The 144,179-nt window shown below is 43.2% G+C and overlaps 1 protein-coding gene across 1 annotated transcript; it reads right to left on the bottom strand.

Annotated features, from left to right (window-relative positions):
- Positions 1-52,106: 52,106 nt before the first annotated feature.
- On the bottom strand, positions 52,107-138,728 carry KCNU1 (potassium calcium-activated channel subfamily U member 1). The gene is made up of 29 exons (XM_065582464.1): positions 138,558-138,728; positions 137,025-137,150; positions 135,829-135,890; positions 132,176-132,260; positions 130,204-130,315; positions 128,576-128,651; positions 128,139-128,214; positions 126,924-127,094; positions 125,225-125,316; positions 123,373-123,483; positions 121,753-121,858; positions 121,230-121,312; positions 119,860-119,929; positions 118,876-119,023; positions 116,540-116,562; positions 114,428-114,516; positions 114,010-114,078; positions 108,582-108,668; positions 108,345-108,445; positions 105,235-105,285; positions 103,474-103,573; positions 82,409-82,508; positions 78,635-78,859; positions 77,870-78,047; positions 69,217-69,294; positions 60,800-60,939; positions 55,590-55,784; positions 53,654-53,760; positions 52,107-52,375 (listed from the first exon to the last, which is right to left on the bottom strand). Exons 1-29 carry the CDS (start codon positions 138,726-138,728, stop codon positions 52,138-52,140), a joined length of 3,270 nt encoding a protein of 1,089 aa, XP_065438536.1. The 3' UTR covers positions 52,107-52,137.
- Positions 138,729-144,179: the final 5,451 nt, after the last annotated feature.

Here is a 144,179-nt window from a genome sequence, read left to right as displayed (position 1 = left end):
ATAGCAAATTCCAGCCAATCAAGAGGAAAAAATGTACCTAACAAATGTACCTTTAGAGTAAATGGGTGTAATTTCATATTCTGGTCCAGATTCTCAATTGGTGTAAATGGGCATAGTTCCACTGACTTCAATGGAACAACATCAGTTTACACCAGCTGAGAATCTGTCCTTCTGATCTGAGAAATAACCTGTTCTAAAAAAAGACAGCAAAAAATGGGATGCACTACATTATCCAAGTCCTACAGAGATTGCCATAAAAATGAGGTTGGCATTTGTCAACAATAACCATATTGTGATAGCAGTTGTTCCTTGAACTTTAAGCACATTTAAGTACCATTAACGAAGATGGAAATAATTTAAGCATGTTTAAGTTCTTTGCTGTATCAGGGCTTTAGCCGGAGAGAACTGGGACAATTGCCTGGTATTTATTGCCAGTGTTGAACTTTTAATGACAAACACTGTTGGCTACTATGTATTTTTTGGGTAAACTTCATAATACAGGTACATTAACTACAGTGCAGTTAAACTATTATTACAGTGTAGTTACAGCACAACTCTCATTTTTGTTACAAGTAATTACTACTTTGTATTACTAATTCATATTACCAGAAGCTGTACTTGATGCTTTAGTGACTTAGTAGTGCCATTTTAGTCTCATACTTAATACATGTAATTTTTAGAATTCTGGTACACTAACTGCATGCTAGCATAACAATACAGTAATGACTATGAAGTTATGCTTTTTGACACATGGATTTACTATACAAATCCACAAGGCTGCACTTTGTTTATAGAGTACTTTTCAATAGCCTTCCCACACCCTCTCATATATGAAGTGTATCTTATTTTTTAATATTGGCAACCAAAATCCCTCTGCCAGCTAATTTTCCAAGCTGTGGTGCACAACGGATATAATCAGAGAACAACATTCCAGGCCCAGGTGTGACTACAATTTATTTTTAAAGCATAGGAAATACTCACAGCTATAGAGACCCATAACATTTTAACTAGTATCATTTGGTGTGTTAAGAAACTAAAGTCAATTTATATTCTTTAGGACAAGGACCACATCTTCCTGACAGAGCACGTAAAAAATGAAATCCAATTTTTGTGAAAAAAAAATGAAGTTGTTTTCAACTTGGGGAGTTTGAAAATGACCCAATTTTCTTTTCTTTGCTAATTTAAACACATTTTAAAAATATCAGAAATTTTACCAGAAACCTTATCAAAATGCTCATAGACTTTGGTTTGTTTACCAGAAACCCAGTTGTTGTGCTTATACCCATTCCAATCATGTTTTTGAAAGATAAAAAATGACAAAATACAACCATTTTTGTGAAACATGAAAACTTTCAATGATGTCAGCAAAAACATTTGTTATTGAGAAAAGGCCATTTTTGTATTAGACACCTTTTAGTTCACAATATTTCAGCCAGCTCTACTTCCTGTGTGTTTGTACAGGGCTTAACACAATGGAACACTGATGCTCACTGGAGGTCTTTGGCCGGGTAGGTAATATAAATATAAATTAATGTGTTAATAATTGTGATTGACTAAACTGTTCAGCCAATCATCTTAATCTGGCTAACCAGGCCAACTTCCCTGCAACTCATAAGTGAATTTTTTTTATTTTTGAAGTGAACTCCTGAGCTCATAGTTTGTATTTTTGCCCTCAGACATGCAGATACAACTCAGTTCAATGGGATATACTCACGCATGTTTTAGTGCAACATTTGAGATGACCTGGGATAGCCAAGCTGACAAGTCCTTTAGTTCCATGTCTTGGGTCGGGTGCATTGTTTATGTAGGACCCACGTCCCTGATTCTGATCGCATTTATGACTTCAGTGGAGTTACTCTAATTTGTGGTGGCGTAAGTGAGACCAGAATTGGGTCTCAAGTCAGTTGACCTTCTGGGCATGTTGCAAAGTGCATTTGTTCAGAGGGGAGCGAGTTGTCAGGGGAAGGTTGTCCTCTAAGAAGATCCTAGTCATTGGCATTTTTGCCATTATCTGAACATGATTGTTTTTGGTATGTGAGGGTTTATTAATAATTATTAATTATGGTTATTATTTTATTATTTATGTTCCCTAAAAAGGCGTTAATAGGCTAATTGTAAAAAAAAAATCTGACTAAATAATTTAATCAACCCGACTGTATCTAAGAGCAGAATTAGGCCTGTGAAAACACATCCCAGTCCCTAAAAAGCCTCAGAGGAATCAGGATCTTGACATAATTTAGAGGTATAATAGTGATTAATAAAGGCAACAAACGACAATTGGAAATCATTGTTAAAGTTGCTGCTACATGATTCTGGCAAACAAAGGAAGGTCTCCACTGTCAGCAATGACTGACACTGATGTTGTCTAGTGCCAATCGATACCACCCTGTGTAAATTCTGCTTTTTCCAGGAACCAGCTGTCCCTTTAGGGGTAGCTGTCCAGAACCAGTGGGAGAGCAGAGAAGAGATTGGTTCAAGAGTTAGGCAAACAGGACTGAAGTTCATCTGTAAGCAGATGTTAAGTGAATCCCTTAGAAAAGGACAAGATTCATTCCTTTGCAGGCTTTGGGATGAATTAGTATGAATTCATAATCCATAAATCTTGATGGCAGCAGAACAGCATCCCTCCTGTTGTTATTTATTTTGAGATTTTCACTGGGGCAATAGCTTTACGTTTGACACTTATATAGGTCACAGTGAGCTAATAGCCATCTGCCATCTGGGGACTTTTATAATGAACATTGCAGAAGACTATGAAACAATCTCTGGCATTTCCGATTTGAACATAAGCTGAAATAGGGTTGATCTTTACAATATGCTCTGCTGTCGCTCTTCAGGTTTGCATTAGTCATTTGCCTGGCCTTGCTACACACACACGAGCTCACGCATATGGGAAGTGGTGGGCTTCGGTATTTAGTACTATCGTTTAATCACTACTCAGATGAAATACCACCACCTTGCATTCCTACGTAGCACCTTCCTCTTGAGGGGTCGCGAAGCATTTCACAAATATTCAGTATTCCTCACAGCACCCCACGATGTAGGTACGACAAGACACAGTTTTAAAATGAGTTACATAGAGATTAAATTACTTTTGCAAGGTCATAACTCAGAAGTTCTGATTACCTGAGCAAAGTACCATGGTGATGGATGCACCATACACACACACACACACACACACACACACACACACACACACACACACACACACATACACGCCCTTGTGGAAGCTACCAAACACAACCACAATGAGCTACGGTTTAGTGACACCACACTTCATCTTATGCTTGCTAATGTAGGGCCAAACTAGTCTTTCCAAAGCTCCTTTAAATTGATCACCATGCTTTTCCTTCTCAGTGGCATCTGCTCACTATTTTCCAGTAAGTCAGTGACTTCACCTGGATACCTTTGCAACAGAAATCATCGTGTAAACCATCTTCTGCAGGAAGAACGATGCCAGGTAGTATGTCCCATTCCCTGAGCTGGACAGCTGATTGGGATACAGAGGATGACACCCTTCCCGTACAAAAAGCTCTAGGTGATTTTTAATGACAATAAGTTACTGGTACTTCACTGTGACAAAGTCACTGCTCCAGCACACCTCTGGCATTCAGATGTAGTGCTGCAGCAACTTTGCCTCAGTTTCCCCAATGTTTTGGCCTCCTCCGGCCCTTTTAAAGAGTCTAACCCTTTTTGGGACCTCAGAATCTTTTACCAAGATCAAACAAAAATATGAAAACAACCATGCCTTCACCCCAGCTGGCCACCACCTTGTCACAGGTGTGCCTCTGCTGCTCTAGACTGTCCTCAGGTCTGAGCACAGGCTTCTGTGATGCCATCAACCCCCGGCTGGCACACTCCTCCCCTTACTGAAGGGTTCATGCAGGCTACAGCTCATCGGTACCCTGGTCTTCTATCAGGCTTCCAGATCTTCCCTGAAGAAACCTGTCTGCTCCTTTCCCCTTTCTCCTCCCAACTGCTGGGCTGCATCCTTTTTTAAGTCCTGCACCCCAGCCTGACAGTCAGTACAAGTGTACCACAGGAGGGGTTAAGTGAGCCTCTAGCTGCAAGTTATCCCCTTTCCAACCAGCACAGGCTTTATACACTCTGTCTCATTAAATTATATATCTCATCCGCATGACAGCACTGCTATCTACCATGCTGGAGCAGGATAGTCAGTATTGCCTTCCTTCCTCTTTATAATGTAATGTATCTAGGTATTTCTGTAGTCTCTAGCGTCAGAGCACCACACCTACAACACCCTTGTGAGCTGCCATGTTCCCCATTTTGCTGATGGGGAAATTGGAAGATTAAGTAACTTGCCTAAGGTCATACATAGGACATTTGAGGCCCCTTTCCGACTCTGCCACAGACTCTGAGTCCTAGGCCAGTGCCTGAGCCATAAGGCCACCCCTTCTCCTAGTACCTTTATTTTACAATACAAATGTGCAAAAGGCATAAATGTACTCAAACAGTCGAGCATATCGCAACTTGATTAGTCACTCTCCAAAAAGCCTCCCAGGGGCCAGGCCTCTTTAATGCTGCATGTTCCCCGTGAGTTCCCCAAGCCTCCGCAGGCCTCCGGGTAATAAATTACATTTGTCTCTGCCTCAGCAACAGCAGCCTGACCAAATCCTCCTCTCCACGATTCATCTCATGATGAAATGCCTGTTTCCTGGTGCTGAGATCTGTGAAAATTGGTCTTTTCAGTCTCCCTCCTGAGGGACGTGCCTCAATGAAGCAGCCAAGGGACGCTTTTGATCCGAGGCACGTTCTCCCCCCCTCCCCCAACTGACGCCAGATCTGAGGGTGCCACTTGTTTGAATTTTGTCTTCTAAAGATGACTGAAGAGAACATTAGAAACCCAATCCCTCCGTGTGGGGGAGAGAGATGAGGGGAAGTGAGGGCGTGACTGAGCACTGACCGTTTTGACCCAGTCCTGCGGGAACTCAGGTTACAGAGTGTCCTGCGCTGGCTGTGATAAGCATAAATCTTTCATGCTGCAGCATTCTGTAAAGTTCAGGGGGTGACAGCTTAACTAATTCAATGCTCGGCCGCTGCTCCACTGAAGTGAGTGTAGTGACTTCAGCTTTACCCTGGTCTACGTTTTGGTTTTGAGGGGGCCAGAAAAAGGTACAAGTTAGATTTACCCCCAACCTCCTTCCCCACGGTAGAATCTGAAATATACACAGACCCGGGTTATTCTGTTAAATAATGTTAATTCCTTTCAGCAGCTCTGGTAATATAACACAGCTAGGCCAGAGGAGTGCCTCTGGTATTGTTATTAATGTCCATGTCATAACTGCTTCCATAGGATTTCCATTACACCCCAGCTCACAACATGTAGAAGGTGCCAGAAGCTCAGTCTCGGCACATTTTCCCCCAGCGGGATGCGAGACCCAGCTCCTTCTCTGTATTGCAAAGGGGAGGAGTAAGGGGGCTGCAAGTTTCAGATTGTTTCACTTAATGAATTAAAAAAATGATGCAAGAAAAAAGAGAAGAGAAGAGAAGAGAAGAGAAGAGAAGGGTAAATTCCCAGGTCTGACCAGACACCTTTTGTAGTAGTTACTCCTCTGTTTGCTATATTTCCCACTGCTCTGCTCCCCAGCTTGGCCCTGCCCTGTATATGCCTATGCCCTGCCCTCATAGGTGCTCTCTTGCTTTCTCGTCTCCTCACTGAGCTCTGCTCTCTAGGTCACATCTAACTTGCAGATTTACAGAAGAAACTCTGGTCCTCCACTGCCAGCTCAGCTCTGCCTTGAGCATTAGAGGGGCTGCCCTGCTCTCCCATTGCCCCTCTGGGCTTTGCTCCCAGCTCAGCCCTGTCCTGCATTCCAGGAGCTGCCATTGTGTACTTCCTACGCTCAGCACTGGCTCTCCTGTAACTCAGCATCAATCATAGTTATTCTAACATGCTCCCTTTCTGCATTTGTGCTGGTTCCTAGTTAACAATATGCTTCTTTGATCAGTGGAACACAAGCAAAACTAATCTTAAGAAAACAGGCCCCTTGCCTCCCCCTCCCGTCACACAAACCCCAGCACCCCTCAGGCTTGTTAAACCAAAGCAATTGCGATATTTATTTTTATTTCCTTTATTTGCAGGCTAGCCATTAGGTGCTGGTTCTGATTAGGGACCTTCTGAGCAGGAATAATAATTTTAAATAAAAACATGTTGCTCTTCGGAAAAATAAAATCCCCAACAACAATCCCCCTTAATGATTTTGAAGAAAAGTCTTTATCAATGGCAGCGAGAGGCCCTGACGCTATGGAAAAGGCTGGGTTAAGCCAGGTAACTTGGGCATAAGCTTTCTTTTTAGTCTCATAGCTCTGTTTAGCTTTGGAGGGGATCTGCTCTTCATTTGTGGATAAAATTAGTTAGCTGTACAGTATGTAAGGAAAGATAAAGGGTGAAATCCTGGTGCTATTGAAGTCACGGGCAAAACTCCCATTGACTTCAACGAGGAAGGATTTCAAATAATTGTTGGGAAATCCAAACTCAGATATAAATTCAGAGGTGAGTCTAAATTGGTGTAATTTATACTGTTTTCTGACCACCTCAAAACCAAATTGTGTTGTTCCTGAGACCAATGTAAATCCAAATCACTACACTGACTGCAACAGAGTGGACTCTTTACACCAGTATAAATCCAAAGTAACTCCATTGGGCCAGATTCCCAGCTGAAACAAATCAGGCATAACTTTACTGTATTCAATGGAACTATGCCAATTTATACCAGCTCTAGATAAGAACCATTTATTGCAGTGGAGTTACTCCAGATTTACATTGTGGTAAACAAAAGCAAAATTTGGCCCAGTGACTCTGGAATTATATATATCTAAGTGAGAGTAGAATCAAGCCTTCAATGTGTAAATTAGCACCGATTAAGGTTTCCTCTGACTTGATTTTGATTAATTTCCATTCATCAACACATCCGCTTACACCTCTGAATTTGTCCCACTGATTCTAACCAAGCTGGTGTAATTTACAAATCCAGGATCTGGAAGAAAGAGATGGAAAAATAACTAAGGTCTGTCTATGCTCAGGATTGGTCGTGACTTAGCAATTGGGGGCCAGCAATGGATATATGCTGACTCCTATGTGTAGACAAGGACTTGCAGGGGTGTGCAATGATTGACCCCCCAATTAGCTCAGTCAGTGCAAACCCTGGCTTGCTTTTACCGACCCTCAAGATTCAGAACTGGTTGCTGCTCACCTGAGCTATTCCTGAGTGCAGACAAGGCCCAACAACTGTGGTGAGAAAAGGCTCATGTCTTCTTCCAGCCCCTCCAGTGTGTAAGTTACATGCAATCGTATCAGCTTGCACCCATTTACTATGGTGTAATTTATACCACATGACACATCACCTCTGAATTTGCCCCACAGTATAAAAGCGAGGCAAGACATTGTGTCCCATCTGTGCTTTCCTGGAAAACCTTTCACTGTTGGGTTTCCAATGGGAATGCCATGGCTGTAAATGTAAATGCTACCAAAGTGACACATCTAGCAAAAGAGGTTGGGCTATTTATGCACAGAAATCCTATTGATTTCTGTGAGGTTGAGCTAGTTTAAGTCAGTGGCAAATTTGACCCACGTGGGCCAGCTCCTCAACTGGTGTAAACTGGCCTCAGTAGCACTATGCCAATTTACACCAACTGAATATTGCTCATACACTTCAGGTGTGTTGCCCAGATGAAGCATGCCACTTGTGCATATGTACAGAGTGGTGTGCACATATTGGCTCCATGAGGACACACTGCAGTGTTTCCTGGTTGGATCTGGGGAGAGTTCAAGCTCGTATTTTAATCTGATTTAATTTGGGCATCAAATCAGCCAAGCCCCGCATCCTAACTGCACTTCCCCATTTAAGGCTGCAGCTCCCGATTACTATGGTGATTCAGGGTTGCAGAACTCTATCCTTATTCTCATCTCTCTGTCACTCTCAATTTTACTTCTTCCCCTGCCCCCAGCTCCTTCTAAGCCCTCACGGCCGTAGCCATTCAGTGTCAGAACTGTGTCAGGGTTGAACTCCTGTTTTTCAGGAAGGAGATAGAGCACCATTCATGCTTTGGGGGTCAGGTTAAGCTAAAGTGGCAGGGAGATAAGAACTGACCAGACCTAGTTCTTGTAGCAGAATTCAAAAACTGCTGCTGCTGATACACTAATGGCCTGATTCAAATCTCATTGAAGAGTTTGATTCAATGCAATGAGCTTTGGATCAGGCTGCAATATCCCAAGTTAACTCAACATAACAAACTACCTTACATGGTTTAATTTGCCTTGCTCTGTTCCTCTTCTTAAAGTAACAGAGCTGCATGATCTGCATTGGGATCAATATTTTGTGGGGTCAAAGTCAAGACATTTAGGCCCCACTTCGAGGTTTTTGTTAATAGGACTACAAAGGATTTCATGAAATGGAAAGATTTGGGGGCAAATTCTCTTCTGGGGTAACTCCACTAGGGCTATGCCAGTAGAGAATTTGGCCCCTTTTTATCCTGTCTAACTTCCATATAATAATAACAACAACAAGAAGCATGTATTATTTGTTTTGCTATAGCACCCAGAAGCCTGAGTCATAGGGCTGTACAAGCACAGAACAAGAAAGGCAGTCCCTGCTCCAAAGAACTGACAATCTAAGTAACGTTCCGAAGCACATTGCTATTTCTGCACTGGAAAACTGTCTCTTGCACAAGCCAAATTCAAAATCAGCCTTTGCTTCAAATGTTGCAGTATAATATGATTTCATCAGGCAGATGTAAGAAACCTTAGACACTTCAACACTCTCAAGAAAGAACCCATTTTAAAGTCTTTTAAGGGTTTCTCCACGGCCTGGCAAGGTCAATGGCAAAACTCCCCTGGACTTCATGGGGCTTTGGATTGAGCTTTTATACCCATAAACCAATATTTTCATTTAATCAACATTTTCAGAAGTTCTATGGGGGAACTTTAATATTGCCCTGCAGAACCAAAACATGCCAGCATGTGACAATGAATCTTATTATTATTACTATGTATTGTTTGTATTGTGGTAGCACCTAGGAGACTCATTCCTGGACCAGGACCCCATTGTGGTGGGTGCTGTACAACCCCCTAACAAAAATATGGTTCCTATCCCAAAGAGAAGAACAGAAAGTGAGAATGACAAGTGTAGTTTCATTATCCAGCAATGCTACATGCCAATTTCTTTATTTTTTTCAAATGGCATAAGTGATTAAAAGTACATTAGATGCAAAAAACTATGGAAGCCAATGTGCTACAAGAAACACAAGTTGTTGGGGTTTTTTTTTAATATAGGGGTCAAAAGTTTCAAACGAGACTGTTGGTTATTCAATTTTTGGATGCCCAGTTTGAAGCATATGAAAATGACCTGGTTTTCAGAGAGCACATGCTCAGCTCTTCCTGAAAAAAATCAGGCCCCTTAAAAATGTCTTCAGTTGGGCATCCAAAAAATTAAGGCATCCAGAATCGAGTTACTTTTGACAGTCTTGGCCAGGACTTTTATCTCTGGTCATTGTCCCTTTAATGTTGCTGAATTTGCCTATATTCTTATATACATGCAGAATTCAGAGACCAAAGCAATGAGCTCCAGATAAGAGGAAGTCTGGGTACTGCACTACCACTTGTGTTATTGTACCTCTCCCAGTAGTCACCGCACGAGTATGACAGCGGCAAATGCTGATCAGTGAATAACCTAATCAAGCCATTAAAAGAAACAGAAGCCCTCTGCCCTGTTTGATTCTTTCCATAATGATGTAAAGTGCAGTTTAATGAAGTCAAAGTGGTCCTGGGCCATTCTTGTTAAAGCCGTTTGATGCAGTGCTATTGAGTCCCACTGCTAGCGTTCATTACTTCCCTTCAGTTCCCTCCTCTGCTGCATTGTAGTGCAGACTTTCCGGCATAGTTCTCTGCTGCGGCGGCCCCTTGCCTGCATTTTGTCTACATAAATTAGACCTTGTGAAGCATATTGGCCTGTCAAGGGACTGGGAAGAAACTGTATATTGTTTCTGGCATTCCCGGGCCCTTCTGCCCCTGACATCTGCTATGTTTGTGACAGGGAATACATTCCTGACTCATTATCCTGGCAAGCGGAATCCCACCCTGACAGCACCATTAATCAGAATCAAGCAGTCCGGCAAATAAAAAAAAATAATAATAATAAAGAAAGAAAGAAAAGAAAAGAGACACTTTCTAACTTTCACTTTTGTGTCAGTCCAGTGTCTGGACAAGTAGCAATCTATCTTTCTGAGTGACAGCTGTGATGGATGGCATTATTTATGCTTTTGTGTATTAAAAGACAGCTCTGGCACTGGCTTGTCACTCTACCAGAGGTTTGCAAAAAGTTGAAATTTAATTTGGAGAAAAAGAGGGCAGAGATCAGACGACGCTGGCAAGAGCGCATCGCCGGAGAGAGACAGGGATGGCTCTGCGTGTGGGTGGACATGATACTTATATGGGTAACTGTCCTTATGGGTATGGAGATTTATATGCATCACTGTGTATCTGTATGGGTGTCCTGTATATGGGTAGATGCAGATATTGAAATATTGGGGTGTCGTCTTTGGAGGGGTGAATCAGTTAGGGTGTGAACTAATTTATATATGGGTGCATGCATGCATGTGTAATTGTATGTCTAGATATAGACACACACATGTATACGCATAAATATAAAGATGTGTTTGTGTGATTGTGTATTTGTGTACATATATGTATATATGTGTGTGAATGTATACATGTCTGATTACATATGCATGTGTATTCATACACATATGTAAACTAACACATATGTAGATTTGCTCTTGCTCTTATACACACATACCTTAACTGCTACATAAATCCAAAGAATACACACACCCACAACATATACCTACACCCACATTTACCCAGATATATGGAGAAACCCTAGGATAGGTATATGTCCATATTCTCTCTTTATTCATTTTTAAAAATCTCTTACCTCTCTTACTTGTAATGTGTTAGATTACTAAACACTGACATAATGCTTTAAATGTAATTTACTTTTCATCATTTATGGCATCTGAAAAAAATAAATTTGTACTTTATTCCACTTGGAAAGTTAAACCAGACTGGTCAGTCTAGTTATAGTCAGTTCACACACAGTGCCAGAGTTGCAGGTGAGGTAAATCCACTTAGATGGTGTAAAACAGCATAGTTCCAATAAAATCAAGAAAACTAAGAATCTGGCCCATATGTGTGTATACTACATATACAGTACTCTGCATACATGTACATGTATATGGAAGATGTTTCTATACGGGTTATATATATAATGGTGTGGATATGAATGTATAGGCCAAATTCACTTCAGGAGTAAGTGGGTGAAATCCCATTGAAGATATTGGATTGTGCTCACTTGTGCCAGCAGTGAATTGGGCTCTGATGGCATAGGGGAACGTGCATATGTAGATGTCTTTGCAGTGCCATAGCACATTAGTGACAGAAAGAGTCTCCCACAGCCTGCCTTTCAATGTAGAGAGTGAAGGGTGATGATTCAGCTGGTTCCGAAGACCATAGGCCTGGATTTTCAATAACGCATAAGGGAATTAGGCACCTCAAACCCATTAAATTCAATTTGATTTGGCTGCCTAACTTCCTTAGGCACATCCCACCATGAAGCACATATACAAGATGGCTGCATTCAAAGTAGAAGTCCAGTTCTTCTCTGGTCTCACACATTAATTGCAACGAGGTTAAGCCATAGACGAATTTGAAACTCATTCTTCACCTCCCTGTGACATATACTGGTATCAGACCTGTGGGAATTGCCTGAATTCTGAGATCCTGGCTGCAAGGAAAATTTCAGATTCACAAAGGAACTAAGACAAGCCACTGCTGCTGCGTGTACAGCATTTCAGACAGGGACTATAAAGTGAGAGATACACTCAATTCAAGTTCTGTACAGTGAGGCAGGAGTTGTATGCAAGGTGCTACCTAGAGAGGTATGTGAATATGGGGTATGGGTGAGACATATACCAATGCCCATCAAGAGCTGTATGAGTGACTGGGTCAGCAGGTCCGTTGATGAAGACATGTGGCTCTCTGCAGAGTGTACATTACAGCACAACATGTTTGTGTGCATGTTTGTTTGAACGTGACACATCTCACACCATGATATTTTCCAGCACTGGATGACACGTGGCTCTGACCTGGGTAAATATGAAATAACAGTAACATATATTTATTACCCTCATTATTTATAACTTTTTGCTCTTGGCTATTTTTACTAACATCTGCTTCGGAACTCACCAGCCAACACACAACATTTGCTTTTAATTAATACAAAGTTTCTTCATTTCTGAGTCCTGGTTGGTTCCCTTTTTCCCCTCCCAGACCACTGGCTCCATCACCACAGTGACCATAACACCTTTAGCCGCCATGACAACACACAGTCATGTGACTGTAAACCCCAGGGCAAGATCCTAAAGCTGACAAAGTTTGATAATTGTTCCTGCAGTAGTGCCTACTCCTGGGTCCAAATGGCTAGTTATCATCTGCCTTCTGAAGTCTTTTTCCTTCCAGAAAATAAAACATTTATGGAACATGTATCCTTTCCTTATCTACTGGGATTTTCCAATTTGTCTTTGTTACAATTCTCAGGTGGGACACCATATTTCCAGCTCATGGTGTGAATGTTAGAGTGTGACAAACAGGCATGAAAGTCATCAGTCCTCATGAGGGCTCCCTGATGGCCTTCTGAACTAGGCTGGTCTCATGAGTTCTCCCTGCTGATATCTGTTGACCTCATCCAAGGAACTAGCCCTTATGGGATGACATCACAAAATGTCAGCCAATCAGCAGTCTTCTTGTGCTGGCAGGTTGGGATGACAGAATGGCTCAGTATGTTTAGGAACTGGAGCTTAAATTTCAGTGGGAGTTGATTGCTTAACTCCTTTAGATTCCTTTGAAAATCCCAGCCTATGTTCTTAGAGGAGAAGTCCATTCCTCCATCCACAAGCTCACACGACAAGAAGACTCCTGGTTGACAAATGCTTCTGTGATATCTTTCAGCAGAAGTTGGCTGGCATGACGGGCAGGTTGTGGTTGGTGGAATGATGTCTGGAGGGACTCCTTCCCCCTGGTTCTCGGCAGAAGAAGTTGGGCTGGTTAATGAATGTTAAACCGGAAAATACAATAATATTCCCAGCTAGAGAGAACAGTCAGAGATTGAACAGAGATATCTTTTGATAAATAGATAACATTAAAAAACATGATCTCATCCACCTTGTCTAATATTCTGCAACTGACATGGCTATATCTACATTGCATAGAGACTGAACAGGGCAGAGACAGCCTGGGTAGGGAGGTTGGGAGAAAGAGACTCTAGATAGATAGATAGATGGATGATCATGCCAGTGGTCATGGCTGGTAAGGGTTCTACCTCTTTAAATGAGATTTGATAGGGTTAAATTTAGAGTTTATCTATTTCACTTCTCAGTCTCATTATATCTTCCTTCTTTGGACTATCTTCTGCACCAAATACATCTGGGGATGGATCCATAGTTGGTGTAAAATGTCATAGCTCCATGGAAAACAATGTACCTGAGTTGAGGCTCTGCCCTGTGAACTGCAGGGCCTAAGGAAATTGGATTCTTGCTTTTAAATATGGTAGTTGGAATGTTTAATTCTATTCTGTCATCCCTCAGAACAGCAGGCAGGAATGCACTGGTGTCATATGGAAACCATGGCATGATGATGGACGAAATTAAATCCCTGCATTTGGACATAAACCATGGTAACATAAAATATGCAAAAAATCAGGCTTGGTTTTCAATACTGAAAACACAAGGCCCCTCTTGGCAGACTGCAGAGAGGATATTACTCAGATCCAGACATGGTTTTCGTTGTTTTAGTGAAGAATAAATACTTATGTGCTGAGATATTCCAGACCCATGCTAACACTATTATGTGTGAATCACTCTACAGAATTCTGTGTGGAAAGGAAGAACCTAGCCCTGTTCCCAAAGAAGGGCTGGGGAACTCTGCAAAGAGTGGGTGTTCACCTCATAGAGACATCAAAATGTATCTGACACTCTCATGTCTGGAAACTAAGCCTCACAAGGATGAGCTTCCTTGACAGTGCTGGGATTGAAGCTTAGCACATTACTCCATTGTGTGTCCTGTGTTTCTCTTTTGTGTCTGATCCACGTATGAGGATAATAGCCTACTAATGCTTCCAGCTAAAGGAGTTGCTCCTTAAGCTCCAATAGTAAAGGCTTCTGCTTTTAGTTCTGAAAGTCCCTTGGTTCATTCTATGCTAATGACCCATCAAGCCAAAGGGGTTGCTACAGAAGTGTTACAGCTTTTCATGTGATATTTCTTGCACCAGCTGAGGCCAGGAGGTGCATGAAAAATGACCGTTAACCAAGCTAATTTACACTGCAAACCTCAGAGTTGATTTTGTGTCTGACTCAAGTTTTGGAAGGTTTGGGCCAGTTCTTATTGTTTCATTAATAATTCCTGAAAGGTGCATTAGAACTCTTCGGCACTTACCTAAATATAAGTGGCCTGGTTAGCAGGGGTGTTGACTCACAGGTCCTACTGAAGTCAATGCAAACTGTAGGTGTTCAGCACCTCTGAAAATGAGGCCACTTATTTAAGGGTCTAGGCTAAGTTAAGGCACCTAGAATTGAAAATGTTGGCCTAAGTGACTCGCCCAAAGTGACACCACAGTAGAACCCAGGAGAGGTGTCTCCAGTGCTCTGCTTTAACTGGTAGGCTCTACTGCCTCTTTAACTCAGATTGGTACCTTTCAGGAAACATTTATTGTGTCAATAATCTAAACCAATCGTTTGGAAAGAGAGGTTCAAATGCACATTCCCATGAGCAGTTAGCTAAAGTCCAGATCAATACCTGGACTCACTGGGTGACTCAACCAAGCCAGCTGCAGCTGCTAGGGGCAGGGAGCCACTGCAGGGTAGGGCAGGGCTGCGTATGGCACAGAATATCCTGCTTGCACAGAGGAAACTCCTTCCTACGCGAGTGGGGCATTTGGACATTTCTTTCTTTTCCTAAACTATTGCAAGGGGTTGGCCACATGCCCATCTTGATTGTTATTAAGCAGGGGCTAAGGGTTTGGGCTCTGTTCATTTCTTGGAGTTCTTAAGTGTGCACAAAAGTATGAAACATTTGCTCTTCCCTGACTGTCAGCAGGCAGCAGCACGGAGCTGAAAAGCTGGGCAACAGGGAGGGTCCTGAAGACTGAAATTTCCAAAACCGCTTTTATTCTTCAATTCACTCACTCCTTCTGCTGCTTCACCTTCCTCCTGTCGCGTTCCCCAGGCTCGGTAGAATTCACTCACTCTTGCTCTTTGGGGCAGCTCAGCAGTGGTGCCAGCAGGGGCTGCATTGTGAAGCCAAAGGAATTGCTCATACTTACGGCATGGGTGGTAATGGGAGCAGAGTTAGGCTAAAATAATAAATAAAATAAGAATAATAACTAGCGTTTATATAGCACTTTTGCGGCACAGAGAGAAATCCAGATACATAGCTAGAACTCAGTTTTCCCATCTCTAAAATAAGGATAATGAAACTGACCTCTTTTGTAAAGCACTTTGATACCAATCACCATGTCAGAGGCAGGTATTATTAATTATTATTATTACTTACATAGAGCTTTACAGACTTTGTTTTAAACTCTCTTCTGAGGATAATCCAGGTCTTTCAACCCCACCCCATTCACCAGCGGTTATAAACCAGAAACATCTTACACCATTCAGCAGTAGAATCTTAGCTAAGATGTACAGTGAGCCTCATGCCCCCTAGCCGTGGGGGTGGAAGTAACCGAACTCCTGTGCTGAGGGTCGGCATGCAGCTTGTGCACACTTTAAGTCCCATGCTGATTTCGTAGCCTTTTATTTTGTACTTCTGTAAATGACTGTTCAGGGCAAAGGTTATTCAGGCCAAAAACTCAGATAACCTGTAGCACTGATTCAATCTTCATTATATTCTCCTCCTAGAGACAATAATTATGGCTCAGGATTATTGGAAAATGCTCAATTTTTCTTGGCTAGCTCAAATTAATATTTTTTTTAAAAAGAGAATGTCCTGCCTAGATTAAACTGTTTGTTCTAAATTTTCCCAGTGGAGGTTACAGAAATTCCCAACAACAATGTTGCTCTAATTTTATTTGGACTAATGAACAGCACACATGTAGCATGTGGTTACAGCAGAGAAAGGATAAGGCTATAGCCCCGCCCCACTTCTACTGCATGATTGATACTCAGATTGTAATTGTGACCCTCTTTTTGTTATGTTTGGAGCCGTGATCTCAATAGAGGCCACTAGGTGATACCTTTGTGACTAAGTTAATAACCATAATAATGAGCAGGCCAATTTAAAACAGGTGCTGTGATTATCCCCAGTAGTACTGACTGGGATTTGAGCAATTAGCTGCTGGTAACAGGAGAATCAGCAGAGAGCATAGGGCAGGGGTGGCCAACCTGAGCCTGAGAAGGAACCAGAATTTACCAATGTACATTGCCAAAGAGCCACAGCCCCCCCATCAGCTCCCCCACCCCACCCCCAGCGCCTCCTGCCCACCCGCAGCCCTGCTGATCAGCGCCTCCCCCTCCCTCCCAATCAGCTGTTTTGTGGCATGCAGCAGGATCTGGGGCTGGAGGGGAAGAGCGAGGGCACGGCAGGCTCAGGGGAGGGAGCAGGAAGGGATGGAATGGGGGCAGGGACAGGGGTTGAGCAGTGAGGCCCCCCCGGCACATTGGAAAGTTGGTGCCTGTAGCTCCAGCCCCGGAGTCGGTGCCTGTACAAGGAGCTGCATATTAACTTCTGAAGAGCCGCATGTGGCTCTGGAGTCACAGGTCGGCCGCCCCTGGCATAGGGTCTGCACGCCTACGTTGCACTAAAAGCCTGATTCAAAGCCCACTGAAGTCAGGAGAAAAACTCACATTCAGCAGACTTTGGATCAAGCCATAAGACGTGCCAAAGGTCTGGTGCTGGATGTCTGCACAGCAGGAACCTCACCCTGGGGTGCTTATTGTTAGCATGGTCGCTCCAAGTGTACCCAATGGAATGAGGTGAGAGTGCACCTAATAATCCAAACAAATTGAATGCAGCCAGAGCCTGCACACAGCAGCACTTGCCTCACCTAGAATTGGCAGCATGTGGCCCCAGCCATCACAGGAACACACTGTTTTAGTCCCCTTGCCCCTTTCTCGATCCATACCCACATGCAGCCCAGCTCACAGAGGCGGAGAAGTCCAATACAAGCTCTCAGGCCCGGATCCTGAAAATAGTGATACATGTGCTTTACTTTACGCAGGTGAGTGGTCTCATTGAAGCCAAGAGGAGCGTTTATTTATGAAAAATTAGGTGCATGCAGATACCTTTTGCAGGATTGGTGCCAAAGCAATCATTGGTCTCCTTAATCACTTGGGGGGATGGTTTAATTTTTTATGATGTTCTGTTTTAACTCAACATCTGTTGTTGCAAAACCCCTTCTCCAGGGGGCCCTACTGATGTGCATGTTGCTCTGGCCTCAGTCATGTGCTCCTCTCAAGTACACATCTCCCCTCTCTTCAGTTCCCAATTCTCCCCTCCCCCGCCCATCTCCAGCAGTGATTTATGATCCTTTGCACAGTGTAATCTGCATTTCTATCACCTGCCAGAGCTAATGGAGCGTGCAGAGACCAGACGAGATTGGCCAGTCTCACTCATTCACTTTTCTTTTTCCTCTTCAGCCTCCTGCTCTGCCAAAAAAGTGAAGGGCTGAAAGCTGAGATTCAGTGAGGAGTCTATGAAAGTGCTTTTTTTCTTGGGAAAACGTGCTCCCATCCCTTCGTTCAAGATTTGGTGTCCGATCTGCACATCCTCCCTGGATTGACATGGCTGTTGCTCTTTGCTAGCATTCTTCTTGTTGCAATAGTAGCTGCACATGGAAAATAGAACTTGTCAATCATGTTCTTTCTGGTGGCGGGGGAAGTACATCTTAGTACAATGAAGTGAGTTTAACACAGACATGGGACCAAGCTGAATAGTTTAGATGCAGCATGGGTCTGGATTTCAAAGTTCAGTGATGCTCATGTCCAGAGGTTCAATCCATTCTCAGGGACCTGATACTCCCATTCATACTCATAGAATCATAGAAGATTAGGATTGGAAGAGACCTCAGGAGGTCATCTAGTCCAACCCCCTGCTCAAAGCAGGACCAACCCCATGTTGACCTTGGGCTTAGATCCAGAAAAGCACCTAAGCAAATGCATAGCTTTAGGCACTTTAATAGATCCATTGACTTCTATGGACCTACTCACATGCCTAAAGTTACGCACATGCTTTGCTAGACTGGGGTGCTCCTCCACACATAGACCTTATTGCAGCTCTTAGACTTCTAAACATTCAAAAATCATGTCAGGTTTCCCCTTCTCCTGCAAAAAATCATGAAATAGGCTTAAAAATCACCAGTTGTTTATTTTTTACTACATTAAATAAATGTTGGTTGCTTTTTACTTTCCTTCTGGGTTTTGAACCTTATGGGCTGATGTTTTCAAGCTTCTCTCTATAACAGTCAGGGCTAGAAACTTCCTTTTTTTAACTGAAAGCTGAGATTCTCACTGTAGACTGCTGCATCCCATCATCAGCCTGGGCAAAATAATCAGCCACACCCAGTTCAGTTTGTAGCCCCTACTTCAGGATTCTATTTATTCTTTGCCAACACACACAGACATACAAAGGGAAACATTGAGCAATAATATAAAGCAGTGGTTCTCAACCCAGGTAATGCAGAGGTCTTCCAGGCGGCACATCAACTCATTTAGATATTTGCCTAGTTTTACAACAGGCTACATAAAAAGCACTAGTGAACTCAGTACAAACTAAGATTCCATACAGACAATGACTTGTTTATACTGCTCTATATACTATGCACTGAAATGTAAGTACAATATTTATATTCCAATTGATTTATTTTATAATTACATGGTAAAAAGGAGAAAGAAAGCAATTTTTTTTTCAGTAATAGTGTGCTGGGACCCTTTTGTATTTTTATGTCCAATTTTGTAAGCAAGTGAGGTGAAACTTGGGGTAGGAAAGACAAATCAGACTCCTGAAAGGGGTGCAGTAGTCTGGAAAGGCTGAGAGCCACTGATATAAAGTAACAGCCATGTTCCTAACCAAGCCTATAGGGCCATCTTAATGTCCAGAACCACCTGCAATCTAGGGGGGTCCACAGGGCCTGCTTGCCCTCTCATAGTCTTCTGCTGTAGCCAGAGGAGAGTGTACTCCAAGCCTTCTCCTGGTCCTAGCCTCATGCCTAGAGCTAGGCCCCTCCGTTATATCCCCTACCTGGGAATCATAAAACACAATCACTTCATGTTGTTCAGCTGAGTCAGATGATTCCCAGCACCTGCTTGCTGGGCTCCTCCCCGGCCATAAAGGGGCAGACCACCCTGATGTTCACATAATCCCACGACTCGAGGAGCTGGGGCTTTAAGATAAATATCAAATACTGTGAGACTCACCATAAAATCATGGCAGTGGCAACACTACTACTGCCACCAATTGAACTACTTGAGGAGTAAGCTACTATTCAACATGTGGCGGAATCTGGCCCAAAGATAGATGCCGTTTGCAAATTTGGATCCTGATTCTCTTCCAAAATTTGGGTGTTCGCACATGCGTGATTTTGGATAAGAACTGTGTCTCATTTTCAAAGATGCCACACTCCTCTGAAATCTGATATTAATATGAAACATCTGTCACATAGCAGAATGCCTTTCCATCAGAGTTTGTAAGAGATTGTGGATCTCTCTCTCACACACACACACACACACAAAACCCACCCACCAACTTTGCCCTACATTTTGTCCTGAAAAAGATGAGTGAAAAGAACCCAGAATGAAGCGTACAAGAAAAACAACACGACAGCAACTACTTAAGCAGAGGTCCAGGGTCCATTCCAGAGGCATACACAAAATTTCATATGGCTTCTGTTAATGGTGCAGCAAATGAACTCATAGCAAATACTGTAACTTGGCTGGGTTTTCAAGAGTCTGGATAATTTTATGGCCATCAATAATATTTGTGGTTTTGCAGGGTTTTCTTTTTTTTTTTTTAAAAACCCTCATCAAATTCCCTGCTACCGGCTATTGGGGTCAGGAACGAATATTTTCTCCCATGTACAGTATTGCACAATTGACCTGGTGTAATATATGGGGTTCTATGGTCTTCATCTGAAGCATCAGATTAAGGTCTTGGTCCTTATCTTCACAGAGCTCCATGGCCTGGGCCCAGGGTACCTAAAAGATCATCTAAAGCTCCAGGACAAAGACCATGGTTGACAACTATGCTCCTCTGGAGCTGGAGGAGTAATGTGGAATGTACCCATGGTGGCATGAGCAGAGGGATGGGCTAGCTGCCCAAGTACACACCTAGGGTTTCTGATGGGATAATGCTTGTCTGGCTGGTACTTGCACCACTGTGGCTGCACTCTATTTTTAGCATGCTAGCTCAATCAGGGCTAGCGCAGGTATGTCTGCTCAAGCTGGAATTTATACCTTCCAGCTCCATTTCTGACCTAACTTATGTTTGCCCTCTTCTTCCTTCCCCCATGTAGGCAGGGAAAGGGCTCCAGTAGGAGGCTAACTGGCATGGAATGAAGAATACGCAGGGATAGATTTTGCAATGCCTCAGAATTTCATTCTGCTTGTGCCCCTGACACTCCTCAGAGCCTGGCGTACTAGGAAACCATGACGTATGAACACACAAACAAATCCTCAAGGAAATCCACCTTGATGAAAAATCCCCTGCCAGAAAGCTTTTGGGGCTTCTGACTGGGGAGTTTGTGCAGGGAAAGTTGGGATTGAGGCCTTTTCCTCCCAAATAAAATCTTTGAGAAATCAATTAACGTTGCCAGCAGAGGAACTTTAGATGCCCCTTCACCGCCTAAGGCCAACAATCTACATGGCACTCTAGTACTCTCAAAAGGGTGGCTTTACATTGCATCATGTAGTAAACAAGAACCACCCCATGTCAAAAGGAAACCAGCATGGCACGCCTAGTTACCCAACTACTGCACTGCAGAGATGGCACAGCTTTGGTCTGGAGGCAGAAGTTGCAGGTTTCTATTCTATTACAAAGTGTGTGGGGCGGGAGGAGAGGCGGGGGGCAGAATGGACCACAGTGTAATTTCAATCTCTTGGCAAAGCCAGGTTTGTCTTGTGTCCCCTTCTTCACCTTTTGTCACCACAGTGTTTTTCATTCAATTAGCCTGTTTGTAATATAAATGGTGTGAAATGACAGCGACTTTGCAAAGTTCAACAAGGAAATTGGACCAAATGTCAAAAATTAGGTACCAAAGGGGAGGTTTTCAGAGGTAGAAATAGGAGTTAGGTACCCTTGACTTTCAACTCTTTTTGTGATCCTTGGGCCTTTGACAATCCACCCCCCTCCAGCCAAATTTAGACATATGATCAAGTTGCCCTGATTTGCAGAGTTGCCTTGCCTATTAGTACCAGCCACGGTATCTTACGAGAGATTAAAATGACTGAGCATGATCATCAGGCAAGGCCTGTGCAGCCCAGAAAAGAAAAGCTACAGAATCTCCTCACATTCCTTAATCCTCATAATCTGCTTCTTCTCCCTTAAGTGTTTCAAAGCCTCAAGACCAGATCCCCATCTGAGCCCCAGTGCAGTAAAGCATCTAATCATATGCTTAACTTTAAGATCATCCTTAACTTCCATTTATTTCAATGGGACTTAAGCATGTGCTTAAAGATAGACACATGCTTAACCATGCTTCCTAATTAAGTAGGAATTCATGATCTGGGGCCCTTGTGCTGGTCAGTCAAGCCAGTTGGCACCAGCTGAGACTGTCCTCCTCTGCCCTCTTCAAGATTCCCTATGAGGATATGACCTCGTTTCAGAGAACTCATTTTGTTTAGGTGACCAGCCAAAACAAACTAACACGGATTTTGTATGATCAGGTATCGAATAATCACAGTGAGCTGTTTGTGATCAGTCCACCAAGTAAAAACAATAAAATTCGCATACCAAATCCTTGAGTAAACCCCAGGCATTTGCAATGTACTTTCAGAGATTTCCAGAGCCAACAGAGATGTGAAATTCACCGAATCCATTTTTTGCTATGAATCATTCAGGAATCTCCAATGCTGCCTCACATAGAGGGCTGTGAGGATCCATCAATTAGAGTTAGTTCTACTAAATCTCTGAATGGAAGGTGCTATAAAAAAAGCAAAACAGATTTATTATTATAATCATTATTATTCAAATCCTGTGGTAACGCTGGGTAAAATTTTCAAAGGCATCCAAATGCCTTAGGAGCCTAAATCAATGGGCCAGGCTCCTTGGTCATGTAGACACTTTTGAAAAATTTACCCACTATAATAAGATATCATGTTTGCAGCTATTATGGTCCAAACCAGAGGGCAGTGGGATAAAAGGGAAGGTCCTTTCATGGATTGAGAACTGGTTAAAAGACCGGGAACAAAGGGTAGGAATTAATGGTAAATTCTCAGAATGGAGAGGGGTAACTAGTGGTGTTCCACAAGAGTCAGTCCTCGGACCAATCCTATTCAATTTATTTATAAATGATCTGGAGAAAGGGGTAAACAGTGAGGTGGCAAAGTTTGCAGATGATACTAAACTGCTCAAGATAATTAAGACCAAAGCAGACTGTGACGAACTTCAAAAAGATCTCACAAAACTAAGTGATTGGGCAACAAAATGGCAAATGAAATTTAATGTGGATAAATGTAAAGTAATGCACATTGGAAAAAATAACCCCAACTATACATACAATATGATGGGGGCTAATTTAGCTACAACAAGTCAGGAAAAAGATCTTGGAGTCATTGTGGATAGTTCTCTGAAGATGTCCACGCAGTGTGCAGAGGCAGTCAAAAAAGCAAACAGGATGTTAGGGATCATTAAAAAGGGGATAGAGAATAAGACTGAGAATATATTATTGCCCTTATATAAATCGATGGTACGCCCACATCTCGAATACTGCATACAGATGTGGTCTCCTCATCTCAGAAAAGATATACTGGCATTAGAAAAGGTTCAGAGACGGGCAACTAAAATGATTAGCAGTTTGGAACGGGTCCCATATGAGGAGAGATTAAAGAGGCTAGGACTTTTCAGCTTGGAAAAGAGGAGACTAAGGGGGGATATGATAGAGGTATATAAAATCATGAGTGATGTGGAGAAAGTGGATAAGGAAAAGTTATTTACTTATTCCCATAATACACGAACTAGGGGTCACCAAATGAAATTAATAAGCAGCAGGTTTCAAACAGATACAATGAAGTTCTTCTTCACGCAGCGCACAGTCAACTTGTGGAACTCCTTACCTGAGAAGGTTGTGAAGGCTAGGACTATAACAGCATTTAAAAGAGAACTGGATAAATTCATGGTGGTTAAGTCCATTAATGGCTATTAGCCAGGATGGGTAAGGAATGATGTCCCTAGCCTCTGTTTGTCAGAGGATGGAGATGGATGGCAGGAGAGAGATCACTTGATCATTGCCTGTTAGGTCCACTCCCTCTGGGGCACCTGGCATTGGCCACTGTCGGTAGACAGGATACTGGGCTAGATAGACCTTTGGTCTGAACCGGTACGGCCGTTCTTATGTTCATATGTTATGTTATGTTCAGTGGGCTAGGTGCCAAGAGCTTGATTCTTCTCCTAGCTCTACAGGGAAAGTCACTTCACTGCTCTATGCCTCTGTTTCTGCTCCTTCTCTTTGACCTGGTCTACACCTAAATTTAGTTCAACCTAGCTACTTCACTCAGGGCTGCAAAATATTTAGTGCTCTGGGTGATGTAGTTAGGTTGACCTAACCCCCACTGCAGACACAGGTTTGTTGATGGAAGAATTCTTCCATCGACCCAGCTATCACTTCTTGAAGAGGTGGATAACCTACATCAATAGAAAAACCCTTTCCGTCAATGTCAGATGCGTCTACACTACTGCACTACAGCTGTAGCCACTGCAGTGGAGACATATGCTTTGTCTGTCTTGTCTATTTAGATTATAAACTCTTTAGGGCAGGGACTTTCTCTTTTACTGTGTGTTTGTTCAATAGTACCTTGGGACCTCACTGTACTAGACACTACAAAGAAATAATAACAATGAAGGGTTTTTGATAAGTTAGCAATATTTAGCTATGTTGTAGAGTGTTCTGAGCCCTTTGGATGAAAGGTTTTATGCAATGCCAAGTACTGCATTGTTATTATTGCTATTGACAATGTAAATGGCAGCACCATAATAGGACAACAGCATCAGGTCTCTGGGAGACAGAGGGTGGGGAGACACTAATGCACACAGTCAAGTTACATCTTGTCGTATTGGAGCGTGCTTGTGTGAGTGGTTCTGACATCTAGAACATGAACCAGATGTCCCCTTTCTTATCCCATATGATGTAGATGAATTAATTTATGTAGAAAAGACAGCTATTTTGCTATTGCTGAAACTCTGGGTAGCAGGCAGGATGGCAGTAGTTAATGGCAGCCTTTTTGTCTTAAAAAATTCTAGAAACAAACCTCCCCATCTCTGTTGCTAACCAATCTTTCTTCATCTCCTGCCCCACCATCACCACTCTCCAGGAAATAGTCTATTGAAATATTTAATTCTGGAGAATAACAAGGATGGAAAGATTATGTTATTTTCATTTTCACTGAACTTTTTTGCATAAGTTTTCAGGTTTTCATTGAGACTTTGGTTTTTCAAAAACTGACAAATGTTGGGATTTTGTGGGTTTGTTTTTTTCAATGAAAACATAAAAACTTCAGACGAAGACAGATATTTTCTGTTTGTCAAAACTGGCCATAATCCATCAGAAAAAAAGTTTTGATGATTTTTTTTTTTACCAGATCTAATGCTGAACCATTTGATTGGGAGACAATTGGGTCTAATGCTAGAGCAGTGGACTGAGCGTCAGGACTCCTGGGTTCTATTCTAGACTTTGGCACTGACTCACAGTGTGACTTTGGGCAAACCACATCCCTTTTCTGCGCCTCAGTTTCCCTATGTGTAGAATGAAGATAATGATAGTGGAAATAACAGAGGGATATCGAGAAGATTAATTATGTAAAAGTTCTTTGAGATAGTAGGAAGGAAGATGGGAAAGAATTATTATATCCTTAGCAGTTGTGGTAGCACTAAGGGAGAGGGATTTGGGGTTGATAAATGCTCATCATTTTCATGTCATAATTACCCATAATGCACTCAACAGCTGGCTTCTGAACTCCGGGATACACTCGCGTGTGTGTGTTTGGGGAAGGAGAGACTGGGGATTGTGGTTATGATGGCCTCTTCACTCCTTTTCACCTTGAGCTGAGTGACATTTTTTAACTGTGTGTGTGTGTGTGTGTGTGTGTGTGTGTGTGTGTGTGTGTGTGTGTGCGCGTGCGTGTGAGTGAGTGTGAGAGAGAGAGATGCAGATTCAATGACATCAAAACATTTTGCTAATTTTTGTGGATTTCATGAAGTTGTTTCATTTAACAAAAACAAAAAAATAAAACCCCATGAACTCTAAAAAATTGTTTTTATTTCAATATTTCTGAAATTAAACATTTAGATTTTTTGATGTGAGCTGACTTTGTGTTTGGAAATTTGCTTTCTTTTTTTAACATTAAAAAATGCTCCAGATGAAAGTGAAACATTTTGCTTTATTTCACATGAAGGCTTGAAATCATCAAATTTTTATTGGTAAATGTCAATTTCACCATATGCACAGAAACCAATGGAAAAATATTTCCATCGATAATAATCAAAGTTTACAGAGAGGCAAAGTAAGAAAAATGCTGCTTGAAAACGTATTAGAGTTTGGTTTAAGGATATTTACTTTGTTTATTTTGACATGTGATGTTGTCAATTTGTGTTTTAACTGTTATAAAGCTTTAACTTTCTGAATCCCAACATCTACCATCATTAAGTAATTATTGTCTGACCCCTCATAATTTCCCACAACTGTGAAAATTTAAATTGACAAAAATAAAAAAATGCTTAAAATAATCAACATTGTCCATCAAAATTATAAAAATTGAGTTCTATCAAGTCTAAGTATCCTGAACCATAGGAGGAAAAGCATCTCTGTCATTCAGTCTCCACTCAGTCCTATTTAGAGAAGTTGTAATTTCCTGAATTTTGACATTCAACCTTTTTAATTTTTTGGAAAATTTGATTTTGTTTTTGTTGGGGAGAAAAGAAAATAAATTTTCATTTAAAAATACTGGGTCTTCTTTCAAACACTGATAGAACTGGTTGAAATTTTTTCACCAATTTAAAAATATTGACAAGATACTGAAATTTAAAACGAAACAGTAGAATCTTTCAAAAAGTGTCCATGAAATTGTTAATTCCTACACACGCACCCCAACCAGATCTAGTCACCCCTTCCCCGAGTGCATATATATTCAGGGGGGCTGACTTCATTATTTGTATTCCTGTAGTGCCTAGAGACCAAATTGGGATCTGTGTCCCATTGTGCTAACTCCTATACACTACATGTGTGCATCATAAAAAACAGTGCCTGCCTCAAAGAACCTACAATCTAGACAAACAAACGGTGTGAGAAAGGAGTATGATCATCTCTGTTTTATAGATGAGGCGTTCACAACCAGGGCTTGTGGTCGGAGCAGGCATCAGAGATGAGCCATGGGTCAGAGCTGGCGTTGGGAGTCAGAGACCAGAGGCACGGATCAAGAACAAGGCAGGAACCAAGAATGGGTCAAGAAGGCAGGAATCAGGCAAGAAAGCAGGGTCCAGTGTAGCAGCCAGCCAGCCAGGGATTCACCTAATTCTAGAGAGATCTTCCTGTAGCTCCTCTTGCCTTAAATAGCACAGCAGGACCAATCGTTGTTGCTGGGTGCTCCTCCAGTCAGGACACCCAGAGGCGGTGTCTCTATGGGGCCGGGGTTCCATTAGCCAGTCAGCCCACTAGTTACTAGGTGGCAGCTAGGATGTGACAGTTGCCTGGGGACCCGCAGACCCCAGCACAAGACCTGTGGATCCCCACCTTGAGAGATTAAGTGACCTTGCCTAGAGTCACAAAGGGAATCTGTGAAACCAGATCTCCTGAGTCCTACTCCATTGCCTTATCCACAAGCCCATCAGTTCTCCTTTTGTAGAGATGCAGTTGATTTGGGGCCGAGTCCAGCACAGTGCTTAGATCCCCAAGCTCCTCACTGACACTGGTGGGAACGGAGGGTGCTCAGCACCTGGTGGCATTGAGCCTTTCCAGGACTGTATATGGAAAGCACAAAAGCCTCTTGCAGTTGGCAGCTCACCAAGGCATTCTTGGCACCGCAATCTGCATTGCCTGGGCTCTGAGTACCCACTGCTACCGGCACTTTCTCAATCACACATTGTCTGAATACAAAGTGATCCACAAGATACTGCCTGCTCTCCACATCTCACCCATCCCTTCCCCCCACACGGCCATTTTTCAGCACCTTCCCCGTGCAGCATGGCTTCCGCTGAAACATCCATCACCCGCCGTATTGAGTAGCCAACATCATCTTTCAGTGTGTTAGCATGCGCCAGCGTGGCTAGAACACATCTCTGATGGGGGGTGGAGGGAGAGAGGACGGTGTGTATGCAGGGAGACTCCTACACGAGACAATGCCCCACAAAAGCACAAGCATTTTTGTTTGAGCAGGCGAAGCCTGGCTGTGCTGAAGCCTCCCTTTCATCACCCGGTATTAGGCCCAAAGCTCTACCTCTTTGAATATGTACACAGCGCATTCCATATCCTGTCACCAGGATGACAGATTTGTCAGGCTTCTCAGAGGCCTGGCACCTGGGGTGCAGAGCAAAGCCGGCTTTTCGGCTAAGAGTGCATAACGCCTTTTTTTTTTTCCTGTCGGGGAGCGTTCTCCTTCCCCCTCTGCTTCCCCACCGTTTCCCCTCCCCAACCTGAATGAGCACTTCTTTCAGTAATGGGTTTTTTCCACCTGGTTGACTTGATGAAAGGTTTATGAGTTGACATTATGTGCGAGAAGAACAAAGCGAGCGTGGGGATGTGTGTGTGTGTGTGCAGGGGTGGGGGTGGAGGGAGGGCTCGACAGAGCTGCTGAAAACTTTATTACAAACCAAGAGACATTAGGAGCAATAAATCAGGCGGGTGCTCGCTATTAACCAGTGGGAAATGCCGCTGCAGAATTGGATGGAAAATATGCAGGGCCTTGTTTCAGAGGTGCTGGACACCAAAAGCTTCCAGTGACTCAGCACCTCTGAAGATTGGACAGATGAGATAGAAAGAAGGGGAAACTGCTGAGCACCCATCGCTGAAAAGCAGGCCCCTTTAAAGTGTCTCAATTTGTACATCCCAAAATTTAGCCATCCAGAACCCCATTCCCTACTCACCTTTGAAAATTTTAGGGTATATATAAAATAGGGATGGGGGAGACCGTCAAAGGCATAAATTGAAATTAAGCACCCAACTCCCATTGACTTTCAATGAGAGTTGGGCATCTATCTGCCTTTTGAAAATCTTCCCATCTCTATCTACAGGAGTTGGGAACCTATCCTGCTTAGGAGTTTCTAATGTACTTTTAAAAATTGCTGTTAATTTTTATGTCTTTTGCTAGTTGCTCTTCAAATTTTTTTATTTTTTTTTTTGCCTGGCTAATTATACTTTGACACTTCATTTGGCAGAGTGTACGTTAGCTGAAATCCCCCATTATTAATCGGTTAAGAACAAGATCACATTCAAAGGAAACTACTGCAAGGGAGACATCATTTAATTAGCCCAGGGGGATATGGCTAGGAAACCAGAGCTAACAAAATCCGTACTTTATGAAAAGTACCATAAAAGCCCGAGCAACCATGAGTGCCCACGAGCATGAGATACTTACTGTGATAACCAAAGGCCAGCTCCTCTAACTAAAGCCAGCCTGGAACATCCTCTATAGTGAGAATTTGGAGCTGGCTTGGAGGGTGTTGCCTGTGACACATTTGCAAACAAGGACGGTTCCAGCTTGTAAATATGTGCTGTTATTATTTAAGCAGGAAGAATTTTCAGACGGTTGGTGGTGGGGAGGACCATGACATGCTTCGCCCAGCCTCATGCATGGGTTATTCCGCGACAACTGAGCGAGGATCATCTGGCTTTGTGCTATGTTAAAAACTAGAGCTTCAATCCAGTTTTCAACCTTCTGATAAACTGCAAGCTCAGTAGTTGTGATCAGTGGTGTCGTAAATTCTATAGGCCTGACTCTCATCTCACTTAGGCTGCTGCTATTTAGGGCTAACACTATTGAAGTCAATGGAGTTGAACTGGTGGGAGAGAGAGGAGCTAAAGTGTCCCCTGTCTGTGTCATCTCAATTATTCAGAACTTCCTCCTACTGTGAAAAGCAGAACAGCTCCCATCACCTGTTCCCACAAGCCCCTTTGAACCGTACAACTGCTAAGTGCCAGGCGATTCCGCTACGTGCGCTCATTGCGATTTCTCCCTAGCAATCATTTGCTCTACACAAAGACAAACAAGTTTCTATTTTAAACGCTAATCCATGGCTACTTCATGCCTTTTGGAGAGTGGATGTCCTGGAAATGTCACTGCAGAGCGACGTGCTCAAGGGATTAGAGGGGTTTCACTATGCAAATGACACTGCACAGTCACAGATGTTTCTCTGGCCAGAACATCGGGTGCTGCTGCCCAGGCTTAATTTGCCGGATTTTGAATTAAAAACAAGAAAGACCAGATCCTGAAAGATGCTGAGCTTTGTGAATTCCATTGACTTTGAGTTGTAGGTGCTAATCCCTCTAAGGCTTTGGCCCCAAATAAATAAAGCTACATTCCTCTAGCTCACTCAATAGGCATTTCCGCCTCTAGGCAGCTGAGTTCAACCGTGATTTGGATCTCAGGTGAAAATATGTTTGGTGTTTCCACCCTTGCTGGATGTGGATGTTGGCCCACATGTCAAGACAGACATACAGTTTGACATGGCTGACAATCATTCTCAGGAAGAGGCTCCGACAGAGAACAGCCCCAGGACGTGGTAGCTCAAAATTAAGGGGAATTGGTGGAGCTGGGTGTTGAGCCCAGAACTGAGACATCAGCTGGGGGGGGGGGGGGGCAGGGGGGAGGAGGTTTAAGTTAGGGCTGAAGTGCATTAGCAGAGCTAAAAATAGCAGTGTAGACATTTGGGCTCAGGCCACAGCCTGGCCTTTGAGACCCACCTCCCTTACCGAGCTTCAGCACACAGACTCCAGCCCAAGCCCACAGGTCTACATGGCTATTTTTAGCCCATTAGTGCGAGCCCTTTCAGCCAAAGTCAGTTGACCTGGGTTCTGGGGCTGGTGGCTGTGGGTCTTTTTTTTTTGCAGTGTAGACATACTCTAAGGTGCATGGGCAGAGCTGTGGGGAGGGGAAGCTTGTACAGAATCTGCCTGAAGTCTATGGGCCTGATTCTCCTTTTGCCCTGCATCTTGTGTTGTCATTTACACCTGCACAAAGTGGGTGTAAGACACTACCAAATCCGAATGTCAGCATTTCGGACAAGGGTCAATCTTGAAACATGCTGCAGATCAGAGGAGAGTAAGGCTCTAAGGGCAAGACTGTCAGAGTCACTAGTCATTTTGCATGCCTCTATTTTGGGATGCCTATCTTGAGACAGCTTACAGGGGCCTAATTTTCAGTGGGTGGGCGCTCAGCACTTTCTGCAAATCAGACCCCTCTAAGATGTCTGAAGTTGAGCACCTGAAAACTGAGCCTCCCTCAGTCACTCGCCACCTCTGAAAATCTAGGCCTGTATTTGCAGTGCTACTAGACATTCACTCTCAAGAGTGAGCCTTGCTCTGGCTGGCATGCAGTGACATGCACCAACCACAAAAACTCCTCCTAATTCTGAGTATCCTGTGTGTGCTGTGGGAAGTGTTGAGTTGCACTTTAAAAAAATAAAAATCAATAAACAAAACTGCAACTCAAGGGAGGCTGCCTGTGTGCTCAGCATTAACCGTTTGCTCCTTCCCCCTGGCTCACATCTGCTCTGTATTTTGCATCGTGAGGGATTCTGATGCTCTGTGAAGCACAGCAAAGAACTACTGACAAGCCTGAAATTAGAGCTAGCACTATACTAAGCTTCTGGTTACCTAGAGCCTGAGACACACAATGCCAGTAATTATTCAGGTCATCTAGCAGCTGCGAGAATGTGGGAGGGTGCAGTGCCTTACCTAGTTATCTGAATTTTCCAAATCATAATTTGAGTAGGGTCGCCAACCCTCCAGGATTGTCCTGGAATCTCCAGGAATTAAAGATTATGTTATATAATGAAACCTCCAAGAGTACATCGAACCAAAATTGGCAACTCTAAATTTGAGTCAAGCACATGGGCCAAACCCTGGTACACCAGAGCAACCTCACTGAAACCATCAGGGTTGCTTAGGTGGAAACAAGAGCAGAGGTTTGTCCCAGTTTTCTGAATTGTGATTATAGCTTTAAAGGGTCACAGGCGACCTCTTCATTTTTTTGTTTCAGCTGGAACTGGATGGACTAAAATGCCATGAGCAAGGCTGTCCCACTGTACTTAAGAACATAAGAACGGCCATACTGGGTCAGACCAAAGGTCCATCCAGCCCAGTATCCTGTCTACCGACAGTGACCAATGGCAGGTGTCCCAGAGGGAGGGAACCTAACAGGCAATGATCAAGTGATCTCTCTCCTGCCATCCATCTCCACCCTCTGACAAACAGAGGCTAGGGACACCATTCCTTACCCATCCTGCCTAATAGCCATTAATGGACTTAACCTCTATGAATTTATCTAGTTCTCTTTCAAACCTTGTTATAGTTCTAGCCTTCACAACCTCCTCAGGCAAGGAGTTCCACAGGTTGACTGTGCGCTGTGTGAAGAAGAACTTCCTTTTATTTGTTTTAAACCTGCTGCCCATTCATTTCATTTGGTGGCCCCTAGTTCTTATATTATGGGAACAAGTAAATAACTTTTCCTTATTCACTTTCTCCACACCACTCATGATTTTATATACCTCTATCATATCTCCCCATAGCCTCCTCTTTTCCAAGCTGAAAAGTCCTAGCCTCTTTAATCTCTCCTCATATGGGACCCGTTCCAAACCCCTAATCATTTTAGTTGCCCTTCTCTGAACCTTTTCTAATGCCAGTATATTTTTTTGTACACTGTACACAGCAGGGGTCGGCAACGTTCGGCACGCGGCTCGCCAGGGTAAGCACCCTGGCGGGCCGGGCCAGTTTTATTTACCTGCTGACGTGGTAGGTTCGGCTAATTGCGGCCCCCATTGGCCGCGGTTCGCCATCCCGGGCCAATGGGGGTGGCGAGAAGCGGCGCGGGCGAGCGATGGGCTGGCCGCGGCTTCTCGCCACCCCCATTGGCCTGGGACGGCGAACCACGGCCAGTGGGGGCTGCGATCGGCCGAACCTGCCGCGTCAGCAGGTAAATAAAACTGGCCCAGCCCGCCAGGGTGCTTACCCTGGTGAGCCGCGTGCCGAATGTTGCCGACCCCTGGTACACAGTATTCAAGATGTGGGCGTACCATGGATTTATATAAGGGCAATAAGATATTCTCCGTCTTATTCTCAATCCCTTTTTTCATGATTCCTAGCATCCTGTTTGCTTCTTCCCCCGCCCCCCCTTCTGCTCAAGGTAGGAGAAATGATGGGAATCACTCCAGGAAACCTATTCTAGTGGCAATTCCAGATGAAAGACTTTCAGATAAGTATTAGTGTTCTATCCATCCTTAGATGGTTCTTCCAGATTCCTGAGCGGGACTTTGGGAACAAGCAGCCAAAAAAATCTCAGATAATGTTTATACTGGGCATGGTGCATCTGAGGTTGGGATTCTGGGAACAGATATTGACAGAAAGTATATATGATCGGGAAAGTTCAGGCATGTACCCCACTACTGCATCTATGTGGAGATGCAACACTATCTAACGCTAATTAAACAGGGGAGAAGTTAGTGAATTGCAATACATACTAGGTAATACTAAAGGGGCTGTGGGGAAAGAATCAAAGGGGAGCAACGAAGAGAATGATGAGATGAAAATAACTCTTGTATTTAGGAGTGGAGCTGGATGAATAACTGATTTTTCAGTTTCCCAAAAATTGGGGGGGAAATCTGTTCAGATTGAACCAAATCTAAAATTTTTCAGAATGTTTGGTGAATCAAAAAAGTCCCTATTTCAGGACAGGGATTCAAACCACACCTCAGGTAAGTACACTAACCACTGGGCTAAAGATTATAAAGGGGGAGGGAGGGTGGGCATGGCACCTTTCTCTTCCTCCTCTGGCCATTTTGTGAATTGGCAAAGAGTTTGGGGGTCAATCGAAATTCCATTTTTCACCAAGTAAACTTTGTCCAAAAAATGCTGCCCAGCTCGATTTATGAATTTGATGAAGTGAAGAATCCAGTTTATCCTGCTCTCTTGCTCACGTCAGTCATGATACAACCACAAGAAAAGGATATGAATCTCTTGGGGCTTGTCCAAAATCATCTAAACCTATGAAACCCGCCAGCGGCTCCTGCAATTTAAATCTCTCCATGATGAACGTTCACCATGGCTACTGTTGATCGTCTCTGGTGGAAAATCAAGCACAGGCACATGGGTGTTGCCATACTTGACAAGACCAGTGGTTCCTGTAGTCTTGTTTTCCTGCCTCTTGTCAGATGATTGCTCCTCAAGTCCCGATTCCTGCCTCCTGTACACTAATCAGACCAAATGTCTCTTTAGTCTGGTATCATGCAATGGGTAAGGCCAATGTCCATCTAGTAGTTTCTCACTCCTTGTTTTTCCAGACCAGATGATTTGCCCACCAGTTTGTTATCCTGCTTCTTGCCTTCACTCACTTCTCAAAAAGTGACATTAACTCACAGTGCTCTGACAGATTCCTGACTCTAAATTTCTGATTTTGCAGCCTTAAACCTGCGTTTCCCTTGTGTTTGCTGACTAATGCTAACAAATTAGGCCAATTCTTGCTTACTGGAATCACCTCTCAATGAGGAGTTGACAGCAAGAACAATGTGTTTGTTTGCAGCCTGCGGAGGCCGCCGGGAGCATCTGTCATCAGAAGAACTACATGTCAAAAGGGGTTTCAGGCTCTGAGTGATTCTCAGAATAGGAAGAAGGAGAGAGGCATGTACAGACCTGTAGCTGGACTTCTGACGTGTCTTTGGTGGAGCTTTCATCTTCCCCTTCTCTTTGTTTGCACAGAGGACTTTGTTCTATAAGATGTGGCTTTTAATTATGAGAGCTGTATGTACAATTAGTGGTTTATCTGAAGGGAAATTTGAACTATGTAAATAGGCATCTTTTTGCTATAACCCACATAGGCTGGAAGAATTCTCTTTTGATATTTTCCATGGTAGAAAAGGACATGTATGTGTTAGAAAAGTCACTCCAGCTAGTTAAGGTTTTACTGGAGAAAGGAGTTTAGCAGATCTAAGTGCCACTGGCAGCATTGTAACTGGTCAGGTGAGAGAGAGTCAACTAGCAATCACAATATAGGCAAGAGAGGTGACATCAAAGAGAAATTCCACTAGGCCCTTTAGCAGTTAGTAAACCATGTATGTACAAAACACTAAAGGAAGTGTAATAACATCTTCCTTTTATATGGGGCCATGCTGAAGGATCATAAAGCACTGTGCAAACTGTTACAGAGTAGTGGCCGTGTTAGTCTGTATCCGCAAAAAGAACAGGAGTAGAGGTAAATACTAGGGCTGGTCTCTGGATTTTTCCACCCCTTCAATTTAATGAAGATCTTCAGAATTTTGAAACTCCTGTCATCTCGCAGGATCGCAAACAGACCCAATTTTTGACTTTTATTGAAAAATCAATTTTCAGCAAATGAAAAATTTCAACCACGGTATTGAGAAAATTTTTGATTAAAATAATGTTGCAAAAATGTTACAAAAATGAAAGAAAAACTGGACTTTTTCAAAATGTTCCATTTTAGAAAAAAGTCTATTTTTCAAAGAAAAAATAATTTCATTTGAAAAATTTCAACCAGCTACAGTAAATGGCAAGGGTGATAATAATAATACCCAGCACTTACTCAGGCAAAACTGATGAGGACAAAGGGGTGATGGCGATATAAAGCAGTATTATTTTAATGTAGCCAGCTAGTGTAGAAGTTATTTGAGTGCCTGTAAGAGTATTTGGAGCAGAGACATAACTAGTGTCTCAGTGTAAATTCAGGGCCAGATCTCCAGCTGGTGAAAATCACTGTAGTTCCTTTGACTCCACTAGAGCTATTCTGATTTACACCATCTGAAAATTGGGCCCCCAGGTTCTGTTCTGTTTCTGGAAATATCTGCAGGTCCCTATGTCCTTGTGAATTATGCACATCCTGTTAATCAGCCTTTCCTGTGCATTGTGGCTTTTTTGTCTCCTCACGGGGCCTGGTTTTCAGAAGGGCTGGGAAGCCACAAATGCCACCAAACTCAACCGGAGCTGTGGGTGCTCAGCACCTTGGAAAAGCCAAGCCAGGGAAGCAGAGGGAAAAAATAAAAAGGCCCAATGGAGAGCAGCCAAGAAGGTTTTGCCTGAGAATGAAAAATAAAATCCTCTGCATTATCTAAATCATTCCCTTAGGTGATGGGGCTCCACTGGGAGGTAATTGATCCTGATGCAGGAGTGGGTCTGCAGCCGGCCTCATCCATCTCCTGGCAGACCCCCATTTGGTGGGGCGGGGAGAGCATTGCTTCATTAGAAATCAACTGAGTGTTTTAAGTTCATCTCTGTCTTCTGCTGGGAAGAAGCATCGTTAAGCGCCCAGAACTGACCAAGGCTGCGGACATTCAAATTGCAATTCCTGTTATTAAAACTATAAACTGTGAGACCATTAAAACAAGGGAGGGGGCTGGTGGTTAGGAGATTTAGTAAGACTTTGCTCTTCTAATCTCGTCTCAATGTCCCTGCAGGGATTTCAGATCATGTAATCCTCCAGAATGACCCAGTCGGGCGGCTAGTTTCCCCCCTCTTGCAGACAGGCCAATAAATAATATATGTCTCTCCATATGTAGAATTCTTCTCAGTGTAAATTCTGTTCTCCTTGCTATCCCAGGCTCACAACATTGGAGGCTCCTTTATGCACACAATGAGCATCTGCCTTGTGCTAGAAAGAGAACCAAAAAAAGTGGTTTTGAGCAACGCTCGTAGGGACAGCCCTGTACCTTGGGCTAAAGTTGTACAATTACCATATTGCTAGAAAAAGTTGAAATCTGAAAATGTTTTAATGACTACTATTGTGTTTTTTTTTTTTTTTGTGTTATAGTATTTCCTAGGAACCCCAGGCTGGGTTCTGTGGTAGGTGCTGTTAAGACAACTAACAGAGAAGACAGCCTCTGCCCCAGGGAGTTCACAGTCTATGGTCAGACAGGGCAAAACAGATAAATGGGGGAGCCGGTTGAGAGGAGGAGGTAACAATAGAAAGAACAGAGTTTAGTAGAAATCAGCAGTCACAACAAAGCAGCTGTTGCCATTTAATGCTGGTTGGAGAAGCTCCATCCTGCCTATGTGAATGTCTGTGTGTTACATAGGCAGTATAAGATATATTGCCCTGATTTTCAGAGGCTTCTATTAATTATAATGGGAATAGCGATTGCTCAGCATCTTTGAAAATCGGTCCTGCAGAGTCCTATGGAGCACAGAGCATTACCCATCTTCCATTTCACATCTGTATCTCTGCAAATTTTACCTTTGAACATCTCTTCCCCCTTGCCTATGTTTCCTTTTTCTTCTCTCTGTGACGTTGTGCAATCTATATGGTTTTATAATAACATGATAATAAGTGAATATAATGTAACTGGGATAGCTTTAGAAAAATATGGTAAAAAGTGAACATAACGTAACTGGGATATGCTTCATGCAAAAGGTCTCTTGTAAGGTATCATTACAAAGCTCATAATCTACTGAGTGTGATCATCCTATTTGTAGAAATGTACCACTCTTGTATCTAAAACTAGAAATATAAAACATAACTCTGAGGGCCTACTGTAATTATGTAAAGTGTGGGCCATTAAGGATGGTTTGGAATCTTGATGACTCCCATTGTCTGCAGATGGCTGTGTTTACCTGTGAGTCTTCCTGTATACGTGTGTGCTGGCAAGTGAGTAATGAAGTCTTGCAGTGACATGATCATGATCATCAGTCCCATCCATGGGGACTGTACCAGGAGAAAGAATTGTGCCCAGGCCTGGAAGGTGTCCAGTCTGAGGAAAAAAACTTACTGAAGTATCTCTGAGGGTGAGATTATCTGTATTCAGTTTGATTAGGCATAGATTTGCGCATTTTATTTTATTTTGCTTGGTGACTTACTTTGTTCTGTCTGTTACTACTTGGAACCACTTAAATCCTACTGTCTGTATTTAATAAAATCACTTTTTATTTAGTAATTTACTCAGAGTATGTATTAATACCTGGGGGAGCAAACAACTGTGCATATCTCTCAATCAGTGTTATAGAGGGTGAACAATTTATGAGTTTGCCCTGCATAAGCTTTATGCAGGGTAAAACAGATTTATCTGGGTTTAGACCCCATTGGGAGTTGGGCATCTGAGTGCTAAAGACAAGCACACTACTGTGAGCTGTTTTCAGGTAAACTTGCAGCTTTGGGACAAGTGATTCAGACCCTGTGTCTGTGTCTGGAGCCAGACGGGAGTGTCTGGCTCAGCAAGACAGGGTGCTGGAGTCCTGAGCTGGCAGGGAAAACAGAAGCAGGGGTAGTCTTTGCACATCGGGTGACAGCTCCCAAGGGGGTTTCTGTGATCCAACCCATCACACTCTCCTTCTGCTTTTGGCCATGGGACTCAATCCTGAGAAGAATGAGATGATTATGTGGGGCTGGGGGAAGCAACCGGAGGGAGTAGGCAGGGGTTATAACAGTTCCCCTGACGGAGGTGTTTGGCCTGTTATTTGTAAGCAATATTTGCAACTTTGGGGGCTGATTAGATTCCCAGCTGTTTTTTAGATAACCAAACAGCAGCTGTAACCAGGACAAACTTTTGGCCAGGAGGTTACAGCCCACCCTGTTGGATGCACACCTGGCTCCTGTGAGCCATGGATGGGACTGAGCCTTCAATGCACTCTACACAAGTGGAGTCACTCCAGATTTACTCCCATCTAACGGAGTGCAGAGTTTAGTCCTAGGAGTCTAGGATCATTCTTTCATACCAGTGCACTATTATGGAGACATGCATCTGAAGGGGCTGAGACTATAATGAAGAATGTTTATTTTGTCTGTAACCCAACTAGCTGATTCACTGTATTTCAAATCCCTGCAAGTAAATAAATGAGGGGAGTCCGCTTTCCCCCTCTACGCTACAGCGTGTATACATGAGTGTTATTTCATCTATCAGATTCCTGTACAAAAGACGCTGCCGGACCATTAATAATCTGGAGAAACACCTTGAAACTTGACTCAATGAGGGCACATTGCAAATGGGCTCTAATGGCTTTTATTTCTCATCCCTGTCATCTCAGATCTAATCGGCCACGTTCTCATTTTTTATCCTATCTGCTCCCCTCTAAAATCATCCAGCAACTCTTCCCTCAGTGCTGTGCAGAGCACCAGGGGGCTGAGTGACAGGGTCAGCAATTAGTTATTAGCAAAGAAAGGTCAGGCATATCGTGTAGCAGTGAGCAGAATCCCAGAGCAGAGGGGAGAGGATTCGGTGAATGTTGGCTGCTTTGCACCCTGGTGGTGGAGGCCAGAACCAAAAGGAGGGGATAAGAAAGGTGACGGATTTTGTCTTAGAAGGCAAATATCATTCCAGGCCACAGAAGGGCTTTTCCTCTAGAAACAGCAGCTCTTTTTCATTCTGTGGCCCTCAAGAAAAGGCTTCATGGAGTAGGAGAAGCCTCATGCGCACTGGCCACAAGAATGGGCTCCCAACAGCAACCATCGGGGTTCAGCCCAGAACTGTAGTCTATAAAGAAATAATAGAAAAGGGTCTGAACTGGATCCCTGGGTACTGGCATGCTGGAACTTTAAAGTGGTTCTCCATTTCTGAGCTGAACCAACCCCTTGATCCAGTTTGTGGTTCAAAAGCTGGAACCTAGTCACAAGTAGGCAGCTTGGGCACCTCGCTATAAATGAATAATAATGGTCAGATTCATGGTATAGCTCTTCTAATCTGCTGAATGCTTAACAAATATTAACTAGTTATTTAATTAAGCCTTACTTGCCTCTAGACAAACCCAGTTTGAATTCCAAGTGTGAAATGAAACACAAAACCAGACTATTTGCTGTTGGTTTGGGTTTCACTGAGAACATTTCACATGGCTCTAAGTAATTACTTTAATTGGACCTGGGCCAGAGGACTGGGGCTAGCACCTCTAGGCTTACAAAGGGATAATTAATTACCTTAAATGGTCAAGGCCTTGGGACTATATCTCACAAAGCAACAGGCTTTTTAGATTTTTTTTAGAAAACAAAGCAAAGGCTATTTAGTTCTCTTTCCTCTAAAAAAAAATAAATCAAAGGAAGAGACTCCCCACCCTTTAAGAAGATATTGAACAAGCATCAACTGCATTCCAGTATATGAATTGGGTCCTGGATAACAACACGATAGATAGATAGATAGATAGATTAGTTACAGAGGAGAGCAGGGAAGCGGCCACCTGAGATATACAAATTCAACAACATGTGGCTCTTGGAGAGAGGTCTTAAGCCCTTCCCATCTTAGCCCACCTGATATTACGATCTGTTTAGAGGTCCTATTATTTCTGTTTTATTTGATTACACAAACATTGACTTAAGAAATATTTCCCTAGCCTCTGGTGGGAATCCAACCTGGTTTTCATAGACAATGACTAACGTTCCTCTTTCAGGAAGGGAGGAGATATAAGACTTTTGACTCAAGGTTGTTGGGTTTTTGGTTTTTTTTCACTCTTTCTTCTAAGTATCTCTTTATTCATCACTTTAATTACCTAATCGTAAATTTCTTTAGGGCGTTACTTGGAAAGAAAATTAGCATCAAAGCTTGGCAGTAAATTCAGGGGCTTTTGGAGCAGGTCCAAGCCGTTTCACCTGTGATTAATTAGATGATTTTTTTTCTTTAAGTGCCAGAGGGCTGTTGAGGTCTTTAAGCAGTTACATGACTGCTGGCAGCTGAGGAAATATGATTGATGTATTAGTCTAACATTAGGGGCTGCAGCTTCTTTTTGGTGTGGGCCCATGTGCATGACAGTGTGTGTGTTTCTTTGTGTGAAATATTGGTATAAGGCTAGACCAAATTTTCAAAAATGGGTGTGTGAACGTAGGCCCCTAAATCCACATTTAGGCTTCTATAAAAGTGTCCTGATTTTCAGAAATGCTGGGCCACTAGCAGCTCCTGTTCTAATGGGAACCGCTGACTACTCAGCATTTCTGAAAATCAGGCCACTTATTCTGGCATATAAATATGAGCCTTCGGTCAAGATTTTTCAAAAGGAGAAGGGGTTTTGGATACCCAGTTTGAGACACCTTAAAGGGGCCTGATTTTCAGAGGGTGGGTGCTCAGTAATGAAAAATGGAGGCACCCAAAATTGTCAGTCACTATTAAATAACTTGTTCCAAACTTTATGTAGCTATTTCTGAAAATTTAAGATCTTGTGTCAGTGGGATGGGGAGGGGGCGAGGCTTTCATGTCAACATATGTTTTAAAAGGCAGGATGGATTCAGAAACACCAGCCAGCATCTGTTTCAACCCAATGTCCTTGCATAAAAACACAAACTTCAATAGTAGCACACCGGGGGCTCCTGGCAAAGGGACTTGGCTGGGGAAGGAGGGAAATGCCCACAAGTCAATAGAGATTAAGTTCCCAAACAGTAACAGGACTGAGTCATGGCAGCACTTTTTTTCAGAAGCCTCCAGTAGTGCAAGTCTGTTAGAGGAAGAACACGAGGAAAAATACCCTCCACCCCCAGTGCCTGAGAAACAAAGCCTGCTGTAAAAATACAGGGGTTTTTCTCTAGGTCTGAGGGTGCATCTTGGCTTGTTCTGTATCTGCCACCCCGACAGTAAGCTCTCAGGGGCAAGGACCATCCTTGTCTGTGTCTCAGACTGGGACAACTTGCAAGTACGTTGTCAGTGCTAATCAGACATTAATTTTTAATGGAGTTAAGTGGAAATGTGTCAGCAACAAAGACTGTTGGCATTGGAAGCCCCAGAGAGAGGTCAGGGATTGAATTGAGAATGAACTTCCCCCCATCCCCTACTGCTGGCTACGGATGAAGCGCAGTCATAGAATTATAGGGTTAGAAGGGACCGCAAGGGTCATCTAGTCTAACCCCCTGCTGAGCTGCAGGGAGAGGGGAGGGATAGCTCAGTGGTTTGAGCATTGGCCTGCTAACCCCAGGGTTGTGAGTTCAGTCCTTGAGGGGGGCCACTTAAGGATCTGGGGCAAAATCAATACTTGGTCCTGCTAGTGAAGGCAGGGGGCTGGACTCAATGACTTTTCAAGGTCCCTTCCAGTTCTAGGAGATAGAATATCTCCAATTTGCTGTGTCTAAACCATCCAAGACAGCTGGCTATCCAGCCTCCTTTGGAAAACCTCCAGTGAAGGCACTTCCAAGGCAGTCTGTTCCATCAATGGTTGTGTGGTGAGGGATAAGGAGAAGAGTTCAACACCATCACTTTTCACCTGTGTGAAAGTCATGTAGAGCCATAAAAAAAAAATTGAGAGACAAGGAAAAAATCCAAGATTCTATTAGAGGTTTTTTTGGAACTTTTAATGAAGAGCCAACCCCCCAGGAAATTGCAGTGATACCTTTCAGGCAAAACATCAGCTACATCTTTGGTTTCCCATTTCCACCACCCCTGGACCCCGCCCCCCCACAAGTCCAGTGGGGTGCATGCTGGGTAGCAGTGTGATAGCAGAGGCCTTCTCCCACAAACAGAGCAGACAATGGCTGAAGTTGATGGACAGGAGCAGCAATGAATAGGCCACCTCTCCCTAGTGGATTGGAGAATGGCATGAATGGATGGAAGGAGGCAGCAGTGCAGAGCCTTCTGTCCTGCAATGGAGCAGGTAATGTCTGGTGGGGGGTCACCAGCCAATAATTCATTACAGGAGAGACTTCATGCGGCTCTGGCATGGCTCTGGTGTCAGTTATTTGGAATTTGTCTGGGGATATGAACATTTCTGCAGCTCTCAGGCGGGAGCGTACTCTGGGTGAGTGGTCATGTGTGCTCAGAGGTGCTGCTCCTGCTGCCATATACCATTGCCATCCAAGTGCTCCCAGATGGGTGAGGAGAAGCCTGCTTGTATCAGAAAATGGTTCTTCAGGCCCCTTGTGAAGTAGCTTATCTCCATGGGGGCTCTCCCTGTCCCTGCTTGGACAATAATGAAACTCGGCATTAGCAGCCACCTCTTGTTTTGTCAATGCCCAGCTGGCCTCATCCAACATTTATAGAATCTGGGATTTTCATCAAATATCTGTTAGTCAGCACCTGCCACACGCTGCACTGTAACACCCAACACAGTGCACAGCAGTGACACTGCTCTCCCCTCCCTGTGCTGGATTACAGGTGACGGGGGGAGGGGGAAGAGGCAGAGTGGGGCTGGCGAACAAGTTACAGGCAGAGAAAAAACAGAGATAGCTGCATGGGTGTATGTGTGTGCATGTGTGTCTCCACAAGCATGGGCTGTGAGTGTAGGGTCTGCACACAGGCATGGGTGTGCATGCATGGATGTCCCCAGGTATGGGCAGTGTGTACAGTGTGCACACGTGTGTGTGTGTGTGTGTGTGTGTGTGTGTGGGTATAGGTATGAATGGGTGCCTGGATAAGTGTCTATGCAGGTCCAAGTGCATACATGGGGAGTTTACAGGCACGGATGCCCAGTTCCCTGCCCACAGATGCCAATTCCTCACCTACCAGCCTGAGATCTCTCTGTCGATCATACCATAGTGTGGCCCAGTGGACAGGACACAGGTATCTGGGAGTCAGGTGACCTGCTTTCTATCCCTGGCCCTGCCACTGACCTGCTGGGAGCTCTTAGGGAAGTCACTTCCTCTTTCTGTCTCTCAACTCCACCCTCTGTAAGAAGGGGGCGGTGATGCTCACACCTTTGTAAATTGGTTTGACATCGCATGTGCAAATTACTACACAGTAATTTTATTAATGTGCCCTCACTGCCAGCCAGCCAGCTCTGAAAATGTCATTGCTTTCAGCATGGCGCTCTTAGCCCTGGGCACTCTCCACCAGAGGGACATTATAAACATCTGCCTGGGGAGAGGAAGGAGGCAAGCTGTACTCCCTCAGGGGTTGAGGACTTTAATAGCCCCTACTCAGTCTCTGTGGTAGAATTAATTATCAGGCACTCTCCACATAGATCAGAGGTTTAGGATTGAGTGGTAGAGAGGCAGCACGGCCCAGTGGATAGGGCACTAGACCGGGCATTGGGAGAGGTGGGTTCTCTTGGTGGCCTTGGCAAGTCACATCCTCTCCCACTCTTTTTCTGTCTTGTCTATTTAGATTGTCAGCTCTTCCAGGCAGGGACTGCCTCTTGCTATGTACAGGCACAGCCCCTGGCACAATGGGCTTCCGATCTCCTTTGGAGTCCTTTAGGTGCTACAGTACTAATTAAAAAGAACAAGCTGTCTTTCACTCACAGCGGTGACCTTTGCAGCTTAGGACAGAGGCAGATCAGCAGGGCAAAGTCGGGGGGGTGGGGAGATTGGATGTCTATTGTCTGTTCTGTGCCCGCTTTATGGAATTCCCCCACCAGGCCTTTTGTCACTGGCTCTAAACCACATAAAAAACATAAAATAAATAGAAACTAAACCAATGCATTAGAAGATCCTTTAGCTGAAGAGTCTTCAAAGTGAATAGCTTCAGAGCACACATGCACACACACAGAGATCCTCTCCTACACCTTTGCGTCTCGCAGTTTTGTGACAACAGAGATTATTTCTCACTGGGAATAATGCAGCATTGTTGACATAAAAAAAAAGTCCCCTGCTTTGCTTGAACAGCACATGCCGTCTTGATCAGCTGTCTGAGGTGCCTCATCCGTACAAAGCATTTAAACCTGTCTAACATCAACAGTAAGGTAAGACAAGTCACTTTGATGCTCCACAGCACATGCCTAACATGATTATTGCAGAATCTTCCTGGTGATAATAGACTTATGCAAAGGAGGCCTTGACCCATTAACGCTTTTACCTTTCTTAGAATCCCCCACCCCCACCCCGCTTCTTTCTCTCCTGCAAAGCAAAAATACATTTGCACATAAGTGACAACCAAACAACAAGCTGGAGTAAGCAATGGGAAAACCACCCATTCCCCCCTCCTGAAAAAGAACCCTGCCAGAGATAAGAAGTAGAGGCTATCAGGTAAGGTGGGTGGAAATATGCACAGAGGGAAAGCTCCCTCACTTGAGATGACTTATTCCTTTTTCACTTCCCATACACCCCTTTATCTTCCAGAAATCTTATGAAAGTATGAAAATAGAGCATCTGTCACCAGCCATGCTGATGACTGACAGTCACTGGAATGTGACCGACAGTCCACACCTGAGGAGCACTTGGAGGCAAAGTACATAAACAAACAAGCAAAACAAAACAACAACAAAAATGTAGCTTCAGGCTTCTCTTTTAGCTAGAAAGAAAAAGGGCCAATTCACCCTGGAGTTATTCCAGTTTTGCACCATGTAATGTAACCCTGTGGTAAATTGGGCCTGGAATGTTTAATGTGTCTTGCAGCTGGATAAAACAGAGTTTTGAGAAATATAGATACTGCAATAATGAAGAAGCCCCTCCAATGTTTATCCATCCATTCTAGGGCAGGCTGATGATTTGGGACAAAGGGAAGGTTGAAACTCTGCTGGCAAGAAAAAAATTAAATTCTCACATGCTTTGAGCGGGCTGAACATGGTGAACCTCTGAATGAGCAGACTTTGATGTTCTTCAGTGTTCTCTGGTTAAAATCTCTTCTCAATGTGCAGAAGCCTGTTAGAGAAGCAAATAAGCTGCCTGTGTGAATGCTTTTTCTTTTTAAGCAATAGAACAATAATGAATGAAAAAAACAATGATGCTTCCCAATTCCTCATATGTGCCTAGATTGGCTGAGGAATCTGCTGCTGAGATTGAAAATGGATCCAGACAAACAACAGTGTAGGTGGTTAGCAGTGAGCTTTATGTTTGAGGAGTCCACAGGCTCCATGTAGAGTCAGAATTTACTGCCTCTCCTTCCCCTTCCTAGGTGTTTGACTTACAAACACAATGCAAAGTCCTGCCCAAGAATTCTCCCCAATCTAAGTTGTTCCATGGGTTCCTTAAGACTGCTCAGTCCATTCCCTATGTCTTCTCTGCCTTAGACTTAGGGCAGGTCTACACCACTTAAATCGATATAGCTTTCATTGCTCAGAGGTGTGAAAAAGACACCCCCCTAAGTGACGCAAGTTGCAGCGACCGAAGTTCTGTCTACACTGGCGCTATGTTGGCGAGAGACACTCTCCTGCTGAAATAGCTTCCGCTTCTCGCAGAGATGGAGGAATTATGCCTATGGGAGAGCGCTCTCCTGTTGGCATAGCGCGTCTTCACCAGACATGCTACAGCGGCACAGCTGTACCGATATAGCTGCCCCAATGTGGTGCTGTAGTGTAGACTTGCCCTCAGTCTACCAATTTACGGTGTTTAAATGGCCCTGTAATCATAGTATCTGAGAACCTCACAATTTTTAATGTACTTATCCTCACAGCACCACTTTGAGGCAGAGAAGTGCTATTATCTCCATATTGCAGATGGAGAACTGAGGCACAGAGAGGTGAAGTGACTTACCCAAGGTCAGACAGTGTGGCAGAGAAGGGAACTGAGTACTAATCTCTCAAATCCCAGGGAAGGACCCTAATCACTGGACCATCCTTGTTCTTTAAGTCCCAAGACCTCTCATTCAGGGGAGCTCAGCTCTGAGACCTGCTTTCTCCTTTTCTATTCCCCTCCAGGCTTTATACTGCAGACAGATGTTTTGGAGAAGGGCAAGATGTCTCCAAGAGAGAACATTAAACTCTTCCTTCTCTGATACAGTATGGGGTTTGTCCAGCCCATCTCAGCAAACGGTGCAGCTCATGAGTGAACCAGCCAACAGTACTACTCAAATAGGCCATTGACCAGCCAGCAGATACTATAGATATCCTGATCAGAGCCGGCTTTAGGAAGTGCGGGGCCCGATTCGAACAGTTTTGACGGGGCCCCGGCAGGGATGACTGGAAAAAAAAAAAACACGTAAAAAAACATGTGGGGCTTGTACTCACCGGGCGGCACTCGTAGTCTTCGGCGGTTTGTCCTTCACTCGCTCCAGGTCTTTGGTGGCACTGAAGGACCTGCTGCCGAAGGGCTGCCGAAGACCCTGTGCAAGTGAAGGACCCGCCGCTGAAGTGCCGCCGAAGACCCGGAGCGCTGCCGGTTGAGTAAAAATGAAAAAGGAGCCTCTAGCCAGGGAAGGGATTCTCAGCCACTTGCCCCCACCCCGGCGGCCCTGCCACAGGGCGCGGGGCCCTCTTAGGCGCGGGGCCCGATTTGGGGGAATTGGTGGAATTGGCCTAAAGCCGGCCCTGATCCTGATACTGTAGATCTGCATTCCAGCTAGTGACTTAAAGGCAAAAGGCCCCACAGCTGATCCTCCTGAGCCATCCAGGCCCCTTGGTTTGGGTTCTTTTTGAATAATTACTTCTCTCAGACTCATGCATGAGCTGCAGTGGAAATCAATGTGAAATCAATTGACCATGTTAAAGAGTAACTAACGCATTAAGACAATCACTTTTTGCACTTGAAAATAATGGGGCTGTGTTGTGGAAGGAAGCAGAATACATGTCATCTTGGTGAGTTTTCTTCTTTTCTTTGTCCAGCCCTATCTTCATCAAAGGGGCCCTGCTGCGCAGTGACAGGTTTGCAAAGTTTCTCTTCAAATTACGGGTCTGGGATTTATGTATTTATTTTTAAAGAGCAACTACACTAAAGTTTTAGTTAAGTGCCCAAAAGTTAGGTGGCTTCTCCGAACTAACTGAACCTTCTGAATCTGGGCAAAAAAGTTCAGGGTAGTTCTAATTTCATTTAGACCAGTTTCACTATCCTCCATTGAAGCCAGGTTAATTTTGGGCTGCACAAAAGGGGTTTGTGTGGAGGATCCATGGTAAGTCAGCTGGTGCCATAGCAGGAATCACTGCGTGAAATTCTCAGGCCTGTGTTATGCAGGAGGTGAGAGAAGATGATCACAATGGTCTCTTCTGGATATAAAATCTATGAACGGATCAAGCTAAACACACCCTAAAAAAGCCCCACATCACTGAGCAAAGCCAGCCAGCTTGGCTGAATGCAGTGATGGAAATTCCCAGCGTGTGTTATGGAACCATTAAGCTGTAATCACTGAAGGACAGGTTATCTGGGTTTGCCTGTGACTCTCCATCCCCCTCCCAGAGATTAGATCTGTTACAGTCACGTACCTTTTCAAAAAACCTTTTACATTTAATTTCTGTCAGCACCTTATTCTCACCTGCCGCAGGTGAGACCCCACCTCAGAGTCTGCCACTTACACAGTAATTAGTGCAATCTCATGGGATTTGTGTATGCATGCGTACAGCTGTTTTTCTTACCCATCCCTCCTTCTGAGAGGAATTTTTCATCAACTTGCTATGGAAACATCATGAGCCACAACAGCTCCACAAACAGATCCCACTAGAGCAGACTGAAGGAGTTTTTAAAAACAAATTATCTAATTGCTACTAGTTAAAATAATACAGGAGTAGCTTGAAGAATGCTGCAGAAGGATGTTCCTGGACTGGGGGTCAGGAGACATAGGATTGGTTCTTAGTTCTGCCACAGACTCACTGTGTGACTGTGGGCAAGTCAATTAAATATCTCTCTGTTTCACTCCTCCAGCTGTAGAAATGGGAGAAGAGTATTCTCTTCTACCCACCTTTTGATGGTCTTGCCTATTTAGATTGTAAGCTCTTCAGGGCAGGGGTTGAGTTACTTTTTGTCAGTACAGAGCCTAATACAATGGGTCCCTGATCTCAGTTGTGGTCTCGGTGCTACTACAAGCAATAAAATAAAATAATAATAATAATAATAAAGAACCTTAGGTCTCTACCTTTAAATTCCAAGGGAACCCAAATGTGTTTCTCTAAAATAAATTCCATTTTCTATATTGACTAGGAGACATTCTTTGCTGGAGGCAGGATCCTGGACTAGATGCAGTGCTGAAATGCTGTAGCCTAGCAATTTCTATATTTTTAGGAATGTGTGCAAGTTCCAGTGTACAGATTTGCCTTTGAGGCTATACCTATAGTGGGTGTTTTTTTCCCACTGAAAAATCAGCCTACAGTCTTGGTCAAGTTTCGTTCTGCAAAGGGCTGGCAAGGGAAATGAGTGCTTCCTATGTTATTTTGTTTCCTCTGAGCAGGTTTCTCCCATCCCTACTTGCAATCTGACCTGAACAGAAAATGCATGATTAGTTTGTTCCAAGAGAGCTGAGTCATAAAGCTCAGATCTGTCTCCAAACCCAAGACCTCCCAAAAGTTCAGGAATGGTCCCATAAGAACGGCCATATTAGATCAAACCAATGGTCCATCTAGCCCAGTAGCCTGTCTTCTGACAGTGGCCAATGCCAGGTGCTTAAAGGGAATGAACAGAACAGGACGAATTATTGAGTGAGCCATCCCCTGACATCCAATCCCAGCTTCTAGCACTCAGATGTGAAGGGACACCCAGAGCATGGGGTTGCATCACTGACTGTCTTGGCTAATAGCCATTGATGGACCTATCCTCCAGCAACTTATCTAATTATTTTTTGAACCAAGTTACACTTTTGGCCTTCACAAAATTCCCTGGCAATGAGTTCCACAATTTGACTGTGCGCTGTGAAGAAACACTTCCTTTTGTTTGTTTTAAACTTGTTGCCTATTAATTTCATTGGGTGACCCCTGGTTCATGTGTTATATGAAGGGGTAAATAACACTTTTTTGTTCATTTTCTTCACACCATTCATGATTTTATAGATCTCTATCATATCCCCCTGTCATTTGTCTCTTTTCCAAGCTGAATAGTCCTAGTCTTTTTAATCTCTCGCTTCACATGGAAGCTGTTCCATCCTCCTAATAATTTTTGTTGCCCTTCTCTGTACTTTTTCCAATTCTAATATATCTTCTGTGAGATGGAGCAATCAGAACTGCATGCATTATTTAAGGTGTGGGCACATCATGGATTTATATAGTGACTTTATGATATTTTCTGTCCATCTGGAGTGTTGGTTCAAGCCTGTCTCTAGATGCTTATTATTATTATTTCTATCATGGTAGCACTTGGATCCTAGATCAGGGTCCCATTGTGCTAGGCTCTACACATGGTAAGAGATAGACCTTGTCCTAAAGAGCTTACAATCTAAATAGACACAGGGCCAATTATTATCCTTAATTTACAGATGGTGAATTAAGTCAGAGAGATTAAGTGATTTGCCCTGATCACACAGAGTGTTTGTGGCAGAGCCGGGAAATGAGCCCAGATCTCTTGAATCCCAGTTCAGTTCATTAGCCTTCCTCTCAATAACAGTGTAAGCTTGGATGTGTCCATTGCATAGGCCAGAGAGACCTGGCACACTCCTTCATTTAATTCAACCTTTTTTCCCCCTTTAAAATAGAAAAAGGACTAAGACTTTCTTCCTGAGCTTCAGGGATCCGTTAATTGGCTCCCTAGTAAAATTACACAGAGTCGGCTGCCTGATAATGATTGTAAATGACAGAGACTATCAGGTTTACCTTGTGACGTCCCTGGGGAGCTTGCAGTTAGTTTAGTCTGAACTCTGCTTCAGCTGTTCGGGTTCCTTTCTTCTCGGCATGCGGTGGCTGGGCTCAAGCTGCAGTCTTTCAAACCTAATTAGCGTTAGGGGAAGAGGGAAAAAAAACAACACCCTTTTTCCTTCCCTTGGCTGACTTTGTAATGTAAGGACAGAGCCTAATTTATGCCACAAGTTCCTTTTGAGTTTTTATATTTCATAGCAATATCTTCAGTTGTGTTCGCATGAGAAGAGTATTTTGGAGTATTTGAACTGTTAGGTCTTTTCTCCCTTGGCATGGTAAAGAAGCACTAATCTCCCAAGAGTAGTTAATTATGACTGTTCCATGCATTGCTCAGCAGGAATTCAGGTATCTTCTGCCTCCTCTTAGAGAAAAGATATTATCATGCTCCTCCTCTCCCCGGGTGTGGTATTAGCATTTGAGCTCATCAACATCTTGAAACATCAATAATAATTTAATTTTCAAAATCCATCTCTCACCCAAAAAGTAAAGCAAAACCAAACAAAAATGACAAAAATTCCTTCCACATACCCACACTTGGACCATCTCTAGAGTTGGTTGGCCTTTTTTTGAATTTTTATTTTTTATTTAAAAAAAACAAACATTTTGAAATTTCAAATTTTGAGGAACTTGGAATATTTTCTGGGAGAAAAGGCCTGGTCCTCTAGCCTTTTTTCCTGAGCATCTCTAGTTGTCATGGGTTTTTTGAACTTCTTTGTTCAACTGTCCTTTGCCCAGATCCTTAGCCCTCCAGCTGACCCATTTGTTGCTGTTGTTGTTTTACACTTGAGAAGAGCAGCTAGCCAGGCAAGGAAGCTTTTCCCCCTTGGCACAACTGGCACCTATAAGATGGAGGTGGAGATTACCTTCTCTGAAGTATCAGGTATTGGCCATAGGCAGAACACTGGGCTTGATAGTCTAACCACACATAGTATATTTCAAAGAATCTATATCCTACATTTACTTGTGAGAAAGCTCAAAAATAAAGGGAAAGGGGAAAATGAGATGGTAAACGAAAGATGAGAGGGGAAGACAGAGTGGAAGAGAGACAAATCAGAAACATGTATTTCACAATTAGGAATGCACTGGGGTGCTCCCTCTGGGTCTGTTGCTCCATTGAAGTCAATGGGAGTTTTGCCATTGATTTAACAGGCACAGGACCAAGCTCTCCATGCCATCTTCCACAGAAGGGAAGCAGATAGCTATGCTTGGCTCTGCCCCTCTCCTATCCCTGTTTTGTCTAGAAGGGAAAACTGTTACATGCCTTAGCTCTGTGTGTGGCCTGCGAACCAAGGGGGAGATACCTTGTCAGTAATAAGTGGGTAATGCTAATTGGGGACAGATGGGTTACTTTCAAAGGTAGAGCTGGGAACTGGGAGCCCAACTTCCATTGAACTTCCCCGCAAGCGGGGTATAGCCTAATGATTAATCTGAGGTGCAGAATGCACTTGTCACTAATAACAGCCTCTTTCTTTGGTGGCTACTTAGAGATTAATTATGAAGAAGATGATTGGTGAGACACAAAGATTTCATGAATTTTAGTAATACCACGATCATTATAAGCAAAATCACAAAATTAGAAAAACACGAACAGCAGCAGAATCCACATATTGTATACTCATGAATCCATGGGGCTGTGGGTTCCCCTTAAGGAGAGAAAAACATTAAGGTTGACACCATCCTGCCATCCTGAATTCTTGCCAAGGCTCAGGTTCAATACCCCTTTACGCCCCGATTCCTTACATCCACCTACTTCTGAGACCATATTTGATTAAGTCTCGACCTCTTGTCTATACTTGGGCATTTGGGCTATCTATTTTGGGTATTCCCACTATTGTCGTAAGGGTAGAAGGTTCTCTGTTCAATGACATTAAGGAAGTCTGGCTAAATACAGCCTTTGCAATTTAACAGTCTATCACAGGATACATATTGCTAAATCTTCTAACCCAAGGTTATTTACGTATGCTAACTTACATTAGGCCTAATGTGGCCTCATTCTAAGAATTACTACTACTAGGCCCCAAGCTAAATACTGTGCCCCAGGTCTACTGCAAAGCCTATTTGAAAATAATCCTTACTTTTCTTTGGTTACTCCTACTTTGCATGAGAACTGGAGTTTCATTGGTGTTAATTTAGAAAGAGTTAAGATGCTTGCTAAGATGTAAATGATTATTTACCTGATCATCTGAGTTCAGGTCATGGGTCAAAGGTTAACATGGATGCCTAACTTCTGTAGGCACTTTTGAAAATCCCAGCCTGAGTGGTTACACAGTTGCTCATGTCAGTGTTTAAGCATTTCAAACTGCCTGCTACATCCCTAGGAAAAAATGACCAAGAAAGCTCATTGTGGGGGTCTTAGTAACCAATACATTCTTTTTTATTTCCAGGGAATACATCACAATAATACTTCATTCTGCTTTCTGGAGCTGTCCATATGACTCTGATGCCTCCTTGGTGAAAAATCCTCCTCACAAACTGACAGGTCACTAGTTGCTGTGGTGCTGAATGGGACAACGCAAAACAGCATATCCGTAGGTAACATCTTGAAATCATTTGGGGGACGAGCAATTACATACCTGGAAAAGCACCAGAACATGAGAATCCAACAACTCTGTGGGCTCCTTTGACCTTTGCTAAGTAATGCTCAGGACAGCTAGGGAATAGCAGCTTTTTGCAATGTCTAACTGCACTTGAAAAATCCTTTTGAATAATTAGAACAGGGGTTGGCAACCTTCGGCATGCAGTCCATCAGGGTAATCTGCTGACGGGCCATGAGACATTTTGTTTGCATTGACTGTCTGCAGGCCCCCCACCCCCTGCAGCTCCCAGGGGCCACGGTTCACTGTTCCCGGCCAATGGGAACTGTGGGACGCAGCAGCCAGCACGTCTCTGCAGCCCACTGCTTTCCGCAACTCCCATAGGCCGGGAACAGCAAACCGCAGCCACTGGGAACTGCGTGGGACCGTGCCTGTGGACGGTCAATGTAAACAATTTGTCTCGTGCCCACCAGCGGATTACCCTGTTGGGCCTCATGCTGAAGGTTATCACCCCCTGAATTAGAAGATGCATACTATATGGTACCATTCACAGGGCTTTCTTCTGCCCTCATTTATACCTAGGAGTAAGATGTAAGTTTTTAAGTGAGGTTAATTAATCACTGGAAGAGATTACCAAGGGATGTGATAAAGTGCTTTATCACTTGGAGAGTGGGTGTCTTTTTAAGAGAATTGCTCTAGTTCAACCAACATTTTTGGCTCATTTTAGGAATCACTGGGTGGGATTCTCAGGCCTTGGTCATGTTGGAGATCAGATTAGATGATTATTGTGCTCTCTTCTGACTTTAAAATCTGTGGAATCTATGAATTTGGACAACCCCACTAATGTCACACTCTGGCCTCTTGCTAACGGCCAGTGTTCACATGTAAAGAATAATCAGACATTAAATAAGCATCTTTGTCTCTCATGCTAGCCCATAGTAGGCACCGTAACCACCACAGAATTAGATATGTCTAAAGGTCTCTGTTCAGGGGATACCCAGGGCCATAACAAGGGTGCTTAGCTTGACTCAGAATTGGGGAAGGGACCAGAATTAGGATATCATGGAGGCACAGCACTGGAACAGACGGGGCTGCTCTAGTTTAAGATTAAGGTTAGCATCTGAGCTGCAAATCAAGACTTAGGTGTCTTGTTAGAGCCACATAAAAGCTTCATCTGCCTGCACTGCACATGTAACTAGTGAATGCTGTGACTCCTTTATTTTCATGAGCACTCCAAAATTGATTATATCTCCTTTCCCACCAGCTAAAATAATTGCTGCATTATGATTATGATTGATTAAACAGATATTTTTTGGATCTTTCTTGCCCAGCTCATACCAAAGTAAATATAAAAGATAATTTCAAATAAAATGCACTTCCCTATTCCTGTATGGATTGGGCTCTTCTGTCAGACGGTAGAGTCCAAAGCAAAGGATTCCAAACAAGTCTAATGCTTTGCAGTAAATGTCTCCAAAGGAATCCTGCAGTGAGAGAACAAAAAGTACTCTTAGCTGGAGTGGTCATTGAGCCCTCTGGTGAGATCAGTCGATTAGCAGATTTATTATTATTGGTATTTCTGTAGTACCGAGGAGCCCCAGTCATAGATCAGAACCCCATAGTGCTTAGTGCTGTAGAACCATAGAATAAAAAAAGGACCCAGCCCCAAAGAGTTTACAATCTAAGTAATATTAAGTAAGGATATCTGACACCCTTAGCCACAGATTCAGATCCAATTTAATGATCCTGAATTTTACATATGTCAGCTCAGTCTTATATCTCCACTAGAGCATGTGGGAATGGTTGTGTTTCACGCTCAGCAGCCAGAGAAAAGCCAAGCCAAAGAAATTAGACCCTGATTCAGCAAAGTACATAAGCAGGTTCTTAACTTTAAGCACTTGCTTAAGTCCCATTGATTGAAGGGCTTTACTGAATCAGGGCCTTAATTTGGAGAGTGGTTTTCAAAATGCTTAATAAGGATGATCATTGCCTAGCCTTGAGAGTCACATTCACTAGCTTTGGTACATGGTACATGCCAGGATTCCTCACCTCCCACCCCACTCCATTGGCCCTTGTGGATTTGTATGAAGGAGACAATAATGACCACTGGAGAGATGATCGTGGACAGCAATCAGGGCCAAAGGAAGCCAGGTATCTTTGAAAGAGAAAGAGACACATCTAGGCCAGGCCCTGGTCAGTAGGCACCAGCATTTTGGTAAGAGAACAACAAGAGGATAAGTTGATAGAGGGTGATTCAAGTGATATTTCACTCTGAGACTTGCAGGAGGCCAGAGAGTCAATATCATATTAGTCCTGTGGCACCTTATATACTAACAGACGTATTGGAGCATAAGCTTTCATGGGTGAATACCCACTTTGTCAGGCACATCTGGGTGCACCCACGAAAGCTCATGCTCTAATACGTCTGTTAGTCTATAAGGTGCCACAGGACTCTGTCGCTTTTTACAGATCCAGCTACCCCTCTGATACTAAATATCATATTAGGACAGCCAATATCTCAGCTACACAAGTGAATCATGGGATATTTTGTATCTCATCATATTCTTATTAAAGTTCCAAAATATCTTGCTGTAAAAATAAAGGATATTGTTGAGACGATCACCATAGCCCATGAGTGGCCAATCTCAGGGCTGTGTCACACGGGTGTCTGAATTTGAGTCCCACTCTTGATCCTGCATCACTGCTAGCCTGTGCTATTCCTTAGCTAGTGATATTGTTTCATGGAGTGGAAATGGTGCTTGTTGCATTGTGTTGCCGTATAACCCTCAGGCCACCCTGCACTTGTATGCAATGGTACTTGTCAGCACATGACATAATACAAAAGACTGAAGAAGCAGGATGATTTATCCTGCGATACAGGTGTGGCCCAAACTAAGTGCACTTGTATCTTAGTGGTACTGGAGCAGGTCTTCGGCAGGTATAAATCAGACAATTTACAGCCATCTGAGGATCTGGCCCACTGTTGCCAAGTAGTAATAGAAGTTGGCATCAGGCTGCATAGGTGGTGAGGCTGGATAAGGAAGGAGCTATTTACTGACTGCACCTGGTAACCAACTCACTATTCAGTGAGAGGTCATGAAATATTTACCCCATAAAACACTGAGATACAGGACATGTCATATACACAGGTTAGTCTGTTCACACTGCTGCACTGATAGTGATTTGGGACCTGATTGTACTCTCAATACTGGGTTTCCATTGACTTCAGGGGAGTTACTTCTAATTGACACCAGTGTGAGATCAGAACCAAGCCAACAAAGGGCAACACTACCAAGACTGTGCTATAACTCACCTGGGAATCCGTTAACAGTCTCTTGGACAGTGACACAAGCGCAAGTTTGCACCTAGCTCTGGGGGCCACGTATGTCATGCTTTTGAAACTGCCACTCAGCATATTCTTCTCTGCTAGCTGTTCCTCCAGTTCAGGGCTTGTCCCACCCGTCACCAGAGTCTGGAGCAGAGCCAAGATGTGGTGGTTACAGTAGGTCTGGAAAGGAAGGTTACATCAGACAGGAAAACCTCCAGTTCTTGTCAGGCTGACAAAAGCGATCACCCTATCACTTTAAGATGGAAATGACCTTTGGGTATCTCTAGTACAGCAATCCCTGCCAGTGCAGGATTATTCTCCACAGTGTGTGCTCCAGTGTTTTGACTAGACCTGGTCAGAAAATGGGACTTCTCCCCCCTACCTCACCAGCCATGCCACCCCCTCCTCCACAAATTAGATGAAAATGATAAAGAATTCCTGTCCTGAATCAGGACAAAAGGTGAAAAAAATCTCAGCAATCTTAATGAACCAGAAATCTAGGGGAGGGATGTGTGAAATTGAATTGGATCAACAGAAACATTTCGTTTTGATTTTGAGCTTTTTATTTTCTTAAATGCTTTTTGCAATAAATTATCTTAAATTTCTAAACAAAAAGTTGTTTGGAGTCAAAAAATGGAACACTTCACTTAGAAAATGTCAAAAAGGGGACATTTTGGCAATTTTGAAACTTTTATTTTTAAATTTTTTCAAAACAGGAAATTCATTGAAACTAACCCTTTTCTGAGAAAAGTTTTGGTTTTGATGAATTTGTATTTTCCAATGAAACAATATTTAGTTGACAAATTCCCACCTATCTCTGATTACAGTCTAAATAAACAAGTCAGACAATGGGTTAAAGGGGAAACAGAGGCAGCAAGTAGTGAAAAGGCTTGCCCAAGGTCACACAGAGGTCAGTGATAGTAATGGAAAGAAAGCCCAGGTCTTCGGATTCCAAGTACAGCACCCTAATTATGTGGCTATATTTTTTTAAGTTATGCAGGGTGCTTTAGTTTCATGGGCCCTCTGTTTTGGAAGAAGACTAGTGAAGACAGAACTAACACATAGAGCTTTCAAAATATCACCCTAGAGTGGCAAAATAGAATACTTTTTATTAATAAGTGTATAGTCCAAACTCTGCAGGACGCAGTGGGCCTGATCCTCTATTGTCCCACACTTTGTGAATTCATTTATACCAATAATAGTGGGCAAAAAATACTACCAGCTCAGAAAGATAGTTTCTGAAACACACTCTTCACAAGGTAAGCAACTCCACAAGGAAAATCAGGGCCAGCCATTTAACCTAGAGAAGGAGGCTCTCTGGAGAAACGGTAAAGCACACCCTGAAACGGGGGGATGGAGGGGGAGGGGGAAGACAACTGAGCATTTGCAAACCTGAAAAAAAAAAAGTGTGTGGTTCAAATTCAAATGGGGGGGAGGGTAGCATTTTTCTTATGTTTATCTGAATCGATTCCCTCTGTCCATAATCTCAATGTATCAAATAATTTAATTTCTACTCTTTCTCAAAAACTCATTTCCCACATGTAGCAATCTTATGGAATCTGTCACCTGCATTCTCAGGAGGAAAAACTAAACAAGCTGTGGAGAAGGAATGGTGTTACTAAATCCAAGCTAAACTCAAATCCGCTTAAGAACATATGAACACGTTGTTGGGCAAAAGGCTATAATGCTGTTAGAGTAATTATCAGCCTTTTAAAGTAAGGAGCTGTAGTGCAGGGTTATTCTGAAGTGATACTGCTCCAGAGGAATCTGCATTTTACATATTTAACTGAAGAGCGCTGAGCTATTTAACATATCGTTGCTGTACTTTTTGACATCAAAAGAATTGTATTTCCATACTTGGGTGAATTAATAGGATTTGCATGTCACCCTCATTCTGTACTTTCTTTGCTCAGTTATACTGTAGAAGTTTGAAAGGGGCAAAACAAGTAAAGAGATGTGTAAGAGTACATGCAAGCAGGCAAGTTTCAGCGTGCATAAAATGGATCTCCAAGCTCACTGTAAAGGAGCCAAGTTCTTGTGATGAAAGGGGGAGACACTACTGACTTCTCCATCTGTTATTTGGTTACGGCCTGAAGAGTGTGGATGCCCTTGGAATGCCACTGCCTAGGACAGGACAGGCTGTCAACCCTAGTCTCACATTATCGAGCAGTTACCCAGTTAGTCCCATCAACTCCACGTTGGGTGCTGAGCATGATGGAAAATCCAGACCAGTTGTAGGTGCTGAGCATTTGCAAACCTGGCCCTGCATGAGTTGCCCCTCTCTTTTTAGTGCCTTAACTACAAAACCATCCTTTCTCTCTTCTTGCACTATATAGCTCCTTTCTGCCCAGCTAGCCATCAAGTATCAGGTTAGCGCGAGAGCCATTTCTACTTTGGACTTCCGAGGGGGTTATGCTTCACTTGACGGAATCTACTGTTGTTGCTTTCTGCCACACTGGCCTCTCTAGCACCGTCCTTTCCAGTTACAGGAAAACAACAAGTTGGCTCTCAGGCAGCCTCAAAAACCCAGGAACTTTCAGCAGATCTTCACAATGATGGGAAAGCGGAGAGGATATTTAATGGCTGAATGCTTTCCTCTAGTCTTTATTCTCATTTGCTTGCTTTGCTTTTCCCAGCCCTCTGCCTGACTAAACAATATCATGTCTCTTTTCCTCCTTCCCTACATTTAATGACCAGCTGAATCTGACCAAAGACATTCTCCTGCTGAAAAATTAGACCTGAGAGTTGATCATTCCAGGACTGACTTGGGATCTGAAGCCTGAGTGAAATTTTATCCTTTAAGACAGGTCATGCTAGATCTCAAGTTACTTTTACACTTGACACTAGCAATCCTTAATTACAGTCAGGCTGACTGACATATCAGTGACTAGCAGCAATATAATACTTTCCCTAACACTGGAGCCTTCTCAGGAAAGCATAACTGGACTTGACACTCTTTTTTTTCGGACTGCTTATCCCTTCAAGAGGTTTGCTGTGTATTTATTCAATTTCTTTAAAACTGCCACCCAAGCAGTATCTTGTTACACCTGAATCCAAGGCAAGTCACGTGTAACTTGCCTGCAGCACCGAAGGTCGAGCGGGATGGGAGGTGGCACAGTTAAGAAAGAAGGGCAGCCAGTTCGGGAGATGCAGGCTTATTATGAATTGAGCTGCTGTCTTGCTGACAAAATGTTGGCTTAACTGCCCCACACTTTCCATCATCTGTGTCACTACCATCAGTATCACTCACTTCTGTCAGCAATCTAACATGAGTATGTTATGGGGGCGGGGAACTGACACGTTCTCTCTGCTCTCCTTATATTTTCAATCCCATCTACCATGTTAAACACACTCTTAAAGATACAAATGTTATACAGAGCCATTGCCAACAGTTTTTGCAGGTTCAAAACTTTACCTCTTTTGTAAGGGTCCTAATCTGATGTGGCTTGCAGACATCTGGACCACATAGGGTCTATGATTGTGGCAACACGTGTAGCATTAGTTGTACACCTAAATCTCTTTGCAGAAAACATACCACTGGCATGATACATAGCCCACTGAAGTCAATAGACTGACTCCCATTGACTTCACTTTGCAATCCAGCCCAATTGAATTTCCATGCTGGTGCCAGACAGAAATCCCTGGAGAATGAAGTGTTCTGTTTATCCCCACATCAGTTATACCAGGGTAGTGGTTGTGCAAATTTCCCCCCACACTTCAGCTCACCAATGCATCTTAAGCCGGACCTGGAGGTACCTTCCCCCACTCCCCCTGTCCCTCCCTCCCATGGATGAGCAAGAAGTTTGAGTCTTCATGGGCCATCCAGTTTTTGGCACTACTATTGTGATTTCCAACAAAGGGTCCAACTGGTGTCAAAGGTAATGATGGTTTGAATTAATACATTTCCCTTCACAGGAAGAACTTGCTCCTGATCTAAATCATGCTAAAAAAAAGTGTCAAACTAACCCTAAATATCTTTTACAGCAAGTAAGGATTCTTTAAAAAAAACAAAAAAAACAAAAACTCTAATGAAAACACTATAAAATAACTCTCCAGCTAACTCTTATTTATATAGCGTAAAGCAGCGGTTTTCAAACTGTGGGTCGGGATAACCTCTTTTAATGGGGTTGCCAAGGCTGGCATTAGCCTTGCTGGGGCCTGCAGCTGAAGCGAAGCTCGAGCATCACTGCTCGGGCCAGAAGTTGAAGTCCAAGGGCTTCAGCCCTGGGTGGCAGGGATCAGATTACAGGTCCCTGCCTGGGGCTGAAGCCCTTGGGATTTGGATTTGGCCCTCCCCGCCTGGAGCAATGGGGCTCAGGCTTTGGGCTCACCCCCACCCAGGGCAGTGGGGCTTGGGCAAGCTCAGGCTTCGGTTCCTCCTCCTGGGGTCATGTAGTAATTTTGTTGTCAGAAGGGGGTTGCGGTGCAATGACGTTTGAGAACCCCGGGCGTAGAGAATGAAAGTGCTGATAATGGTGTGCGCTGAATGAGATGTCTCTTAGAACTTATGGTTCTCCGGATTCCCATAACCTGTGGAACTCAATGCCACAAGATATCATTGAGGCCAAGAGCAGGATTCAAAAAAGGAGTAAACATTTCTCTGGATAACAGGAATATCTAGAGCTATAAAATGTAAAGGATTAAAAATATACAAGAGTTTTGGAAAAGCTATAAGCCTTCCTGCATTAGGGCATAAGCCAAGCTCTAACTAATCCAATCACTGCCTACTGCAGGGTTTCTTGCACCTTGGTCTGAAGCAGCTGGTATTGGCTGTTTTTGGAGGCAGGATGGGAGACTTAGGCTTGGTCTACACTACCCCCCTAATTCGAACTAAGGTACGCAACTTCAGCTACGTGAATAACGTAGCTGAAGTCGAAGTACCTTAGTTCGAACTTACCTTGGTCCACACTCGGCAGGCAGGCTCCCCCGTCGACTCCGCGGTACTCCTCTCGCCGAGCTGGAGTACCGCAGTCGACGGCGAGCACTTCCGGGTTCGACTTATCGCGTCCAGACTAGACGCGATAAGTCGAACCCAGAAGTTCGATTTCCAGCCGTCGAACTAGCGGGTAAGTGTAGCCAAGGCCTTAGTGGATTTATCCCATATGGCAATTGCTATGTTCCTTGATCGGTTGTCCCTGTCCTAGCGAGTAGTTGTTTATGAGGCAACCAGTTACAGGAGTCAGTGATGTACTTACAGTGGACAAGAGAGAATCCAAAAAGCTATCTGAGAAGATAGCTCCACTGGAAAAGGTGGTGGTGAGATCCAGCTCCTGTTCTGGGATCTGAGAGGCACTGCTAATGTGGTGATCAATGAACTGGACATTCGATGTAGCATCTGTAGAATCAATCAATCAGTCAAATAAATAAAAGAAGGAACACTAAAGATTTTAAAAACACTGTAGTTACCATACAGGATGAGAACAGAACAATGATTCATCTAACCCAGCTCATTATCCTGTCTCCTGCACTAGCCAAAACCCTTTTGCTTTAGAGGAAGAAGAGAAAAAAAGTGTTTAATGAACCTGACCAGTTGTGCACTGGGGCAAAAGCTTATCACACCAAGAACCCAGACCTTAGTGACATGGGGTAAAAGTTTCCAAAGCACCCAAATGACTTAGGAACTAAAGTCTCATTTTCAAAAATGACCTAAGTCTTAGGTTCCTAAGTTCCCAAGTCACTTTTTGAAAAAGGGACTTTAGCTTCCCAGTCACTTAAATGTTTTGGAAACTTTTACCCATAATGCCTCAGTATCATGTAGCAGTGAGTTCCACTGGTTAATTATACAATCATAAAAAAGAAAAAAAATTGCTGTGTGTTTAAATGTGTCTAGTTAATTTTTTGAAACTCCCGCTCCACCAGCTCTTATGTTATTGGACATGGTGGGACGTTAGGCCGTCTATCAGTCTTGCCCATATTTAAGAGCCAACAGATAGTTCTTGAAGAAATCCTCATAATAAAAAATGGCATTGCTTTAACTTTCTTTTTTATTTTTAATTGACTGTGTAAAACCATCCAGGCAGAAGGCACCTGCTGTGCTGCTGAATGCACTAGGTATATGCTAGTATTCCAGTGATGCCAGTGAGAATGTTGATGAATGACAGCAACACAGCTGGAGTGGGACAGAATGAGCAAAGGAATGAAGACCAAGAACCCATTTTTTCCATTAAAAATAAAACCTTAACAAGTAACCTTTCTGTGATTACTGATTAATGTATTTTGTGCCCTGCAGAGCTAGGAGGCATTTGAACAGATACTTAAAGCAGATGACTAAAATTGGCCAGTTTCACATTGCTGTTGAAAGACTTCTGATACCTGGTGACTCTGCTGAATGATAACGCCAGTGTATTCTGTACACAGAAATTTAACCAAACCTAGATTTTGGGGATCAGACCCTCAACTGGTATAAATCAGCGTTGCTCCATTGATGGGCCCTTAAGAATCTGGGTATAAAAACCATGGACATACTAGCATAGATTGAAACAACCTGTTTTGTTTTTTCTTTCCCATTTAGGGGGGTTGTTATTGTTTCTATGTTTTTTGTTTCACTTATTGGCCTCTTGTGCTAGGGGTTTCTAGCTGCCGTAACTTCAGAGGAATGTCCAGTCATCCTGCGTTTGAGGGAGTAGCTGAGCAAATCAGAAGTTTGTTGCGTTGGAAATCTAAGCTCTGTCAGCCAGTTCCTGGGGCTGAACGAAAGCCCATGGCACTCAGTGAGACATTCTATTGACTTCAATGGGCTTTCGATCAGCCTGATGGGAGGTGGCTGGTTTGGCTAGTTCCCTTCCTTGAATACTCCTCCTCATGTCCCCATAAGTCAGGGAAAAGCAGCAGCCGATCAGAGTATAAGGGCAGTAACACAACTCTCCAGATGTGGGAATGATCCTCCAACAGCTATATCCATGTCTATTTCCTTCGTGGGTACTCAAGATCTATGCTGGTGCTGCAAAGCCCGTGGTTTGGTCTAACATGCCTCATGGCTCAGCAAGTGCCAGGAGAGGGCAAGCTTAGTACTTCACAGGGATATCATCATGATCTCACAGTAATTACAGCAGAGGCCAGCCAAGCTTGGCAATGCTGAATCAATTGAGATATCATATTGCTGATGAGAACCCTGAGGAAACGGCTTGGCTACTTTTAATACAATGGGTCTGAGTTCCTGGAGAGCATTTTTCAATGTAGAAATTGGGTCTGCTGATGTCTTCTTATGCCTGTGTGGGAGCTGGGAATCTAATGGGCTTCATTTGGCAGGTGGCGACTGAAGAGCACCTAGGAATGTACTATTTACCAGTTATATTGTGGCAGCTCCTAGAGGCCATCACAGTCAGGACTCCATTGTGCTAAGTGTTGTACAGACATAGAGCAAAGGCCAAGCCTTGCCCAAAAGAGATGGCAATCTAAAAAAAAAGAGGATGAAATCCCATCCCCATGGAGATTAATGTCAAAACTCCCATTGACTTCAGTTGGCCCAGGATTTCACCCAAAGATACTAAGGGTCTAAGATATTAAGGGATACTAAGATGCTTCTTTTGGCAGGTTTTGAGAGGTGTGTGACCGGTATCCAGAAGATGCCTTTGGTAGATGGCAACATTGGTAATGGATGTCCTATTGCTGACACTGGTATGTCGTACCCAGCAGTGACCAGAGGTTAGCCACAGACCTGATCCAAAAAAGCATTTATGCATATGGCTAACTTTAAGCACACAAGTAATTCCTCCATTGGCTTGGAACTAGTCACGTGCTTAAAGATAGGCACAGGCATAAGTGCGTCACTGGACTGAGGGCTATATGACGGACTTTTTGTAAGACAGCTGTTTTTGTGCTTTCAGGTCTTAAACTCTTGAGGGCATTTGCCTTCCTACCTTACCCCTGAGTCTGCAGATTCCCAATCTGTTCTAGGCCACAGTGGGGGCAGAGAAGCATGTGCTAAGGGCCTGGCCCCAATTCGTTATTGTGTCAAAGATCTAACATGACTACAGTGCAAAGCCATGTCAACTGATTGCAGGTGTTTTCCCCTCCACTGCCACATGGAATCCTGGAGGGAATCGTGCACTTGGTCTATTGCCTGTCTCAAGCCATCAGCTTGACAACATATTCTCTCCTCAGTGGGGCTGGATCATAGCAGCCTGCTCAATACATTCTGAGATGCTGAGAGACCAGAGACATAAAAACACAAATCACAGCACAAGTGAATATCAAAGCATGACTATGGGAAATTCAAGTGTCAGAGTGGTCCATAGGTCTCAGATGCTGGTAGGACAGGTGTTATTATTTGATTATTATTTCTATTGCAATATTGGCTAGAAATCCCAGTCATGGATAGTACCCCATGGTGCTAGGTGCTGTACAAAAAGATGGTCAATGCCCTGAAGAGCTTACAATCTAAGTGAGGCATCATGCCCTAAACCTAAGCTTTATAATCACTTCCAAACTAGCAGTACCAAGACAGGGGACAGAACACTGATCAGATCAGGCTGGAACCCTCAGAGCTCAACCTTCTTTCATGATTTCTGCTGCTTCCTGGCACTTATGGGAAGTTAAGCTGCGATAAGTCAGTATCAGGACAATAGGTAAGATGTTTTGAGGATGTAAATAAGGATAGTCTTGTGGCTAAGGCACTGGATTGGGACTCAGGAGAGCTGGGGTCAATTTCTGGTTCTGCCCCAGACTCCCTATATGACCTTAAGCAAGTCATGAGATCTCTCTATACCTCAGATCTCCTTCTGTACAAAAGAACGGCCATGCTGGGCCAGACCAATGGTCCATCTAGTTCAGTATCCTGTCTTCCAACAGTATCTAATGCCAGATGCTTCAAAGGAAATGAACAGAACTGGGAAATTGTCAAGAGGTCCATCCCCTGTCATCCAGTCCCAGCATCTGGCAATCAGAGGCTTAGGGACATCCAGATCATGGGGTTGCATCCCTGACCATCTTGGCTCATAGCCATTGATGGAACTATCCTCCAGGAACTTAACTCATACTTTTTTGAATGCAGTTATACTTTTAGCCTTCACAACATCCCCTGGCAATGAATTCCAAAGGTTGACTCTGCATTGTACTTAGAATCATAGAATATCAGGGTTGGAAGGGATCTCAAGAGGTCATCTGGTCCAACCCCCTGCTCAAAGCAGGACCAATCCCCAGCTAAACTATCCCAGCCAGGGCTTTGTCAAGCCTGACCTTAAAAACTTCTAAGGAAAGAGATTCCACCACCTCCCTAGGTAACCCATTCCACTGCTTCACCACCCTCCTAGTGAAAAAGTTTTCCCTAATATCCAACCTAAACCTTCCCCACTGCAACTTGAGACCATTACTCCTTGTTCTGTCATCTGGTACCACTGAGAATAGTCTAGATCCATCCTCTTTGGAACCCCCCTTCAGGTAGTTGAAAGCAGCTATCAAATCCCCCCCTCATTCTTTTCTTCTGCAGACTAAATAATCCCAGTTCTCTCAGCCTCTCCTCAAAAATCATGTGCTCCAGCCCCCTAATCATTTTTGTTGCCCTCCGCTGGACTCTTTCCAATTTTTCCACATCCCAAAACTGAACACAGTACTCCAGATGAGGCTTCACCAATGCTGAATAGAGGGGAATGATCACATCCCTCGATCTACTGGTAATGCTCCTACTTATACAGCCCAAAATGCCATTAGCCTTCTTGGCAACAAGGGCACACTGTTGATTCATATCCAGCTTCTCATCCACTGTAACCCCTAGGTCCTTTTCTGCAGAACTGCTGCCTAGCCACTTATCCCCTAGTCTGTAGCAGTGCATGGGATTCTTCTGTCCTAAGTGCAGGACTCTGCACTTGTCCTTGTTGAACTTCATCAGATTTCTTTTGGCCCAATCCTCTAATTTGTCTAGGTCTTTCTGTATCCTATCCCTACCTTCCAGCATATCTACCACTCCTCCCAGTTTAGTGTCATCTGCAAACTTGCTGAGGGTGTAATCCAAGTCTCCTCCAGATCTGGGGGGAGGGATAGCTCAGTGGTTTGAGCATTGGCCTGCTAAACCCAGCGTTGTGAGCTCAATCCTTGAGGGGGCCACTTGGGGAGCTGGGGCAAAAATCAGTACTTGGTCCTGCTAGTGAAGGCAGGGGGCTGGACTTGATGACCTTTCAAGGTCCCTTCCAGTTCTAGGAGATGGGTATGTCTCCATTAAAAAAAAAATGAATGAAGATATTGAACAAAACTGGCCCCAGGACCGACCCTTGGGGCACTCCACTTGATACCAGCTACCAACTAGACATGGCGCCATTGATCACTTCCTGTTGAGCCCAATGATCTAGCCAGCTTTCTATCCAGAGTATAGTCCATTCATCCAGTCCATATCTCTTTAACTTTCCGGCAAGAATACTGTGGGAGACCGTATTAAAAGCTCTGCTAAAGTCAAGGAATAAACGCCCACTGCTTTCCCTTCATCCACAGAGCCTGTTATCTTAACCTTTTGCTGGTTTTAAACCTGCTGCCTATTAATTTCATTGGTGACCCTTGGTTTGTGTGTTATTTGAAGGGTTAAATAGCACTTCTTTATGCACTTCCTTATTCACTTTCTCCACACCAGTCATGATTTTATAGACCTCTATCATATCTCCCCTTAGTTGTCTCTTTTCCAAGCTGAATAGTCCCAGTCTTTTTAATCTCTCCTCATATGGAAGCTGTTCCATCCCCTTAATCATTTTTGTTGCCTTTCTCTGTACCTTTTCCAATTCTAATATATCTTTTCTAAGATGGGGTGACCAGAACTGCATGCAGTATTCCAGGTGTGGAGGTACCATGGATTGATATAGTGGCATTATGATATTTACTGTCTTATTATCTATCTCTTTCCTAATGGCTCCCAACATTGTTAGCTTTTTTGACTGCTGCTGCACATTGAGTGGATGTTTTCAGAGAACTATCCACAATGACGCCAGAATCTTTTTCTTGAGTGGTAACGGCTAATTTAGATTCCATCATTTTGTATGCATAGTTGGGATTATGTTTTCCAATACGCATTACTTTGCATTTATCAACACTGAATTCCATCTGCCATTTTGTTGCCCAGTCACCCAGTTCTGTGAGATCCCTTTAACTCTTCGCAGTCAGCTTTGGATTGAGTAATTTGTATCATCTGCAAACTTTGCCACCTTACTTTTTACCCCTTTTTCCAAATAAGTTATGAGTATGTTGAACAGCACTGGTCCCACAGATCCCAAGGGATACCACTATTTACACCTCTCCATTCTGAAAACTGACCATTTATTCCTGCCCTTTGTTTCCTGTCTTTCAACCAGTTCCTGATCCATGAGAGAACCTTCCCTCTTATCCCTTGACTCCTTACTTTGCTTAGGAGCCTTTGGTGAGGGACTTTGTGATAGGCTTTCTGAAAGTCCAAGTACTCTATATCCACTGGATCACCCTTGTCCACATGTTTATGGACCCCATCAAAGAATTCTAATAGATTGGCGAGGCATGATTTCCCTTTATAAAAGCCATGTTGACTCTTCTCCAACAAATTGTGTTCATCCATGTGTCTGATCATTCTGTTCTTTACTATAGTTTCAACCAATTTGCCTGGAACTGAAGTTAGGGTTATTGGCCTGTAATTGCCAGGATCACCTCTGGAGTCTTTTTTAAAAGTAGCGTCACATTAGCGATCCTCCAGGTCATCTGGTACAGAAGCTGATTTAAGTGATAGGTTACATACCACAGTTAGCAGTTCTACAATTTCGTATTTTCAGAACTCTTAAGTGAATACCATCTGGCCCTGATGACTGGATTATAGTTTAAATTTACCAATTTGTTCCAACACCTCCTCTATTGACACCTCAATCTGGGACAGTTTCTCAGATTTGTCACCTAAAAGAAATGGCTCAGGTGAGGGAATCTCCCTCACATCCTCTGCAGTGAAGACTTTTGCAAAGAATTCATTTACTCATTTATTCATTCATTTACCTCTGTAAGATGAGGTAGCCATACATCCCTACATCTTGGGGTGTTGTGAGGGTAAATTAATTAAATTAATGGATGTGAGCTGATAATATACTATAGGGATGGAGACCTATATGGGTAGAATGTACAGTCACTGGACCTTGGGCAGCTTTGGGGAGGATCGGGTTTCTGTGGAGAGCTACGTTTTTCTCTCTCTCCAACTGGTGCAGTTTCAATTAGCTCAGCCAAATAGAATCCCCTAATAGAAATTTTGTTATTTTTCTAATATGTCTCCGGATTCTTCATTAACAGTTACTCCAAGTGTAATGACTACCAGGTCACAAGCAGCACCACCACAGCCATCCTTGGAGCTTTTCCGTACTTTTACTTCCTGCCCCAGCTGGAACTGGGAAGCACAGGGGAGCATGGAAATAGGAGAAACAATAAATAAAAAATAAATAAATAAGACAAAACAACATTATTGTCAAACCTCAGACAAACAAGTAAACCTCCTATTCAAACCATCTCAGCCATTCCTACCGCCGCCTCAGGGGATCCAGCTTTGAAAGGATTACCATAAGCAGTGCTGCGATGATCCTGAGAGATGGTTACAGATGGACAAGAAGGAAGGGTAGGTCATTGGTTCTGGCTCAGTTATGAATGGAGGGTGGTTCTGGAATTGACAGAACTGTCACTGAGTTGTTCAGTGCACCTGGCACTTTTAAGGATCGTGTCAAACAAAATAGTGGCTGAGGGAGTCAGGGCCCAGTCAGAACGCCTAGCGACACACTATGCTAATTTGATGAGTACTGCCTTGTGTCAGCACTCTAAATGGAACTAAACATCCGCATCCCTGGAGACTAGCAGCCCAGCCATACCACTCTGGTGTCACACTGCCTGCTATGTTACTAGTAATCAGTTAATCATTGCACATGTTTCTAATTAATGGATTTAGTATGTAATCACCAGGGGATGAAGATGAAACTGCCAAGAGTAGCATGAAAAAGCATTGTGGGTTGTCTCGGTTATAAATGAAATCCAGAGTGGCTGAACAATATGGGATGTGAAGGACAGACGTATTCACTGGGTCTGATACTAAAATGCGCTGAGCTCTCGAGTTGTCTCCAGACTAATATGGACCCCATCACAGCAGTGTCTGAATCCTTCACAGTCATTCTGAATGATCTTCACAGAACATCCCTGTGAGGCAGGCAGTACTTAGATTGCATGCATGCTCTTTGGTACAGGGATTGTCTTTCTGGACAGTGGGCTGAGGCCTCTAGGTGACAGTGTAGTACAAATGAGATGAAAGAGGGAAGTGTTACTAGCCCTAATTTTACAGATGGGGAACTGAGGCACAGAGAGATTAAGGAACTTGCCCAGATCCCAGAGGGAGTCTGCAGTAGAACCAGTAACTGAACCCACATCTCCTGAGGTCTAGGTCAGTTGCATAGCCACCAGGGTATCCTTTCTCTCATCAATAGACTCACTACACACTGGGGATTTTGTAATACTCTGTTATAGGTTTTTTTTCCCTGACTTCTTCAAAGCCACCAAATTAACATTTAAGTCAACCCTTTTAATGCTCCTTGGACATGCAGTGCTTGTTGTTTTTTGTCTGTGAATTTTAAAGAGGGCCTGGGGTAAATAAATAATGCAGTACGCATATCGCTAGTGTGAAATATGTTCCCAAAGAATAACTTACTCAGCTCTGTGATGACGGGGATCCTTTTATAACTTGGCTCTGATTCATTCTCCGGTGTTCTCACTCTGCCAACTGCCTCTGCAGAAACAGTCAACAACAACACGGGGAGAGACCAGAGAGGTAAAGGCAGGAAGACAATGGTTCAGAGACGGACACATGCAGAAAGGCACTTACCTAGGCCTAAAAAAATGTCATTGTAATGTAAAAATCCCAAAGCACTTCCTATAAATAGAAAATTTCTTGCCTTGGTTTGCTTTTCCATGCTGCATTTTATTCACTCAGAATTTCAAAGGATTAAAAAAGAAAAGCTCTCCTGGGAGCCACTTATTGACATCATAACTAAAATATAATTACCCTCTGAGGAGCAGCGGGGCTGGTAATAGTGTTGTTAGGCACAAAGCCCCTAGTGAGCCAATTTGCACTCCGAGGGTTTTTTTTCCCTTGAAGGAGGCTGTAAAGAAATGGGATAGGACATGTGCAGCAAAAGTGAAAAGGGGGAAAGCAAAATGGCCTGCGTTTTGGAACTCAAGACATAAGCCAGTGGTTTAAGCAGGACATGTGAAGGCCTCCTGGAAAACATTAGTTCTGATTCTCCTCTTATTTTACACTAAGCGGATGCCTTCAAGGAATTAGTTCTGATTTACGTCGGTGGAAGTGAGAGGAAAACCAGGCCCATTTTATTTAAGGACAGTTTTCAGATACTGTGCTAGATTGTCTGCTTTCCCCATCTCTTGTTTGGATAGGATCTGATTCTGCCTCCCTTACTTATGTTCTATCAATCAACATCTAAGTGCTTATATTAGTGCCCATCACTGTAATATCTGAGTAGGTGACTATTAATTGGACTACTCATTGAGTAAGGCATTATTCCAAGTAAAGATGGCAGAATCCAAACTGTACTAGGGACTCTGACTAAAAGCAGGGTCTCGTCTCAGTCAGAGACAGGATATTGGATAGTGAATCATCTCTCTTACAAATCCTATATAAAGTGGCTGAACAAACAGGGATAACAGAAGTATTATCTGGGTCTGGAAGTAAAACGCATTGAACCTTCTCTCTGTCTAGACACTGATATGGTCCTAGATGGGCCACTGGTCTAATCTATCCTGACAATTCCTAAATTCAGGTGACAGAACTGCCCAAAAACATTTGAAATGTGGGGCAGAGAAGCAGCACAAAAAGCACCTCCTGGGCATGCACTGGCATTTCTGAACATCTGCTGGTGACATCAGCTAAATGCCTGAAAATGATTATTGCCTTTATTCTATCTTTCCACATAGTGTGGTAGCTGATTTGAATGTATGTCAGATCATTGCCTGGATACATTTTCCTTATGTCAATATTTTTGCTACCAAACAGTACACAGCACTGTACCTGAAATCTTACAAACTGGCAGGGTGCTATTACAAAAGATTACTTAATTGTAGATTACTACTGTACATTTGAATTTCAATAGCATATTAAGTTGTCAGACTTAATTACTGTTATATATTTAGACTATGCCACAGATTATTTAGTTCAGTACCTAGGTTTGCCAACCTGTTCACTTTGTGACATGACAGGGTGATAATTACAGCATTACTGGAAAACCTAAAAGTTTCCATGGGAAAGACTAGGAGTCCTTGGCATTCAAGCTGACCCTAATAAATGGTCATTCCTGTGGGTGTAAATAATGTTGACCTCCATGGGGGTCTGGCTCACTACGAGCTCTTCAGTTGTATACTCCTGGGGACAGGTAATGTGTGGAAGAGATGTGGTGGGCTCAGATGGAGCTCTCTGAAATGTTTATGATGAAATCCAAAGCCACAAGACGCATGACTGGTTTAGGCTTTGTTACAAACTCCAGACTCGGATCATATAGCTGCAATGTTGACGTACGAGGCAATGTTCACTTAAACTTTTGAGGAACCTCGGACTTCTGCCTCAAAATCATGACAAACGTCCAACTTTTGCAAGGTTGTGGCTTTGAAATGGGGTGGTTTTATTTACAGCTGCAAAGTTTAGCATGATGGAGAATCAGGATCAGTAAGGTGACTGGATGTCCAGCCAAGTAATTGAATAGTCCATCAGCAACTGATAAATATTGCACAGAAAAGTCCAGCTTTTAACTGTCTTTTTTAAAACCAAGTTTGCTGCTTCATAACATACATAAACAGGTATTTTAAATCGGTCCCTTCTGTACTTGCTAGCTCCTCAGATTATGATGATGTTAAAGAGAGATCTTCATAATCTATGCTCTCTCCTCCTATTTCCCAGACCAATAGTTACTGTCAGCCAATGCTTTTCTACTCTTGGTCCCCAAGATCAATCTGGGTCATACCAGGGACAGGTCTTCATCAGTCATTGGTTCTCTGGTATGAACCCCACCTCCCCTAAAAAAGGGATCCTGCATTCATGGGTGTGCTACAATCCCACTTATTTCAGATGGACTAATTTGGACTATTTATTGGTTCCCCTGCACTTACTTTAGTTCTGCTTCTCTATTTATCTTCTACATGTCTCCTCCCTGACCCCAATTCTGTGAACGGTTAGGCTCTGTCTACACTGTGTTGTTGTTTTTTTTTTTTAATTTTGTCTTGCAACTGTCAAGCTATGCCAGTGAAACTCCCAGTCTAGATGTGCTGCACTGGTATAAAATGGAGCTTGTACAAGCTAGTGCAATTTATCCCAGTGAGTTACCATGGTGGGTTGCAACAGTAGAAGCCCTGATTTGCTTCTACTGGGGAACAGGTCTACATTACTATTTTCATCTCAAGCTTTCAAAATATAACTATAGGTATCTATCCTGTGCTGTGGGCACCTACTCCACACATTAAAATCACTGAATAAGAAAATGGCTGCCTATAAATACATCCACTCCTTCCTCCAAAGCCTTAAACAAAAAAACAAAACAAAAAAAAGGAACTGTATTAGGGGTTTGTAGGAGTGCAGCTATAGTGTTGTATATAGACTGGTGCAAATTTCCCTAGTCTAGGTCAAGCACTATTTAACTTTAAGAACATAGTGGTCCCAAGAAAGTCAATGGGACTATTTGCATCTTAAACTTAAACATGCATCTAAGTGTTTGCAAGATCAGGGATCTTTTGAGATAGAGCCCCTGAATGAATGGTTTTACCAGCCTCACATTAGCGGAGTTTGGCAAACTGTTTAGACATCCTCTATCTCTGGAGACTTTCTTCTCTCCCCCACTCCCTTCTAGTTCTTTTACTTGGCTTAAATCAAGTAAACAAGTTTATCTCTTTTCCCCCTCACCCCCCACCAAAATGGAGACATAGAATAGAAAACCCCCTTCCTCATTTATATTTGGATCACTAGCTGACCTCATCAGGTTCCTTAGTTGCTAGCATTATTCAGCTGTTTCACCTGGAAGTATTCCCCCTCAATTAATGCCACCTGAGTTAACCTCAGCAGCAGGGATCTACCTGCTAGAATTTTATTGCAGAAGATTTTTTAAGCCCTTCAGCACCACACACAGTGGCCCTGCTGTAACAATGCTTGTAGAGAAAGAAAAGATCAACCCTAGTTTGCATTTGAGGCCAGATTTTCAAAAGTATATAGATATCTAAATATGCAAATAGGCACCTACTGGGAATTTCAAAAGTGGCTAAACAAGTTAGCCACCTAGGGTAGGATCCATGAAAGGACTGAGGCATTGCAATGCTGAATGTTATAACACCTAACTTTTAAGTGCCTAGAAAGTCACAGGAACAACACTGTGATCCATAAAGCCAGGTTAGGCATCTAGATTCCTTACTAACAATACACGGGGAAAGAGAGGTACCTCAGAATGTGAGCCACAAAAGCCAACATGTGAGGCAGACCGCTGCCTAAGCTAGCAGATGGGGGAGAGGGGAAGAGGTGCTAAGCCCTGCTCCTCCCATGGAACAATCAGAGAGAAAGAGGGAATGACCCTATAGTATTGTGGTTAGGGATCCACCTGGAAGACGGGAGAGGACCTGTCTCCCTACTCCAATCACTTGTTGTTTATCCACAGTGGAACAGCTTCAGCAGGAGACATTGAAGGAGCCCCACATCAGAATATCCCACAGCTCAGTGGTTAGACCCAGCTCCTGAGAGGTGGGACACCCTCTATTCAAATCCTTTCTCCCTGCTGACAGATGAGGGAATTAAACCTGGGTCTCCCACATAAGTTAAAAGTTATAAAGTGGGTACCACTACCTCCTCCTCCAGCTGGCTTTTGAATGGGACCCAATCCAGTAGATGTGCTAAGAGGCAGCCTACTGGATTGTGCTCTGCACATGACTTAGGCAGCTGGATGCCTATCTTCCCCCAGTTCCGGAGTCACTCTGAGGTTTTGGTGGGAGGTAGGTGGCAGAGCACCGACAGTGGAGAAGCAGTGAGTGAATGCCAGGGTCTAAAGCTTAGGCACTTAGGGAATTTTTACAGAGGAAAGCTAGGCACTGAGTGAATTTAGGTGCCTACAAAGTTAGGTGGCAGCCAAGCAGGAGATTTGGTGCCACACCTGGGGATTTAGAAGTAACGCGTAGGTACCTTAGTTACTTCATGGATTGAACCCTGACTTCCATTGAAATCAATGGGAGCTGGACACCTAACCTACTTAGCAGGTTTTTAAAGTCCTAGTACGCACCTATCTGGGCCTGAGACCCTTGAAAATGTGGGCCCTTAAACTCTTCAGACAGCCTAAGGGCAGCTTTCGAGTACAGGACTGTCTGATCCAGCAAGGCTCGGAATTTTCATTTTTATATGTGAGGTTATTAAAAAGAAATAGTCATTCAAAAAAGTAACATCTTTTTACTGTGTCTCCTGCCTTTAACCACCGATGCCTTTACTGACCACTATTTTGGTTTTAGAGGTGGACTACTACAAAATAATTCAGAGGAAAAAGTGAATCAAGCGGTTATAGCAGTGGGAGCTGGGACACCTGGGTTCTACTCCAACCTCTCTCCACCTTAGTTCATAACCTGCTGGCTAACCATATAACCTCTCTGTGACTTGATTTACCCATTTGCAAATGGGGTGTAATAATAATTTACTTCTTCCTAGGGGGTGAATGTCTATAAGCCGGTTTTGAGATCTTCATATGAAAAGCCCGATAGTAGTGTAAAATATGGCCTCAATCTTTTGTTGGATCAGCAGGGACTTCCTATAGGTGGACCCAGCTGCAGGATCTGGGCCTATAATTAAAAATAATTACAGCAGGAAAGAAGAAAGTGGGCTGGCTATTTTAACAACACATCTAACGAACCTTGAAAGAGGAAAGAGCTAATTTATACTCAGAAGGTGAATCACTAAACAGATTTAATGGCTGGCTCGGGAAAAAGGGTTTTTATTTATTGATGATAATGTCCTTTAAGTGAATACTACTTTTCTGTCCGCAGAAAACAGTGTAAATCTGAGAAATGGCCTTAACTGAGTAGCCAAGGATTTATGAAATTGGGATTGTAGTCACTTTAGGGATCCAGAACTCACTAAAAAGTGAGTTAGGAGAGAGGCACCTTATAAATACCTGAGTGAAAAACCTAGAATAGATAGAAAGGGATCATGTTGAGGAACTCTGTCTTCTGTCAGAAGATATCAAAGCTGTTTGAGTCAGTGGTTACAGAATCTCTTTCCTTTTATTCAAATTATTCTTTTAGAAAGAACTGATCACAGTAATGAGTAATAAAAACAAGAATAATTTGCATTTCCACATTGCCCCTTGGCCAAAGATCTCAATGCATGTTGCAAACTGTAATTAATTTGGCTTCACAACAATCCTATAACTATGATTACAGAGATGAACAATTGCGGTACAGTATGGCTAGGTAGTTGCCCAAGGACACACAGCAAGTCAGTGGTAAGGATAAGAATGGACCTGATGCCAGGATTCTTGCTCTACCCGCTAGATACCACTCCTTCCCAAACCCATAAATAGAACCCAGGAGCCCTGACTCTCAGTTGCTCTAACCACTAGCCCACACTCTATCCATGAGTCAGGAAGAGAACCCAGAAGCCCTGATTTTTAATTGTCCCATCTCTGACCAGTACACTAGACTCCCTCTCTGAAACATAACCTGGGGTCCTGGCTCTCGCTCCTATGCTCTAACTACTAGCCTTTTTCTCCCTCCCCAGAGAAGCAATCTGATTCCTTATACTCTTGTCAGTGTCCCTGCTTCTCCTATTCTGGAGCAGAGCATTGACTGAGTTTTTCCATTATCCATGACATAAGATTTTTCCCCCCCATCCCTCTTGGTCATTTTAATGAATGAGGAAATCAGAGGCATCTTATTTCACATGCTCTGCTTCCATGGAACAAATCATCTTGTCATCTGTCCATCTCCCAACAGAATTGTTGGAAAGCTACATGGTGTGAGGAAGGATAGTCTTGTAGTTAAAGCCGAGGACTGAGGATCTGAGATCTATTCCTGCCTTGTTGCTGACATGATGTGTGACCATTGGCATGGGCCCAGATCAACAAAGGTATTTAGCCCACAATGCCTGAATACCTTGAGGACCTGGGCCTAACTTCTTTATGCCTCAGTTTAAAGAGCTGTTTAAAGAACTGTAAAACATTGATAATACACTGGCCTGGGAGCTTGTTGGGGTTAATTAAAGTTTGTAAAGGGCTCTGAAATCTTCTGATGGACAAAGCTATAGAAGTATTTCCAAAAGAAGTGGGTAAAAATGTACTTGAGGAAACTGCCCAGATGGGGTGGGAAAGGTTGTTTTTCTATTTTTCTCTATTATTGTTATTGCAGGTAAGGGGTTTGGATTCTGCTTATCACAAGTTTTGGTGATTGAGGCAAAAATGCTGAAGAGAAGAGAGCCAGTGATTGATAGAAAGAAATGTCTTTTTATTCCTGTAGATCTATCTATCTATCCATCCTATCTATCTATCTATCGCCATATGTACTTACAAAGATGTACGTACAGTAGCTATATCTGTCTATTATGGATAGAGAGATACAAACATTATATATAATGTTTATATATATAATGTTTGTATCTCTCTAAAATGTGTGTGTGTGTGTGTGTGTATATATGTACACATATATACATGCATATACACACACACGGTATCTATATCTATCTGTATGATGAATATATAGATCTATAACTATAGACCTAACTTTATATCTATGTACAAATTGCTTTTTAACTAATTAATCTGTTTCAGCTACATGTACCTCTTACTCAAACATACCTTATTAGTCACTTTTTCTTCTTTTCTAATCCTATATTCATATTGTTTTGTCAATTTATTATTTAAAAACGTGTCTCTGCCTTACTCTAATCTTTCCTTTGGCACAGCCATTGTTTTAAAAGCCTTGTGAATGATAATAAAGTATGGGGAAAACACTTAGGAGAGCCATATATTTCTCAGCCCGTTTTCAGTTAATTAATACTTCTCCTTTCCCAAGAGGAGGACAAATCTTGGCTCCTTTGCCAAATGAAGGGAGGAAGAGAGATGCAATAAATATTCTGCGGACTGGATGTTTTGCTTCCATGGCAGTTCTGTGCTACAACTGCTGTTTAGATGAAACACCCCCGCCCCCTCCAAATTCCCCATGGGGAAACATACAAATCTCTTACCTGTGTTGAAGGTTAGGGAGTGTGCAATGCATCTGCCATCTACCACTGCCCATTAGCTCCATTCACATGGGCTTTTGCAAACAAAACTGAAGCTACTAACGCTTCAGAAGTAAGCATGGATGCACCCCCCATTTCCCATCCTCAGAAGGTGGAAACCCAAAGTATTGCTCTGAATTTGGAAGAGTCATTGATGTATTTATCTTTTGGAGGGATAGGTCAGTGATCAGAGCAGTGGTAAATAGGGGGCAATGCCCAGCGGGTGGTGGAGAGAGAGAGGACACAGATGATTCCTCATAAAATTTTTCAGTTTGACTCTGTCGTGTTTTGCTATAACATGCTGGGTGGCTCTCTGAGCACGTGGAGAATAGGTCCAAGAAACCTACTAGTTTTCCTTCCCATTAACACCTGCTTGTCAAGCGGAAGTGTCCTTCCCCACTTCCTGATTCACCTCATTACTTAAGCTTTCTCTGTTTTTAATTTTTTTTTTTTACAATTATTTTACGCCTGGGGTTTCCTAGCAACCAAAGGATGGCCTGTGGGACACCTATGCCCCTATGGTTGTTCCTAGCAGTGGTGGTAGGTATAGCTCCCAATACACACTGCCCATTGGTGAGAGTAGCCAGCTTCCTATTCTCCCTGACCCTTGCCAAGGAGTTGCTCTTACTTGGTGCCCCTCACCTCAAAGCTGCAAGATAGTGGGAACTGCTTCCTTGTGTCCCTTGATTACTACCAAATCTGACACCAGTACTAAGGCAGACAGAGGGCAGTGGCTGCATTTTTTACTTTTTCATGTTGGACAAAGCAGAACAGGGATTGTGGCAAGAGTTTCAACCTACAATCCGTCACTGGTTGGACCTTGAAAAACCTTAAAATTGCCGACAAAAAGTGCATGTTACCATCGTGGCTGGTGTTAGTGCAAAGTCCTGACCCCTCTCAATGAAAGATTAGTTTCAATTTGTCCTCTGCCAAGGTTTATGCAGAAGTAAACTGAAATATTCCTCTTCTAATGCTACTGCTTGAGAGAGGAGACAGAGATTATTTTATTTTCCCTTGCTTCATCACATCAAGATGCCCATCTACATAACTGAGAAGTTCTTACCTCCAGCAGTTGAGCTGCACTTAAACTGCATGGACCGGATGTTAAGAGTGGCTAAGATGCTTTCTGTGTCCACCAGAGTTGGATTGGTGGAAGCCCTCAGGTTAGAAGACAGGATGGTACACATGGTGCAGTACCTTATGTTAACTGCCCTCAGGTCTGCACAGGAGAGAGCGCTGCCCTGGTAAAAAAGGACAGATCATTGGAGTATGAGACTGAGAGAAGGGTGAACATTAAAGGGTCATAGGTTTGGTTCAGATAAGCAAACAAATTTCAGAAACTTCTCCAACATTCCTCTCACCAGTGAAGGTCCAGAAACAGAAGTAGAAACTGCAAAAGCTTTGAGCTTCTCTTGTGAAATTTTGGATACTTTCCCACTTCTTGTGGGGAGCAGGTTCTCTGTGCTTCTGCAGGAAACCAGAGAGTGCAGAGGTACCCGTAAAAGAAAACAAACTTCGGAGAAGTGAAAATTTGTCAAGAAAGTTTTGGGTTCAGGTTCAAGTTTGGGCAGAGGATCAATTAAGTTCTTGTTGGATCTGAATGAATTTGTCCATCCCTGATGAGAATACAGAATTACAGAAGGAAAATCCAATGGAAGACAAAAGAAGCAAAGTCTCATCATAAGGGGAAAGTGTCAAATTTGGAGTGTTGCACATGGTTACTAAAAACATATTGAACTTTAAAACTGTCTAAAAATGGTGCGAGTGTGTGTATGAGAGACAGAGAGAGACAGAGAGAAAGTGAGAGACTGAACAGAGAAATTCTTACCGGGAATAATAGCAGCTTTGGGAAATTCTGGATAAATTTCCACTCTCTTTTCATATATTCCAGAGACCCAACAAAGACAATGTCTTTCAGCTCCTGGTAAGTGAAGTTACTGGCTCGTAAAGGCATCACAAAGTTCCGCAGCCCAATCAATGTTGAATTAGTATCTCCAAAGACACAAACCACGATATGATCATGCAGAGGTGAAGTAGTTTGTTCCTGGTGCTTCTAAATTAAAACAGAACAGCCCCCAAGCTGCTAGTTTTTTACATTTTTCTTGGACCTTTTCCTCACTGGATAACACCCCTGCCATAGAATCAGACTTTGTATAAAATGAAACAATTCCTCATAAGTTCTTTGAGTCCAAACTCACTCCCCTAAAGTTTCAGAGGCAGGAATACAACATAGCAGAGAAGATAGCTTACAAGGGCGAGGCAAGCTACATATTCAAATCCCAATAGTATCTGCTGAGCCCTACAGTCTTCTAAGACAGTAAAATAAATACCAGGCAGTGTTGTGTTTATGAGTCTTTCTGGTGAGCCTTTAAAAAGTAAGGTCCTGTTAGCTGTGCATGGACATCACAGATACAAGGCACTTTTTCACTAAGTGTTGAAAGTTCACCTTGAAGTTGTGGTCAAAATCTCTCCCCCTCACCCACACATATATTGTTGTGAAGTGTGCTCCTCTCTGTACACATGAGCAGTATATTCCATGAAGCTTGCAACTTCCTGTCAGAAAACACAGGCTGATTGCTGCAAACAGAAGAATTTTACCCAGACACCAGATTAGAACCCATTCATATGCTGTGCTTGGCCAGGGTTCTGGATTTTAAAGGGACGCTCTCCACCCTTACTTCACTGGCTGCTCCTACAGTGCTAAGGTTTTGTGTGTTCCATATCATGGCTAATCAGAACTTCATTGCAATGGTGAGATTAGAACTCCAATCATCTTGCTCCAGAAGCACAGAGCAGTATTGCTTGGAGCAAGCTATTAGCAGTATAGGGCCTACAATGCACAGTGGAGCAGTTCTTAGTCCCTCCAGTAGAGAGCAGTGGTGTCCATACACAATTTTAAACCCTCTTTGTTCCCTTCCCTCACAGTCTATTCACCTCAGCTTTACTGCCCCTCTCATCTGTGTCCCCCTCAAGCCCTTTCCCTTCAGCATCCCTGCTCCCTTCTTTTCTGTCCATTTATCCGATATCTTCCCAACCAAACCCACCCCCAAATAAATAAATAAATACATACATACATTAAATTGTAGCACTAACATGACACCTACTGCTTGCACACTGTTCTCTCTGCTTGTGTTTTATACCATGTTCCCCATGCTGTGTTTGCTACCCTGTGTTTGTGCATGAGCCCCCATTCTTGCTTGGTCCTTAGGCACTACTGCAGTCAATATGATTAATAACAACAACAACTTTGGCCAATTTGTTATTTGCATAGGATCATATTTATCCAGTTATGTATTTACTATTAATTTCAGGGTTGGGGCCCCATTGTGCAAGGCAAGGTACAAACGCACAGGAAGACATGGTTAATCATGGTCATCTCATTTAAATCACAAAGATCAGGGGAGAGGCAGAGCAATCATGTTATGGAATTTGTTTCCCTATTTTTTTGACCAGATGTATATTTGGGTTTTGCATTTCTGGTTCTGTGACGTCATATTTCCTTGTGACGCACTACACCGTTGTTTGCATCATCCTCGCTGCATGACGAGGTGCCAAGTAATGAGATGTGACTGAGGAAGCCTTATTTGATTGGTACATGGTATGTGTCCACATTAACCAGTCGAGAGCTGTCAATGTACATGGTGTGTGTCCACCTTAGCCAATGAGGTGTCAAATTAGTAAGTCCTCATAACATTCTTTCCCCAACCGCTTTTCTTCCCAGAGAAACAAAAGCATTATGGCAGAGGAAACTTTCCTGATGAGATATTACAATCATAACTAAATTAAATGATTGTCTCTAACTAATTGGATTAGTTTATATTGAATAATGAAACCTTCAGCTGTATTTAATGCAACATGCCTTAAGTCCAATGATTAGTTTGTTGAATGGAGCTAAACAATTAAGAAACACAATCTATTATATAGTGTATTTTATAGGAACAATTGGAAAAACTATGGCGGCTGGAATCTGCAGAAGGAAATATGCAATTGCTAGATCAACAGGAGCAAGTATGGTATAATAAGTGAGCAACGGGGACTGGAATGTCATTTTGGAGAAACAAGTCTACAAACTTGAGGTGTAATTCCCAGCTTAAAGAATCATACTGGTGCTAGCTCCGATAGTGCTAGTGCACTAAAAAGAGCATAGCATGAGTAACGGGAGCGGCTCACCACCCCAGTACATATCCATCTGAGACGCTAGGTACGTAGCTTTGTTGGCTAGCACCTCAGGCTTCTTGCAGCCCCAGCCCCAAGTGTAGTCATACGCTAAGGATTTGAAAATGTGACTTAGGTGCTTTTGAAAATGCTACACTTGGGTTATCTGACCTGAGCCCCCAGGCCTTTCGGATATTGATCCCTTTCTATTTTGGAGACTGATGGGTTTTAGGATCCTTTTACATGCTCAGAAGGAGGATGCTGCATTTCAAGCAGCATGAATTCCAACCTGCTGCAAGTCTCCCAGCTGGCGGAACAGCTTGAACATTCTGTATGTCTGATGAAATCTTTGATCACCTCACTGCAAGATTTGGTTGCCTCCTCTCAGCATCCTGGCAGCTCAGAGCACCGCCTGCCATTTCTAAATGGAATTTTGTTCTTTTAAAAGACTAACACTTATAGTAAATAAATGAACTAAAAACAAAAAAAAGAAAAAGGAAAAAAAAAGAAAGTTTAAAGATTCCCAGACTGGTAAAATCAGAATACAGAAAGTCTTTAAATTTGCAATTAAGTCATTTTAAAAACAAAATATTTGAAAATGAGTTTCCCCTTTGCCTACCTGCCAGGACCCTCTAGTGAACCAGCTGCCTCCCCACCCTCAAGTCCTGCTGCATAGGAAAGGCCTTGCCAGAGAACGATTATGTAGTATATTAGAGATATATTAAAAAGAGCCCCCTCTCTGTGCCCCCCATATAGCCCTAGAAAGATTGGGGTTCAATTCCCAGCTCAGCCACAGACACCCTGTATGACCTTGGGCAAGTCACTTAGCTGCTCTCAGCCTGAGATTCCCATCCGTAAAATGGGGATAACACTCCTATGCCTGTCTTCTGCATGTTGAGTATACCTTCGTCCTATGCATCTGAAGAAGTGAGGTTTTTACCCACGAAAGCTTATGCCCAAATAAATCTGTTAGTCTTTAAGGTGCCACCAGACTCCTTGTTGCTTCTTTGGGAGAGGGACTGTCTCCTGCTGTGTGCATGTACAGTGCCTAGCATGATGGGGTCTTTGTCTTGGTTGGAGTCTCTAGATGCTACTGTCATACTAATAATAATAACCATCAGGAGCAGATGGAACCACCCTCACGGATGGTACAGCTTCCAGACACTCTCATTCCCACCTGTCCCTGAGGCTCAACCCCCTCTGAGCTTCCCTCAGGGTCTCGTAGCATAGATCAGTGTCTAAAGGGCACAGTGTATCCCAAAGAGAACAAGAAAGAACACAAGTAAAGTGAGTGAGTGAACAGTGCAGGTGTGAATGTGTCCTCGGCACTGAGTACACCGTGGGTACCAACCTCTGCAGACAGCAGAGCCCTTAGATATTTAAAAAGGCATTCCCCTGAAGCAGTCATAACAGTTCCATACAGCCTAGCTAATTACACCACACCTACCAGGATAGCCTGTTCCAATGGGACAGCCTCGCACCAGTGGAACATTCCTGTTGAATCCAGCAAAGCATTTCTATCCTCTTCTATCACGAGAGCTGCAGTCCTAAATAGACAGAGCAACTGATCAGCTACATCGCAGTCATGGTGACAGTTTAGCCACATTGAAATGATCTTTGTACCTGTTGGCAAGAACCGATCTTTGTCTGACTCATGGCTATTCAGTCCCACTGTAGCAAGGCAGATCAGTTGTATGAAGCTGTACACTACACACAAGAGTCCTGTCTTGTCCCTGCTGGTACATGGCTACAGTGATGGTGGAGCAATTTAGAGAATACAAGAGGGTATTATTTAGATGAATCCTCTTGTTAATGTGCGGTGTAGAGCCAAGCGAATGCAGGGAAAACATATTCACCAAATATTTCTTTGAATTATTATATGGATGGTTCTAGTGGCTGTTTCGTGCTCTAAGCATCGAGTTCATCAGCATGGATGTTCATGGAAAGAGCGATTTTTATGCAACCCTGGTCTAGCCCCAAAACCCAATGAAATCAACAGGAACCTTTCCATTGACTCGATGAGTTTTGGATCAGGACAATGTTGCAGAGTATTGACAGAAAGTAAATTTCAAATATGTAGTTGTGCTTCAAAGTGTTCTACTCATCTAATCAGGGAGCAGAAACAGGACCATCTGACTTATATATCCAATCAGGTTAAATTCTGAATGCCAAATTGTTGTGATGTTTCTGACCTCAAGAATTATTTAGAGAATACTTCTGAATGATAGATAATTATGAGAAAATCACTATCTGATCACAGCCAAGTCTTGAACAGAAAAAGAGGTGAAATGTGTTGAATAAATAATTCACTCAGAACGATTTTCTCTGGTTCTAAAGTTGGGGTAAAATCAACCTTGAACAATTGTCAAGAACATTTACCAAGTCAGATACAAAATCTACTTGATCACCCTATGACTGTAATGACCACAATAATGGGGGAATTAAAAAAAAAAACATACGGGATTAGATCTTCTGCTAGCATAAATTGGCATAGCTCCATTGCTTCCATAGAATTACATGAGCCTGCACCAGCCGAGGTACTAGCCCTTCATATTTTACATGTCTTAGGGCTTGTCTACTCTTAAAAGGCAGCAGCGTCGCTGTAGTGCTTCAGTGAAGATGCTACCAATGCCGATTGGAGGGCTTCTCCTACTGGCGTAGGTACTCCACCTCCCAAAGAAGCGGTAGCTATGTCGACAGGAGAAGCTCCCAGCCCCATTGATATAGCGCAGTCTACACCAGGAATTAGGTTGGTATCACTACATCATTCATGGTGAACAACGCAGTTAAACCGACATACCTTGCTGGTGTAGACCATGTGTCAGTAATCTCTCATCTGACACAAACAGAATTAGCAAGGTGAGGTTCACTGAATGGGAGGGTGTTGCAGGGGCAGGAGGGAGGTGTGAAAGGAAAGGGTGACATTCCTTTATGAGGCTTGCAGGGCCTTTCTGAGTCTGTTTCTTTCCACAGGAGACCACATCAAAGACCAGGCTGGAAGTTCCAGTTGGCTGCTGCTAGCTCACCAACCTTAGTCTAAGGAAGTAATAACAAAACCCCAGGGTGTCCTCATTAGAATGGGTTGCCTTGTTCTTTATAATTTAACATGTTTCCAGGTTTTATAAACATTCACCCATCACAAGACCAACACAAAATATAAAAGCCACAAAGGGTCCATTAATGGTACTGAGCAAAGCTGTAATGACTGCAGCTTGCCAAGCAGCCCGCAAGCCTTTTCTGCGACATGTTCAAGACATTAGAACACATGCTGAGTTTAATTTTAATCAGAAGTCAGAGAGCTGGCTCCATTGCAGAACTTCAGTGCCTTCTTAACCCTGTTCCCTCTTAGCTAGCACAGTCCAGCAGGGACCAGCACCAGCTGTTTCAGAAGAAAGTGCAAGAACCCTCACCCGTGGCAGATATGGGATAATCTGCCCTCCGTGATGGTCTCACTTTAGAGACTGGCTTAAACACTGAACCATAAGGTCTTATATCTCTTCCAAATTTAATTATTATTAACTATTAAAACTCTAGATATTATTGCTACCATGTAAATGTCTAGTCCCTTTTTGAATCTTGCTAAATTCTTGGCCTTAATGACATCCTGTGGCAGTGAGTTCCACTGTCTAATTACAAGTTGCATGGGGAAAAAATCCTTTTATTAGTTTTGAATTTTTCACTTTCCAATTTTATTTTCTCTCCCTTTGTTCTAGTGTTATCAGACAGGGAGATTGTCTAAACAGAACTGTCTACAGTAATTGATATATCCAGGGGAATAAATAAACCTGCATCCCTTTAAATCTCTCCAGTGTCTCTGTACAGTCTGATGCCAAATAAAGACAGTTTTGTCCATTAGCCATACTGCTCCTCCCCAGTATTCAAGGCCTCCTCCCTGCTGCCCAGATAATGAATGTCCCAGCCAGTGATTAAATGGTATTTTGGAAAGTTGGAGCAGTCTTCTCACAAGCTCTTTTTACTCTACTAACTCTACCAATCAATCAGTGCACCCGTTTTCTATCATAATAAAACCATCATCTATATACACAAGCTGTCATGGGTGACATCTTCCTTCATTCCAATATTACAGGAAACATATATGCCTTGGAGGAAACACCTGTTGGAACCCTGAGATGAAGAAAAAAAAAAAAAAGACTGCAAGAAATCCACTTCATCATAAAGGCATCCACCTGATGTCCTTGCCAAAGCAAAGGGGATTGTAATTTAGCTCACCATTCTTTAACTAAGGTTCCCTTCTGCCATATGCTCTGCAAATGACATGATCCTTGCAGAAAACTGCTTTCCTCGGGAGAGGAATAAATCAGCCTACACTGAGGCCTGGTCTACACTAGGCGTTTATGTCGAAGTTAGCGCCGTTACATCGAATTAACCCTGCACCCGTCCACACTGCGATGCTATTTAGTTCGACATAGAGGTCTCTTTAATTCGACTTCTGTACTCCTCCCCGACGAGGGGAGTAGCGCTAAATTCGACATGGCCATGTCGAATTAGGCTAGGTGTGGATGGAAATCGACGCTAATAGCTCCGGGAGCTATCCCACAGTGCACCACTCTGTTGACGCTCTGGACAGCAGTGCGAGCTCGGATGCTCTGACCAGCCACACAGGAAAAGCCCCGGGAAAATTTGAATTTGAATTCCTTTTCCTGTCTGGCCAGTTTGAATCTCATTTCCTGTCTGGACATTGTGGCGAGCACAGCAGCACTGGCAACGATGCAGAGCTCTCCAGCAGTGATGGCTGTGCAGTCTGTGAATAGAAAGAGGGCCCCAGCATGGACTGATCGGGAAGTCTTGGATCTCATCGCTGTGTGGGGCGATGAGTCCGTGCTTTCCGAGCTGCAATCCAAAAGACGGAATGCAAAGATCTACGAGAAGATCTCTAAAGACATGTCAGAGAGAGGATACAGCCGGGATGCAACGCAGTGCCGCGTGAAAATCAAGGAGCAGAGACAAGGCTATCAGAAGACCAAAGAGGCAAACGGACGCTCCGGATCCCATCCCCAGACATCCCGTTTCTACGAGGCACTGCATTCCATCCTCGGTGCGGCCGCCACCACTACCCCACCAGTGACCGTGGACTCTGAGGATGGGATAGTGTCCACGGCCGGTTCCTTGGACATGTTAGGGGACGGGGAAGATGAGGAAGGAGATGAGGAGGGCGAGGCAGTCGGCAGCGCTCACAACGATGATTTCCCCGACAGCCAGGATCTCTTCATCACCCTTACAGAGATCCCCTATGAAGCGTCCCCAGCCGTTACCCCGGACACAGAATCTGGGGAAGGATCAGCCAGTAAGTGTTGTAAACATCTAAACATTTATTTTTAACAGAACAGTAATATTAACAATTAAAAGAATGGGTTGTTCATGATTACTGTGCCCTAGGCGCTTAACGGTTTAGTCATGGGCAGTGCAAGTTTTTAAAAAAAATCTAGCAATGTCCGGTTTTCCGTGATTGTCCTGCACAAGCCGCTCTACTGTTTATTCCCTGCTACTGCAGCTACAGTAAAATGCGGTCTATATGTCCGGGGATAGAGCAGTAATCCTCCTGGGACATCTCGATGAAGCTCTCCTGGAGGTAATTGGAAAGCCGTTGCATGAGGTTCCTGGGGAGAGCGGCCTTATTGGGTCCTCCGAAGTACGACACGTTGCCGCGCCACGAGACTATCAAGTACTCGGGAATCATTGCTCTGCACAGCAGGGCGGCATACGGCCCTGGTCTTTGGAGGCTTTCCCGGAGCATTCTCTCTCTCTCGCTCTCAGAGATCCTCATCAGGGTGATGTCGCCCATGGTGACCTGCTTTGAATTAGGTAGGGGAATGTTAGTGTTGGGACTGCTTGCCCGTTCCTTTACAGAACTGTAACCGCTGGTTTGCAGCCAGGCGGTGGAGGCGGGAGAGGGGCAGCCGAAAGGGATCGTTCCCGGGGACAGCCGCGAGGGGGTGGGACAGGGGCAGAGTTCCCGCTTGCCGGATTGCTGGCAGCAGGGACTGACATTGCTTTAAATGTGAAATGAGGCCAGTGGTAATATAAAAGTTTTAAAGTGCCACAAGTCTACGGCTTACCGTGTCTGCCTGCAACAGAAATTCCATTGTGCTGCCCCGCTTCTCAAATGTGCTGTGCAAGACCCCAGGCACTGAATGCGAAGGCCGAGAATTCGACCTTGTGCTGAGTGCGCATGTGATAGGTGCTGTGCATGGTCTTGTTCACAGAGAAAGACTATGTTCTTTGTTCACAACTACATTTATCTTTCTGAGGAATTCACTCCCTTTTTCCCATTTCCACAGCCCCATCTGTGACTGTCTCACAACCTAGCCTGGCATCACACTCCCAGAGGCTAGCGCGGATTAGGCGTAGGAAGAAGAGGACACGGGAGGACATGTTCTCTGAGCTTATGGCCTGTTCCCAAGCCCAGGCAGCACAGCAGACCCAGTGGCAGGAGAACTTGACCCGAATGCACCAAGCAAACATGGATCGGGAGGAGAGGTGGCGGCAGGAAGACCAGCAGGCGACTCAAACGCTGCTTGGACTACTGAGGGAGCAAACAGACACGCTCCGGCGCCTTGTGGATGTTCTGCAGGAACGGAGGCAGGAGGACAGAGCCCCGCTGCAGTCCATCTCTAACCGCCCTCCCCTGCCACCAAGTCCCATACCCACCTCACCCAAAGTGCAAAGAAGGAGAGGCGGCAGAGTCCCTGCTAAGTCTCACTCCACCCCTGCAGAGAGCTCTAGTAGCAGAAGGCTCTCATTCCCCAAAATTTGAAAAGTTCTTTCCTTCCTGCCTGACACAAGCCCCCGTCCAAGTTTCACCTCCCAGTTCCATGTGTAGTTCATAATAAAAAATACGTTTCTGTTAACTACTGTTTCAATCATGTTCTTTTGGAGGAGGAGGGGAAAGGGGGATTGGTAATTGGACAGGACAGTCACCTTTGGCAGGGTACATAGGCGGGGGCAGGCACAGCAGCAGGGCACATACACAGTGCAGTGATGCAGTGACTAGTTACCCTGGTTAGTCTGGGAGGTTGTTTTCATGTTATGTGGTGGGGGGTGGGTTGCTCTGTGACTTTGTGGCGGGGGAGGGCAGTTACAGATCTTAAGCGGCGGTCCTTATGCAGGATCACAGAGCCACACAGCAGGGGATCTGTAACCGTCCTCCCCCTGCCACAAAGTCACATAGACCCCCCATACACACAGTCCCGATCAGGAGGGGTGACAGGCTCCGTTGAAACAACCATCTCACCACAGCGGAGCCTGTCAATCCTTGAGTTTAGAAGCTGCATTTGCGTCACTACACTACACCCGCTCCGCACCACAGTCTGCGTCCCAGTTTTAAAAAATTCCCGTGAAAACAGTATTAAAGAAAACGGTGTGCATTAACAAAGTAGAACTATTTTTATTTCGAAACGTGTGTTGGAAGGGGGGTGAAGGGGGTATGTAACTGGATAGGATAGTCAACATTAACTGGGTAAAGAAACGGGGGCAGGTTCAGCTTCTCTGTACACAAACTTTAAAGTCACAGGTTACCCTGCTCACTCAGGAACTTTGCTTTCAAAGCCTCCCGGATGCACAGCGCTTCCCGCTGGTCTCTTCTAATCGCCCGGCTGTCTGGCTGTGAGTAATCAGCAGCCAGGCTATTTTCCTCAACCTCCCACCCCGCCATAAAGGTCTCCCCCTTGCTCTCACAGAGATTGTGGAGCACACAGCAAGCTGCTATAACAATGGGGATATTGGTTTCGCTGAGATCACAGCGAGTCAGTAAGCTTCTCCATCTCCCCTTGAGACGGCCAAAAGCACACTCCACCACCATTCTGCACTTGCTCAGCCGGTAGTTGAAGAGTTCTTTTTCAGTGTCCAGGGCGCCAGTATAGGGCTTCATGAGCCAGGGCATTAGCGGGTAGGCTGGGTCCCCGAGGATGACTATAGGCATCTCCACATCCCCAACAGTTATTTTGTGGTCCGGGAAGTAAATACCTTCTTGCAGCCGTCTAAACAGACCAGAGTTCCTGAAAACACGAGCGTCATGAACCTTGCCCGGCCATCCCACGTAGATGTTGGTAAAACGTCCCCTGTGGTCCACCAGTGCTTGCAGCACCATGGAAAAGTAGCCCTTTCGGTTAATGTACTGGGTGGCCTGGTAGTCCGGTGCCAGGATAGGGATGTGAGTTCCATCTATGGCCCCACCGCAGTTTGGGAATCCCATCGCTGCGAAGCCATCTATGATCGCCTCCACGTTTCCCAGGGTCACTACCTTTGGAAGCAGTACATCAACGATTGTCTTCGCTACTTGCATCACAACAACCCCCACGGTAGATTTGCCCACCCCAAACTGGTTCGCGACTGACCGGTAGCTGTCTGGCGTTGCAAGCTTCCAGAGGGCTATGGCCACTCGCTTCTGTACACTCAGTGCAGCTCGCAACCGGGTGTCACTGCGCTTCAGGGCAGGGGACAGCAACTCACAAAGTTCCAGGAAAGTTCCCTTCCACATGCGAAAGTTTCGCAGCCACTGGGATTCATCCCAGACCTGCAGCACTATGCGGTCCCACCACTCAGTGCTTGTTTCCCGTGCCCAGAATCACCGTTCCACGGCATCAACATGACCCATTGCCACCGTGATGTCCTCGGCGCTGGGTCCCCTGCTTTCTGAGAGGTCTGTGCTACTCTCAGACTTCAGGACATCACCGCGGTGCCGTAGCCTCCTCGCCTGACTTTTCTGCATCTGCCTCAGGGAAACCTGTATGATAAGCTGCGATGCGTTGAGAGCGGCCACAACTGCAGCGATGGTCGCAGCATGCTCCATGCTCGCAGTGCTGTGGTGTCCGCGCTGTCACTGACTGGAAAAGTGCGCGAACTGATTTCCCGCCGGCGCTTTCAGGGAGGGAGGGCGGGAGTGATGGACGGATGACGACAGTAACCCAAAAGCACCCTCAACACATTTTGTTACCCAGAAGGCATTGCTGGCTACATCCAGAATTCCAATGGGCAGAGGGGACTGCGGGAACTGTGGGATAGCTGACCACAGTGCACCGCTTCGAATGTCGACGCTTTCACCGTTAGTGTGGACGCACAAAGTCGAATTACTGTCCTTAGTGTGGACACACACGTTCGACTTTGCAATATCGATTCCAAAAATTCGATGCAAGTAAAATCGAACTACTCTCGTAGTGTAGACAAGGCCTGAGAGATCTTAGGAATTTGAAAGTGGGGAAAAGAGTCTTACTGGTATATAGATGCTTAGGGCCAGATTATCAAAAATGTTCAGGGCCAGCTTTTCAAGAGCTTGTCACTTACTGTTGGGGCCAAATTTCTCAAAAGGGCTAAGAATGTTCGGTGCTGGGCTTTTTTGAAAATCTGGCTTTCGGTGTCAGAATAAGAGCTGCTGCATACTGAGTGGCTTTGGAAAAGCTGGGCCTTGTTTAGATGCCTGAATGGGAGCTGAGCTCTTTGAAAATCTGGCCACAACTGTGAGTGCTGAATGTTTGAAAATCTGGAGATAGGTGCATATCCCACTTGTGGATGAGTGCGTAGGGATGTAGGTGTGTAGGGGGTGTGTGGGTGTGGGTGTGTTTCCAAGTCCCACTCTGTGCCTGATCCACTCAGAATATGAATCTTTTATAGCCTCACCTGACAATGCTTGGCTGTTTAACCAAGCCGTAGAAAGACTTGTGCTTTCAGCTCTAGAGGTCCCCAATTTAATCCCCTGTGTGTCAGCCAGGATGGCAGCCATCACGGGTACTCCAGAGTTGAAATGATAGGTAGATAGATAATTACAGTTTGATAGTGAAGTTTGTTCTTTTCCTATATCAACTCATAATCAAAATTGTAACAGAAACCCATCAGTCACGTCTTAGTGAACACTAGATCAGTACCTCAGCTCCAAGGTATGCTAGAAGACAGATAGATCCATTATGTTTCAAACTTCATATGAGAACTTTGAACTAGCATAAGTGATTAACAGTTGTTTATAGCATTGCAAGACGGGAATGGAAACCTTTTTATCATATCTTCAACTGCCAACAACATCCTGCTGATAAGCTATCTTTAAATCCTTCACAATGTCTTTGAAAAGCTCTGAAATCTTTTTTGAATCCCCAGCCTGCAGCATTATGACCTTGGATGTTTCATTCTCACATAGGAGAATGTGCTTGAAGTGAGTCTTGGTGTCAGATTTTTTGGTGTTTGCTGAGTTCTTTGCTTACTTGTATTCCCTTGGCTTCGGCAAGCCAAGAACCTTTGCAAATCCTCAGGACGCAATGCTGCCTTCTGTCTCCCAGTGTTGTAATGAGGAGAGGAAAAGGACATAAGACTGAATGCAAAGCATCTTACCATTAGCAGGGGATGGAAAAATGTCTTGATTATGCCTGAACAACTAACACACATGGTAAATCCCTGAGGGGCCATTGCAGAAGAAATCTCTGGGTACCTGAATGAAGCAAGCAGGTTGATTCAACAGCTGGAGCTTGGAAAGTCCTCATCTCACCAGCCTGGACATCGTACCATTGTCTTCTGCATGTTGAAGCTCATGAATGAGTTAATGCATGGAATATAGGCTATTCAGTTCACATCCCATTTGGGAATGCTCTTTATTGTTTTTTTTTAATCACTCCCAGATATTGCACTGCACATATGTTAGTCTTGTACTTCAAGGAGGAATGGGGCTTCATACACAAAGCAAAAATTGCCTGTGCCTGAGCAGGTTGCTACACAGTCTTCCTTTCATGGCCATGGCTGCATTGTGAGAATACTGCTTAGTCATCGTCACCGATTAATTTATATCACTTCAATCATAACGGATCAAAGTGGTTTACGTACTTTGCATGGAACTGTGAGGTGTAATTAATTAATGTATGCAGAGGAGCTATGCATAATTGCAAAGTATCACTATTTATAGTATTCCAACAAACAGTTAACATATCGGGCAACAAGTAAAACCTATCTAAAAATAAGCATTTTAGAAAAAAGTATTGTAACTATATCCATTGAACCAAACAGCTCCTTAACAACATACAGGCAACCCCTAGTGAAGTGAGTGGAGTTATATAGGTACCACTAAAGTTGCAACAGACAATTTTATTTATAGTCCAGAAACACCTAAAGGCCACAGCTGAGATCAGGGCCTTATTATACTAGGTGCTTTGACCGCACAGTGTAAGGGACAGTCCCTGCCCCCAAAAGCTTTCAATATGAACTGACAAGACAGAGACAGGATGGAAAGTGATTTGCCCACAGTCACACACTAGATGGATAGAAGGGCTGAGATCAGAACCCAGATTTTCTAACTCCCAGTCTAATACATCACCCATTAAGCCACAGCAAGGCGACATTGAGACATACCGTCAGCAGCACAGCTGTACCAGACGCTCTGGTCAAGATGCTCTATGCTGATGGGAAAGAGCTTGCCCGTCGGCATAAAAAACCCACCTCCGCGAACGGCATATGCTATGTCGGCGGGAGAAGCTCTCCCGCAGACATAGCGCTGTACACACAAACGCTTATGCTGGTGGAATTTACGTAGCTCAGGGGTCTGAAATACTCACACCTCCATGCAACATAAGTTTTGCCAGCATAGGCTGTAGTGTAGACATAGCCTGAGACAGCACCAGCATTGTGCCAACTGCTTTATGTTTAACTACAAGAATAAAGTTCTCTGCAACCACAAGGTTAGCAACTTTTGTTTTAAATGAAAAGCCAGAAGTCTCATGTAATAACATGACTGCAGGAGCTGGGGCTTTAATAAAAACACCAAATATCACATGATTTGTGATAAAATCATGAGTTAGCAACTCTGTGAACAAAACATGGGTGCAAATGTACAATAGGTAACAATGCTGCACTGTTGACGAGATGGCCTAGGTGCTCTGATGTGTCCTTTCCACCTCTAAACACTATGATGCTGTTTGACCTTCTTTAGTAAGCCTGTCGTCTGATCTGTATGTCCCCTCTCTGCCCTCCACTCTAATTAGATTCCTCAGAAAGGTTGCTAGCACTTTACTGTACAAGGACACGTTGTGCAGCACGCAGATAAAAGCCAGGTGCCATAACTCCAGCACTGACGTGTTTAATAACCACACCATTATCACAAGAAAGCCAGACGCCCCAGTTGCAGATTGAATGTGTGTGTCCGCAAATTGTTTTAACAGAAAACAATAGCTCATTATGAGTGGTGTCTATTTTGAGATCTCTGCTGAAGTTCCCAAGGGTTACTGTAGGGCCATTAAAAACCCAGTCCCGCCCACACCTATGTATAACGTATTGCAATTGAGAGATGGTTTAAAATGGCAAACCACTAACTCAGAGTAGCATCAGCTTCAGGACTCTGGCAGCCCCTAACTAGGTTAGTCTGGGACCCAACCCCCCCTCCACACACACACAGATACACTCAATTCACCAGCTGTGACATCACCCGTGATTGCCAGAACATCACAATGAAGGGGTATTGTCCTGACACGGCACTGTGTCAAAACTACTGTTCCCTGTGATGTCCTGCTCTTGGTTCCTTCCCACCCTCCCTGCATTCCAACTTATTTCATGTCACTGTACCACTGATTTAAATTTAACGATTTTCACCGAGGTGAGGAAAATTGCCTTTCACTCACAGCACAAACTTCTGAAGGTATACCGCTGAAGAAGTGATGTGGTTTGCCTTATGGTGGAAATTGGTGAAAAACCCATATTTGGCTGGTTTTATACTACGAGAGAACTTTACACACAGCTGTACTGATGGAAAATGACCACAGATATTTACAGTGCAAAGTTTTGGATTCAAGCCCATTGTCAATCAGAATGGGGCGGATGCTAACTTTCAAAAAGTAGGGCCAGATTCTGCTACTCACACTTTCAGCATTGGCTTTTCTCGGTGATGGTCAGACTGATCAGAGAGTAAGGCACTAACTACTCAGCTTGAGCACGGGTGGCAGAATTTAACCCCTAATTATTTAATTAAAATCCCAAAGCACTTGATATATATGAAGGAACAACGTTGAACTTGGCAAACAGGGAAAAACAAATCTGGTCATAATGACGAATAATCTCCAATGACAACCTTGTCGTTTTTCTGAGAGCTTCTCAACAGTTCCCTCTTTTTTTTTTTTTTGGTCACTGCTTATCAGAATTTGCATGGCTACTTAGCGTGTTAATTTAATTATCAGCAGCGCTTCTGAACAGCCTGATGGGGGATCTGTGGAGGGCAACAGAATCTGTTGTTGAATTATGAAATTGCACACACTCACACATCTGGAAGCCATCGTGGAACAGATCACTGTCTTGTAAACACATGTTGAGTGTTGCAATATTGTACTAATCACTTCCAACCTGTCAAAGTTTGCAGGAGAATAGTGACTGGGAACATTTGGGATAATTTGTAACTTAGTGCCATCAGCTACTTCCCCCCACTTATCATGACATAATTAACAGCAAAATAATCTAAAGAACAGAATTTAGGTTAGTCAAGATCTTCGATGATAGGAGTGATTTTTCAGTAAGGCCGATATCCAGCAAAAGCTGGGACCCAGCTACACAGCAGCATACCACATGATTTTTAGATTAACTGAATCTCTAGCATGTGAGACGGACTGCTCTGAGTCCTCTACAAGTGGCATGCAGCTCTGGTGCTGGCTTTCTGCACTGGGGTGGATTTAATTCAATACAAAACAATCATTCTCTCTTAGGGAGACATACCTGGTGGAGTAATGGGTGTTTGGACTCAGTGAAACAAAGAGGAGTTTTATTGAGCGAGGATTGAGCACAGAAGGTGAAATTCACCCCACACAAGGCCTATGCACCATTTAAGTCCTGCTTAGGCCCTATTTTGAGTGCTTCAGCGGTGCATAGGCCTTGTGGCTAGCCCTCTGCACAGGACTGAGTTCCACCCAGGCAGACTAAGGAATTCAGGACTTGGCCCTGTAAAAGAGGCTTCCTACCAGTATTTCTCACATGCTAGTGCACCAGTTCAACCAACAAAATATGGCTGCCTTGTACTCCAAGGAGCTCAAGTTCGTTGTTAATCCACCGCATACCTGTTTAACTCAAATCCCCATACAGTAAGTAAACAGGTTTTTTTAAATGGATCATTACAATATGATTTATGACTTTTGTGTAATTGTCAGAATTACTGTAGGTAATTAAAATACAAAGTGCATGCTGCCAGAGACTTCAGTCACTCTCTGCACCCTCATTAAAAATCAGGAGCTGACCAAATTAGAAATAGATTGGTTTGCACAAGTTCACAGGGAAAGCTAATTATGAAACTTATCCTTATGCACTCAGAACTCACACAGTCAGTCACGCAAAGTCTTAAAGCGATAATACTATTGTACAATGTGAAATGGAGTGAGCAATATATGGTGGGAACAACTCTCATTACGCTGTGCAAAGCAACTTTGCATAGTAAGTATATGCCCAAAACTCTTTGGAAAGGCTTGATAATGGACATGAGAGAAGGGAATAAAGAGGCTTAGGGGAGAGAGAAAGATTATGCTTTCACATGAGATTTGAAAAGAGGTAGGAAAATGCAGGGAGTAGCAGAAGTTGCAGAGAAGAAGGCTCTCTCACCAACAGTGGCAAGATGGAGAGAAAGCAACAGAGTGAAGAGAATGGCAAGCGGAGCTGAGAGAGATGAAGTCTGTGAGGTTGGCTGGAATAAGTCCATAGGCATCTTTAAAAACAAGGAAGGGAGATTTGTACTGGACTGTGAAATGCATGAATAAACAAGGAAGTCAGCAGACAGCAGGGGTTGAAATAGCACTAAAGCTGGCTGGGAATTTTTTGGCAAACTGTTTTTGCATCAAAATCTGTTGATTCCTCAGAACTGAAACTGTTTGCAGGAAAGGGTTTGTTTCGATTAATTTCTTGAAAATAAGTTGGAAAAATAGTTTAGAAATCTTTGAAAAGTCCAGTTTTTGATGTTTTTTGAAACAAAACATTTTAACTTCACAGTTCACGATGACTTTTCCTTTTGAAATTTGGGCTAATTATAGTATTTTTTAATGATCCAGATTGAAACAAAATGTTCCTAAATTACCTAAATAAAATGTATCAATTAACCCAAACCATTTTTTTTTTCAGTTTTTCACAGGTTTGTGAAAATTTGAGATTTTCAATTTTCATCCTGATTTGGAATGAACATTTTTTTCTAAATTTCTAATATTTTCCCAATATAGAAAAAAAACATTTCCCACACAGATGTAGTTGTCACCTCTTTGTGCATAACATTCTGCATGTCCTGCTGTCTGGAGAGCAGGGACAAGAAGATACGGAGGCCAACTTACAGATTTACAGATTGGGGGAGGGATAGCTCAGTGGTTTGAGCATTGGCCTGCTAAACCCAGGGTTGTGAGTTCAATCCTTGAGGGGGCCACTTAGGCATCTGGGGCAAAATCAGTACTTGGTCCTGCTAGTGAAGGCAGGGGGCTGGACTTGATGACCTTTCAAGGTCCCTTCCAGTTCTAGGAGATAGGATATCTCCATTTCAGCTGAGTTTAAGTCAAGAAATAAATTGTTGGTGAAATCATGGTCCCATTGACATCAGTGGCAAAACTCCCATTGACTTCAATGGGGACAGGATTTCTCCTCTATAAATTATAGCATGTCTTTAAATTTCCAGATGCAAATGGACATTTTCTCATTAGTGGTTATGCAAAAATTTGGTACTTGTGTTTTGGTACCAGTAAATGAACCAGATTTATATGTAAACAGATTTATGATGTTACTAAACCAGGCATCTCTAGACAGTTTTTGCACTCTTTGCACAGCTAGAGCTGTCACTAAGTCTCTTATACCATATCACCACTTGATCCAGGCTCTAATGTCTCATACACTGGTTTGTTGAGCTTTAAGGCTTATTGGTTGAGTTATCCTTAAGCTGAAAAAGACATCAGAGCTCCAAGATCAAGACTCACCCGGTGCTGTGTTAGAATAATAAATGAGGACGTTTCAAAAAATCTTTTATAAAGGAAAAGAGGAACTAACAAAATGCTGCTGGAGCTGAGGTTGAGTTGTGTTGGGTTCCCTTACAGGATTCTGCGGCTTAGGGGTTGTGGAGAGAGAAAGAGAATATAGCTGAATGTATCCCACCTGATTTCTTCAGTCCAGATAAGTCCAATGAACTGCATATGCATTTATCAGCTGATCTTATCTATCAATTTATCTAATCTGTCCTCTTGACACAGACAAGGACTTTTTGCTAATACACAACATGAAGCATAGACTCCACTCTATGGTAAAGAATAAAATGCAAAATAATACCCTCACTTCCCAAAATACAAAACAAAACAAAAACCTGCCTTAGATCAGGTTCACAAATACTAAAAAAAAAAAAAAAACCCACACCTGGTAATTTCACATGAGTCTACCCACCCCCATCTTTCCCCCACAGTCCCCCAGCACTCTTCATTTAAGGTCATACGGCGAATCAGATTTTCAAAACAAGATTTGGGAAAACATGGATGAAATAACAAATGGCCTACTAAACATTTTCCAAAAACCCAGTCAGAACGGTTAACTTTGTTTTTCATTCCTTGTTCCTCTTAAAATTCCAATTTCCAAATGACATTGGAAGGCTCAAAATTTCCTAGACAAAAGAGGCATGGAGAAGCATCCAAACTTTTCATGTTTATCCAAACCCTCTGAGGTTGCGCTATGGCTTTAAACACCCACTGACATTTCCATCAACAGAAAAACAAAGGGAAAGTGAAACTTGTTTAACTTGTAAGTTAGGTTTTCCCCCTGACTGAAACACAGGCAGCTAAACTTTCCCAGAACCCCTGCTCCTTCAGGGTAAATGCCAGGTAGGGATTAAAAGCACACAGTGCATGCTGACAAAAAGGATCTTGCTTATTGTAACAACACTTTCTCCACCTCTATCTATCTCCCTTTTCTTGAGAACACAGTTTTACACTTGTCCTTCATACAAATAACCCGAGGGTGAGAATTATTCAGAAGGCTTGTGTTTGACACCCCATCTGTTCATTTCTGACAGCGATATATAATATAAGGCTATAAAAACTTGAAAAATAATGCAACATAAAAAGGGATTGACTCGGCTCCAAGAGGCCATAAACGGTAACAAATACCATTGTATGATTTATTTCATGCTGTAATCTTTACAGTAAGTCATCTTTCAGACATTTCCATGTGACAGGTTTTAATAATATTAATGCCCAGAGCAATCCAAATCATCGCCAATAGACATATTTATCAAGCTGCCAATCCAAGTAAATGAAATTCTATAAGCAATAATGTAACATGTTTAAAGGAAGCTAATAAAACAAGTCAGCAGAGAAATATTACTTCAAAGTATTCTCTCTCTAATCCGGCCCTGGATGTTATACAGCCAAAATGCAAATCTTTCCCCTATGTGATTTATTGCTCCAAAAATACCAGTGACCTTTTCGCGAGCTCCCGCACAGCCCCTCACACACATTCATAAAGATCGCGATGCATTCTGCCAGATTAGCTGAATGCTGGAGTGCTTAGCATTATTGCTTTGTTTTGCCTTGCCTTTGGATTGAGATGTGATGGGTAGCATCAAAGAATAAGATCTTACGTCTTTAAAATTTATTAAAAACTGACAAGTCCTAACGTAGGCTTCGCAACTCAGCAGGTTTTTAGGAACAATTATCCAGATGCTAGATAAGTTTCAATTAAAGAGGAACTAAAATTTGGTTCTTTAACCTGGTTTTCCCTTTCATCTCATTCAGTTTTTATTAATCCTTTGTTTGGCTAAACGATCTCCCAACCAGGACAAAAAGGAGCCTGAGACAGCACAGTCAAGCCGCAATATGGGATCTTATGCACAAACATTCTTTAGTACCTATCTAGAAACAGAGCAGGAATGAAAAACAAGAGTCATCAACTCAGCAAAAAATACACCATTAAATTTGTCATGCCTATAGGCAAGAACATGTGGAAAAACCATGTCTAGTAAAGGAAATGTATTGATGGAAGGACTCATAAGTGTCTCAGGATCCTAACAGGTTTTTATTTTTCACTTATAGCCCAGCTTTATAGAATTTCTTTTGTGAAATGGCACCAGTTAAGTTAATTTCCTGGATATAAAGACCCACTTCCTGGTGATCTATTTTGGGTGAAAAAATGTGTATGTGTGTGTATTTGAGTTTTGTATGTGTAGTTTGAGAGAAGAAATCTTTAATCAGAGCTCTGCATGCAACCAAAAATCTATGCAAGGCCTGGGCCCGGTGGGTTTTGAGGTTAGTGACCCTGCCCTATTCCCTCCATCTGGACCTCCTTGAAATTTTCTGAATTTCAGGTTCTTGATGAAATTTTAAATTGAAAATACATTTTTTGACAAAGAACCCTCTTCCAACAAATATAGACACAAGTGTTTTGTCAAAAAAAAATAGAGTTTTTGACTAAATATGAAGCTAGTGAAAAGTTTTTGAGCAGTGAAAAAGTTTGCTGATTTTGACATTTCAAGAGTTCTGAAAATGTATTAACATATTTTGAAAATTCCTGAATTTTTTGTTTTTTGGGGGGTACCTACTCTACCTTCTCTCTCTCTCTCTCTCTCTCTCACTCCTTAGATGGAGTCTATTTTAGTGGTATCTGAGCACCTTTTTTACGGAGTGCTTAAAACTAAGTGCTTTAAAAGTCCCCAAGTCCTGCAACCTTCATAAACAAGGGGTAATGTGATCTCTAAGTTCTTGTCTACGGTAGGGAATAGAGCCATTTGTAACTGAACTGATTTAAGCATGAATAGTTCAGTAGATCTACACTAACTAGAATGAATTGGTTTAAGACCCTTTGCATATTACCTCATCCACAACTGCACTGTCCCTAAATCATTTCAACTGCAATGCCCTCTTGGCATCTATCCTAAAGTTCTGACCATAGCTCCCAGAAGTGGTGCATCTTGAAGATTTTGAACAGCCTCTGGTACACAATGTGAACCAATGCAGTTAGTCTGTGTCCATATATGCACTGCAGTGGTTCAAGAGAAAGTGGCTTCTAATGCTGCAGCAGCAGAGCATACTCCAAATGGTATTAAGCCAGTTTGGAAAACTTTTGGAGCACTTCTGTGCATGAACACAAGGGCTGGGATTTCAAAGGAGCATCTGAGAGCTAAGTACCCAGCTCCCACTGAAGATCACTGGGAGCTGGGCTCCTAAATTTCCATAGATCCTCTTTTAAAATCCCAATGGAGGTGCAAAGGATCCCTAGTTCGATGACATTTCAATTTGTCAAGAAGGGTTTTGGTCCAGGGCTCAAGCCAGGGAGACACATTCTACTGCTTAGGGGTCAGGGCAACGGCCTGGGATGTGGAAGACCCATGCTGAAATCCCCGCTTTGCTGCATTTGGGGTGCAGAGCAGGGATATAAACATGGGTTGTGCACATTGCAGGCTGCTACCCTAACCTAACCTCTGTGCTATGGAGTGTGATAGTCATCCTCTCACTAGGCAGCCCAGGATGGAAACGCTCAGGCATGTTCACTCAATTCCACTGTTGCAAAGACATGCACAAGGTTTTGTTTCATTCCAGTGCAGAACAAAACCAAATGTTGAAACCTGGAAAGTGACTTTCAGGATGTACGGAGTGAGTTCAACCGGTAGTGCCCCTACACAGGAGGCAGCCACAGCTGTAGGGGGTGGTTTGCTTGCAGTTGGTCCTGGCCACTCACTCAGCTCTCACTAGTGGGTCCAAATAGCTGCATGTACACTGCAGTGTCACACCCTGGTACTTTACCTCAGCTGGCATGCTAAAGCTAGTGAGAGTAGTTAGTGGTGGCAACCGCTTAGAGAAGATCATGCCTGGCCCTCCAAGGAGTCAGGGTCAAACACTTGTGGAATATTAGACAATAGAAACTGAATGAAGAATGGAAAAGACTTCATTTGGCCCCATTGTCATTGCTGAGAATATGGACGTGAACCAAAGAAGAAGAGAAGAAAGTTACCGGAGCACGGAATTGTTGTGCCCAAGCTCACAAAGCGGATACACACTCTGCTAGATAGAGTTGTCAGGAGCACATCACTTCCCCTCTCTGTGTGCCCCTCCCTTTGGGCTTGTCTTCACTACAGAGCCTTCACTGGCATAGCTGTGCCAGCAGATCCCACTAGTGGAGACACAGCTTAAGCAGACAGAAGAAGTTCTTCTCCTGGCATGATCACACCACCTCCCAGAACAACATTAGCTAAGATGACAGAAGCACTCTTCTGTTGACATAGCTGTGTCTACACCAGAAGTTTCGCCAGCATTGCTCTGTTGGCTAGGGGTATGCTTTTTTCCCATTCATAGATGACATAGCTATGCCAGCAAAACTTTGTCGCATAGTCTGAGACTTTGGCTGTCTTCTCCATTTAGACTGTGAGCTCTTTTTAAAAGGGACTGTCTCTTACTATGTGTGTACACAGTGCCTCCTGATCTCAATAGGCGTCTCTAGGCACTATTATAATGCCAATAATAAGTACTACTACTAACTGTAACATTGTAAAATGTCCTCCTATGGGAAGCAGTGGAAGTCTAATCCCTGGTGGCATTTAAATCTAGACATCCGAAAACCTTGTGTAGGATACAATGATGGCTTGGCTAGATGGGACATCATTGCCTCTTTTGTGATTTGATGGTGAGGGAGAATCTTGATGGGGAAGGGAATTATGTATTTGCGTATTTGGCCGCATCTTCAGGGAATTACAGAACATCTCCTAGTAAAATTTGTGTTCCTTTTCGTTAAGCGGCAGCAAAGATCTCAGGGAAAAATAAATAAATAAGAAATTCCTAATCCCCAAGGTGTAATGCCAGAGTATGGAAACTCACTTCTCTTGAATACCTCCCTCTGGCATAATTGACTTTTCAGGCACATTTTAATAATGATATTTCAGCAGGTTGTGAGGGCTCTTTTTTTTGTAAATTATGTTGTGGGATGTAAGGGGAAAGAGACGTGTTATAAATTAATTGTGTTTTCACTTATATTTAACGAGTCAGCACAGTCTAACAGCGTGTGTGTATGTGTTTACTATGCAGTTCCAATATTTACAACTGACCTAACTGGTTGTAGAGCAGGAGCAATGAACAATGTTTTATTGTTCTGATCCTATGTAAGTGCTGGGGACAGCTGCCGAGCTGCAAAGCTACCCAGAGGAGACCCTGGAGTTTTTGTTATGCCAATGCTTGTCTTTGCTGTCAAAACAGACAAAAGGATTGTGTGTGTGTGTGTGTGTGTGTGTGTGGGGGGGTATTTATTAAGATTTGTTTTCTCCAGGTCTCTGGTGTTCATGAACTGTTAACCGACTTAGATCTCAAGCCTTTGTAGAAGGAAAGTGACAAACATTGTGTGACGATATCTGATTAAAATATGACCATGTAGATCATTGTTGTTACCACTGTTATATAATTGCAACAAATCTTATACAAAGTGTGTCAAGTAAGGTGTCAATGGAAAAGTTATGATTTGCTTAATATGATTATGCTATGATTATGCATGTATTGATTGCTTCTGGGTAGCACCCACATGGTATTTAGCCAGCACATTGTGAAGGAACTATTCAAGTGAATGGCCCATTAAAGAATACTTAACTCACAATGGAAGACGCTGATCTACACTTAATGGACTTTCCTGCTATGACTAAGCAAAATCACGCATGGGCATGGACATGTGTGTTCCTCCCCTGCCAGGATCTTGTGTACTCCCCACAAGTCCTTGTATAACAACTCTGGCCAATATGTGCTCCATCCCCCGCTAGTGCATGGTTCATCACAGTATAACAGCCTACTACTGCTGCCAGCTAAGTATCAGATAGTGATTCCCCTTACTTGGCTGAGTAGCATCTTACACAATAAGCAGTCCCACTGAAGGTCAGTAGGGCTGCTTGGGAAGGTAAGTACTACTCAATGTGAGTAAGAGGTAGCACAATCTAGTTTAACTGGAGTGACTCTCTTAATCCCTGCAGGAGAGGTCTCTAGTGTGGTGCCCATGTTCAAATTCTTCTGATGACCATATATCCAGTGGAGACAGCTGGAGGAATTTAGACTGTGAAACCTGGGAAGGTCTCCCCTGGTGGTACTGCCACCACTATGGTCAGCAGACTGATTCAGGCTGGTGCTTAGGTTAGACAAGTGGGACTGCTGTCAGGGGGTTCTCTGGGATTCAAAGCCATTCAGCTTTATATCATCCTTTTCCCATGCTGCACCAGAGTCCAGATTTGCTAAACCTTCCAGGCATGCAAGGTGCTGAGCACTTTTTTGTCAGGTGCTGAGTTCAGAATGCCTGGCATCTTGCAGAATTGAGCCCTTTGAGGAGAGTATGGGTTGATGGACTGAGAAGCTGGATGTGTGTAGGGTTGAACTGAGCTTCTACGAGGCCATTCAATTAATCAAGGCAGGGAGGAGCCATTAAACCATCTATTGCAATCAAAACCAGTAGCAATGTCACAAAAAGTAGTAGGTGCAAAGGGTTTTTAATTCCATCCTGAAAGAAAACACCTGCCATTCTCATCTCCCACACAAATATTCACTGCAGTAGCAAGACCAAGAAGAGTTCTGAATTTCTTACCTGGCAGTGATACCTGAAACAGGAAGAACCCCAAGAGACATCGACTTTACTGGCTCTTGGTCTGGAAGGTACAGTGTTTCTTGAGGAATCCTCAGCTTGTCTGAAAAAAAAAGGCAGTGAAAAGGAATTTACCTCTCTTTATATATCCCTTGGTTGTATTTATATGCTGATTGCAAGTGGCCACCGCGCCATATGAGAGTTCTGCAGGGGCTTAACAAATGCTTGAGAATGGGGCTTTGGGTAATTGCTTAGCCAAACAACTACACAGCTAATAAAGCACAGTATTATATTATGGTGTACGTGTATAGTATGTACATGATAACCTTATACATGACTAATACTACATACGACTCATGATTTCATTCCAAAGGGCTGTTCAAATAAATCTTTTTGTTTGTGGTTTTTAGGGGATTCATATAAACCAAAAAACTAAAAGTAAAACTCACTCAAAACTGCCAAGTTTTGCCCCCCAAAACAGGTGACCCTCCCATTTATTCTTGGGTAATGCAAACTCCAAGCTATATACCATTGGATTAAATCAGACTTTTCCAGTGTCTTTGATTCAGGGATCTGAACCCGACTCCCTTTTGATTGGCTGAGTTGTCTTATTCATTGAAAGGTGAATATCTTTACCATGCACTAAGGGCTTGTTGCGTAGGGACACTCAGGAAAAGTAATCTGAATTAACAAAGGTGTGAATTTAAAGTGGATTTGTTAAACCCTGTGTGGACATGCTCGTTCAGAATTAAAGGGGCCTTAACTCAGGGCTTGTCTATACCGTAACTCAGTGTGAACTGTGGGAGTATGAATTGCAGAACACACCAAAGTGTTGCACTCTAACTGCTTCACGTGAACGCTGCTGGTGTGAACTAAAAGGTACATTGTTTATCATAATAAAGTCCTGTCTGAAAGAGGACTGCATTAACTGGTAGTTATGGGGTATTGGCCATGTATATGGCTGTCATGTGCATACTATACGCTATAGTATAGTTTGAAGGAGGACTATGTTAACATGAACAAGGTACCTTTCAGTTTACCCCAACCGCATCCACCTGGGGCAGTTAGAGCACAGCTCTTCAGTGCACTCTGCCATTCACACCCCTCCAGTTCACACCATGGAGCTGTGTAGACGTAGCCTGCTCAGTTTAGTTTAATTCACTTCCAAGGTGAAATAAAATCAACCAAATTAAGGCCACTTTATAATTCTGCATCAGACTGTCCACATGGATTTAATTAGATTTAGTTCAACTAATCCATTTTAAAGGTAATTCAGATTAACTTTCTTGAGGCTTGGTCTACACTAAAAAGTTATAACTGCATAGTTATGTTGATCAGGGGTGTGAAAAAAAAAACCACACCCCGGACTGACATCGCTATACCAACATAATCCCCAGTGTAAACACAACTATCTCTATGAAAGATGACTTCCGTCAGCACAGCTAACTTCATTTGGGAAGGTGGTGTTCCTGCACCAACAAAAAAAACTTGTTAGGCCAGTATAATCTCCGTGTAGACATATCTTTACTGTCCCCATGTAGACAAGCCCTTAGGTCCTATGGTATAATACACATTTGCACAGCCTGTTATGCCTGGGTGTTCAACTGCATTTTGTGGGAAGAGAGTGGGGGATGCTCATCATTGGTGAGTTACACTTAGATTAGAGAAAGAGCTCCAGACAATCTCTTCTGCCTGATTAGAAATAAAAGTCATAGAGGGAAAAGTGAATCTGTCTTAGGCACTTATATGGACCCCATTACTCACGCAATTGTCTGATCATCTCACAGTCTTGAACCTTTTTATCCTCACAGGACTCTGTGAAAAAGGGCAGTGTTATTATGTCCATTTTACAGATGGAGAAGTGAGGCACAGAGAGATCAAGTGAATTGTCCAGTGTCACACAGGGAGTCGGCAGTTGATCAGGGAAATTAACCTAGGCCTCCCAAGTCACAGACTAGCACCCTAACCACTAGAGTATCATTTCTCTGAATAAACTGATGTTCCATCTAATCCTCTCTTGGCAAATCCTGAGGTCCTTCCTGCTGAGTAACAACTGTGCAAAGGTCTCAAGATTTGGCCCACTGCTTCTTAGAGTCTCTGTCTTGCCGCCTGCCTTTCTACTCTACATTCCTATGACTGTCAGAGCCTGACAGGAGGCTCAGCAAAGATCTCTACGTTACGTGTGTCCAAAAATGTCCCATGTGTGTATGTGGGTGGAACTTGGCCTGAAGAGGCATTCAGACCTGCATAGCTCTTCATTGCACAGCCTGATAGGGGAAACCTTTATTTCCTTCTTTCAGTTGGATTAGAACAGTTTGGGAAGAGTTACAACATCAGGTCTCATGCGTTGAAACATATACCTGGCAGAAAAGGAACATTTTTTTGCATGGGCCATTTGTCAACTTTAATAAGTAGCAATTGTACCACACAGGTGTGTTAGAAGCAGGTGCATTTACTCCTGGTAACAAGATAGCTCTACCTGCCATTCTACCAGCCTCTATTTACTTACAGTGTCCTGTCTCAGTTTATCCAAGTGACTGATGTTTCCTTATCTGGGGATTTGTTTTCCAGGAGGTGGGTGGGAAAGAAAACAGCTCTCTGAGGGCACAGCATGCAGCTGTCAGCCTTTACAGGAGATCAGGCTTAATAAAAGTATGGTAAGCCAAGACAGATATGGTATAAAAACAGCCTAACTAGCTTCAGGAGAAACAGTCATCTGAGAAACCTCTGAGTCTGAGGAAAGATGGTCTTCAAGTTAAGGCATTTGACTGTATGCCAGGAGATTTGGGTTCAATTGCTGGCTTTGCCACAGACTCCCTGTGTAATTCACATAAGGCCAGATTCTCAACTAATACAAATCAGGACCCTTGCTAGGGGGAACTGACAGCAAGTTCTTATGTCTGGTAATACTTCGATCTCTCTGAAGCACATGTTTCCCTGCAGTCTATCTGGTGCAGAACTGTAAACAATTGTTTTTTATCAGGCTACATTTATATTAAATTCCCATCTTGCCCTTTCATCCAACTGCCTTAAATTGCACAGGAAGGAAAAGGAAAAGCCATCAGGTGTGAGAGCTCTTACAGTGTCAATGTCTGTCCATCTGTCTCTTGATGACTCTTTTTGAGATGTTTTTGTATTATACAGAAGCTTCTGTCTGGGAATCAGCTGGCTTTGGGGGACTTTAGTTGCATCTATTTTAATAAGTATGTGGGACTGAAAAATGGGCTACGATTTCTCTTTATAAATGACATTCCTACATGGAATCCTCCAGGTGTCAGCATGCTTGTGTTTGTTCATATGGCCTGTTTTGTTGAGGACTCTCTATGAATGAGTTTTTCCTTTATCTCAGCCTTGTGCACTTCAGCCAGACATTTAATAATGGGGCTTGGCTGCCATCTACTGCTGAAAGGAGATTTAATTTAAAATATATATTTTGTGTGTGTGAATTTGCTGAGTGCTGATGAAAGATACCTGACTGACAGCTGTGTACAGCAAAAGTCTTATATCCAAGGCACAGACACAGTGGCTGAGAATTTCAAAACAGTCTAGATTTACATATACATTCTTCACTAAAACTAGGGGATTTAGACACAACTCTTCCATTAGACTGCTTTTGAAAATTTCAGGCAGTATGTATAGCTGCTGTGCATGGGTGCTCCAGAGGGCCACCAAAACGGAGCTCAACATTATTCTGAGGAGAACACTTTTTGAGAATAGGAGAGTATCACAGTTCCATGGCCTTTCTGGTTGTGGTGGTATAATACAAGTTGTGCTCTAGTCAAACACAAGTTATTGAGCTCAATATAGAGATAAGTGGGTGAATTTTAATGGCCTGTATGTACAGAAGGTCAGATTAGATGATGTAATGGTACTTTCTAGCCTTGAACTCCATGAATCTATGAAGCAAGAAGGGTGTTAATTAGTAATGACCAAAGTGATGTACATTTTGGCATGGACAGGTATCCACTAAGGAATGAACTGAGATCCATCAAATCATTCACGTAAGCCAATGAAGAACCAATGGACTGAAAGACTTTGTACTTACTACTTGGGGTAGATTTCAGCAGGTGACATATTACTGAAAGGCTGTACATCCCATTTCCAGTGCCAGGGAATTTGGGGTGGGATGGGAATGAAGCCATTCCACTGTTGCACTGACATTATCGTGAATAGGAGTTTTTCCCATCCAATCTATGCGTTCCCAATTTTTAGCCTAAACTCCTTAAATCTTATAATACCTCCTTGCTCAACCTCAAATACATCTTTGCTGCCTTCATTTTTATTATTTCCTAGTCTTATGATGATGATAGTATCTTATATAGAGTAATATCTTGACATCCTTACTCATTGTCATACTCAACCTTTACTTAGGGTAATTCCCACTGACTTTAATGAGAGTTTTGCCTGAGCAGGAATTGAGTACAAACTGAGTAAGGACCTCTGGGTTTATCCTGTAGCACCTTTCAAACCAAAGCACCTCACAAACTATACGCATCTAGCACCAATGAGATGCAATTGCCCCAGACTCCAGTTCTGGAGTTAAAGAGCAGCAGCCCATGCAAAGTATGACAATGTGCATAGGGGAAATTCTGGCAAAGGAGATGTGGCTCTTATAAAAATGCAACAGGAACCTTTACTGTCCAGTCAGAGTAGATGGGATCTAAAGGTCTTCTGAGAATTCGTCTGAAAGATCTGCACTCAATAAATTGTATGCAATTCAGCTTCAATCTTTCAGAAGGATAAAGGGTAATGTTCAAACCTATGTTTTCACAGACAGAATAAAGAGGATGGCTCAATAACCTAAGAATCAGGTATGAATTAGCTAGTTGCTTCCTATTTCCTCTAACGGAAACCCAGTCTGAACAGAACGTTACCTGAAAAGGATCTTGTCCGAGATCTGCTTCTGCAGTGACATTTTTTAATCAGCTTTGGATTATCAATATCACTATGGCAGGCTTTACAGTAAAAATGAGCCCTGAGCAACAAAAGCAAATGGGGAGAAATTGGATTAAATTTAGCGGAGTGGAGGAAGAGATCCAAATACATTTGTTAACTCTTGAAAGCTCTACTTTTCTAGAACTATTTTACTGTAGGATAGTATGGAAAGTTACCTTTTGACTTCCACCTTGGATTTGGCAATAAAAAAGCCTATTGTGTTTCGATGGAGCTTTATCTGTGCAGATGGGTTTACCAGGATGCTATTGGAAAACAGTTTGGAAACAAACAAACAAACAAACAAGGTAAATTACCATTCACAGATTCCAAGGCCAAAGGGGATCATTTTGATAATCTAATCTGATTTCCTGTATCACACAGGCCATAACACTTCCCAAAACAATTCCTAGAGCTGATCTTTTGGAAAAATCAGCCAATCTTTGATTTAAAAATTCTCCGTGATGGAGAATCTACCACAACCCTCAGTAAATTGTTCCAATCGTCTGCATCGATTAGGTGAGTTTCTTTGGCCTGTGTTCTGCAAGGAGTCAGAGTAGATGGTCATAATGGTCCCTTATTACCTTACAGTGTACGAGGCACTTATACACCACCTCACTATGACTGTTGTGTTCAAATTTCACAACACCCCTGTCATTAAGTGAAGTGTTATTTGCCCCATTTTACAGATGGGGAACTGAAGCAGAGAGATTGACTTGCCTCTGGACACGTGGGGAATCTGTGGAAGAGCCACGACTCAAACCCCAATCTCCTGAGTCCCAATCTAATATCTTAATGACAAGACCAATTTTCATATAATTACCGCAATATAATAATGTTTTTTAAAATGTTTTTAAAATCTTTTTAAAATGTTTGTTAGATTGTTAAGTTTATAGGAAACAACTCTTTTCATTCTCCAAACAATTTAAAAACATTTATTTTAATGTAATGGATAAATTCATAGTCTAGTTGCAGTGGCTGAATATTCCAGATAGATCCAGGTGCACCCACTGTGTTGATGAGAATGCCAAATACTTTCCATTGAAGCATGCCCGTTGTGCTGTTAAATATATTAGGGATGTGCAGGTTCAATGCACCTGCTGCGTTGCTAAACATACTATTACATCCCGGAAAAAGACACCTGGACATCCCAGGCACATTCAGAGAGCATGCACCTGCTGTGCTGCTATAAGTACTAGGTACATCTAGGTAGAATCCCCCTGCAGTGTTACTAAATTTATCAGATGCAGTTAGGCAGAGCTGCTCAGCTGCTGGATGTACCAGTGACATCCTAACATCCTACTGATTTCAACCCAGTTTTAATGGGTCTTGGCAGTACAGCTGGAGCAGGGAACAGCCACATAAGGATTCATCTTTTTCACTTCCCACCCAGAAAGGAAGAGGACCCCTCCCCTCAGCTCCTTCTCCTCTTTAGTTGCTCAGTTACTAATGAACAAACAACTGAGTCAGAAGAAAAACATATTCCTTATTAATTATTATTATTATTATTGTGGCAGCATCTAGAAGCCTCAGCCATGGACCAAGGCCCCCATTGTGGTAGGTTCTGTACCAACACAGAACAGAAAGATGGTCTCTGCCCCAAAGAGTTTCCCCCCTCGTCATCTCTTTCTCATTCCCATTATTTCCCTACAGATGCCAGAAGCACCAGATTCACCCAGGGACTGACTTGCAGTGGAGCTAAGCACCCATGACATTCACTGACTTCACAGTTGTGAGCATTCAGCACCTCTGGAAATCAGTCCTGTGGTATCTTTAGCAGTTTTCTCTCTCCTCTATCCCTTTGTTTTGTTGTCTGTGTTTCTTTTCATGTTCTCAGCAGTTTCCCCAAAACACGGAGACACTTCATTTACAAAGGCAGAAAAAAATAATTGCACTTAATTAACTGCTGTTTTCTGGATAATTTCGTAATGTTTTCTAAAATCTGCAGCATTGGCTTATTCCCCTTTTCTCAGCCAATTCCAGCATCCCCATTAGTGTGTCTTGCATTTCATCATTAGAGCAGTTAGGGATTACTATCTGGCTCTGGCCCAGATCAGCTTCAGATTTTAGCAGATTCTGCTTTCAGCACTGACAGACTATACCTTTGTGACCACACTTCATGGAGTTGAGGAACCTTGGCAACTTCTGAGGTTAAAACCTAGGGAAGTGTTTTTATTAGTGATGGAAAGAAATGGGCTCAGATTGAGCTGGGTCACCCCAAATCAAGGTGAAACATCTGCAGTTTGCACATGAGATTCCAGTTAAGACCATGAAGTGAGGCCTAATATGCTGAACACTTCCTGTTTTCATGTGCCTGTCTCTGTCCATGGTCATCATTGTCATGTCCCTGGTATCGTGGTCTTGTACTGGCTGGGAAAAGGGCCACTATGCCAGTCATTATTGTATAATTGTGCTATAGAGAGGAAGTCACATATTGATTCAGGGGACCTTCCCTCCTCCCTCAACACAAAGAAAACCACAACTCTCTTTGTGCTCGAACCTAAGAAGTGCTGCCAGTCTTCATCTGCCATAAAGCCAGTGGGAGATGAGAGTGCTCAGTAGCAGGGCTGGCTGGAAAAAAATCCGGAGATTACAAAATTTGTTTTCATTCCAACATGGAGTGAAACCAAAACCTTTTGAAATTCTTTGCAAAAACAGAAAAAAAAAAAAGCAAGAAACTTGTCCCAGAAGAGCCAGCACACTCAACTGGGATGTGGAGGACTCCGGTTCTAATCCCTATTGTAGATCAGGAACTTGAGCCTAGGTCATATCCCAAGTGAGTCTCACTTAAGTCTTGCAACATGGCTTAAGCAGGATTGAAGGATACATCTACACTTCAAAAATAAATAAATAAATACATACATAAAAATTAAAAAAAAAACCATGGCAGCAAGTCTCAGAGGCTGGGTCTATAAACTTGGGCGGATGTGATGTCTCTAAAGATAGCCATGTTCCCTTTGGGGCTAGAGCCCCGGCTCTCAGACCCAACCCTCTCATCGTGTTTCAGAGCGCAAGCTCCAGCTCGACCAGGAATATGTACTTGGCTACTTTTAACGCTAAAGTACAAGCTCCACAAGCCCAAGTCTGTAGACCTGAGCTTTTTGCTGCAGGTGTTTTTTTTTTTTTTGCATTATAGACATATCCTAAGTAGTTCAGGGGCCCTGTGCTAGCTCTCCGTCCAGAGGCAAATTTCATCCAAAGTGGTTTGGGATTGGTATTTCTGAGCTGAGTCCTTGTTAAAAGCAATAAATCAGCAGGTGAACGAGTCAGGTGAGTTAGCTAACTACTGAGCAATTGGCTGCTCTGGGGAAGGTCCCGCTCTTATAGTCCATCCTGGGCTTGAGAAACATTTCTGCCAAAACCAATACATTTTAGTAAAACATTCATTTTCAACAAAATAGTGTTTTTCTCTGCACAAAAACATTTTCAACCTGTTCTACTCAGCCCCTTGCAGGAAATGCTGTGTCTTCCACTGAGGGCTCCCTGAGTTTGAACTGTTCAGAGGCTTTTAGAGCCACTTCCTCCTGATACTACCTCAGTCTGTACTATCAAGTAACATGTGATGTGGTGTGGCCTCATGGATTGAGTACAAGGCTAGGAATGAAGTGATCTGGGTTTTATTCTCAGCTCTGCTACTGGCCTGCCGAGTGACCTTGAGGATGTCATTTCACATCTCTGCCTCAGTTTACCCATCCATAAAATATGGATAATGACTCTGACCTCTGTTGTAAAGTCTTTTGAGATCTATGGATGAAAAATGCTGTATAAAATCATGATACACTATTGATGATTAGATCTGAGAGGATGATGGGGAAGAGAGTCACCCAGATCCAAAGCAGGATCCATTCTTCTTTGGGGAACGGGCAGCAGGGGCGGCTCTAGGCACCAGCAAAGCAAGCAGGTGCTTGGGGCAGCCCATTTGCAGGGGCGGCAGCCGGCAGGTATCCAGCCTGGGCGCTGAGAACCAACAGGGGGCCCTGGGCGCTGTAGTTCCTTGGTTAGCTCCCTGCCTATAGAGCCAGCCCTGGAGCTGGGAAAGAACTACATTTCCCAGCATTCCCTTGGCCGCTATCAACAGGAAAGGGAGGGGGAGGGAGTATGGTAGCTGAAACCTCATGCTGCAACTTGCTTTGAATGGAGAGCTCACTGCTAGAGCGGGGTGGCACTGTGAATGGGGAACAAGTATGCCCAAGGAGTAGAAGGCTTTGGCCCAGATACCCCCTTCAGAAGACATCCCCAGACTGGATTAGTGATACTGATATGACCTCACCTTGCAGCCCCCAAAGAAAGAATTGGGTGGACTAAATGGACAGTGCACCTCTCTATCTGAAGCCTAAGCAAGGGAGGTATGTGGATCCCACTAGAATTTAAAATGAAAAGTAAGGGAGGGGAGGCTCTACTGGACCTGGGCAGCTTTAGATACAGTACCAGGCACGAGGAAGATTTCCACTTCTGAGCCATGGAAGCAGAAATTGACTTTTCCTTTCCAGATTTAGCTAATATTCAGAAAGGGAATCTAGCATCTGCCTGCCAGATTTGAACACCTCAAAATTTAGGAGTGCTCAAGCTCAATTTGGGCAGCTGTTACTTCATTTCTCCCAAATCAAATATACTGATCCACTGTAACTTGCTGTAGAAAAAGTAGGATAAAATTGAGCAAGAAATGCTTCCCAGTGGTTTTTAGGACTGGAATTGCTATTTTCAACAGCCATTGCCTTTTTTTTTCTTTTTTTTTTAAGTTTTATTTGTTTAAAAGGAAGACAGTGATATTGCATTGGCAAATACCCCATAGAAACAAAAAGAGTGGAACAAAAGAATAATAAAGGCACCTCAACTTTTCCTCATTTATGGAGGACAGTCTTATAATATGCATCCAGATATCCTCCAATCACACAAGCTGAAAATTGTTCCACTTTACTGCAGTTCTGTAACCATATGGGAACCAATCCTGTTTGTGTTCTGTGCACATCCAAAATTCCTGCTGAATGACCCACCCTGGGAGCAAGTTACCAGTGACCCAGGCTGGGGCGGAAGGAGGGTGCAGGTGGCGGGGAGGAGAGCCCAGAGCTGGGGCAGCACGGGGTGTGGGGGGGAGAGCTCAGGGCTGGGGTGGCAGAGGGTGCGGGGGGGTGGGGGGAGAGCCCAGGGCTGGGGCGGCAGGGGGTGCGGGTGGGGGGGAGGGGGGGGGAGAGCCCAGGGCTAGGGCAGCAGGAGGGTGCAGGGGGGGGAGCCCAGGGCTGGGGTGGGGACAGCCAAAAATTTTTTTGCTTGGGGCGGCAAAAAACCTAGAGCCGGCCCTGACGGGCAGTCACTTCAGTACAGGAGTGGACAATGAAAACAGAAGTTCATTTGCCTCTTCTGCTGATCATCCTGGAGGTGAAGAGGAAACTAATCATATGGGGTGAAATTCATCCCTTTGCATTTGACCAGCCCAAAGACTAATCTCACATATGTCTTCAAAATAGGGCTGAAGTGGAGTGTATGTTATGCAAAGACTTTGTGCTAGCTGTCTGCCCAGGGACAAATTTCATCCAAAGGGGGCTGGAAATGGTTACTACATAGACAAGTTCTTGTTAAAAGAAATAGATCAGCAGCTTCGCTAGTCACCTGTTTTCATGAACGCCAGATCTGAATTCAATTGCGAGCAGCACAAGGTCCAGCTTCACAAAGCAGAGCCTGGGGAAAGGAAACAGGCCTGAAGTGGATTGGTTAAACTGCATTAAGTCCCTTGTGAACACTTTTATTCAGAATTAGAGTGTCCTTATTCAGCTCATCTTAATTCACTTTGGAAGTGAATTAAGTGAAATCAAATTAAGGCCCTAATAGCTCATCTACACACAGAATTATTCCAGAATAGCTATTCCTAATTAATTCCATGGGTGATGTTCTGGTTCTGGAATAAGAGCTTCCAACACATGAAGTTAATCAGGAATAGTTAATTCACTTTAAATTTACACCCTACCTTATTCTGGATTGACTTTCAAAAGGGAAGCAGGGAAGTAACAGTGAACTCTGTCCTACCTACCGGCAAACGTCTGGAAAAGTCATGTCCACAAAATCATTGGAGAGCCAATGAGTCATCACTTTGTAGTCATTGCCGTCAAAAACATTCCTGTGCCGCAGGCCTTTTCTCTTCACCTAAAACAAATAACCATGGCGCAAATGTTGTTTTGCGAAAGAGGCAGTGTAATACTGGGCTGCCTCTGGCCACGATTATATATTAGTGCGGCAACCCTGACAGTTACTAGAATTCAGTGACACCCACTGGCTACTGCAGCAGCCACATGAGCAGCACTTAGAATAATGGGCCAAGTTAAACCATAAGTGATCTGAACGCTTCACACTCATACATTAATTGAGGCTGGTTGTTTAGCAGGACTAAAAATGGAGAAAGTCACATAATGACGAAAATATACAAAGAAGTTCCAGAGTCTGATAATTTTGAGCAAAAATTCCTTTACTTTGCAATAACAATTACTCTGTTTACCTATCTATTGTAGGGCTGGTCTTCTCTTAAGAGTTTTAGTGATGTAAGTATGTTGGTTAGGTTTTTTTTTTTTTGCTGGCATAGTTATACTTGTAAAAGCCATAGTGTAGGGGCAATTATACTGCTATAAAGGTGCTTTATATCATTATTGCTTATTTTGGTTCCTCAATTGGAATAAGCAATACCAGTATAGGCTCTTTAAACCAGGATAACTGTGTCCATCCTACGGGCGATGCTGCTTTAACTATACCAGTATAGTTAAAATAGCAAAATTTTCTAGTGCAAAGAAGTCCTTAGGGTTTTATACTGCCACCCATCACCATGAAAAACAATTAAGAAGCTGTTTGAAAATTCTCTGATGAAAAGGTTGTTTTTTTGTTTTTAAATGGAAAATGGCTTTGTTGACAAAATGGAAATTTTGGCAAAAAATGCTGATTGTCAAAGACTTCCAGGGTTGCCTAGAACAAAATAAAAAAAAGTGTTTTTTAATTTTGTTTTTGTTTTTCTGGCAACCAGAAAAACAGAAATTTTGATCGGGAACTAAACAACTGAAAAATTTTGCAGGAAAGAAAATTTCCTAACCAGCTTGAACAGTTAATAATAGTTAACTAATATCTTGGGCAATTTATTCCATGGCCATAATTACTGTTTGATAATGGACCGCTTCCTTATATCTAACCTGAATTCCATTGTCACTTGATAAATCACATATACGATTTTTTTTTGGAAGGAAAAGGCAAAAATAATTTTTTAAAAAGGTGACTAGTAGAAAAGATACTGTATTACATCCAGGAGCCATGCACTTGTCTTACTAGCTTATGTACAGTCCATGTTGCTGCACACTAAAATAATTTTATGTAGACTCCAGATTTTTAAGAGTGGCTACTAACTGTGAGTGCTTCTGTTCCGGGATGCTCGATTAGAGAAACCTTGGGCTTGGTTTTGAGAAATGCAGAGCACCAAAAATTCCACCGAAGAAAGCAGAAGCTGAAGTGGCTAGTATGGGGCCAGCTCTAGACCAAACAGTGCCCCAGGCGAGGAGCGTCTTCGGCGGCCCACCCCTTCCATTTATTAATCTTTTGAATCCCTTATTTTTTATTGCATTTGTAACCCATTTCACAACTTTGATGTGCAATGTGCATGCATGATTTATCCTTGTCATATAAGGTGATAAATTTGAATGCTAGGACCTGTAAATCTGTATTTATTCATGCCATATATAAGCAAATAAAAAAATAGTGCTTATACCAGCATACCTAAGGAAACATTTATACCAATACAACAGCATCCCTGCTAGAGGTGTTGTATCTATTCAACTTTAATTATCCCAGTATAGTTAAAGAACTAAAGCAGGCCACAGGACGACAATTCTGTTTTGCAACATGAGATTTCAGAATTTGTTTTTGTTCCACTTTGTAACAAAACGAAAACCTTCTCAACTTTTTGTGAAATTGAATTGTGTCAAAACATCTGTTTTCCAATGCAAAGCATCAGGTTTTCAATGTGGGTCTCTCTTTTTCTCTGGTCAGCAGAGAACCCTGCACATTAGAAACCTTCCCATCAAAACTGTCAAAAATCAATTAATTTTTTCAAAACATTTTGGCTTTGATGACACAGCATATTTTGATGAAAATATGTTTAGTCATAAATCTTCCAACAAGTTTTAGGTACAACTTTTGTGTATGAACCAGACCTATATTTATTTCATATTCCATTCACTTAATCTGTATAAGCAAAACCTGTGAATGAAAAGTATCAGAAGTCAGAAATGGTATAATTCTTTTGCCACTGTTCTAATCTAGAATAGAGGAAAATTCAATTAGTATAGAAGCCACTTATGGAAGGCATCTCAAACGGCCACTAGGTGATAGTAAAAACATATCCATTGCAGCATGAGGAAACATCAGGCTTCTCTAAATAATGTAATGCCTGACAGTTATTTCTTTTTATTACATCTTCCGGCATTGGCTTTAAGAATTGCGAGCAATTTTGTGTACTGAAAAGTTAATAACTTACTTGTTAATTTTTCTTCTTTAATAGGGACAGATCAGGAGAGTATATTAGTTAGTATTCATTCTTTTGCAGAAGGACAGTACTAGGGTTACCATATTTAAAAAATAAAAAAAGAGGACACTCCACGGGGCCCTGGCCCCGCCCCTTTCCCACCCCGGCCCCGCCCCAACTCCGCCCATTCCCCGCCCATTTCCCAAAGTCCCCGCCCTAACTCCCCCTCCTCCCTCCCAGCCACGCGAAAAGGGCTCCCCAAGCGCTACCGGCTTCACGGTTTGCCGGGAGCCCCCAGACCCTGCGGTCGCGGCTGACGCTTCCCCAGCGCAGCTGGAGCCCGGGAGGGGAAGCGCCCAGCCGGGGGCGCAGGGTCTGGAGGCTGCCCGGCAAACCTGTGAAGCCGGTAGCGCTAGGGCTTTGGGCAGCCCCCATGCCTCCGGACCCTGCGTCCCCGGCCGGGCACTTCTCCTCCCCGGCTCCGGCTGCTCTGCTCCTCCCCTGACTCAGACTTCGGCTCTGTTTAAGAGCCGAGCTGCCCGAGCCAGCGCTACGGGCTTTGGGCAGCCCCCTTGCCTCCGGACCCCAACCGCCGGCCGGCCACTTCCCCTCCCGGGCTCCAGCTGCTCTGCTCCGGTGGCGCAGGGTCCGGAGGCACGGGGGCTGCCCGAAGCCCGTAGCGCTGGCTCGGGCAGCTTGGCTCTTAAACAGAGCCGAAGTCTGAGTCAGGGGAGGAGCAGAGCAGCCACGGGAGAGGAGGTGCCCGGCCGGTATTTTTCCCGGACATGTTCCGCTTTTTGGCAATTCCCCCCAGATGGGGGTTTGATTGCCGAAAAGCTGGACATGTCCGGGAAAAACCGGACGTATGGTAACCCTAGACAGTACCTAAGTCCTGTGCACACTTAAGCCCCAATTAAATTCTATTTGGAGGGTGTAAGTGGTTCAGTGGCCTTGTTCTGTCCCTCTGTAAAGGCTGAATCTAAGGTTATGTCTACACTGTCTGGCAGCTCAGACTTCAGGGGTATGAATTGCAGTGTGCACCAAAGTGCTGTGCCGTATCTCCCCCATGTGGATGCTGCGGGCACGAACTGAAAGGTTCCTACTTCACATTAATGTAGTCCTGTTTACCTTTTGGTTCACACCCAAAGTGTGCAATTGGGGGAGTTATACTAGAGCACTTTGGTGCACACTGCTTTTCATTCCCCTGTTGTCTGAACTGCAGGGCTGTGTAGACAAGCCCTAAGCTTTGGTCAACACTTAAAACAAACTTAAAAACACACAGCTATGGTGCTCAGGGGTATGAAAAGTTCACACTCCTAAGCACCGTAGCTATGCTGATCCTAACCCACAGTGTAGTCACAACTAGGTCAAAGGAAGAATACGCCCATCAACTTAGTTGCCTTCACTTGGAGTGGAGAATTACCTACAGCAATGGAAAAACCCCTTCCATCATGGCAGGAAGCCTTACTACAGCACGACAGTGGAATAGCTACAGGGCTGAATCTGTGCTGCTGTAGTACCCCTGGCGTAGACATAGCCTAACTCTGTAAGAATAAAACAAAGACAGGAAATTAATGCGCACAGAGAGATCCTGCACCGTGAGAAGCAGGGTATTAACTACACAGGATGGAAAAGCTACCCCAGGACTGACTCTCACCTCATTTACATCAGTCAGTTCAAATCAGGGGTAATTCCAGGGAAGTCAGCAAAGCTACACTGGCTTGAGAGGAGAATCAGGATCCAGACCTTTAACCATGCTGTAAAGCATTATTGCAGACCTGTGGTACTACATTCAAGTGTTACATAAAAATAGCCTATTAGATTATCTAGTCTCCCCTGCCAGATTAAGTCCAGTTTGATCAAGATGAGCCTGAAAATTCCCAGGCACAGCTTCCACTAAAATGAGGGACACACACTTGTCAGATAAGATCCTGCAGTGGTCATTCACATTATTTGGACAAGTGAAGGGCTTACCTTGGTACTCTTTTGCCTAATGAACAGGTGTCTTAGGAGTGTGGACAAGCCTGGGACCAAGCAACTCTGGGCTATGAAGCCTAGTTTTAGTTCAGCCAAACAGATGATGCTGTCTCCTCTCCTCCAGTCCCAGTTGGGGATGTTTGCCAGGTATACCTGTCTCAGCATAAGATAGTGAAAACAAGTGAGGGTCAAGACAGGCAGGTACATGATGTTCCTATAAAATAAAAACTGCCTTTTCTGTCTCCATTTTTTGATTTTGAAAAAAATAGTTATTGAAATTTTCAAAATAACAATATTCTAAAAATGTTTACAAAACCAGTAATGAAGATTGTGAACAGCTCTAGGCCAAAGTTTTTAAAAGGGGCTAGAGATTTGGGATGCTACTTGGTTTAGGTGCCCTACCTGAAAAACCTTAAAGGAGCTAAACACTTTCTGAAAATCAGGCAGCTTTAAGAGGTCTCACATTGGCCACCAAAACACTGAGGCACCAAAAAAATCACTGTTTTTGAAAATCCTGGCCTAGCTCCTATCGTTCTGAAATCTAGCCCGGTAGGGATCCCACACCTTGCCATAGTGGATCAGACTAACTGTCCTTCTAGTTTGATCCCCCATATCTTGCTATGACTAATACTTGAAGCTTTGCTGGAGAGCAAAAATAAATTTCTGCCAACTGAGCAACACTTCTGATGGGGACAGCACACAATGCAGAGTTAAATCCTAAACATATATTTTTAAAACAAAAAGTCTAACAATGCCCCTTTGATGGCACACAATGTGCACGAGAGAAGAAGATTCAGTTATTATCATTTAGTAACATTAACAGACACACTTGATATGGTAGTAATGGAAGGAGGAAGATCTATGGGGTGAAATCCTGGTCTTATAGAAGTCTATAGGAACTTAGTCACAGATTTCAATGGGGCCAGTCTTTCACCCATGATGAGCAGCACTAAAGGAATAAGATTAAACTGACAAAACTACTGGGCTACCTTTTTATGAGACTGGATTATCTGTATAATGACTCTCGTCTTTGGATAGTGATTCTTGACAGACAGAGCCCTGCATGAAAAATATACCTGTTGGTTAATGTGCCTTGTCTGGGTGAAATGCCCTCAGGTCTCAAAGCCTCACCACAATGGTTACTTCACAGCATAGCGAGAGGGGAATGGAGACCTGCCAGGGATATGGGATGTCGCAGCTGACCACAGGAGTGGAAGCAGTTGGACATGATGAAATCCAGAGCTGGATCGCATTGCTGCGGATGAATCAGGACTGGGGTGGGGACAACTCTGGGGGACCCTCCAGCGAAACTACAGTCAGTTTCTGATTTTTGTGTGTGCAAAATTGTTATCTGAAAACAAAGATCTAGAATTCTGCAAAGGAATAATTCCAACCCCAGGCTTCCTCCCCGCCCACTGTCTGGTGCTGGAAGAGAAGGTGGGCTTAGGGAGAACAATAATTCATATAGTACTTTCCCATTGTACCTCTCCCACAAATGATGTTTTACAAATGCAACAAATTGATATTCCAACTATAGCGGGGGAGGCACTTCACTCCCCATTGAAATGCAGCGGTGCCTGACAATGTTATCAGACAAGAAGTGGAGAACCATACCCAGTGGCACTGGAACAATCATACCCAGGGAGGGTGCTGAGAGCCATTGAACAAAACTGCAAACCCTGTATATGATGAGAACCGCTTGAAGCCAGGGGGTGCTGCCACACCCCCAGCACCCATAGTTCCAGCACCCCTGATCAGATCTGTATCCATTGAGAGCTGCAGGGGGGATTCCAGGGGACAGCAAGTATTCTATGATGTATTTGTATTGCAGTAGCACCGAGGAGCCCCAGTCCTGGACCAGGACCCCACTGTGCTAGGTACTGTACAAACACAAAACGTAAATAATCATCTAGCTTGGAATCTGGGCCGGAACAGTACTTCTGTAATGATTCTGAAGAGGAGCAACACACCTACTGAATCACCAGCACCAGATAATACAGCATCTACATGCACTCTAGGACTCTCACATACAAGTACTGACTAAGCCTAATCACGCTTATTGTGTGAGAGCTAATGCAATCACTGCCCAAGGGAGGCCACCTGAGATAAAGGTACCTGTCCCCTTGAGAGCTGCAACAGTATTCATGAGGGTGAGAGAGCAAAAACATCATCCACTGTGGGGTTTGGGAGGTTAGAGAACTGTCTGCCTCCTTGGTCCTCTTACACAAAAGGGTTCTGCTTACCCTGTCACAGGTTTCTCAGCAAACACATTCTGCTCCTGCCTGTGTCCACTCATTGGGTTTGCAGGTGCTAACATCACTCAGATACAGAAAGAGAATGCTGGAGGATCTCACCCTACCTCATGATATTGGAAGTGTCTTCAACATAAGGGTCCGAAGAGCAAGTGTCTGCTAGGATCAGACAAGCATCTGCAGATCCCATCTGTTTCTCAGGAGAGAAAAGCAGACTCAGGGTTTGATTCCACATGAAGTACAATAATCTCCTGTGTTTAGCTGACTTATTGTCAAGAATCTCTACTTTCCAATAAATGCTACATTTCTTAGAACCATTTTATATGCTTATTGTAAGGCCTATTGGTCCCAATTCAGTTTTGTCATTTATTTTCATTTTCCATCATTCTAAGTCTTAATCCATTAAACTCAAACATTTAGGATTAGATTCTTGTTTCCTTCTTCACACTGAGTTGCACCTTACTCTGCAAACTGTTTCATTGAAATACATGGGAGTGCTTGAATAAGGTTCTAATCAATGCTAGTAGTAGCAGAATCTAACCATTTGGCTGGATGGAGCTCAGCTGGAGCCTGGATTTTCAAAATGGTGACTCCTGGAAAGAAAATGGTGGATGGAAAAAGGAATCTTACCGCAACTCTCTTCAGATCTTCATAGTTCAGTGCAGAGCCGTGGAAGAAAGTGGTATAAGCAGAATAGCATTTGAATACAGTTTCCAGCTCTAGACTAGGAAGAGTTCTACATGATAAAAAATTCAGAACAGAAGAAAAAGGCTGATCAGCCCCTAATAACAGTGTTCTTGACCTGTCCAAAAAAATGTCCTGTGTTTATGTGCCTTTTTGGGACACTGGCAGATCAGCAAAGGCACATAATTTAGGTTTTATACAGCCTAAGTGTTATGGAATTTAAAGAAGTACTATTCCACTAAAATGAGTGCAGCCACACTCTGCAGCATGGGGTACTGCATGAGAAGCAGAAAGCAAGACTTGCTAAAGCCCTGATCCTGTAATCTGCATCCAGGTGGAACCATAGGTCCGTTTCTCTCCTCCCTGTGCGCTTCAGGTCACGTCCTTCCCTTAAACTCAGTTATTTTCCTAACTCATTTCCACACTCTCATTTACTATTACTCGAAATACAAGAGACGGGACCCAACCTTCCCTCGCAGAATAATAGATATTAAGACCAGAAGGGAAGTTGAGATCATCTAGATCATCCTGTATAACACAAGCCAGAGAATTTCACCCCATTACCCCTGTATTCAGCCCAATAATTTATGTTTGGCTAAGGCCAAGAAAAGCATCCAGTCTTGATTTGAAAACAAGGGATGAAAAATCCACCACTTCCCTTAATAGTTTGTTCCAGTGGTTAATCATCCTCACCATAAAAAAATTATGCCTCATTTCTAATTTGAATGTGTCTCGCTTTAAATTCCAACTACTGGTTCTTATTATGCTTTTCTCCACTAGATTAATGTGGGTGCCAGAACTGCATGCATTACCCCAGCTCCAGTCCCATCAGTGCTCCAGAGTCAAAATCACCTCCCCACTCCCACTCATTTTGCTCAGACTGTAAATGGGAATCCATTGTGAACCATGCAATACTTAATTTGCACATGGCCAGCCAGAGAGAGATAAATGTCTCCTCCCCCCTGACAGACAGAAGTATATGTATCACCTTTTGGTGACCTGTCTTAACAGACCTAGTTATGTATATACAATAATATATATATATATAAATAATAAAATTTAATATATAATATTATATAATATATACTGTATATAATATTTTATTGTATATACATAACTCCTAACATTTTACATACAGACATGTCTCTGTGATTATGATGAGCAGTGTGACATAGACTTTCACTAGAGAAATTCAATGATATTCTCTGACAATAAGTAGATACCAGACCCTGTAACCCTTATTTACCCCTGTGCCCTCTGCCAGATAGCTCCAAGAGATCCTTGGGTGGGTCATAGAGTGTCATATAGAGTGAGTCCAAAATGCAAGATACACTCAAAAAGGAGAACATTTTTATTCTCATTAAACATTTAGCACAGAGAAGATTTTATCATAAAGCTTCCCAAGGTGGGAAGGTCTCACATGACTCTCTGCTCTTATTTCCCATTAATTAGTTACACAATGTGACTTCCCTTGCCCAAAGCCACCAGGCAAGAAAAGTATCCTCTAGCTCCCCCAAACAACTGTGCTTAGGAAGTGACTTTGAAATGTTTAGTGGGAATACTTACTCTCCCAGAAAGACAATCTCAGTGCAAATATCTCCCGTGTCCTGGGCCAGGAAGTTCCTTAAGAAAGCTGTCACGCTCTCTAGAGTGATATCACCGCAGACAACAATGTACCTACAGAAAGAGATTCAGAGAACTCTCTGTTATGTTTGAAACCTGTAGAGTGCTTATTATAAGCATGGCATTGTATGTTTAATTAATTAGCCACGAGATGTCTCTGTGTTCTATACAGAGTTCCAAACAGAGTGTGGTCCTGGGTAAATATGGCAACAAAGTTGGAACTCAAGTTGTGTGGAAGCCTTTTTGTTTGTATCTGTAGTTGTGATTGTGATTCTATATATCATGATCCTGTAGGTTAGAAGAGTTATTTTGTAAACAAGGGGGATATATAACCCTTTACAAGTATTCAAATGGTGTAGACACCAAAGGGGAAAAGGACTCATTTAGGAAGAGTTTGGGGGATACTGAAGAGAAGTTTAAGAGGTGACTTAATCAGAGTCTATAGGTGCCTACACAGGGACAAGATATCAAGTAGTAAAGGATTTTTTAGTCAAGTAGACGAAGGCATAACAAAATCCAAATAACTGGAAGTTGAAGCTTGACAATTCTGAACTGGAAATAAGATGCACATTTTTAATAGTGAGGGTAATTAATCATTGCAACAATTTACCAAAGGATATAGTGGACTCTTGTCAATTCAAACCTTTAAATCAAGAAGAGATGTCTTTCGGAAAGAGATAATCTAGTTCAACCACAGGTTATGGGCTTGATACAAGATTACTGGGTAACATTCTATGTCACGCCGGAGGTTGGAGTAGATGATCACACTAGTCCCTTTTAGCATTAAAATCTCTCAGTCTATGAATGTATAACTAGGAGTAATGAGGTAAAATTAAGCCAAAACTAATTTAAAATGAATATCAGGGAGAAAATGTTACAAGTGATTTCTTTAATACAGTGGGATACTCCCCCAAGGAAATGCTGGGAGCTCCATCACTTGAGTCAGTGAAAAACAGAGTTGGTTGACAAACAGGTCAAGGCAAATTAACGGACATATTTCCTTTTTATTTTTTAATTAAAAATAAAAAAACCCTCAAACTCTGAAAAATGTTGACCTACTGACAATCCCCCCCCCCATTTTGGTTGATATTTTAAAATTTCAATGACATTTTTCGCTGAAATTTGAAAAATGTCAACCGGTTTTACTGAAAAATAGAATGGCCTAAGCACTGAAGAATATACAGGAACAATCCTGCTTTGTTTGAAAAGGATGGGCTAATTGAAATGATAGGACTCATCTATCTGTAATTTATACTTCCTCTCTTCTTAAGTTATGCCAATATAGGCTGTAGTGTAGAAATAGCTTATGGCACTCAGGGGTGTGAATAAACCACCCCCAAGTGACACAAGTTACACTGACATAAGCACTTGTGGGCACAGTGCTATGGTGTCAGGAGAGCTTCTCCCGCCGATGTAGCTTCTTCCGCTTGCGGAGGTGGGTTTTTTATGCCAACAGGAGAGCTCTCTCCCTTCATCATCGAGCGTCTTCACCACACACACTGCAGCAGTGCAGCTGTATTGGTACAACTGCACGCTGCAGCGCTGTATGTATAGACATATCCTTAGAAAAAAAGCTCATCCTGAAGAGAGCTGTTGTTGACTAGATTACTAGTGCACTCAGATACTTTGGTGATGAGGGCCAAGATGGATGGGTAGAAAGATAGAAAGTTTCAGGCTTTGGCTCAAGTTATTTTGTGAAGATTCATATCATTCCTTATTTCCTCTGCAAAACAAAGAGAAGCTTACTAGTTAGGTTACAGATCAGATCAAAGACAATATAAACAATCACACTTACTTTCTCCCTTTCACTATCTCATACGAATCTTGGTATTGTTGATTGCCACCAACGATATCCACAATTTCAGGGATAAAATTTGCAAACAAGACCTAGAGTGTCAAGAAATACAATCCTGCTTAGAGACATCTCTGCTTTTCCCATTGTCCAAGGGTACTTCTCGTTGCATCCCCTTGCGGCTGTGTCTGGGGATTAGTTCTGTCCATTCTGACACCCATTTCCTTTGGTCGCTCATGCCATGGCCCCTCTTGCTCTCTAGAAGCTGCAGTGCTTCCACTTCATGGCTTGGCCCTCTGGCCAGATCACTGTATAGTTTTCCCTTTCTGGGGTAACAAAGTCTCACCAGACCAGCTGCCATTCCAGGCAGTCTTCCGATTCAAGACTGTTGCACTTCCCCAGTGGCTAGGACACCCAGGCCCTCCTTCTGCAGCTTTCTTCTCCACCACCCCTCTGGGTAAACCTTTCTGTCAGGGGTCAGAATCCCAGGGATTTTCCTCCCCCTGGGTTTCCGCCTTCTCTTGTCACTAGGCCCAGACAGTGACTGGTTTTATACAAGCCCCCTGGTTTTATACAAGCCCTCATCGACTGCTGTCCATCTTCAATTAGTGCTTGTCAGGGAAGCCTAAGTCTCCCCCTATGTGCAGCCTACTAAGTTAATTAGTCCTCTTCTGAGCCACGTTAACCCCTTCAGGCGTGGTGTGGAGTGAACACCCCATCTAACCCACCCATGTTAAATTTCAGACCCTAAATTGTGAGTCATTATAGAAGCTCACAATAAGGCTTGATAGTCCTACAGTCATCATAAAGACTGGGGGAATGCCCATTGGGTACATGTGCGATACAGGAGTTTTCTTGCTTATTTCAGGGGTCAATCTAGCTCAGTATCCTAGCTCTGACACTGGCCAATACAAGCTGCTTCAAAGAGAAGTACAAGAATCCCTGCAGTAGGCAATTATGAGAGGGGGCAACTTCTCCACACAGACACACACCCTCCAGATGCCTACTCTAGTGGTGGACAGATGATCTAGAGGATAAGGTATATAACTAGGGGTCAGATGACCTGTGTTCTAGTCCCACCTCACCCATAACCTCCCTATGTGACCTTGAGCAAATCACTTAATCTACCAGTATGCCTCAATTCTTCATCTTTAAAATGGGGATAATAGTCCCCTACCTCATAGGGCTGTTGTAGGATTCAGTTCATTAATGATTATGAGGTGATCAGATACAACAGTGATGAGTGACATATAAATAGATAAGATATTTTCCTAACTCTGATTAGTCAAAGCTTGTGCCCTGAAGCATGAGGGTTAATATATTAAACACTTGCAAAATTTTTGCTATTAAAATCCTGGGTATCCTTGTTAATAGATAAAGGCCATGAGCTTAGGAGGATTCAAAAAGGGATGGATATATATGATACCTTGTGGCAGTAAGTTCCACCGACTAATTGTTCATTGTTCAGAAAAAAAATATTTATTTTTAGCCATTTTATATTTGACACCTTTGGATTTCATTGAATGTCCCCTGCTTCTTGTATGGTGAGAAAGGCAAGTGAATGCCGTTCCCTGCTCTACTGCTAGTCATGCCAACATCTATCACAGTAGAAATGCTGAACCCTGAGCTTTGGTGTTGGCATGTTGGCATTCAAATCAACAGAGAACTGGCCACTTGTGGAAAGGAGATAATGGTTTCTTACCAGACCAGCGATGATGAAGAAAATCATGAAAATACGACCCAAGGACGTTTTAGTCACAACATCGCCAAAGCCAACTGTGGACATGGTCACCATTGTCAAGTATAAACAGTCAAAATAGCTCAGGGACTGGGAATTTTGATGGTGGACCCAAGGATCTCCACTATTCTCCACCTGCCAGAATTATAAAAGGGTAGGAAAGGGTTTTAATCCAAGATTTTGGTTCAGGTCCATCTCTAATTAATGAGTGTGTCATGGATACATTTCAGCCCATTCTGAAAGAGTCAATGCCTCTTGGAAAGGTTTGGTTGAGTGGCAAATCTTGCTGCTGTCTCTCTCTCTATTTTCCCATGAATGAAACAAGCACTTTTGTTGCTATAGGATCTGCTGCTTATTTCCTAGCAAGAGTCATAATAATCCTTTGCCATTGATATACCAGTTGGATGAGTTGCCAGCTGCCCCGTTCCAATATATAAATATATAATAGGGCTTACGTCCCTCACTTTCATCTGCCCCGTGAGCTAGGGTTGGGGAACCTCTTTGCCAGAAAGAACATAAATGAAATGTGCCCTGTTGTAGCTACATCCACATAGCTACCCATGTGACCCCCTGATGCAGACATGCGACAGCAGTGCAAAATGGGGCTTTCCCCAGTGCAGATTAATCTGGTAACACATCCAAGCAAATTGTGTTGGTGTAAATTCTGCTTTGCTCAGGTACAAAACGTCTGCATTAGGGATTTGAGCTGATGTCTAAAGTACCCTACTCCTTTGGGTGACTAATTTCTGAATCCACCTCACCCTTGTCCCCTGAAGTACCCTACTCCTTTGGGTGACTAATTTCTGAATCCACCTCACCCTTGTCCCCTGCCAAGGCACAGCTTGCCACTGGGCAGCTAAGAAGAAACTGCTTCCCTGTTTGTCCTATATTCCATTAACATTGCTACCATCATTTGGGGAGGCAGTGCCCCTACCCTTCCACTGATGTAGGCTGTCTACCCTATGGGGTTATGCTGGCATAGATATGGCTTTGTAGCTATGCTGGACCAACCTCTGTAATATAGACAGACCCTTACAGTGGTCTTTCAGACCAATATCTACTCCTGTCCCATCTCTCCCTAGTCAACGTCTACATTCCCCCAGCAAAATGTACAAAGAGAAAATCCCTTAGCACTGTTTTATGGTTATCCAGGAAGGATGTGGAACTAACTGTACATACCAAGTGAATAAATCCTGCAGCTGTGAGCCAGGTGCTGAGAACTGCAGCTAACAATTTGGACAGCTTGATTGAATTACTGAGGATAGGAGGGGGAAAAGCTCATTAAAGACATTGCATAAGTTATGTTACAGTTTCAACCGCCTGCATGACTCCATCTGCCTCTTGCAAGAGACCTCCGACTGGGCATAATATTTTTGATTTTCCTTCTTCCTTCTTAATAGATCAGCCAGAGCCACAGAGTTGGATATGGAATAGTTTGCACAGTTCAGATTCAGGGTCATGGGCCAGATGCAATACACAGATCCACATGGAATCCTGGATCAGAATTGTCCAGCAATGTATTACACCCACTTCCTCCATTTCCTAAGCCAGCCAAAATACGGAAGCCAGGAGATAATGATACATGGCAGACATCACTTGACCAGACTTTGACTTACCTCGTCCTGGTGATCTTGAGAAACTGCAATATTTTGGGAAGTTCTAACAATCTGAGTGCTCGCAAAAACCGCAGACCTGCAGGAAAACAGCAAAGGAAAAGGACAGAGAAAAATAATGTCTAGCAACAGGACCATGTCTCTCTCTCTGTGTGTGTGTGTGTGTGTGTGTGTGTGTGTGTGTGTGTGTAAGCACACATGCACACTTCTGTTTTTATCTGTAGCCAATGTCATATCAAACTTGGCTCCAGGACCATGTGCCTCTTGAGTTCAACTTACAAGCCCTCAAGATAGGGCTTGTATTATACAAAAATATAAGGACTGAAGTTCCCATATCTATAAATCCATAGTACATCCACATCTTGAATACTGCGTGCAGTTCTGGTCGTCCCATCTCAAAAAAGATATACTAGAATTGGAAAAGGTACAGAGAAGGGCAACAAAAATGTTTAAGGGTATGGAACAGCTTCCATCTGAGAAGAGGTTAAAAAGACTGGGACTGTTCAGCTTGGAAAAGAAACAGCTGAGGGGGGATATGATAGAGGACCTATAAAATCATGAATGGTGTGAAACAAAGTGAATATGGAAGTGTTATTTACCCCTTTACCCAACATAAAAACTAGGGGTCACCTAATGAAATTAATAGGCAGCAGGTTTAAAACAAATAAAATGAAGTATTTATTCACACAACGCACAGTCAACCTGTGGAACTCATTGCCAGGGAATGTTGTGAAGGCCAAAAGTTTATCTGGGATAAAAAAAGAATTAGATATGTTCATGGAGGATAGGTCCATCCATGGCTATTAGTCAAGATGGTTAGGGATGCAACCCTATGCTCCAGGTGTCTCTAAACCTTCAATCCCAAAAGTAGGTGGTAGGACATATTACTGGAGGTTTTGTCACATGACATAATCTTTAATTAAAGATTTCAGAGTAGCAGCTGTGTTAGTCTGTATCCGCAAAAAGAACAGGAGTACTTGTGCACCTTAGAGACTAACAAATTTATTAATTAAAGATTTATCTTTAATTCTTTGAGACTCCAGGACAATCCTGGAGGATTGGCAACCCTATGAAGGCAGGACTGGATGGCAGGGGGACTCAATACATTACTCTGTTCTGTTCATTCCCTCTGAAGCACCTGGCATTGGCCATCGTCAGACAACAGGTTAATGGGCTAGTTGGACCATTGGACTGACCCAGTATGTATTGTGAGGCCCTTTGTGAGGCGTAAATGAGGCCCAGGCCTTGAGGATTTCACCACAGAATGGGCACGGAAATCAGTCCATAGTGGAAGCACTGTACTCTCCCATTTGAATGCCTCGTGGGAGGAACACCTCATCCAGAGGCTCAGATGCTGAATGGGCATGGTTTTAAAAGCTAGACAGACAGATAAGCATGGCTGAAGCAGAACTTAAGTGGTGCATAGGACTCCTGCCAGTTCTCTTCATGGAGACGGTAGAGGCTGCTTTTACCCTTAGGGCCTTATTCTGCTCCCACTCACACAACAGCAGTTTCCATAGTGCAGGAAAGTCAAGATAAGAAGACACCTTCACCTCTGCGAAGTAAAATAATCCTGGGAACAAGATGTGAAATAACAATAATGGGGAACTAGATCTCCAAGTCCTACTTACCAAGCCAGTTCCTCTTTAAATAGAAGGCAACACAAATTGGAGGGATGGTGAAGAAGTCCACGATGGAGTTGAGCTCGAGCCAGAATCTCAGTTTGTTGTTTGCTGCCATGAACTACAGAAAACAGGCAAAGTCAAAGAGCATGAGGACGGTATGAGACTGAAGCACATCAGAGCAGAAATTAGGCTTCTTTTGCAGAATGCAGCTAGCTCCGCTCTCTCTCTCTCCACCCTGTGGGCACCCAATGAACGTTTCCCAGTGTTTTAAGGTTGGGCAGCTGGCAGCAACTTAATCCCTAGTATAGCTGAACTGCACTGACTTCAGTGGAGAATGGAATTTAAACAGGAGGATTTGGTCCATCATCTCACAGTCATAGTGATGAACTCCCTATCTCCACTGACATCTAGTTACCCATCTTTTTTTTTCTCATGGAATCTAAGTGCCGATGACACTGAACTAGAAAATCCAATGTTTGGCAAAACCCACAGCCGTCACTACCCAAATCTGTCATAAGGAAAATCGTATTTTCTAAAAACTTTGCCAGAGTTCTAATGCCAAAAACTAAGGGCATTTCACATCAGTGCAACCAATGGTATTTTAACAAATGCAGACTATGATCCACTCCTTGCAAGGGAGAATGGAGGTGAAATCTAGCTAATTGACTAGATGGTTTGAGGATTAGGGGCGAGGCACACATTGTTCACAGTGGGAGCTGCAGAAGGGTTTAAGAATTTATCAGGTTGAGGGAAAAAACAGATTAAAAAACAGAAAGACAGAAAATTCTTATGAGCCTTGGTAACATTTGTACCCAGGGCCGGCTTTAGCAAGTGCGGGGCCCGACTCGTGGGGCTTGTACTCACCGGGCGGCGCTCCGAGTCTTCGGCGGCACTTCGGATTGCGGCACTCCGGCCAGGGTATAGGGGCCGCGGGGCTTGCCGCGCTCCGGCCGGGGGAGCGGGGCCGCCGGGATTGACGCACTCCAGCCGGGGTAAGAGGGGCTGCGGGACTTGCCGGGCTCCAGCTGCGGGAGCGGGGCTGTGGGACTTGCCGCACTCTGGCTGGGCGCGGAGCCCTCTTAGGCGCGGGGCCCGATTCGGGGATTTGTACCTTGGCTACAAAAGCTAAGCTAAGGCAATCAGATCTCATGCTTCAGAGCACAGACATTGCTGTCAGGACAGGAAGGAAGTTTCTTTAATGAACAGTCAGTCTGCCGCATTAAGAAATGATTCACTTTTTTCTGAAACATCGGGTTTTCCTCACTGCCACCAATGGTTGGAACCAGTATGGCAAATCCTATGTTCCTAATTAGCAGCAACATGGTTCACAAAGGGGATACATCTATCTCAGTACTGATATGGCCCCGCCCCATCACATGGAACCTGAGCCTCACAAACTCTTACGACACTTAGTTTGCAACACCCGTGGAGGTAGGGAAGTATTTTTATCCTCATCTTACAGAGCAGTGAAATGTCTTGCCTAAGCTCACTGCGGGAGTCTGCGGCAAAGTTAGGAATTGAACCCAGATCCTGATACCCAGTACAGTAACATAACAATCAGACCATCATCCCACCATAGTTAACAACGCTGGGGAGAGATTCTGATAACCTTGTTCATGGCAAATAATGACTTACTTCACTATTTTGGTTAGTATGGAGTAATGTCACATACTATGTCATACTATGTGATGAAGGATATCAAAACCTAGCCCTTTGTAATGATGCCCCTGGACTGGTATTAGGACATATTCCCTCTTGCTATCAGAAATGTCCAGTCTCGCTTACATATTGGAATTTGAGACATGATTCTGATCTCATGCCAGTTCCATACTGGTGTAATCCCATTGATTTCAGTTGAGTTAATTCCTGCTTCATATTGTGGTGAGAGGAGAAATAGTCCCTTCATGTTCCTTCATGCTGTTAAATTATTTCCAAGTACTTATTATTTTAACTCAGCTTGATTGTAAAGTGCCCTTACCCGTAATCCGAAATAGAAGAGGAAGAATGCATTGAAGCTCATATCTATAGAAAGCGTGTGGTCTGTGAAGTAGTGCTCTACTGGGCTAAGGGAGGAAAAGTCATCATCATTTGCATTGACATTGCTCTTTTCACGCAAGAATCTCCAAATGCTTGACTAACTAATTTATTAAACTCTTGCAAGATGCCTGTGAATTAGGGATTATTCCTCCATATTTTTGATGATTCACAGCCTGATCCAACGCATATTAAAGTCAATAAGTCTTTCCATTCAACTCAGTGGGCTTTGGATCAGAACCAAAATGAGACACGGGGATTAAGTGATTTGCCCAAATTCACACATGAAATCAGGGGCAGAGCTGGGAATGGGACCCAAAATTTGAGTCCCCTAATCTAATCCATACTCATCTGTAGTGCCATCATGTAAGAGAGGCACTGGCAGAGTCTAACACAAACAAAGTTGAAATGCGTGTGTACCTGCATGATGTCATTGTCCCATTTACACATTTAGGTCCTGATCCAACATCCATTATAGACAATACAGAAACCTGCAATGGCCATTGATCTGGCTTTCATTTTGGTTGTGGAATTTTCCCAAACCATAGGTTAAGAACACACCAAGCAATTTAAATCTCTGCTTTCTCAGTGAGTTGGGATGTATAAAATATCAGGTTTGCATTAACATTAGTGAGTTAGATTAAATTGTTTTTTTGAATCAGGCAAATTTATTGGACATCTTCATTTTCATACCATTTTATAAGACACTTATTTGCAGGGTATGTCTACACTGCAAGCAAAGGTGTGATTGTGTCATGGGTAGGCATACCTGTGCTAGCTTTAATCTAGCTAGTGCAGATAACAGGAGTTGTGAAGACATGGAAGCACAGGCTTCAGCGTGGGCTAGCAAACCAAGTACATACCCTGGCTCCTCGGCAGACTTGAATTTAGGCAGCTAGCCTGGGCTGAAGCCTGAACTGCCAGTTGTTACCCACTCTAACTAGCTTAAAGCTAGCCAGGGGTATGCCTATGCATGATGCAATCACACCTTCACCTGCACTATAGACATGCCCCAAGCGTGAAATCATAGCCCCACTGAAGTCAATGGGAAAGCTGCCATTGACTTCAGTGGGGCCAGGATTTCACCCTGAGAGAGCACTAGATTCTCACACCTGCTATCTCTGGCATGCCGCCTATGCCAGAGTTGGCTGTGAGGGCTGCCTTAGGAGCTGGCTGTGCGCCAGCTGAAGACTCTTCCATGTTGGGGGCATTCTTAGCTGGAGAGATCTGGCCAGCTAACCTGGCCTTATAGGTCAACCAGTTAAAAACTTAGTATACTTACTCTTATTTATATCCTATTCTCTCCATGAGAAAGTACTTGTTTGTTTCTTGAAAAGAAACTCTTTTCCCTCTGTAGCTACTCCTAACTGTTTGGCAGGTTTCTGATGTCTTGGGATTAAACACAATATTGGATTGCACTTGATGTATAATTCTGCTTCTGAGGTTTACCCTTGCTGTTTGAACTCACTTCAGTTTGTTCCAAAGCTTTTATATTTTATTTATTTTGTTTTAACATTCCATTTTATTTTCCCAGTGTTGTGCAGCCGTCTAAATAAAGTGTTGAGAAAAGAAACACTGCTGTGGCATATTAAATTGATCACGAGGCTTTACATACTAATATATTTTTTACCCCTGAGCACTTCCTGTAAGATATATGTATTTGGGTGAAGATTGCTGAGGCCACAGTAGGATTCCTACTCAGTCTAGTTATTTTATTTCTGTCAAATTGTTTACAAAGGTCAGATTTTCAAAAAGACCTCAACTCCCATTTGGGCACCAAAATAAGAGGCCAGATTTTCAAAAGAGTTCAACACATTGGGTCCTGAGCTCCTTTGAAAATCTGGCCTCAATTGTGGGTGTTGAGCACATGGAGATCTGGCCCTAAGATTGTTTGGAAAAAAATTAGGTCCATGAGGGGAAAAGAAAAAAGAATTCAGTTTAAGGAAATTTGAGCAGAAGAATGTTCATGGGATGTTTTCCTTTTCTGGTTACATTATATAATTCGGTGAGTATATTTATACTGCAATTACAGTGTAATTACATTTTAGTTATGCTTTCTTGCACCTCTAATTATTACTAAATTTGCAAAACTGGAAGTTTAACTGTATGACTAAGTGGGTGATTATAGTGTAAATACAATATAATGAATGTTCCTGAAAGCTAAAAATCCACATATTAAGTATGAAATCAAAGAGATGATAAAATGTAATTCTGTAATGTAGTTAACTTCTGGTGACATGAATAAGTGGTAATTAGTTATTGTAACTACAGTGTAACTACAATATAATTACAAACATTTAATTTTAAAGTATAGCCCATTTTCTTTCCCTTTTGCCCAGGAACACCAAGAGCTCTGTTGTGCGAGTCTTCTTTAGAACAATAACCTTCTCATTGGTGAGTTTCAATGGGATAACTCAAAGAGGATATTATCACTACCTGACTTTTTAGACCAGAGCATGTCACAAAGAATACAATTACATTTCTACACTGTCTTGTCCTGAGAACAGCAACTGCATGTAAACATAGTCCCTTCTTTCTCAACATCAGATCTGTTGATTTTTATGGACACAAATGGGATTCACTCTTATTAGCAATTCCAATCAAATGCAGCTGTGCAGAAACTAGATGGATTCTATTCTGCCCGATGCATCATCAGTAGAATAATCAGCTATCTTCTTTATTGCTGTGGATGATGTGAGAAGCAGCTGGATTTTGTCAGCTTGATATTATTTGACTTTGCTGCACCAGCAGTTGGAAAAAAAAGATCATTTAACTCCTAATTGGAGCCAACTTGATTTGGAGTTTGCTATAAGAGACTCTATTATCTATCTAGTTATTTATATGCCCTCTCCTCACCTTAGCATCTGAGCAGTTCACAGCTGTTAATACATTTATTCTTACAACAACCCTGTGAGGCAGGGAAATATCACTATCCCTGTTTTTCAGCAAGGGAACTAAGGCAGAGAGAGTTTCAGGGTCAGAGGTAAAAAATGCTCCATCCCCAGAAATGAGGTCAGATGATCAGAAGTGATTTCCAGAAGCCCAGGTGGGAGCTCCAGGATGCTGAGCACTGTACTTTGGAGAATCTGGCCACTTTACTTAGGTGTAGGGTGACCAGACAGCAAGTGTAAAAAATCAGGACAGGGGATGGGGGATGGGGGTGGTAATAGGTGCCTATATAGGGGAAAAAAATTGGGACTGTCCCTATAAAATCGGGACATCTGGTCACCCTACTTAGGTGGGAACTGATTTGAAAATCTGGCCCTAAGTGACTCAGCAAAGGCCACAAAGGGAGTCTTTGGCAGACTTGCCAATTGAACCCAGGACTCCTGGGTCCCATTTTTGGATTTTAACTATAAGGCCACTTCCTCCCTAAAATAAGGCTATCATCTCCAAATAAGCCTAAGGGAGTTAGGCATCCAACTCCCATTGAAATTCAGCAGGAGCTGGGTATGCAACTCTATTAGGCTCCTTTTGCCTGTGTTTGTAGACACAAGACCACCCTTTAAGAACATATATCATTTTGGGCTTTTACAGCTTGTTCCCATGTATAAGGAAGCAATAAACATTGTGGATAAATGCCTAGATTCTACTTACAAGGCACAGTTGATAAAGTAAATGATGAGGGATCCAATACTCAGTAGGAACACCAGTATCACCTAAAAACATAGGCATCAAGCAGGAGATGTCATGTTACTTGCTTGTCTGAAACTGACATAGATTCCAAAAACACGTCTAAAGCATCCCCTGTGGAATTTATCTGTGACTTTGTGGAGAAAGTCAGGAAACAAATAATCAGTTACCTGAGCTCTGTGACAAAGGTGGGAAATGGGTTTTAATTTAGATCAGTTACAACAGATTCTCAGATGTTGTTAATCGACATAGCTGCAGTAAAGTCTAATGTATTATGCCAGTTTATCCAATACACAGAGTAAGGTCAGATAAGTAAGGCAATAAGTTCTGATGACAAGTGGCAGTAATTTGACCCAGATTTTGGGGAAATGAAGGGTGACTGTTGATGGATCTTCTTCCCAGTACTATATGGTCCAGGTTTTTGCCTGATTTTGTCTAGTTCATAATGTTTATTTGACTTAGATTGTAAGCATCCTGGGAGGGAGATGTGTTTTCTTTTATGATTATGTAAAGCAGTATGCACATCTACGCAGCACTCTGCAATAAAGTCCCAGGTACATCTAAGGATCTGTGTATATTAAAAAATTGGGTAGATGCAAGTTTCTCTGTGTATTAATTCGGAATAACTTTTAGACCACTTCATTTACAGGCATTTCTTCTGCAGTCATCATCATCTGCATTAGTGAACAGAGATCATTACCCTTTGGAAGGTCTTTGATGGAAGGAAAAGGTACTTTCAGTCTAGTGGAGTGACATTAAATAAAAAAATAAATTGCTGTCATAGTTGACCCGTTGGGTGCTTGCCCCCTTAACTGAGACTGCCAGTACAGGGGCCATGAGGTCTGAGTCCCTTTGATTATCCACAGGATAGAGTGACTATGCAACCTGACCCAGCAATCTGCCTCCATCCTGACCTGGAGTAACCCCAGGATTGTGAATATCTACCATTTCATTTTGCGTTCCTTCTGCTTAGGGAGACTTTTCAGATTCCGCGCCCAGCCCAATCATGTCTGGTTAGAGGAAAAGGGTGAATTGTTGTGTGTGGTTCACTGGAGCACCACCAATGGACTTTCACTTTGTTACAAAAGTCTCAGAAAACTTGTTCAACTGACCTTATCATCCCTAGCAGGGGATGAAACCCTGCCAACCAATCCACTTACCAGCACACGCCCCACACATGTTTGAGCTGACAGCATCATCTCCACTGACTCCAGGAAGGCTCCTTTCCAGCGAATTGAAATTTGCCTTGTTTTGGGCAGCCACTGAGCACGTTGTTTGTGCTCCCCCTAAGAGTGACACAAATAGTTTGGGACCCTAGGAAGTACCAGAGTTTACATGGCTTGCTAGGATCATGAAAGCCACTGAATGGGATCCTGCAACATACATCCAGTACAATACGCAGACTAGAAAGAAAACCTAGATGGTGCCTAGTCTGCAGCTCTCCCAGGTTAGCTAATGGGAAGAATTCCCTTGGATGAGGTGGCCGGAGCTGTCCTGAGCTTCGCTTTGCTAGAAGTCATGCTGGTCAGATGTAACAGAATCCTACTGTCACATCACAACAGCATATAGGTTAGTTTCTCCTCTGCCACATGGTAGTCACATGACCGCATAGTCAATTAATAACTGTTTGGAGTCTAATGAAAACAAATTGTCAGAAGAAAATCAAACCCCCACAAACCACACCCACAACACACAAACCCAAACCCACAAATATTCACCTGAGCGCAAACACACAGAACACATACACACAAATACTCATATGCACACACACTATTCTGAAAAGAAAGCAGTGAAAGTATTCTTCCTGCAAACAGCCACGTAGGTTTATCACCGTCAATAAGCCGTATAACTGCACAACTTAAATGTGAGTAAACAGTATTCCAGAGTAATCAAACTTCATGATTCAAGATATCAGTTGACTGCCTGCAGGGAATGGAAAAGACATTTTACCCCCATGCATAGCACTATGAATTTGACCAGATCCATTATGCTAAGTTTGCTAGCCTTTCTGTTTGGGTCACTGTTTGGGATAGGATACAGGACTGCCTGGACCAGTGGCCTGTCTGATGAGGGAGTATTTTATGCTCTCATGGATGACATATGTCAACAACACTTATGTTATGGCCCTTTGTAACCTTGGACTGGAGGAAACTGGGTCAAATTCACCCAAGAGTAAGCCAGCATATCTTCTATGGGGTTTGTGAGATGTCGCTCCTGCTTGCGCCAGGAATGAATTCAACCTATGAACTCTGGATCATTTAAACATTGCTCTCACGTATGCCTTGGAATATCCCAGCTCTGGGTTATTGCTTTAATTTGACCTGCAGGATTCACCCCTTTGCTTTTCCCTTCTGTGTGACCCCAACACGACCCAGGACTGGGACTTTCATTGTCCTTGAAGCATCATCTAACTTTGATTAGCTTACCACATTTGCGGGCTTCTTTCTTGTCCTATAGGTATTGCTATTAATCAGTAGAACATATACCCAATGCGGATTTATTCTGTGGGTAGAAAACTGTGAGCATCTCCTCCCACCACAATATTCAGACACCTGCATTTTAGGTCTGATTGTCTATTAGTTTCCTTTCCCTTTCTTTTGTAACCAAATTTAAAAGGCCCAGGACTTCCAAAATGTAGATTTTCCCATGTCAGCACCCAAACATGCACTACTTCAAGAAGACTTTATATTTACCTTTGTGCTGAGAATGTACTTGGAGATGAAATTGTAAGCATATTTGCCTATCCTGGCAGCTACCATGAGGAATAGGCCTCCTAAGAAAACTGACAAAGAGGAGAGGATAAAAGCGAACTGCGCATATTTTGTACAGAAGGTTCTGTTCTCAGGCAGGTTAGTACTAGTCATTTCCCTCTGCCTGCTTCTTTCTCAGCTTCCTCCACTGCTCAGCTGTGACATTCTAAGACACACTGTGCTTTTGTAGTATCATTGTGACATCGTTATCAACATGCAGCACTGTGATGTCACTGCTATTACAGGAAGAGAAGAGGTGGAGATGCAAAAAAGATGTCTCTTATTATTAGGGATACAGGTGTATTTTTCTTTGCAGTCATAACACATTGTAGTACATGCATCTGATGAAGTGAGTATTCACCCCCGAAAGCTTATGCTTATGCTCCAAAACGTCTGTAAGTCTATAAGGTGCCACAGGACTCTTTGTCGCTTTTTATAGATCCAGACTAACATGGCTACCCCTCTGATACTTGACACATTGTAGTACTGTTCACTTCATAAATAACCCCTAGCTTTTTCACTGAAAATCTTTCAAACAATTCTACTTTCAAACTCTGATCTTCTTCTTCTTAATAAATAATATTAGTATAGAGAGAAAAGATGGTTTTGTGATTAAAGAATTAGACTGGATCTCAGTAAATCAGGGTTCAATTGCTGGCTCTAGCACAGTATAAAAAAAGGGGCATCTCACAGTCTCTCTGAGCCTCAGTTTCCGATCTACAAAACAGGGAGAAAAATCCTTCCTTTCTTCCATTCCTTGTTCATCTTGTCTATTTAGATTGTAAACCCTTAAGGCAAGGACTGTTTCTCAGTACAGAACCATCTCAGTCTGGAGCTCTAGGCATAACTGTAATATAAATAATAATGCCATAAAAATTGGGGTTATTTGCCAAATTTGGATCCAGAAAAGCTTCAACTTTGGGGCATCCATAACATTTGGGGCAGGGGTGATCAGTTGAGAGTTCTTGGCTGGGTCCATCAGTTCAAAGAGAAATACAAACAATGGGACATTTGTATTTTAAAACAAGAGGTGATGAAAAGGGCTCAGATGGCCAGAATTGAACAAGGGAACTCTCTTTATCTTCTGTCTGAAGACTGGTTTATTAAACTTCTTCATCAACATATTTTAAGGAAAAACTAAGTTCCGCTCTAGACCTCAGTTTCACAACCATCCAGGAAAGAATGGGAAGCAGATCTGATTGACACTAGAAAAGTTTCTTGCAGTGTTCTTGTAGCTGTTTTGATGCTAGGCTATGAGAGAGACAAAGTGGGTGAGATAATATCTTTTATCGAGCCAACTTCTGTTGGTGGACGAGACAGAGACAAACTTGTGATCTACACACAGCTGTTCTTAAGGAGAAGTTGCTATTCTACCTTTCTGTCCAAAGGTGGCAGCATTTCCTTAGCTAATAGCTGGCAAGCTATTGCATTCTGATATAAGAAAGATTCTTTGAAGGGTTGGTGTCATAGCCAGGCCTTGGCCAGAGGAGAGAAGAACAGAAGAGGAGTAGCACAATATGCCATAGTCAATAAATTGCTCAATAAAAACAACACCCCATCTTCTTCCATTCAGGCCCAGCCATCAGATCTGCAGCTGCTAAGTTGGGTTCAGATGCAACCAGTTAACTCGGTACTTTCTTTTCTTTTCTTTTTTTTTTTCCACCTCACTGAAATATAATTTCATCAAAAGCTCTAGGGCTCCTCAAGAGTTTTAAAGTCTTTTATGAAGCTTTCAGATGAATAATGCAATCAGATTCTTCTTCATGCAATCAGGCCAGCTGAGTGTGAAAGTGATGATTTCTCCTGAATGGGGGAATGCATGCTCATGAAAAGCGAATGGCAAAATAACAGCCTAGCAACTCGTCGTCTGGTGGGCACAGAATGTATTATTGTGGCCTTTAAGTACAGTCATTATTTAATACTCCCTCCCCCATCTGAGCGCCAAAAGGGACTGTGAGTGATTGGAACTAATGGGACGTGTTTTGAATGGTGAAGACTGTACTTGGACAGTTTGTCATCTGGCAGAATTGTTATTTGTGTATGTGCCTCTGCACTTTGACACGCCACAATTACAATCAGCTACCCATCTAAGACTCCAAAATGCTTGAGCCAGGAATTGAAAGCTGTTGAAATAAGTTCCCAGAGGGAGATAAAAAGACTATTGTCCTAAGCTAAGTAACTTTCCCCTGGTTTTGCGTGTTTTGTTCACACACGCTGAATTTGGCTGTGTACTCACAACTTCTCGCCGTGCCTGGCTTTTCTGGAAGGGTTTTGAGATCACAGGTTACAGGGAGTAATCAGTCCAAGATTGTCTGAAGTTCTGACCCTGCTTGGAACTGCCAGGTATGAGATCTACCATCACCAGAACTCTCCAAGGGCATTTCTCTAAGGGGTAACCTCATCTGGTGGCAAGATTTTCTGTGTATGTCACCTGCATATTACTGCAGCTAAGTTTCAATCCAGAAGCATCAAAGACTGTAGGCAGAAGCCCTCCCAGGTGACCTAAAACAGAACACTTGGGAGGAAAGATGGTCCTGAGATTAAGGCACCAGGTTAGGACTCAGTTCTTGGCTTTGCCACAGGTTACTATGTGACATTGGGTAAGTCATTGAATCACTCTATGCCTCAGCTTCCTATCTGTAAAACAGAGATAACCGATCTTTCGTCCACTCCAGAGGTAGCTGCATTTCAGTAGTGAAGTGATACCTGTGTGTTTATAATCTGTGGGGTGTAAAATGACATTATTCTGGCTCCGAAACCATTCCCTGTTCCTCAAGCTACAGCTACACTGCATGCTGGTATGCATAGCTACATGCAAGAGTGAAAGGCTCTGGTGGTGGGGAGGCAGCGGGGAAAGACTTCATCAGCTTCCTTCTGCCAGCGCTCTGTGGTGAGGAAAGGCTCTGGTCGCAGGAAGGTGCCAGAGGCTTTCCCTGCTGCCAGAGTTTTTCCCTGCAGCAGGGATAGGTTGCAGCAGTCGGGAGGCAGCAGGACACTAAGCTGCTAAAAATAGCAGTTTAGACAGGGTATATACACACTGGCTTTAGGCATGTCTTTATGGAACTTGCCTATGCAGTGCCCCACCATCTACACTGATGTTTATACCTGTGCTGGGCAGGATACCAGTGTATGTACTCTATATGCCAACAAAAGAAGTGTGCTGTGTAGACATGCCTTAAGAGGCTGTGCTGCCATATGGAGGTGTTGCCTCCGGGTGGCAGCATTTGCATGTTTTTGCATCCAGCCGGGTGAAGGGCTGGCTAAACACAACTTCAGCTCATTTCTCAGTCAAGTGTCCCCAGAGCAGAAACTTAGTCAGTCACAAATCACAATCACTCAGCAACAGTACAGAGCTGCAGAAGGAAAGAAAGTGATTTATTAGCATGCAGCAGTGCACTGTCCTGCCTTCACAGTGACAGGTACACAATCCAGGAAGGGGAGCTTACCGGAGAGCAGATTTTTGTTTTCTTTTCTTTTCTTTTCTTTAAGTAAATTGTAGCTTATGTTTCACTGATGTGGACACACAAAATTAAATACATAGTGGAAATGCTCTGAGAGATGGGCTGCAGCCCATTTCCAGCAGAGAGGGAATGGCATTTGTGTGCAAAGTGCTGTATAAACATTATCCAAGATCTATAACCTCCTCTGCTGGGAGATAATTCAGTATTATTCTCATTTTGCAACTGGGGAAACTGAGGAAAAGAGAGACTCAAGGCCACTCAAGGAGTCAGTGGGAGAGCTGAGATCAGCCCCCAGAAACAGATCTGAATTGCACATGGTTTTCCTGTCCCACAAAACATTTTTGAGACATTGAAAAAAATTCCCCTCCCAAATTAGGATGAAAAGTCAAACTCTGGAAAATTTTCACAAAACAAAAAATGTTTCCATTCAGATCACTCAAAATATTTTCTTCCGATTTTGATCATTACATTTTTTTCTCTACTATAATTAGCTAAAAGTTGTTTTGAACAGGCAAACCAGACATTTTGTTCAGATAATGTCAAAGCAAAATGTTTTGACCATTTGGAAACTAGGTTTATAAAAAAAAATTGAGTTGAAACATTTATTGAAATTGACCATTTCCCACAAAAAATTTCAGTGCTGACAAATTTGCATTTTCCAATGAAAAAACATTTGTTGAAAAATTACTGACCAGATCTGCTTATGACTCCCTTGTGCCCAGGCCTGTGCTTAAGTCACTTAACCATATTTCCCATGGTCAGATGATCTCTGCGGTAACAAATCTGTGTGGCTGTACAGGACTTGATGATTGTCACCATGCCACAAAATAGGGTCACTCAGAACTTCAGTGCAGCAGTGAGGATAGATGCCAGGTCCACGTTCTCCAGAATCACAGAGCCTTACCACTTGGGCTAGAGGAGAATCTTCATTAGGTACTAACAATATAGCACCTATGACCCACGCCTGAGCATATCTGATTCATCCAATTAAGAGACTAGTATGCACATGTCCACGCATATACAGACACAGAGTTCATCACAATCTTCCGTTCCTAAAGAGGACATTAGAGAGGACAAACATTTCTTTATAAAACATTAAGCTTAAAAACATTGGCTCCTCTTTCCCAGCAGTGTTGGGAAAACTGAAATGAAAAATCCATTTTTTTAAACCAGTGCTACTCTTTTTTACATCACATTGAAGCCTGGCCAACCATAAGTGGAGCTTGTATGCTTTCTTCTTTCTTGCTAGTCATTGGGGCTGTTGGCAAAGTTCTATCTAGCTACTTACATGGACTCCATCACGGAAGTATCTAAGCACTAGTGCAACACAGCAGAGAAAGTTTGACTTCTAGAATCAGATGTGCAAACTGCTGATTAGCCTGTGGAACTCACTGTTGCACTGTATTCCTGGAGCCAGAAGCTTAACAAGATTCAGAAAAAAATAAAATATCACAGGGTGAGCAAGGAATTGAGGCCCAGCTCTGACATGCACATAAATCAGGATCACATGATTGTAGCCTAGAAGTGGTACCTACTATTTGAGGGGCTGCCTTTCACACAGTGAGAGAGCTTCAGAGAGCAGGAAGGGTCAGGACTAGAACCTGGGGGGAAGAGATGGAGGAATCGTTAAACCTTGAAGGGAGGGCTGGCTGGTTGGTTTTCAATGGTCCATAGATTTTAATGGCAGAAGGGACCGTTATGATCATCTAGTCTGATCTCCTGTATAACCCAAGGTAGAGAACCTCACCCAGTAATTTCTGTACCAAGCCCATAACTTCTGTTTGGGATATAGCATCCAGTCTTAATTTAAAAGCTTCTGGTGATGGAGAATCCACCACTTCCCTTGATAAATTGTTCCAGTGTCTAATTACTCTCTCTGTTAAAAATTTGCACCTTATTTCTGTCCCAAGTTTATTTAGCTTCAGCTTTTGGCTATTGGATCTTATTTTACCGTTGTCTACTAGATTTAAGAGCCCTCTACTACCAGAATCCTCTTTCCCATGTAGGTTCTTGCAGACTCTGATCAAGTCACCTCTTAGGCCTTGGCTACACTTGGGAATTCACAGCACTGCTGCGGCAGCGCTGCCAGCACTGTGAAGCGCGA

The sequence above is a fragment of the Chrysemys picta genome, chromosome 2, assembly GCF_011386835.1.
Source record: "Chrysemys picta bellii isolate R12L10 chromosome 2, ASM1138683v2, whole genome shotgun sequence".
NCBI classification, from domain to species: Eukaryota; Metazoa; Chordata; order Testudines; family Emydidae; genus Chrysemys; species Chrysemys picta.
Note: the sequence above shows the minus strand (reverse complement) of the source record. Positions and strands in the feature narration are given on the sequence as shown.

What these genes read in the sequence shown, in the direction of transcription:
- KCNU1 (XM_065582464.1), bottom strand. Translation starts at nt 138,728, where the DNA reads ATGACTAGTACTAACCTGCCTGAGAACAGAACCTTCTGTACAAAATAT. An exon ending in GTTTCAGGTATCACTGCCAG is followed by an intron (nt 82,509 to 103,473) that starts GTAAGAAATTCA and finishes CTGTCTATTTAG; the next exon opens with GACTGCAGCTCTCGTGATAG. An exon ending in CCCCGTCATCACAGAGCTGA is followed by an intron (nt 60,940 to 69,216) that starts GTAAGTTATTCT and finishes TTGATTCTACAG; the next exon opens with ATGCTACATCGAATGTCCAG.